This window comes from Mustela erminea, chromosome 21 (assembly GCF_009829155.1).
Source record: "Mustela erminea isolate mMusErm1 chromosome 21, mMusErm1.Pri, whole genome shotgun sequence".
Lineage (NCBI taxonomy): Eukaryota > Metazoa > Chordata > Mammalia > Carnivora > Mustelidae > Mustela > Mustela erminea.
Window position 1 is genome coordinate 31,823,314 of NC_045634.1, and position 144,179 is coordinate 31,967,492.

At 43.1% G+C, this 144,179-nt stretch overlaps 1 protein-coding gene and 1 long non-coding RNA gene across 4 annotated transcripts; one reads left to right on the top strand and one right to left on the bottom strand.

Annotated features, from left to right (window-relative positions):
* Positions 1-4,425: 4,425 nt before the first annotated feature.
* LOC116581695 lies at positions 4,426-96,266 on the bottom strand. 3 transcript variants are annotated; one of them, XR_004282179.1, is made up of 5 exons: positions 95,447-96,266; positions 94,873-95,006; positions 92,101-92,179; positions 4,985-5,098; positions 4,426-4,480 (listed from the first exon to the last, which is right to left on the bottom strand). It is a non-coding gene; the product is annotated as an uncharacterized LOC116581695 (long non-coding RNA). The 3 variants fall into 3 exon arrangements; XR_004282178.1 differs by lacking the exon at positions 4,426-4,480 and having other exon boundaries at positions 4,669-5,098; XR_004282180.1 differs by lacking the exons at positions 4,426-4,480; positions 4,985-5,098 and adding an exon at positions 39,049-39,123.
* An 858-nt stretch (positions 96,267-97,124) lies between these two features.
* AGA (aspartylglucosaminidase) lies at positions 97,125-107,544 on the top strand. The gene is made up of 9 exons (XM_032328903.1): positions 97,125-97,302; positions 99,194-99,347; positions 99,994-100,106; positions 101,402-101,514; positions 102,966-103,080; positions 103,852-103,927; positions 104,871-104,978; positions 105,687-105,820; positions 107,285-107,544. Exons 1-9 carry the CDS (start codon positions 97,176-97,178, stop codon positions 107,383-107,385), a joined length of 1,041 nt encoding a protein of 346 aa, XP_032184794.1. The 5' UTR covers positions 97,125-97,175; the 3' UTR covers positions 107,386-107,544.
* The last annotated feature ends 36,635 nt before the right edge of the window (positions 107,545-144,179 follow it).

Here is a 144,179-nt window from a genome sequence, read left to right on the forward strand (position 1 = left end):
CGAATGTTCATTATAAATCTGTAAGTCTCTGAGGTTTGGGGAGATTTCCAGGACAGGAATGATAATCAAACAGATGCACTGATTGAGTGAATTTTAAGGGACAGAAAAGGCATTACCCTTATAAGAGAAGGTTTTTTTTTTCTCTATCTTAATCAAATTTGTCTATTTTATTAAATTAGCAATTTGCACAAATCAACCAACCAAACAGGGCTTTCCCTAGTATGAAAGAAATACAAAAACCCACTAAATGTTCATTCAATTAGGGAACTGCTGATTCATGGACTTTTCTAATGCAAATACCTCTTCCTAGAGACAAAGTTCCTAAACTTCTGAGTTATAAGTCCAATTTGCAATCCAGAAGGAACCTATAGGACTCTGCCCCAAACACAAATTATATTATACAATATTGTAAATATATTGTACAATAGTGTAACTATAATAAATATATATTATACAATATTGTAAATAAACATATATATTACATGTATATGTAATGCACTCCTACACAAAACTATACCAACAACTTCAAGAGGTTTCTGAAAAACTCTAAAGCCATTATCACAGGTTTTTAGCCAAGAATATTTAAATTGGAGCAGGGGCAGCTCTTTGTTCACCCCTAACAGTCTTTGTTGATAGTAAACAACCGAAATGGCTATTTAATGAAGAAATACTTCGCCTCACCCCACGGCTGTTTCTATTTTATTCTATCCTAACCTGTTCCTCTACACTGCGCTGCTCCTGCTAAAAAATAATAATGCTGGTTTAACCAACTCTTACTGATTTCAGATTTCATGCTCAAGACTGAAAACGCTGCAGAGTGGGACAGCGGCAGTGGGTCACGGGAGGCAGGATAAGGCCAACTGTCTTGGTTACTAACCCACAGGAGAGAGTCTCTGAGGGACCGAAGTGTCCGGTAGGACCACTGGCACAAAGGAACTGGAGAAACCCCAGGCCTACTTCCCGCTTTCATGGAGAGCTCTGGCGAACTCTGGGGAAGCAGCCCCCTCTGCTGCTATCTGAAGGAGACTTTTTCATGTACATTGGCTTGAAAATGACTGGGGGATGGGGAACCCATGAGACCAGGACAGTGCCACAGTCCCTTGAACACTGCTTTTAGGAAGAAAGGTTTTCTTAGCAAACATCCCAAATGAAATAAGTGGGAAGTGAAAATAAGTTCACTAGTACATTTACGCATTTATTTATACTGACCTCGTTTGCAAACAGATTTGAGAGGACTTCAGAAGGAATTAAGGACATTTTTTTTTTCAAATTAATTTGGAATTAGGTGCCTTGGCAATGAAATACTTAGAATCGTCTAACAGTGGGTTCAGTGATAATACTTGGGAAGGCACAGGAATAATGGATTGCTGAGTCCACGGTATTTAGACTCAGACAGGCAGGCTGTGACTGGGATGAGAGCAAGGGAGCCCTGAGAGCTCTTAACCATCTGCATAAAGCCACAGTTGGGGAGGTCTCTGCTGTCCTTCTTTTGAGTCAAGAGAAGACTAATCCACGGAAGGGCTACACAAGGTATACTTAGAGTCATCTTTCAATTTGGAAACAGAGGCTGGGAAGCATTGATTCTAGAGTGGGCAGGTGGGAAGGGGGAGCTGCCCAGAAGGCACATGACAAATAAGCAAAGTGTACCATCGATTAAAAGGTGATCGACCCACGCTGCAAGGGGGAAAAAAAAAAAAAAAGACCAAGGAAGGGAAGAGCAGGAAAGGAGGGTTGGGGAGAGCCCACGTGGCAGCAGGGCAATGGTGCGGGAACAGAAAAAAATGGTATGATCTAAAACAGATGCGGAGAAAAATACGCTTTTCAGAAGTGTCGCCACTTAGACGATTCCGATCTTTTAGAGCGTTAATGTCATCAGCCCAGCTGCCCAGGGTTCATAGCAAATTACAGCTTGCGGTGAGTTTGAAGTAAACAAGCTTATTTACTTTGTTTAAAAAACAACTCTGAAGGTCTCAACGTTGTCAAAAGAAAACTCCAATAAGCGTTATCTTAATGTATCAGATAAAAGGCTCAGTTAAAAGGCAACTTGCAAGAGTTTTAAGAATGTTGTTTGGGGGAGGAACATTAATGCCGTTTTCTGATAGCCTACGCTATCCAAACTTGACCGACGGAACCGTTTTCTGATAGCCTACGCTATCCAAACTTGACCGACGGAACCGTTTTCTGATAGCCTACGCTATCCAAACTTGACCGACGGAACCGTTTTCTGATAGCCTACGCTATCCGAACTTGACCGACGGAGTTACACGTCATTAAAAGCTATGTGAGTGCTCATTATTGTTCAATCCTGCGTATCTTGGGGACAGTAGATAGTCACTCAGAAATGGTTTAAATACACGTCTGTAGCTAAAATATCTAACTCTGTATCCTGTGCTTTGGGTTGGAAAATTTAACAAGCTTTGACTGTCAGCAGTACTACAGACAGAAAGAAAACACTTCCGAGGAAACGGGAGGTCCTTCTTCGGACATCAAATAATTTGAATTAATAACCTATGTCATTTGGTTGTGCAGATTTGGTACTAATCTTTCCATTTGTTTTACACAAGCAAACATGACCATTTAAAGCAGCTCTGGAATTGTAACCTTACAAACACGGAGGGCATTCTTTTTCACTGCTAACACCCGTAATCCTCAAAAATGTTCCGGATGGATGTCTTCTGTACTAAGAGGCGCTAGTATATATCATACATACTACAGTCTAGTGGAAGACACATAAAGAATTTTTCATGTAAGAGGCAAGTGTGGACCTAGAACATGGACCTAGTGATCCAACACATACCAATTAATTATTATGCTCATTGTTAAACCATTTTCATTTGACCTGTTAGAGCAGATTAGTTTTCTTACACTTCAAGCTCCAGCAACCAACGTGAATATATGTCTACAAGACCAAATATGATTTTACTTGCAATATAGCCTTGACTTGGTTGTTGCTGTTGAGAGTTCCTGCTGTATACAAGCTCGCGGTTGTAGTCTTGAAACCTAAGCTCTGCCCTATTTCCTCCGTTCATGTCTCAGCCATCTCCCCAAGTTTTAGAATTATAGCTTCTACCATTTTATTCTAAGGTTTATTCTTATGCTGCTCCCTGAGCATGAGAAAGTGATCTCACACACCATGCACACCGTGGAAAAACTGCGACCCTTGCACGGTACTGTGAATGCAAAATGGCAGAGATGTCACAGAAAACAGCATGGAGTTTCCAGGAGGAATTAAAAGTACAACTACCACATGATCCGGCAATCCCACTTCTTTGTATTTATCCAAAAGAACTGAAATCAGGATCTCAACGAGATATCGGCAGTCCCGTATTTACTGCAGCACTATTTGTAACAGCCAAGATTTGGAAAGATCCTAAATGTCCATTGACAAATGACTGGATAAAGAAAATACGGTATATGCTAAATGTAGAACATCCAGCCTTTTAAAAAGAAGGAAATCCTGCAGCTTGCGACAACATGGGTGAACCCTACGGACGTCATGCTCGGTGAAACCAGTTAGTCATGGGAACAAAGGTACTGATGATTCCACGTCCACGACGTTTCTAAAACAGCCAAATTCATAGACTCAAAGGGCAAAATGCCGGTTTCCAGGGGTAAAGGGAAGTTTACCAGTTACTAATCAATAGCCATAGTTTCAATTTAGCAAGTTCTAGAGATCTGCCATAAAACACTGCCCTTATGGTCAACAATCATGTACTTGGCAAGTAAAAATTTAAGAGTGTAGATCTCACGTTAACTGGCGTTTTAGCATAATAAAATACAATTTAAAATAATTAGACCGCTTAACACATTCTACTCTTCTTTAAAAGAAATCTAAATTTTAAAAAAGAAAACAAAACTCCTACAAGGTAGCATAGTGGACAGATTTGGATGAGTAAGGTAGACTTTTCTCTTTTTCCATAGAGTCAAAATACTTGGTAAGACAGCACTGAGCTATAATCAGTGGTTAGTTTCAGAATTCCTTTAGAAAAAGTCTTAAGGTTATGGTCTATTTTATCTAGGCTTTACGTTTTGTGTGGGTATATGCTAAATATTATGATTCTATCATGTTATGGAGCATAGGAGCAAGGAGGACACATCCTGTCAGTCACCCCGGGGACGAATCCTATGGATCCTGTTTTCTCAACTGAAAAAGAACACATGTGTTTTAACATAAACAAATGGGCAAGAAACAATTTTTTTTAAGTATGTCTTGTACTAGAGTTCAGATACTGAGAAACTAATTTTGCAGAATTTTCAGTGACTGATGAATGTATCAAGTTCTATTTTACTGAGATAAACTTCCCGTCCCCGAGGAGCAGAATCACTTTCTTCATCTCTCTCTCTCTCCCTTCTCTCCCATCTCTCAAAAGAAATTCCATCGGTCAAGACCAAAGGGAACCACTTTCTGTTTTGTGGATGCCTTACCTAGATGATCAGAGTCACGTTCTTAATTGTGATGTTTGATGAATTTGTTTCTTTCCTGCAGGAGTCAATAATATAATGAAAAAAAGTCTGTACAGCATTGAAACACATATCAAAAATTGCTTAAGGACAACTGAAACATAGATTCCCTAAATACATATTATAAAGATGCTGATGCAATCAAATTGGAACCTAATTGAATTGAGTTATTGATCGGAAAAGCAATTTTCTATCAGGAACTGCCATTACTCAAAAACTAATTTTACGCCTTTAAGGAACTTCTACAGCTTTCCTTCGCGGGATGTTGATGGCAAGGAAGAGCAGAAATGAACTGTCACTACTACTGAGAGCATATTTGTTCAAACAATGTTTTGTTACATCTGATAAAAGGCTGTAGCCGAAGAGATTTTTATTAACTTCAAAAAGTGTCACTTTTTCCTAACAAAGACACCAGAACCACCAATTAGTTCTCCCAAATATAGTCAGTGTGCTACCAGGGAGTTCTCGAAGTCTGTAAGCGGCGATGATGGTAGCCAGGGGGGGAGGTAGTTAAGAAGCCTACCTGGGAACGCTCCTCGGGCAGGTTTCCGACGCTGGGGGCTCGAGTCTGGCTAACAAGCCTGACAGGACAGCAGATCATGGTCTATGGATTATTTACTCAGCGTGTGATCCCTCGCTGCAGCAAAAGAGGGGAAAAAAGTGAAAGTCTGAAGTTGAGCTAAAGTTGAGAAGAGAAAGTGGGCCACAGAGCTATTCCTGCTGTCAAAAAAGCAGAGCTTGCTGCTGCCGCTGCCGCAAAGGCTTAGCACCTGGGGGGCTGGGGGGAAGATCTGAAGGCTTTTGAACGCTAAATGGCCCTGAGCATCCTCCCCATACTGGCCTCCCTGATTGCACGATCGCACGTTGGAGAACGATGAATATTGGGCATTTCTCTAATGATGTGACGTGCGTGCGAAGTCAAAGCGATGTGGCAGGCAGAACTGTTCTATTCGGGAAGGACCGGGGAGCGAGCTACGAGTGCTGCTACCGACCGCTGAGGCGAGGGAGCTGAGAAATGGTCATTTTCCTGATCCCAGGCTTCAAAAGCAAAGGGGGCCGGGGCGGGGGTTGCAGGGGAGCTCATTCTTCCAGAGGCCTTCGTCAGAGAAGCAAAGAGAAAACGCCGTTGAAACACATCTAGTACAAAAGAACTGGTTCGGGTCACTTCAGAAACACAGATCTGGGTTTGCAACAGCGTCTAGTAGGATTGTTGAACACGTTATTATGCTAGTCATTGAGCCTGAGACTTTAGAAGGCATTGAACATGATATGGCCGTCCCAAATAGTAAATAATCATGGTTAAGTCTGTCCTGATTACAAAGCAAGGCAGCAAGACTTAAATAACCCGAAACTCCAACAAAGCAGAACCAAACATCGCACAGAACGGTTAGGCAAGTATCTGAAATGCCTCCTACTCGACAACTTTAGTGTTTTTGAACTTTTCAACCATGGTCCCAGTGCTATATTTTTGTAGTACAAAAGTATGGAAATACTAAGTCACGGTACAGGTATTATTAAATGTTCACAGCATATATGTCCCTAGATCCCTCTGATGCCGCCATTCTAAAGGTCACGGCAGTCCCCCAGATGTATAATGCTAAATAAAATTTTTGGCATTCACTTTGTGTGCTACAAGAATGAAAGAACAAAAGGATGAACTGTAACAATAAATAAATAAAGCCTAACTTTCGGACTGTCAAGGTGTGTACTAACTATTACCCTCAAAACAACACAGAAACAAACAAACAAACAACCAAAAAAAACTAAACAGAAAATGGCTGCTTTGTATTTACCTTCCAGAACTGCAAGACCATTCTCAAACACAATGTAAAATGTACCATTTATAGCCAACTGGTGACTTACACACACACACACACACACACACACACACACACACACACTTTTAAAGTATGTCTGAAGATTCTCCAGAAATATTGGGATTTGCCCTAAGTAATAGTTGTAACAGATGGAGACTAGGGGTCGAAGTGTAGGTAACACAGGTATGTTCCGTATCCAGTGTGTACGCATGTGAAAATGCTGGTTAAGGGAAATGCTGTAACTGAAACTGTCAGCATTAAATTCCCATTACACTCTAATGCATTACCATTCTTTTTAAACCAGCACTTGCATAGATAGACACACAGATACATGACAGATAATAGACAGAGAGACAGGCAGGCAGACCTATTAGAAGGTATATTCACATCCACCGTCCTAAGTTAAAGTGTTGGTTCTGCTATAATTAATTGAAAGTCATCAGACTCACGTAGCTCTGATAACATGACGGCCACGGCAAGCAAACCAAAATCTAAGCCTGTAAATGCTTCAAGGTCACAAAATCCAAACACTGAGGACAACCGATCACAAATAGCCATGTAGGTTTTAAGCTAGAGACGATCATTTTCTTACTTAGCTTCTGCCTCCTCTCTAGGTCAGTCTCTCAAGCTCCAGCTGGAAGCGCATTCCCAACCACTTCCGGTTTGGCACTGCCCAATCTGAAGAGATTTTTTTTGCTCAGATAAACTCCTAAGATTTTTAATCTCCCTCAGTTTACCTCTTGACAGTTCTGGCATCAAACAAGGAAACCAAAGGAGACAGCCCTACTTAGCCCCCAGCAGCAAAGGCAAACAGAAGCAAGTTGTGTAGAGCTGGCTGCTTCCCTGCAGTCTCCAGGTGTCATAGGCAAGTCCCTCTCACATCCCAGTTCTGCAGATTTGATAGAACGAGCTTCTAATGTGTAATCACTTAGAACAAAGACTGCCCTTGAACCTCCTTGGAAGGGACCACCAGGTTCTTCTCACTCCCTGCCTGGCAGCCAAACTGCAGAAACTTGAACTTTAGGTCCTCATCGCCCAGACTCTTAGAACTGCACACCAGCTGGAGATCTGTAATTAAAATGGACTAGGGAGGGTCTTCCCCACAAGCAGACGGCATCTTGAAGTGGACAGCCCTCCCAAGATGGTGGAACATGGCCAGTATGAAACCTGTATTCCTTTTGCCCTTTTTTACTACTTGCCTTTTTCTTTTTCCTCCCGTGAACGCACAGGCAGACAATGTTCCTTAACTCGGGTAACTTACCACTGAATCTCCTGCTAAGGCCACAGCTACACAACCCAAGTCCCTAGACTTTCTTGCAAAGATAGTATTAGATAACAGAATTACTTTAGATCACTTACCGGCTAAACAAGGAAGAGTCGGTGCCATTGCGAATACCCCCAGCAGTACCCTGGTCACAAACAAGTTACTTGGCTAAAACAGGCTGATGCCCTTTCAGGTCCCACCATCAGGGGCACCTCTTATGATCTCAGCGTGCTTGGAGAAAGAGAGATGAGAGGAACCGCGAAACGGTCCTTCCCGGACCTGACATCAGACTCTGAGCCTCACAATGAGACAAGAGCATCTTAATGCTCACGGTGACTGCGCGTGGCGCCAGTATCAGCACGTGGTCAATCTCTCGTGTGGGACAGGATGATCAAAAGGGGGAAACTTAGGTAAGTTCAACAAGGAGCCAATGAGACCAAAATGGTGGTCTACATGAGCAAACCAACGTGAAAGCCTGCAGATGTCTCGGTGTTGTGAGATCAAAATGCTAAGAATGACCGATCATGAACACCCAAGTAGGCCCTGAGTTGCAGCCCATCGGTAGTTTCCTTACTTTGTCTCCACATTTTCTCTGTATAATTCTCTCCCCGTGCTGCCCTTGGTATCCTAATCACTTCCAGCTTGGCACTGCCCAATTTGAGTCGATTTTTGCTCAAACATCTTCTTGAAAATTTTTAATATGTCTCGGTTTATCTTTTAACAGTACACAGTACATCTTTTCATTCTCAGCTTTACAGAGCAAATAATGCAGATTTCAGCTTAACTTTTCCTCTCTTGTCTGATTTGCAAGTCCATTAATTTGTTCAGAAAATATTTGAACAGCTAAGCATACGCCGGGAATCTCAGAGATCCCTTTTAAGCCGTTTGATTAGACTACCAGAGGAAATGAATGACTTAAATAAAAATGAAGGATCACAGAACTGAAAGAAATCTGGGGCCGTTTTTAGTTCACTTAATATCCTGAGATGCATCACACTTTAACAGAAAAAAATAAGTGTTCTTAAACACTTTGAGAAACTGGTTTGTAGCTCTTACCTTCAAAAATGAAAAGTCATTTCCATCCTCAAACTGTCTCTCTCCTCTGCTCAAAGTCTGTTGGGACTTTATTGCATCTGCAGCACAATGGACCATCTTTTCTGGATTTCTTTCACCTGTTTCTGCCTTTCATCTGTTTTTTTTTTTAAGATTTTTATCTATTTATTTGAGAGAGAGAGAGAGTGAGAGAGAGCATGAGAGGGGAGAAGGTCAGAGGGAGAAGCAGACTCCCCATGGAGCTGGGAGCCTGATGCGGAGCTCGATCCCAGGACTCTGGGACCATGACCTGGGCCAAAGGCAGTTGCTTAACCAACTGAGCCACCCAGGCACCCCTCATCTGGGTTTTTAATCAACTTATATTCCTCATTCCCCAGCCCACAAAGAAATCTGCCCCAAGACCTGTTACTGTGTTTTTATTCTGGAGTCTTTCTCCATTTCTTCCACAGTAATAAACAACTTAGCCGGACGCAAAGACACAAAGAATAAAAACTATATTCACCACACTCCCTCATACTTACATGTAGTTATAGGACCCTGTTTTGGTCAATGGAATGTAAATAAAGTTGTTGTTTAGCAATTTTCTAGATACTTCTGGAAAAAAAAGAAAAAACATATGCCGTTGTTCATTTCTTTCTCCATACTACTACCTGGCACCATCTTAAACCATGATCACACAAAGCTGAGAGACAAGGCAGAAAGAACTTTGGTCCCTGACCATGTGGAGTGTTACAGTGACCATGGACCAGTCCCTTGGACTTTATTGTGTCAGGGAGAAACGAATTTCTGTCTTGGTTTTGAGCTACTATTTTCTTTTTCTTTTCATGTTGTTTTCACACTTACCTCTCAGGGTAACCCTAACATAAAAGTATTTAGTCGGGGCTTAAGAGGTTGGGCTGTTTTTTCCAACTCCTCACTCCCTCCCTGTCATCTGCGGCTAGACCTCTGCGCATTTGCACATGACATGCTCTGTGCCTCCTGTCGGAGCATATGGCCCTGGCTCGGGACTGCTGACTTCGGGCTCTGACGACACACGTGACACTTTGCACATCTGAGCAGAAGCTTTCATTGTGGTGCAGTGGGCACAGCACGTCACTGTGCTTACTATCCACCACGAGGCCAGAATCAGCCACCTGGAGGCTACTCCAAGACCACAGGTCTCAGAATGAGAAGACACAAAGAACCAAGCTTGGCAGAAATAAGTGTTTATTTTGAAGCAAGCCACTGAGATTTCTACTTTCTTGTTGTTGTTGTAGTTACCTCAGTAAAAACTAACACTGTATCAAGTCACACAATCATGAAGAGTCACATGGGAAACAGAGCTCCGCGGACCCCCTTAACTATGGTTTTGAGACCGAGGCACAACGGTTTAACTCTGGGACAGTAACACCATCCAATCAGCACAACCACATGTGGTGCAACTTTAAGTGGATGAACCCTGTGTGTGTGTGTGTGTGTGTGTGTGTGTGAACTGAAAGAAATCATAGGGCCCAAACTACAGACTTCATGATTTGTTTATTATTTGAAACATCTGATTCATCCTTGAACTTGACTTCAAAGGTTAAGCTAATTTCCCTTCTTTTGTGCTTCTGTAAAAATCAGTACAAACCTCTATCATTACCCTTTGTATTTTGAATGACCATTATCTCTAATAGGTCTATCTGGTTAAAAAAGTGAAAAGCCACCATTTAAAACAAAAATAGGCAAATAGTGACTTCATCCATTAAACAAGGGTGCTGCCTAGAAGGGATTACAAGTAGCATGATTATTATCGTCATCCTATTAAAGGATGCAGCCCATGAATATAACATAGCAATCAGATGGCCTCTCTGTGACTAATATTTAAGACCAAAATCACTGGAAAACGGGGATCAAAAAGGATATGATCTATATTCTAATCAACCGAGAGCCCTAGAAGCAGTGGTTTTACACCACCGCAACAGTTTCAGATCACGGCTTCTAATACCATTCTGAAATAAAGGGAATGCAGCAACAGTAGCAAAATGGCTGATTCTAGGTCTGGGCCCTGGGCAGTAAGAGAGGCCCATAGGATCCTGTAGTGCCTGAGAGTAAAGAGAAGCTTCAAAAAATGTGGTAGGTACATGCCGTCATGACACATGTCAAAGAGACAGAAGAGGCGACTGGACAACCTCCCAACAGCAGAAGTTGGAACAATCTGATCAACAAGATAAAGTAGTACTGGATGACCTCTCGTCTACATCCCTATCCATGAGTCTACATCTCGTCTACATCCCTATCCATGAGTCTGCCTCTCGTCTACATCCCTATCCATGAGTCTACATCTCGTCTACATCCCTATCCATGAGTCTGCCTCTCGTCTACATCCCTATCCATGAGTCTACATCTCGTCTACATCCCTATCCATGAGTCTGCATCTCGTCTACATCCCTATCCATGAGTCTACATCTCGTCTACATCCCTATCCATGAGTCTACATCTCGTCTACATCCCTATCCATGAGTCTACATCTCGTCTACATCCATATCCATGAGTCTACCTCTCGTCTACATCCTTATCCATGAGTCTGCATCTCGTCTACATCCCTATCCATGAGTCTGCATCTCGTCTACATCCCTATCCATGAGTCTACATCTCGTCTACATCCTTATCCATGAGTCTGCATCTCGTCTACATCCCTATCCATGAGTCTGCCTCTCGTCTACATCCCTATCCATGAGTCTGCATCTCGTCTACATCCCTATCCATGAGTCTACATCTCGTCTACATCCCTATCCATGAGTCTACATCTCGTCTACATCCATATCCATGAGTCTACATCTCGTCTACATCCCTATCCATGAGTCTGCATCTCGTCTACATCCATATCCATGAATCTATCCAGTTATGAATGATTAAACAAATATAAAGGAAGGGACAAATCTCCTATGCAGAAAAATTCTAAACAATTTATGTAGATAGAACATCTTCAGGGAGATGGGACATAACCCCTCATTCCTTAAGTGTGGGCTTCACAGAGTGACTTATTTCTAAAGGTAACCGGATAAAAAGGGGGGGATATTAACTTCATCATGGAGAAAACTGTCACATCACACACAGTTCTCAGGGAATTCTACGTCAGCCTCAACAATGGTTAGTCCTGTTGCCAGTATGCACCCTCCATGTCATAAAAATGGCAACACTACTCTGTAGGTTTCCTCCCCAAACACATAATCCCATTCTAAAGACAAGAAGACATTAGACAGCCCCAAATGTGGTACAGTCCACAAAATATCTAACCAGTAATTTTCCAAACTATCATCAAAAATAAGGAAATTCTGAGAAACTCTCTCAGCCAAGAGACATGAAGGCTAATATATTTTGGTATCTGGATGAAATCCTGGGTCAGAAAAAGGGTGTTATGTGAAAACCAAGAAAATGCAAATAGAATATCAACTTTTAAAATAATAATGTAATAATATTGGTTCATTACTTGCCACAAATCTACCAAATTGACTAAGATGTAAAATATCAAGAAAACTAGGGATAGGGTACATGGAAACTCTGTACTATCTTCACAGTTTTACTATAAATATATAACTATTCTAAAATGAAAAGTTTATGTTAACAAGCAAATGCAGCTTTAAAATTTATTTTAATAGCTATTCAATCCTCTTCTTATTATCTTACATATTCTTGATTAAAATTTTTAGAAATCCTTTCAGGATACACTTATTTTATTGCCCATTCAACAGTATCAAAGTAACTAAAATATTATCTATATTAAACTTAGAACTCAATTTCGCAATTCTGAGGTTTTTCACCATTTTTAAATATCTAGAGGTGACTTAGAAGTCATTATAAATTATATAGATTAAAAGCTATTTCAAATGAATAACCATATTCATATGTGAAGTCTTATTCTATAACTATATGAAGTCTTCCAGGGAAGCTAACAGTATGTGTTTTAAATATGTGGATGAAACAGTGATAAGATTTACACTATAACTAAAGAAAGAAGGAAAATCCAAATGCTATGTTTGGTCTGAGTGTTCTGAATGCCAGAAAGATGGATGAGAACCAGCATCTTAGAACCCGTTTTGCATCAAAAGTTAATTCAAGTCATATAGATGAGTACAAACAGCATAACCTAAATTACAATGAAATATATAATAACTAAGGGTGATGGGCTCATGTTGAGTCTAGCTCTTCTTTGCTTCAAAAGCCAGCCAAGGAAAACATCAGAGCACGGACTCTCTGAGAAACGAGTATCTCTAAGATAGTTTGCATTAAGGGATTCTGTCCATTTTGCATACACCATGTCCACTTTCTTCCTTAACATATATTCATTTTCTTTACAAACATTACCATAGAACTGACTTTGCTGGATCTTCATTGATTTTCTATTTCCCCTTTGAAGCACCTGGCTTACTTGACTTGTTGATGTTTTCATTGATTTTCTATTTCCTTTTGGAAATGAGATGAGAGCTTTTAAAGAAGTCCTGCTACTTGGCAGGAAAAAGATGTTAAGTTGCGTTGTGTTCCTAGGAAATTTCACCATTAAATTTACCACTTTTTTTCCCACGGAAAGTAGTGGGGTTTTTGTTTGTTTGCTTGTTTGTTTCCGTTTTTTTTTTTTTTTTTTTTTTTTATTCTGCATTGTACACCACTGTGTTTTCTCTTTATTTTACATTTAATGTATCATTCTCTGGATTAAGTTGGCAAGAAAATTTGATCCTTGACCGATATAAATGTGTCACCATGTCATTTTCTATTACAGTGAATTCGCAAAGAGAATCTCTAAATTTTAGGTTATTTCAAGTCTCCAAAGATAGATACACAGTTGTGACACCGTAAACACCAGAGGTTTTAAGTGTCCAGCTGCCGCCTCTCAGAGTAAACAATTATTGGGATAAATCAAGTAACTATCAATCTCATCACCCCCTCGAAGGGAAAATTGCATAATTTAGTAGAACATGGATTTCTACCTGAGTGGAATAACTATCTATCTGGATAAGAAGACACACTGGGTTTCTAGGTCTTCTGAGAGAACACAGTTTTGTTACCTACACAGAATCAATCATCCAACTCCCATCTAGAACAAAACACCGGATTTGTTTTACAATAGCTGTGTAACAGACATAATAGTCAATTAATCCCCTAGAACCGCCCTGTTCAGTTCAGGAGCCACTAGACACACGTAGCTGTTGAACACTTAAAATGTCACAAGCATTCATGGAGGCCTTCTCTAAGTCATAAAATGCACGCCAGACGTCAAAGAAATGAGTATAATATATCACATTAATAGTTGTATATTTACTATATGTTGACATAATGTCTGGGGTATACCTGGTTAAAGAAAATGTATTATTAAAATTAATTTTACCTGTTTCTTTCTGCCTTCTGTTTCTTACTACGACCACTATTATATTTCTATCGGACAGTGTTGTTCTCCAGTCTTAAGCTCTATTCCTATGATAGATTTTTGGAATGTAACGTGTCTAGACCTTCTTATCTTAGGTCCCTATAGGAAAGATCTTATCAAAATAAAATTTAGTGCCATGTCCTTGATTTTTATGAGATACAATATGAGAAAATGTTAAATCTTAAAACGGAAAATGAGGGGCCTCTGCCATCAGACATCATTAGCAGAAGATTGTTACTTTATAAAAGAACTCTGTGTGTTGGGTGCGTGTCTTAAAAACAAGAGATTTATGTGCCTTAAAAGAAGATTCAAAACCCAAGATTCCAAATAGAGACAGACCTGTTTTGTCAGCTTTTCAGCAGGTGGTAGAAGCAACAGAGAGCCGTAGCTAGTCATTTAGAAATGGGACAGAAGATGACGAGCAACATTTTGAAGAGGCATCTGTGACCCAGCAACAGATGGTCAACCTCCCCATGGTGGTCTGCTTAGGGAGAGAACAGCAGGAATCAATCCACAGGAAGCAGCAGAGGGACGACCCAGCAGGGGGCCACGTGGGCATACTGTGGGGTTTTCTTTCTTTTTTCTTTAAAGATTTTATTTATTTATTTGACAAAGAGAGATCACAAGTAGGCAGAGAGGCAGGCAGAGAGAGGAGGAAACAGGCGCCCTGCTGAGCAGAGAGCCCGATGCGAGGCTCGATCCCAGAACCTGGGATCATGACCTGAGCTGAAGGCAGAGGCTTAACCCACTGAGCCACCCAGGCGCCCCTACTGTGGGGTTTTCTTTTTAGTTAGTTTTTGTTTTGCAGGGGGAGAGAGATGTATTTATTTGTTTTCTTAATTACAGTGGAGCATTTCAAGCTGGTCCTCACACACCGGTCTCTGAGACAGTGGAAGGAACTTTGCAAGCAGAAAATGAAGGAAAACACGCAGGATCATACCCATAACAGAACACGGGTTTACCTCCCAGGGCTAGAGACCTGTTACCAGTCTTACGTTCTGGAATCTACATTCAATCTTGAAATTCTTGCCACCGAAAGAAAACAATGGAATTCAGATACACTCTGAATTCTGCATGGGAGTACCTACGTCGGCTCTGGAGCTTGGGATTCCCCACAAAGACACGGTCTTCCACGGGTTGTGTTCCGAGGTAAACGCGATGTGCTCTGCTACCTCAGTTCCTAGAACAGATTCTGCAGGACAGCTGTTAGGGAAGGATGCCTCTAAGAGGAAAATCACTGGGCTGAGGCACTGAACAATTTTAAAAGGGCTAAACATAGTAAATTTGTGAAATCTCCTATCAATGGAGACACAAAAGAAACCTTTCCTCATTCTTTCTGATCCTCTCTCAATTACAAAGCCAGCGGAGCTGTAACATTAATCTAATGCCTTTTGTACTCTGGTTGCTGATTACTTTGGGCTCTCTTTCCCTCAGTGGTCTTTTTTTTCTCACAACCACTCGTTAATTCGCCACAAAGAGCTGCGTGCACCTGCCTTAATCTTCTCTGTTGGCAGTGACCTGATGGGCTGATCAACTGGGAAGACATGGTTTGCCGAGATTGACCGGGACGCCAAAGCCAATGGATCCAAGGGGGTTCCAGCCGGAAGAGTGTTTCACAATCTTCATAATCATGAAGTGAAAGAAGATTTCACTATCTAATGACCTCCATTTTTGCACATGGAGGAACCGATGTGAAAAGGTTACATTTCTATTTCTGCAACTATTACAGGCTTCCAAGAAGGTCAGGCCAAAAAAAGAAAAGAAAGAATGTTGTGCGTTTGGACTATTGGTTGAATATACTGCCTTGCGTCTACAGAAAGTGCCTCACCTTAATGGAAGCCGAGCATTCCCTAATAGGAAGAGAAAGAAGGGTTTGCTCTTTCGGTCCTCCAACCTTTTCTTTATTCTTGACCTTGAAAATAAGCCTGTGAAATATCCAAAAATGTGAAGTACGCCGGAAAGGTAGGACGTACACTCAGATAAGGTCGGTAAAGAGCCCGTCTCACGTCTTCACGTTCTTGTCCTAAAATGTGCTTCAGATGCTTCAACCTCAGATTTCTTGACTGAAAATAACAATAATAATGACTAATGCTCTATGCAAATAAATCATAAACAGGGGATTCGTTTGAAGCACATCATAGAACGTTATTTCGTGTGAGCTCTATTAACAAAGAAACCAGCTGCTGACTTGAATAATTCAGTCTTAAAACACTGACAATCAAGGAAAAATGCTGTAGCAGTTTGCTTACCCGGAAAACTGGCACACATTCCATTTAAAAGGCCTCGACTTCCCAAGTCTCTTTTTTAATATAAAAAAGAAAACTTCTCTTAGACTATTATAAATGATATTTAGTCCATTTGCTTTACAAATGATGCCTTCAAGATCTTTAGAGATCATGCAAGTAGAAAAGTCCCTACTTGCCTTTCATTCGTCAGCACTCAGCAATGCGTTCTGATACATCCTCACCCCTAACCAAAGCCAGGAAGACACGTCTCTGAAACCAGCTGTCAATCACAGCGGCTACACATCTCCGGGGGCGGCCTGCCAGTTTTCTAAATATCAGAAATCATCCTCCATCAAAGTGCCTCAAAGTCTACAGAGAGGAAGTACATTCTAGGGATCTTAAATCCTACTGTGAGGTGCAAAGCCCAAGTCTGTATTCTGACTGGATCATTCCCGGTTTAAGAAATTCTGTGTCAGACGTATGAACTGATGTGTTTTGACTCAGCTATTTCTCCTCTTCTGCTCCTGGGGTTACACCACACAAACATGGAGACGTCCTGCCAGTCTTGGTGATGTGGGGAATTTCATATTTTTTACTGCCCATTCCCTCTAAGAAACATAGGATATTACACCTCGGTAAAGACACCCTAGGGAGAAAGTCCATTTTGACACGTCTCCTCATTTTACGTAGTAGAAAACTAAGACCAGGAGTCTTAGATTGAGGCCGAGAGGCTATGACCTCACAGTTCATGGAAAAGCAAGCACTTCTCATGCCTAATTCATAGTTCCTCTAAAACAATGCTACCTAAAAAGGGATTTATTCCAGGAATTAGCTACATGACCTAGTTGAAATTGGAGATACCTAGAAAAAGAGCACATGCTTCTCTACACTGAACTTCATGAGTAAGGTCACAAAGTCTGGATTCCTGGATGGGTTACCTGAAGCTGGAGTCCTACGCCAAGTCATTGCACTTTATTTTTTTTTAGGATTTTATTTATTCATTTGAAAGAGAGAGAGAGACGGGGCAGGGGGGGCGAGGAGAAGCAGAATGCCCGCTGAGCTGAGCTGGGAACCCGATGCGGGACTCCATTCCAAGACCTGGGGATCACGACCTGAACCAAATGCAGATGCTTAATCATCGGAGCCACCCAGGTGCCCCAAGTCATCTCACTTTAAACCCATATCGTAGAACCCATCTGGGGATGGAAGCCAGCAGGGTGGTGTGATTTGGGGTTATAGACGTCCACTCAATACCACTCAATATTATACTCCACCGTTTGTCACATTGATTAAAAATCAAAGGACAAAGAAAGAAAACTGATTGGACTGCTTGGTTGTGCTGCCCCCTGGTGGCAGTATAAAATACAGACATGTCGAGTTCTGTCCCCTCTCCAGGGTATCAACTGAAGGACACTTGGTTTTAAGCTCCGTCTGGATTGGGGCAAGTAATTCACTATCTCGTGGAAGTCGATTCCTAAAGATGCAGGAAAAGAAGGGGCAGAGGCTTGCCTGAGTGAAGGTAAACAAAACAAACCAACAAGAAAAGCACCAGCTATTCTCTAAGACATTTCCTTGGATAGGTACCAAAAATAACACTATTTTTTATCGTCTGTGTTTTTCTCAAAAAGTGCTTTTAGTAAAATGTGATGAAGTCTAACAATTGGAGTCCTGTACTCAAATAACTATTGTTCATAGGTGGGATAATTAAAAACCAAAATTAAAGATTGGACTTGGAGACAAATGAATTGGGTTCTAGATCTGATTCACTCCTGGTCCAAAGTCATTCAACCTCTCTGGCCTTGGTTAATCTGCAAAGCGATGGTGCAAGAACAGATGAGCTCAAAGATCACTTCTGCTACTATCATATATAACTGCGACACAATGATGGAAATAATTCATTTACTCATTTACTTGACAATTATGAGTAGAAAAAAAAATCCATCACGTCCTTGGCACTGTCGTGGTAGATTAATAAATGAGGCTTTTCAAGGGAAATTCCCCCATGCTGTGGGGAGAGCAACCATCACATTCTGAAATTAAAATGCTGGCTATTTATTGTCTCTCTGGGTTTTGATCTCCAAATCCAATAGCGAAAAGATCCTTGTCCATTAAGAAATAACTACCTACAGTATTTGCTCCTATGGCCCTTATTAATGGATCACTACAGGGGATATATTAAGATCTGAATTATTTTGACATTTACAATAAGGTTTGTGCTTATAAACACAAGCCCATACCATATTAAAACCTATTAGCATATTATAACAGATTAGATGCACACAATGTGCAAAGGCAGTTGATTCTGTAACCCCCTTGGGGGGGAAAAAAGCTAAGGGCAGTAACAGCAATAATCTCAAATCACAGAAACGCCTTTGAAAGTGTGTCCTTGGTTTTATAGCACTAATTTAGGAGGAAAACATAATAAAAAGAAAAACATTCCATTGAAGTCATGTTTTAGGACATTCATCAGCCCCGGACTACAGAGCCAGTACGCCTTACTAATTCAACAGGATAGTTCAAGACCCACTGACTGGGGTATCCAAACAAAAGGGACAGAGGAGCCCCAGGAGACTTGACAGCACGTATGAACGTGTGTTTGCCGTCAAACAAGGGGAAGTGCTGACAGGTTACTTCATCTCTGGTTAATAAAGATGTGTCTTAGGTATATGTATGCGTGTCTGTGTATATGTGTACAGAAACACAACAAGGAGATGAAAAATTTAGCCTTTCAGTATCTTCAGAATGTGTTTTAAAAACCACGAGACCCTAAATTCCAGTGCTAAAATTTGTTTAGCCAGATAGCTAGAACTCTATTTATTAAAGGTAAGTAATATCTAGAATAATATCCAGAATCAAATAATATCTAGAATTTCCTCATTACTAGACTAGACTGTTACTAGCCAAGGACTGTTCTAAGCACTAACAGGTTTAAAGTCATTTCACTGATACAGAGCTTACTACCTCCATTTCTCAGGTGAAGACATCGAGACAGAAAGACAGATTAACTTGCCCTAAACGATACACAAACTGAGGTGTTTGGACCAAAAATCTGGCCCCCGAGGGACGAATGAAAGAACACGCGCAGACTGCTTCTGCTCTCTCTCTCTCAAGCAGACCACTAAGCCAATCAACTCAACTGGCTCCTCTCAGAGATTAAATGACAGGGTGAGATCCAAAAGGGAGCCGGCGTGGGACAGAAGGTTACAGTGAAACTCGCTCTTCTATCTGAGACGGCCCTTGGCGTGCCAGGGCGGCCATCAGAGAACCACGGGTTGGTGGCTTACACAACAAAATTGATCTCTGCTCAGTTCTGGAGGCTCTGAGATCAAGGTGTTGGCAGATTTGGTTTCTTTGAGACCTCCCTCCTTGGCCTGCAGATGGCTACCTTCTCACTGTGTCCTCACATGGTCTTTTCTTCTGTGCGTCTGTCTTCTTACAAGAACAGTAGTCATATTGGACTGGGGCCCACCCTCATGACCTCCCTTGATTACCTTGATTACCTCTTTAAAGACCCTGTCTCCAAATACAGTCACATTCTGAGGCATCAGGAATTAGAGCTTCAACATATATATTTTGGAAGAATACAATTTAGCCCATAAGGACTGTTTTTGTTAAGTTTCATGAGAATTCATGCAGGTCAAGAAACTGAGCAAAGCAGCTACAAAGGTTGGATTCTTTGAACGTACTGCAATTAGATAGAAATAATGTAGGTAATTACCGAACACTTATTAACATTCACACCGTGCACAGTTCTATTCAAAACACCCAGAAAAGGATTTTGAATTTCTGTATACGTGAATTTCCGTATACATGAATATGGCTGTTCTCTGAGTGTCCAGGTGCGTAACACTCTGCCTGATGCCATGAGAAATACTAAGAAATAAAACAGCCCCAACTTCTATGTACTTAAAACCCTGTCGGAAAGAAAAAAGAAAAACACACATAAAACATTAAGACAAAAGTACAAAGCAGCATCACCATAGATGTCAAACTACAAACAGGTGAGGCAGAGGAAAATGAAGTGTGAATTCAGAAGAGAAATCTGAGTTCTACGAAAGATGTCATGGAAGAGGAAGGCTTTGGGAGGGAATCAATCTTGATGTAAGGTTTCGCACTGACAAAGACTGAAGGGACAAAGAGCAAAGAGGCATTCCAGGGTAGCAAAGCGTAGAGGAATGACCAGAGAAGAGTGAGATGAAAAATTTTACTAAAATTAAGGGTTCCAGAGGAAAATGACCAAAGTTGGTTAGAAAGGTAGACTGGAGGGGCACCTGGGTGGCTCAGTGGGTTAAGCTGCTGCCTTCGGCTCAGGTCATGATCTCAGGGTCCTGGGATCGAGTCCTGCATCGGGCTCTCTGCTCAGTGGGGAGCCTGCTTCCCTCTCTCTCTCTCTGCCTGCCTCTCCATCTACTTGTGATTTCTCTCTGCCAAATAAATAAATAAAATCTTTAAAAAAAAAAAAAAAAAAAGAAAAAAAAGAAAGGTAGACTGGAAAATTTACCTACAATGTGTTTCGTCACTCTGCGTTGTAAGGTATTATTCTAATCATTAAGTTAGAGAAGAGAAAAATAGGGCCAAATACTTTAATAATTATCAACAGTTACAGTGTAATAAATAGGTAATAAACAACAGAGGTGGTTTTTTGGAGACGTGCACTTTCAAGTTCAAGTTCCAACAAATCTACAACAAAATTTGAGTATTAGGATGAATATACCTTTGACACATCATGTTTATTTCTACCTGTCAATGATAAAATTTAATAATCATCTTTTAAACAGATATCCTTTTATATTTTTTTTTCCTCTAGTCTACAAACACTCCATTATCAAGTTCCTGAATCACAGGGTCTGGAAGGTGTCTCTAAGAGCAGGTACTAAGCTGGCTTTCAGGCTCAGCTTCAACTGTATAAAGAATGTGGTCGGATTTCTGGGGTGGCAAGAAGCTTACATCCACCTCCCACCAAGAAAACTTCTTTCAAACGCTTCTGAATCGGAAGCAATGCGTCCCACATACTGCTCTTCCTGTCGGAGCATCTGTCTCTTTCATTCTATCTCAAGGCATTAACGGAGCCTCTCGTTGCCAGGCTGAGCCCCTGGTACTTCTGAGTACTTAGGGAATCAGTCAGTGAACAAAGCAAGCTCTGTTAATCACTTACTAAAGCATCTCTAAACGGACTGAGGAGGGTGACTTACTGACTTCCAAACAGCCAGAGTCAGTGGGATCCAACGGGGGGATTACGACCTCCGAAATCATGTACAACATGTTGTAGAGACTTCAACTCCAATTCTTCTCATCTGTTTGACATTGGGAAAGTAACTTTTCTGATCCACAGGTTTCTAGTCTGAAAATGGGAGGGATACTTAAGTCACTGAGTTGCCATAAATATCAAATGAATATGTAGAACAAGTATAGCATTTGGTAGACAGCAATTGCTCAAGAGATATTGATCCCCGTCCCCCTTCTCGTGAGCGCTCTCGGATGAGAAAAGGGACACAAACAGCAGGTGCTCTGGGCACCGGAAAGGGAGCCTTGGAACTTAAAAGAACCCATAAAGGAAAAGTAGGGCAGTGGTGTGCTGGTAAAACGGCTTTGTTTTAGAAAACTCCTAATCTGTAGCATTCGCCCATTTCTGTGGTGTAGATACACCTCCCCATGGCTCATTTCAAGCTACCAAGAGTGTAACTAGCAGCTCTCAGACTTCCTGAATATTTAAATATTCCTGAATATTTATTCTCACAAGCCCCACGAGCTGGCTCCATGCAAGAGGGAATTTGATCATTGTTATTTTCCTCATGTGGGACTGCGAGGCTCTTTCGTCTCTGTTTCCTGTCTTGTCTTCACAGGTTGGGTGTAGGGAGTGGTTTGGCTGAATTGGGACTAAGCCAAAGCAAAGAAACCCTAGCCGCTGAGCGTCTCCACGATACACCCAGGTAAATGGAGAGCTACGTCCTAAAACCACCGGTGAAACGAAGTCCCCGGGTCAGACCTTCAGCACCTCTGACTGCGCTTGCGCAAAGGACTGCTCTATGGTTACTGGTTGAACGTACTGATCAGATGTATGTTTATTGCAGTTAAAGTCAGAGTCATGTTGTGTTGGGTTTTCTGGCAAGAAGAAGTTTGAAGGAAAACTGACAGAGTGGTGGCTTGTGGACACTCAACCGGTCAATCTGAAAATTGGGATCATGACACATATTTTACAGGGCTGTGTACATTTTTAGGCATAGAGCTTCCTTGTGATATCAGATGGCAAAGTATTTAAGTATATGGACTTGGAAGCCAAATGGCCTGGGTTTAAATCTTGGTTCTTCTGCATACCACCTGTGTAGTCTAGTGACTCATTCTCTGTGTGTCTCAGCTTATCTATCTTTAAAATAAAGAAAAATCATAATGATAAATACTCTGGTGCTCTGAGGGTTATATAAAATACAGGATATGTTGGGGCACCTGGGTAGCTCAGTAGATTAAACCTCTGCCTTGAGCTCAGATCATGATCTCAGGGCCCTGGGATCGAGCCCTGCAGCGGGCTCTCTGCTCAGCAGGGAGCCTGCCTCCCCAGCTCTCTCTCTGCCTGCCTCTGCCTACTTGTGATCTCTGTCTGTCAAATAAATAAATAAAAATCTTTAAAAATACATATGTAGGCATTGCAAACTCCTTAAAACAGTGTCAGCACAGGATAAGCTAATAATAAATGTTGCCTATTGTTATTTGTAATACATGACCAGACAATGTTCTGCTCCTGTCCATCTGTTCCTTCTTACTGATGTTAGTCTTCATGGCCTTCAAAGTTCTTTATAATTTGGTCCAAGTTGCCAATTTAACCTCCCCTCCTGCTGAACTTCCACACATACCCACTGTTGTACTCACAGTCTCCTCAAGGACTCACATTCAACATCAAGTTTTTAGGCCTGCCAAAAATATCTTTCCTACTTTCTCCCACTCATCTAAGTCTGACCTAGCCCTGCGGGATCAAGTCTCCCCTCCAGCTCCAATGGCGTCTCCTTTCTTAAATCCTCTAGCAAGTATACTTAATAATCATTAAGTATACATAAGAATCATTAGCAAGTATACATAATTAACCATTTAATCATATATTCCCTTGTATTTTTCTTCCTGCTTGAGAAAGGGAATTATGTTAGGATATTTATCCTACCTCTAGAACACATACCGGAAACACACTATTTCCCCCAATGTTTATGCATTAACTGACTTATTATATAGAATTAACTTTATTATTATAGTATCAACAGAGCCCTTATCAAAAGAACTAATGTTGGCAACTGATACTATCTTCATTAAAGCACCAGCTATGTAAGAGAGTACATACAGGTAGGAGATAATATTTGATTGCTTAAAATCATTAAATCATTCCCTGTAACAGCTTGTCTTTGAATGCTAGGTATTTCTACAGTTTTATTTTTTAAGAATCAACCTCCTTATATTTTTATATTCTAGGAGAGGCAGAAATTTTACACACCAAAATGCAGAGAAAATATACCACGTTAGTTTTGATTTAAGTTGCAACATGAAAAGAAAGAAACACCCTTCACTGGTGTAATGTGTAGACTTCTTTTCACTCTGATGATGATGAATGGAGTGTGACTGTCCAGGTCTCTAAAGAAGTCAGAATCTCACCTGGGACAGCCTCAGATAGCAGAAAAAAACAATTAAGAAGAAGTAATGTGCTCCCGAAGAGCTCAACTCGGCTTACAGGAAGCAAGTGCGGAGGTCGGGGTATCAGGGGACCCCAGGGCTGCGCTGTGGGTGCATGAGCAGCTGCGGCGTGAGACACAGTCGTGTTTGTCCTAGTACTTGCTCTACGTTATTTGTGAGTATTTTTAACTCTACTGAATCCCTGGAGACTAGTCTGCTGTCTGCATCTACCATACCAAAGAAATTCCGAGACTACAAAATTAAGGCGATCTAGACCCACAGACGTCACACAAAATGTAAGGAAAGTCCATCATTTCCACAGTTTAAAAGTTCAACCAAGACCCCCCAGGGCTCCTCGACCAGGGACTTCCTGAGTTAGTTATCTGGGATATAGGATTCCGTGTTTCCTTTTTCTTTTAATTCCGCTCTAGGACGTATCGCGTGTCTTGTTTATACGATCCTACTCTTCCAGGAAAGCACTGACATAAAGCAGGCACTTAAGAAATGTTTGTTTCTCAGTATCCTGACCTTTAAAACACAGAACAACAGAGACCCAAAACGATCACAAACCCTAAGCCAAAGACAACGTTATTTACCGGTGTATGTGCAGACCAAACTCAAAAGAGACACATTTATAAAACAAAGCCTCCAAACACACAAGGAATTTTAGAAGACTGGGTTTGAGCTGTGAATTTTAATTGGTAATACCAGTCCAGATGGACTTTCCTGGGAGGACTGCATCAAAGAACAGGATCCTGGTTGCCACATCTTGGGTAGGGCATCATAGCCTTGGTTGACCTAGTGTGTGCGCACGTACCCAGGGGCAGAATTTCCCAGATATCCCCAGAGCCAAGCAGAGTACCTGGCTCTCAGTCACTCTTTATTAAGAGAATTAATGCAGTTTAGAAAAAAAGGAAGATTTCCTGGGTGACAGAAGGTAGAAAGTTGTCTAGTAGAACCGCGCCAAGTCTCAGGCTAAGAGACCGGAGAGGCTCAGGAAAGGGGGCTGGCGGAGGCGAAGGGAGACCGCTTGAACACTGGTCTCTCTCTGCGTCCCTTTGTCTGATGTCGTCCTTTCTCCTTTTCCCCCTCAGTTCTTTTGCTTTTCTACTTTCCTCTTTATTCTGAAGCCCTGTGCCTACATCTATTGTGTCTCATTACTTCTCTTTATGGATTTTTTTTTTCCTACCTCTACCCTCCAGTACCACTGACTCCGTTCTCTTTTAACTTACTATTAATTATGGTTTGGTCCAAAGTCCTGAAGCAAGGGTGGCAATAAATCGTTTTTAATGGGCACATTCTGTCACTTTCAACAGATTTCAACAGAGAGCTATGAACGTATGAGACAAGGCTTGGAGCCAATCTAATGAAGTGATACAATAGTCCTTAGCCGGCTGCCTAAAGGAGAGCTCCTCTTCCTGCATGAGCGTAGCGGGAAGGGGATAAAGAGATCTTCCGACCAATCATCCCCAGTTAGCAAACGACCCTGCTTCCGCTGGGAGCCGTCACACCTGAATGTCCCTGTGCAAGTGGCCTTTGTTACAGATGCATTTGTTCAGTGGGGGGCAAACCGGCAATAATTCCACAGTGCTCCTCTCAAATGAAACCAAGATAAGGACAGCTCTAGAGACAAAACAACACTTCTCCCAGGTGAAACTCTGAAAAGAGGTGCTCCCTTTCAGACAGTTGGAGGATGGATTTAATAGTTTAGAGAAGTATGAGTATAATTTCAAGTGAGGAAGCATTCACTTTGTCTCATATAAACTTCCTACCGAAGTGCGAAAGACACAAAGAAAGAACGCGTGCAGATGGAGGGTTTTCACCAACCGCGCGTCTAGTTCCTAAATCAAGAGACAAAGCATTCTCAGCATTTGGCCCCCATCTGGTACCATCTCATCCTAAGCGGAACCACTAGCCTCATATCAAACCTAACAGTTTCCTCTTGCCTGGTTTTGTACTTCACACAGTATTGAACGCCTTTCATTGATTACTCATTTACTATCAGAAATTTAATATGTTTAAATAACTTTCATTTGAGCAGGCTACTTTTCGTGGAAGCAACACAAATGAAAAACCGCTATGAATTAATAATTTGCATAAAAATGTACCCACGCTGTGGTTAACTCTGATACATTTAAAACAAGTATGTCAGCAACGATGCCGCATAACTAGAAAGTTACAGCAACATGTGATCCCCAGGAACCTAATATACTGAGGGAAAAGGGAAACACTTCATTTACAACAGTATTAATTTACAAACACACACACAGAGTTAATGTTTAGGTTGTCATGCTATGGAATTAGCTTAAGCAATGTTTACTTTAAAATAGCAGTTTGGAGGGGCGCCTGGGTGGTTCAGTGGGTTAAAGCCTCTGCCTTCGGTTCAGGTCATGATCCCAGGGTCCTGGGATCGAGCCCCGCATTGGGCTCTCTCCTCCACGGGGAGCCTGCTTCCTCCTCTGTCTCTTTCTGCCTGACTCTCTGCCTACTTGTGATCTCTGTCTGTCAAATAAATAAAATCTTTAAAAAAAAATAGCAGTTTGGAAATTATTACCAGCAGATATAAAGTTCTATATTGTTTTCCAAAATCCTATTAGACAAGAAAAGAACAGATAAAACCCTCAGTTGGATAACAGATGATGAAAAAATTCCTGGGACATTTTGATGATCCAACCACTGGAGTCCACTTCTAAAGAAGAAAATGCAATCCCAGGCTGTAGAGACAGAAGGAAAATACCTAGAAGGAGTCTCCTCATAGACTCTGAAACTGGCATACCCTTTTTGGCATCTCTCACATGATCTCGTCGTGCCTTAAAACAGACTTTGCAAACTAGGTTGTATGGAGGACAGCAATCCGCGTGCTGAAAAGGTGTGGTAAGGGTGCCCCGTAATGAACGGTTGAAAGTACGGGGCACTTCAGGCTGGACAACAGAGTTCGGGGGACATGACAGCTGTCTCCAGATATTTTAAGACTTGTCATGTGAATAGTGAAATGGATTCAATCTAAACTTTTCTTGAGGACAGAACTTGCCAAAATGAAGCAACAAGGAAAAGATTTTGCTAAATATGCATTAAAAAAAAAATCTTACCTAATAATTACAGCCATCCAGCAGTAGGACTGACTGACTCAGAAGACAATTTCCTATTATAGTAGGAAGTAACCTTCAGGAGAATAGCTTTCAACAAATTTAAGAAAGTTCGGCCTCACGGTGGTAATTGGCAATAACAGAACGTGCTGACTCAAACAGGCCGTGAGTTACGCCGCTCTCCAGCCTCCGCAGAGGGCAGAGCCCGGTTTGGCGTGTTTCTGCCTACGCAGGGTGGGAACACAGAGGGCAGAGCTACGGGGTCTCTCAATGGTGAGCTGCGATCGTTTTCATATTCTGTAGCCACTGGAAAAGGTTCTGTATTACCTATTTTTCTTTAAAGAGGCTGACATTATGCGGTTAAATTTTGCCATCTGTTTGAACCCTTGGGCCAATGTATTTTGTTAAAAAACTAAACCTACTGAAACATTCTGCACTAACAGCTAGAGGATCTGCAGGACTGTTATCTACCCCTGCTCTCAATAAGGTGATGGAAGTAATGACGCAGGCACCAAAACCCCACCATCTCAGTGGCTTTATTAAAAAAAAAAAAAAAAAAAAAAGTTTTTTTTTGAGAGAGCGAGCATGAGCGCGCAGCAGTGAGGGGCGGGGAGGCAGAGGGAGAGAAGCCGGCTCCCCGCTGATCAGGGGCCGACGCGGGGGCTGGACTCCAGGACCCTGAGGTCATGCCCGGAGCAGAGGCAAGAGGCTCAGCCGCCTGGGCCCCCCAGGCGCCCTCCAAGGTTTAAAGAACAAAGTGTACTACTTGCCCACAGTACATGGGGGCCGCAAGATGCTGAGATCCGAGCTCCCATCTTGCCCACTCCTGACCCCGGGGTGCAGAGCAGCTCCTGGGAGAATGGGCGAGAAAGAACGAGTGGCCAAGGGCCTGGCTCCTGGTGGCCACAAGGCGGCCGCACACCCGCGCACTCACCCGGCACTGGCTGCGGGAAGCCAGGAAGCGCCGCAGAACCTGGGACCTTCTCATCACACCTCCTGCTTCGCGCTTTTGCTAACCCACAGGCCTACTTGAGATCTTTCTCTCTGTGTCAAATAAATAAAATCTAAAAAAAAAAAAAAAACAACAACAACCAAAAAACTATTATTTTAAAAAAATCATCCCCAAGGATATGTCTTTATGTCACCAAAATCCATCTTTTTTTTTTTAGATTTTTTATTTATTTGACACACAGATCACAAGCAGGCAGAGAGGCAGGCAGAGAGGAGGAAGCAGGATCCCCGCTGAGCAGAGAGCCCGATGCGGGGCTCAATCCCAGGACCCTGAGATCATGACCTGAGCCGAAGGCAGAGGCTTTAACCCACTGAGCCACCCATGCACCCCACCAAAATCCATCTTTGAGGGCAGCAGACAAGGCGATGTAGCTGTGAGGAGTGTTGTCCTGTGACACCCATGAAACACCCCACACACTCAGATACCATCCCTAAGCGACCTGAAATGGCAGTGGCTATTGTAGGTTGAATTTTAATTCCTTCAATATCATTCCCTGTACACCGTCAAGAGCTACCTATCTCCCTCCCCAATTCTACTCTCATGGGTTCCTTCCATGCACCCCTCTTTGCCCAGCAAGTTATGTCTCTCTTCAGTCTTAATAATCCATCATTTTCAATGAAACAGTCCTGGTGGATTCTCACAAAGCCATGCCTATTGATAAGCAGCTCAGATGGTTTCTGTATTTAACAAACATGTGTGGAATGTCCTCCCGTGTCAAGAAGGAGACAGAGTATAAGGATTTAGTGATGGACAAGCCATAGCTCCTGACCGCAGAGAAGTAACAGTGTACAGGGGCATCTGAAAACTAAATATGTGATCAGACGGAGAACCTCATAAATGTGAGCCTGTTTCCCATGTTCGTTGTTTTATTTCCCTCAAGTATTTAAACACGCTTAGTCCCAAATGGAAAACCACCTAGCATGGATTCCTGAAGGCTTGTCCTCACCTAAGGTTCGCAGTGGGGCTTGCTAGAAATAGAGCTTCCTGGGATCTCAACCAGAAAGTTCAGATCGTAAGTTTAGAATGAGTCCCGAGAATCTGCAATTTTCCGGAGCTTCCAAGGTGACTCTTCTACACAGTCCTGCTATAGAACCTCTGCGTTACAGCAAATAGTGAGATGGCCTTTCCTCATAAAGAAACCGATATAGACAAAGAAAGAAATGGGCAATGGAGGCAGTTGTTTTAATAAAACTTGTAAGGGCACATAGTGTATTGCCACAAACCAAAATACCAGAGGTAATGCAGGTCTAATTTTAAAATAAAAGTTTTACGAGTAACTTGTAGGTATGGGGAAAAGAATCTTTCTTGACGTAAGATGGTAAAAATGGAACAACCCCTAACATGACTTGTTAACATGAATGGTGGGAACAGACCACAGAAAAGCTAAACTACGGACTGTATCAATTTTTATCAAAGTCACATTAAGTGGGTAAACTGCTCACATTAAAAAAATTGGGAAATTACTCAAATTGGGTGGAATTAAAAATACATGATCAAGAATCTGTACAAACCTAAGGAAACAGGAATTGTTCAAGGACAATTTATCTTGCCTCAGAGGCAGGAGGCTCATCTAGTAAAGAAAAGATCTTGAATAAAATGGACCAAAATGGCCAAATAAGAAAAACAAGAAGTAATCAAGGCTGAGAAAGAGGCATTTGGGAGAGCTAAAAAGATTATAAAATGAAGTTAAGGAAGTGATAAATAAATCAATATACATCAGCGATGGGTCAGGAAAGGGAGACTGTGTAGGAGCTTAAAGTATATGCGAAGGCATTTTTCAAATACCAGAGGAACTGATATGAAAATTTATTGAGCAAAAAGACAGAATGTATATCTCATACATAACCACATAGCTAAGTGCCCTGGCTTATTCCCAGAGCTGAATATGGGAATTCAACTAGCAAAATGGGGTTTGGGAGAGGATCATTTAAATTCTATTGTATGGCCAGACCCCAAGCCCTGGGAATAGAGCATCCATCCACAAAGAAAGGAACTGCAAATATTAGCTACAAACCAGCTGATGGTGCAGAACTAGAAGGCATCAGACGAAGAAGATGCCTATAAAATCCAGCAACTCATAAATAAACTAGTAAGCTAGGAGAGTCTATACAATTCCAATAAATCTGAATAGCCACGCAGTTGACGTCTGGGTTGTAATCAGCGTAGCTATCTGATACCTCATGAGGCTATTACATGTGGGGGCAAGGGAAGTGAATACTAATTCATCAGAAATCAGAAACATAGCGTAAGAAGAAAAAACAGAGTGCACAACTGATGAAGTTCAAAGCAGCCAAGTAATTTAGGATTCAGTGAGAAATGGAGCTGCAATTCGGGGCACAGTTTTTGGAGTAGAACATCAGATCCCAGAACATATCAAAGGCTCTCCAAGTATAAGAACACAGATTAACACTGTAAGCAAGTTTGAGAATTAAAGCCAGCTTTGGAAAATTATGGACAGTTTGGGTCACCTCATTAGGGGATTGGTCACAGTCCATTGCATGACATCTGACACTCACTGTTTTTAAGCACGGACCTGCTTCTTCTATTATTAATTTCTACCTAAGGGCAAATGCCAAGAGAACTTACTTGAGTGTCTGCCTCCTGCTGCCATTTCAACTGTCAGGAACAGCAGGAGTCAGAAATGAAAGGTACCATCTTAAAGGAAACCTGTGCCGCAGTGTCATTTTAAAAACTGACAGCTTTGTGCAGTCCCAAATCGTAAGGGAAGGCGATTGTCACTTGTGCCTCCCATTGCCATTTTGACAAAGGAAGACATTCTCCCACATCCAAAGGCAACGGTAATTTGAAAATGGCAAGTAGAAACATATTTGCAAGTGGCAAGTGGGAACGGTCTTGACCTCAGTGACCGCAAACTGTTGAGAGATGGGGAAGAGCTCAGAGTCGGTTCCCAAGCAAAACAAGACAAAAGAACGACCACAAAACCACACACACAAAACTAAGAAAACGGAGGTTTCTGTCTGACCTTTCATATGATAAAGATAGTCTAATTTACAACGTGAGAGACCTCCCGATCAGAAGATAAAGCCAAGCCAGGAATGGAGTTAATCTGACTAAAAAAAACACAAAGAAACGATATGATTTTGTATTCTGTAGAAAAGGTAGTCGAGAAAAGATAGCTCTGAAGGCGTCAAGGCACTGAAATGAAAGAATGGACAGCTGTTGAAGACTGGTAAGATCCGGGATATTAAAAAAAAATTATTTCCAAACAGCAAAACTCAACGATAAGAAAGGGCCCACAGATCCTTGGAAACATTGTGTTTTTCCTCAGAACGCAGTTGATATCAAATAGGAAGACAAGGAGAATGGTTTACGATAATGAGGCAAGTTTTTGGAGGCACCAAGTGTGGGGAAAGTCCATTAATGGAAAGGAAAAATGAGATAGATACACATTCTTTTTTCCCTTCAGATAACTGTCACAAAATATAAGCATTTTAAAGAATACAAATGGCCATTCTCACGGCCCTTACTTTGTAAGAAGACATACGCTGAATTCAGTTCTGTTCTCCTAATGTGAGTCTGCGACACAGAAGAACAGGGCAGCAGGAGAGATGTGAGTTTGCTGGAACATCTGCCTCCACGGGTTACATTCCACTGGAAGGGGTACACTCAAGCTCATTTCCAAACTGCAAGACTGGAGTGCAGACATGGACCAAAAAGATGATATTCTCTAGGGAAATTCAAGGCAAGCCCAGTTTGATGAGTGCATTTGGAGAGACGGTCAAGGAAGCCTCATCAACCCTCCCAAACGTAGCAGGAACGATTCAGACTCTCAGAGCACAATCACAAATGGCAACATTATAGCAAATCGGGATACCGTAATGTCCCCTTTCACGGCAAGTGTGCTCTGTGGCCAGTCTGAGCTACAGACGCGACAGTATCCCGCAGCTCTCACAATTCACACTGGGGAAGCAGATGAATGGTTCCTTCTACTGAGTCGGTGTTAGGATCTGTTTTGAAAGGATGGGTTGGGCACTGCTCCATCATTTGAACAGTGGTCTGTAACGATCCACGCGGTCTATGGGATTACCTGGGACAATATTCTGGGGGCTCTTCTACCACCATTTTCTTCTTCAACCTGAGGAACTTCTAACTACCTTCATTCAGAGCGACCAAGTCAGTCAGGGTTTAAGTGTGATTTTCCATCACCGCCATTAGGATGCAGGTTATGTTCTGCTTCTTTCAGTTTTTCACATCTACAGGAAGCCTAATTTCTGACTATTTAACACCCGAAATAGTGGCCACTCTTCTGACAGCAGGTGCTGTTGATCTGACCTTGAGTGCTGAATTAACTCTCCTTTGCCAAGACGCTTTAAGGCAGACCAGTAAGTCGGAAATTATTTATGGCCTTTTCAGTGAAAAATATCTAAAACGGGTCTTTCGAAAATCTACCATTTACTAGTAGAAAAACTTTGGAGAGATCAGTTACCATATTTCATCCTAACCTGAGGATAGAGCAAACCTTAAAGAATGGGAAAAGTAAGCCATGTGAAATACTTGTCGCCTACGCCCACGTGGGACGGTTCGTTTCACTAAGATGCTTTTACTTAAAAGAGCTGATAGAAATAAACATAATAAATGAGCCCCAAGGAGAATGGATTCCTTGATATAAGCAATTGCTACAGAAGTGCACTAGAAGTAGAGGTTGACTCATGTTTACGTGTGAATTCATCTGCGCATCCAGCATCGGGTGAATGGGCCAGCCGGTACGTCCCCGTGGCTATCCTTCCCCTAAGATTGAAGGAAATTCAGCTCATGAAGTTCTGACCCCTCATGCCTGACCCAAGCCCCATGTTGGGGGCTGCCCTCCACCCAGACATAAAGTTTTATTCTTGCAAGAATAAGGAGCGAATGAGGTCTCCTGTGTCTAGCACGTCGACCTGTTTCCCTGCCCCCCCCCCTTTGACTTGCCTGCTTTGTGGACTGCCCTCCCCTGACCTACAAACTGCATGCGGTCTTGGGCTTTTGAGCTATTATAGAGCTATGACCTTCCGCGGCTCTGGACCTCTGACTTCCTGGTCCACCCTCTCTCCAGCCCTGGCCCACGTTTAATTCTCCATTTCCCACTTGCTCTACGAGTCTGGGTTCTGAGGTCAGCCACTGCCCATGGATCAGCCTGATGGCTCCGGCAAGGCTCAGTGGAAGTGGACAATGTAACACCTGGGATGGGCGTATTCGAGCCCTGATTCCTGAAAGAATGAAATATACATCACACAGGGCTCGTGATCAGGTGTTACAACAAGGGGAATGTGTTCAGTGGCTACTACATCATGCGCTACCTGCCGCCTATCTGGCATCCCAATCAATTCTGTGTTTCCTGCTTAGTTAGAAGCTTCGGGGGTGGGGGGGAGTGTTCCTGGCACACTGTTTTACTTCAGAATCACCCCTTTACTTCCTGTTCTCCTTCTGTAAAGAAAACTGCAATATCCCTTTGTTTTCCTAACCTTTCCGTTTAGACGATCCAGAATGTGATACAAATCAAACGTTTCTGGGGGGACCTGGGGGCCTCAGTCAGTGAAGGATCTGACTTCGGCTCAGGTCATGGTCTCATCAGGGTCCTGGGATTGAGCCCCGAGTCGGGGCCTCTGCTTGTCTCTCTCCCTCTCTTTCTGCCCCTCTTTCTGCTTGTGCTCTCTGTCTCAAAATAAACAAATAGTCTTTTTTTTTTTTTAAATCAAATGTTTTTCAGTGTAGCTAATCCTTTCTCTCTTGACATTGCATTATTATTGGTCACCAGTGACATTTTAATTGTCTTCTTTATTCCTCATACTTAGAAATTCTACATCAAACCATGAGCGCTGAATGAACACAAAGGATTAAGAAACCCAACGGCAAGGAGGACTAAAGCATAAAGAGTAAAATTTTAAGGAACCCAGAGACTGGATGATGTCAGTCTCAAAGACAACCCATCCTGAATATCAGACAAACCAGTCCAATCAAAAGATGTTAGGCAAGTAGCGTATTCAAGTTGTCAGGTAGGCACCAAAGCCAAACGCCACACTTAATTCAGGAAACAAGGGCGGCCAGTGCAAAACCTGGGAGACGGTCCGGTGCATACCCAGGGAAACACACTGTTCCAGCATCTAAAGATCAGCTACCAGCGAAACTCGGCGATCTACAGCCTGGACCAAGAGTGCGTCCCAGGACCTTTTGCCAAGACTACAACCATCTCTGAGCCCACTGGGAGAGGCAAGAATGAAGATCTGGAGAAAAGAATTAGAAGGAGGAAAATAATGGCAGATTCTGACCCCACCACAGAAGACGCTAGAGAATTTTGACCATCAACTGTTTCTTAAAATCTTTCTTTCCTTTTTTCTAAGACTTGCTAATTTTCCAACAACTTCTTTTATTCTTCAATCTCTATTTTCTTTGAAAAAATTCTTTCTTGTCTGAACAGAAAATTTAGATCAGAGCTTGGTTCTCTTTCTTTCCACGGAGAGATCGAGACAGAGACAGAGAGACAGCAATTGAATGGACAGGTCCAATTTGGACTCCCTACATTACTTCAAATTTAACATATCAGATAAAAAACCCATCCTCTCTGAAATCAACTTAATTAGATCTTTCAAAACCAGAAGGGAGAGGGACAGTCGCAGGACATGAATCCTATCACTGAAAACCTCACTGGGCACCATTGCACACAGATGCCCAGATGATGTCATTGGAATATCCCTCTTTTCTTCACTAGGCTCCTTTCTCAAATAGCCTCTCCCGTCTCTGTGGTCCTTGGATGCTGCACAGGTACATCCTTCCAGCTTCCCCCCAAAGGACAAGAAATGTTCTTCCTCAACAGATCCAATTGGAGGCCAAGCATTCGACTTCATTTTCCTATTTTGGATTAAATGTCCATCTTCAAAGTAATTACTGTGGCCAGAGGTGTGGAATCTACCGGCCTGGGCCACAAGAGCCAGAAAGATGGACACAGACAAGGCGTGGGTGGGGACTGTTTCTCCAAAGCAAGTAAAATGCTCTTCCCACAAGTGGGAAAGGAACATTGGACAAAGAGATGTCTAAAACGGTTCCTCCTTCCCCTATCTAAAATAGCCCCTCATTTAACTGCTCATTTTTACACATCTCCTTCATAGAAGCTATAATATTTGTAATTGTTTTAATTCTCTTTCACTTGTCCATCATCTAACACACTAAAAAAAAGTTCCATTAAGGGCAGGAATCTTTTTTTTTTTTAATCCTGAATGAGTAGCACAATTCCTGGTACATTTTTTCAACTCAATATCTATCTTCAAAAAATGGAAGAACTGTACATCACGCACGTGAAAAAAATACACGGAAAGACTTTTTTTAAACATTAGCAGCTGTCCGTGTGATGAAGCATGATATCATTGTTTTTCTTTATTTTTTTTTTCCTAAATGTCTATGCATAACATAGTTTGCTTTTTATTTGTTGTTGTATACAAACTATCACTTTCTAATGTTTGTTTAAAACTGTGAAACGCTCTGAAGTTTCCCTGAATTGCCTGGAGGGGGTGCACTCAGGAGCATGTGCGGAAATTGTCGGGGACAAAGATAAGAGGCGTTTAACGGGGGAGGACCAGCCGGACTGGAGCCTGAAGAAGAGATTCCATCAACAGCCTCCCTCCCATTTTATCAAATGCCTTTGTTATTCTCCAAAAATTCAAAGTATCTGCCAAAAACCATATCTCACACAAATTGGTTTATTTTTTTATGCCAACCCTGCCTTGACGTTATATCCATGTATCATTTTTCTAAACACAGGTGCAGCCAGTCTGCAAAGCATACGAAATAGGTGCTGTGGCAAGGAAGAAGCAAGAGAACTTTACCAAGCCAAGAGCAGAGATGGGCCTAGGCTTGGGGCATCAGGGAAACGTGACTGAGCAAGTCATGAACTTCACACTTCCCAAGCAGTGAGCGCGTGGGGCGCCTGCGGGAGTAGTTGGTCAACTTGGTTTTGGCTTAGGTCGTGATCTCAGGATCCTGAAATCCAGCCTTTCCCGCCCTTTCCCCTTGCTCTCTAAAATAAATAAATCATCAAAAAAATAAATAAATACTACTACTGAGCATGAATTTTTGTGACATGCAGAGAGCTTTTGCTACCTGTGGTCATCAGAGACACTTGAAATATCCTCCTAACCTTTTCATGTTTACCAGTTGCAAAGGTCTAAAGGCGTCCTTCCTCACGCGTCCGTCTGTATGTGACTTTCCTTTCACAGTAGATGAGATTTTCACCTCACCCTCTCCTGCCGGTCTCAATAATGCCTTCATCCCACCACCAGACTTGCCCACACATGAGGGGCCCATCTTAGAAGGAAGTCCTCCCCAAAGCCTTCATACTGTGAAATGGCTCTCAGTTACTTAATTGTGGAACACTGAACTGTCTGGGAAGGACCCCACAGCCTGAGATGACCTCCATCAATGCTAATGTCAGCGGTTTACAGAAACCACCAATGGGAGTCTTTTTTTCTTTTTTTTTTTAAAGTAAGTTTAACACAAATGTCATCATTCTTCTGGTGCTTTGATCTCACAATGACAAGTGCTAGATGTTAAAGAAAAGATTCTTAAAATCACTTTCAGATGCATACAGGAAGCAGCTACATTGTAGAGATCGCAAAAATACCATCACAGAACAAACGAGGAGAAAAAAAGGAAAAGGGTACTTTTGTGGAGGGAAAAATCTTCCAGCGACAGCTTCATACGCACATTTTTAAGAAGTGCTTTATTTCAGCCAACTTTGATGGAATTAAAGGCAATCAGCTCTAAAAACCAAGCATCTATCTGATAATGATAAGGAAACTTGTGGTGAAAAATACATGAAAAGAGTTTGAAAAAACGGTTTTGTGGAAATTGAGGAAAATTTTTAAAAAGCAATGCTTCTCAATGAAAGTACCATTTTATCTATGTGTCTGTAGTAACTTGTGTTGTGACAAACTTCAGTGAGGGAGACCTTTTAAGTTGACTCTTCTCCATCCCAGCTAGATCTCCCGGGCAGACTTCCCGTCTCCGCAACCACAGTCCATCCCTTAAGAGCACTGTGACCCCGGCAGGTGGCTTAACATTTCTGTGCCTTAATGTCCTTGGTAAAGCAGGGATATGGTACTTCCCTCGCAATTAAATGAACTAAGTTCTCTACGTGGTAGCGATCATCACTTGGTATAGACTCCGCAGAGCATTTCGTGTCTACTTCTACTCTTCTGTCACCTGTATAAAACCTTATATTTAGTGGCCTCTTCATTTCCTGGCCGTTGTCCAACTGGACTAGAAACATAAAAGAGAACAGAAGTCATGCCATAGAGGTTCAGATCGCCATTAGACTGCCGAAGTCCCAAGCAGAGTGAGGGTGCTCAGTGTCGATTAAAGAAGTGTCGTTCCTCACTACGCACGAGGCATTTTAGGAGTCATGTGTACTGAAGAGCTTTATAAATGCATCTGATCAATTATTTTACTAAACAGGTAAAACAACATGTTGCTAAAAAATCGCAGATTACTCAGTGAGACTCTCAGACGCTGTCATTTTTCCCACAGATGTGTTTATCTGATTTACATCGAATTGTCTCTTTCCAGTGGAATCAAAGTGTTGGTGCATTTAATGTGTGACTATGCCTGGTCGAGCTCTTTTGATAATATCTGCTTCTTCCCAGAGAGGCCACAGAAGGGGAAGGGGAAGGGAGTGGACTTTGGTCCTTCCTAGGTATTATCTCTAATCAGAAACCACCTCATCTGATGTCCAGTCCACGAGCAGGTCACAGGGCAAACGAACTCGCGACAGCGTGAAGGGTAAGCGTTTCATGATCTGTGTTCTGTGGGTTTGGTCACTGCGCATTGCCAATGCCCCACCTTCCTCATGCTCTCTTGCTTGGTTTCACTGCTTGAAAGTACAGCTAACAGAAATGTATATGTGTTAACAATCACCCGGAGATCCAAACGGCCTGTTATAGTCAAACACCCTAGAGAGATATGCTGATAGAAGAGAGGGGGAAATTAGCCGTAAGGAAATAATTCGAACTAAAAACCTTTCTTCCCCTCCAACCTCCAGAGGCAACAACTCCCTCCCAAAAGGAGGAAGAGATCCTGAGTTGCTGGAAAGGAGGTGAACTAGCAAGGACAAAACATCTGTTTCAGGGACATCCCTGAGAACTGGGCAAGGGAGAACAGCAGACTTCACTAGAGAACTACACGAGACGAATGTTTAGTAAAAAAGACATTGGTGAGCGCATTAAAGAATGCTGCTCAACTTTACTTGATCTGCGTCTTACAAAATTTACTAGATACACAAACAACGATAAACTCCTCTGAGCCTCCATCTTCTCAACAAACGACTCTCATAAGGATGATAGGATGAGGTCATGCGTAGAAAACGAGATTGCCGATCTTAAGATGTTAGCATTGTGCCCAGGGAGAGCTAAATAGAAGTTAATTCCTCTTCCTGTTTCTTAGACGGGATATCAGAACTCTTTGGCCAAAGGGGCTATTGGGATGATCAAATGAGCTAAGTTGCATAGAAAGAGCTTTGGAAAACGTAAAGCATCCTCCTGCTAATCATCACGATTAACTACTACAACTAGCAGGAAAATTATGTCTGGTCAGCTGACATGGATCTGAGCGTCCAGGCTGACACTGAAGGCGCTCTTGAGTCAGTGTCAGGTTCTTGTTGACTGCTTCAGTGTGGTGCAAAGTTCTCTGTCTTGGGCATCGAGAACCCTGGGTTTGACTTCAGTCTGACGAGTAATACTTCTGTGCATAGGTCACATCCTTACCAAAATTTGCTTTGACCTTTTAAACAATGCAAATGGTTATAATACCTATAATACCTACTCAACGGTAGTCACAGCCTTTAAGCGAAGTCATGGAGGTAAAAGTCCTTGGACATAAAAGTCCTTGTGAAATCCTAGGGAGGCAGCAGCAGATCCAAGAAGGAGCTTTGGCTGAGTTGGATTCTCAGCTCTGAAGGCCAACAAATTGCTTATGTTCTCGGAGTCTGTTTTTCAACCCTGCTTTCCAAGGTCATCGTGAAGATCAAGTCAGGAAGCATGTCAGCCACACCCCCTCTAAGAGCACAGGAGCCATCTGCACGCCCACTGGAATCCAGTGGAAAAGTGAAAAGGACCACCAGAAGCTTGAAATTTCCCTGAGGTTTTTCAGCTGAAAATTTGTTGTATTTTATGAAAACAATGCACGTCCCTGCAAAATATGGGTGTTTATTTTAATTTTAAAAATCTTCCCCGGCCCCACATCTTGCAATAATATTAATTTTCCCGGAAGAAACACCATGCTTACCCACTGATTTAGGGTAACTCAGCACAACACGGCCTGGCATATGTATCCAGTTGGAGAACAGACTATTGCAAATTACATCACAGCAATTACATCATCATATTCCTCCCCTCCAAACGGCTGCTGGCGAGTTGCCATCCGAGATTTCCTAGCTCTTTTACCAAGGACACTTCTTCCTCCTCTGCGTTCTCTGGAAGGATGCAGCCCACAGATCTCTGTAACACAGATAAGCCATCCCAACCCACTGACAGCAGGTTCTTCCGTAACCTAATCTCTTTCCAAAAAAGTTTGTTCGCCTCTCGTTCTGAACATTTTAAGATTATTTAGAATGCATCCAAATTGTCTCAGACTGAAACTAGGTTGTGGTTAACCTGCAGACCATTTTTCAATAGGACTGGAAAATTCAATCTTGCACGGCCGGATCCCAAGTTATATAATCTAAGAATATAAAAACCGATTTGCTGTTTTAAGTAACTGTAAAAATTGCTATCATCCTGTATGTTTAAAAATGTGTCTGTCTGGATTTAGGCTCCAGATGTAGTGGATAAGTTTAGGCTATTTTCGTCTTTCAAACTAAATATATAAAAACACTTGGTTAAAATTGTAATTCTGCATTTTGGTGATTCAATCTTCTGTCCTAGCTGTAGCATTAAAACTGTATATTCCTTGAATGCAGCCTCCATGTCTCATTCAACTTTGCATCCTGCCTATCACTTGGAAAGCAGCCCTGCCTATAACAGGAGCTTGCAAAAGTTTTGTTCAATGTGTGAATTACGGATCTTTCGATAAATTCCCCTTGAGCCTTAATGGCTAACTTTCTCTCACAAGTCACTTCATGGGTCCTGTAATTCAACCTGTGTTTATTCATTACAAAAAGTCTGGAGTCAAATAAATTTGTTTCTCTAAAATTGTATGATTTATTGGAACTCCTTATGTCTGGGTCATTCAAGTAAAAAGCCTATATACTACAATTAGGAGAATCTTGTCTAATGAAAAGAAATGCTCAGAGGCACTACAAGAATTTTCTGATTTTCTATTTAAAAAATCAGTAATGGTTTCAGCTAAACACATTTGAAAAATCAATTATCTTACATAACCAAATCTAACATGCTCCCACAGGCTTCACGTCAATTCAGTGTTCTGCTGTGTGGCTTTTCATTATTCTGTTGTTTTATATGGTAACAGTGTGACTTCTTAGTAGGAACCTATAATAATTCCTGGATCTTTGTTCGTATTAGCCTTGGCTGATGAAATCGGAGTTCATTACTTATAAGAACCATATATCAGGGCACCTGACTGGCTCAGTCGGTAGAACATGTGACTCTTAATGGCAGGGTTCAAGCCCCACACTGGGCACAGAGCTTATGTAAAACTTAAAAATAATAATAATAATAATAATCAAAATAATCAGGTATCTATATTATGATGTCTTTATGATACAACTGTCTCTCTTCTATTGATTCTTTAAGACTCAAGTAATCTCTTCCTCTCTGTTCCCCTCTTGGCTGACTGATACTAATTTGCTGGTTATTTTGATAGAAATAAGTTTGACTTAAATTGTGTAAAATACCTCTAGGAAGGATGCCACCTAACTGAATAAGAAATGACATCTTGTATCTATCTCTCCAGAATTTTATATCTTCTAAACAGAAAATGTCTTTTATTTTAGAAAAAAATATCCTATTAAAATATTTCATGACATTAAATAACTCCTGTTTTTAAAAAAAGAAAGATGCTAATTATTAGGGACCCTAAATTATATATACCATATTTCAAGTTGATAGTTTCTTCTACTTTCCAAAGACCAAAAATCAATCTTTTAGATATGCTAAAAGCAAAATGACTAAAAAAGTACTAGCTGACAATTTGTTAGAGCTGCCCACCAAAAACAACACAAACAAAAAAGTCTGAAGTGTCGACCCCCTTTTGGACACAAAGCTGCTACCACGACTGTTTTCCTTCCTACTAATACTAAAATGCAATTATCACTTTGTCAACTTAGATTTTTATTTATTTATTTGAGAGAGAAGGAGAAAGAGTGTGAGCGGGGGTGGGGGGGCAGAGGGAGAGGGACAGACAGTCTCCACGCTGAGCTCAGAGTCGGAGGCCATTCTCATGACCCTGACTGAGACCATGACCCCAGCCAAAATCAAGACTCAGGACACTTACCACCTGAGCTGCCCAGTACCTCTCACTTTATCAACTTATCAAAGAGTACTATCCCATTCTTTTTATCGACATGACCAGTAGGTTTACAAATTATTAGTACTATAGCTACTATATCCAAAGTTATAAATACTATATGGTTATTATCACAAGGTATCTTTCCAAATCTTATACAAAAGGAGATTATGCAACCACTGACCTCAGTGAAACAGAGTCTGATTCTCTGCATACTAATTCTATGAATGTGAGCTTGGATCAGAAATGCATTCAAAGCATGCAACATACCATCCTTTAAAAGGCGCAAAGATCGGAGAAGAAAACGTAAGAATCTGAGGGTAATCCAATTAGGCGTGGTGTAAGGTTGTAGGAACATCACACGCTCCGTGCTTGCTCCATTGTGTGTTTTCCTACAGAATTAGCTATCTTACGAATTATGCAAAAATGCAACTTGAGGATGTTTATTTTATTCTGGATGGAAAAACAGTAAGTGAATTTGGGGCTCTTGGATTTGAGCTACTATTCAGCTGACAGTAGATGAATGAATAATATACAGAAGGAGGAGACTCTCCGGGACAGGAGGATCATAAGCCCAGGTCTGCGGAAGGACTCTGGTTATCATGCGGCTGACTGAACAGGAAGGACAAGAAGGAGCAAAATGCATGCTCGACACCTGCCTCCAGTGTGTCTGTGTCTCAAGTGTAGTCACAGGAATGTTTCAAGTAAATAAAAGCATTGGGGCGGGGGGGGGGGGGGGGGGTTGGTAGAGAAAGGAAAAGGGTAAAGGAGCCCAGATGCCTGGAGGGCAAAGAAAAAAGGTCTGAACATGGTCTACGATTTAAAAAAAGGAGCCCAGAAGAGCATGCAGAGCCTGGAAGAACAGGAAAGTTTCAGAACTTTCAGGTCTCTCTGAGAAGGGAGTGGGAAATTGGGAATTTAGGGGGCAGTGTGGCAGGTTTGGTAGATGCGGAACTGAGAGTCTGAAAACGACAGAGCTTAGCTGGAGATCTCAAAGCCTGAGCAATGTTTTTGAAGACTGAAATCCAAAGGGTAGTCCTTCTGTTCTGGCAATATGAAATAAAGACAGAAGTCCGCAGGATCTGGGAAGCAGAGCAAGCGGGAGGAGCCTGAAAAGTTATCAAATTGATGCTGAAATAACTAAAGACACAAAGGAAACACAGATTATGACCCAGTGCTGCTATCATGGTGGAAGGTGCAAACTGATAAGTTAATTCTATCGAAGACTCACTCTGGGGCTTGTTGAAAATCAGCATCCTCATACACAAATTTTATGGAAATTCCATCTCAAAGCATTTGGCTCGAAGGATAGAGATTTTGGCAAAGACAAGCCAGTGACATCAGGCCAGGGACATGCAGTAAGCGTGTCACCCCTTCTTGTGGGGATGCTCTCAGGTTACACGGATCGTTTCCAGTCCATCCAAGAGGGGAGGCATGCAGGAACCTGGAAAGCCGTGAATGAGAATCTCAGCCCTCCCGGAGCATCTCCGCCTCCAGCCAACCTTGCCATATTTACCTGTTAGCACTGGAAACTACTTTGACAAGCCAAATTACCCAAATCTAACTTCCATTTTACAGATACAGTCTCTTAATACTCCTAATTGCTGCATTTCTGTGTTATCCAAAGATTATAAAGCAATGAGTAGCCAACTTGCACAGACAGTCACATTGTAACTGCACTTTAATGACCACCATGTGGAAACAGACCATCATTTATCTTCTGCACCACATGGCCTGGGGGGCCGAGTGCGGCAAGCCTGGCTGAGATCTATCACCATGGGTTTAAAGGAAACAGGAAGGCCTAGGGGGAGGGACTGGGGTCACAGGAAGCTCTGATGGAATTTGATCCTAGCAATAAAGAATTACTGTTGAGCTTCTGGTCAGGGAATTGAAGGGAGCCATCAGACCTTGACCTCTGCAAGATTACAAAATATTTCTATACTACGGTACCTAAGTAGACAGCCATCTTCAAGGGAAAACAGGTTTTGTAAAATTAAAAAAAATATATATATATATTTTTTTAATTATATATATTATATATGTTATATATATATATATATATATATATATATATATATATATATATGAACTCCATCCATATCCAGTCTGTTATCCCCAATTCCATCCTGACCATCATTTTTATCAGCATCTTTCAATGGAGGCAGAAAACATACAGGAAGAATTTTTTTTTAATTGATTCATTTATTTTAGAGAGAGAGAACAAGTGGGAAAGGCAAAGGGAGAGGGAAAACGAATCCCAAGCACTCCCCACTGAGTATGAAGCCCGACTCAGGGCTCGATCTCAGGACTCTAAGATCATGACCTGAGCCGAAACCAGGAGCCAACCACTCAACCGCTCAGCCCTGACCCCCACCACACACACAGTAAATTCTACCATATGAAATAGAACAAGTTAGAAAAAAATGTACTGCCCAAGAGTCCAAGTGCTAAACAAGAATCTATAGGCTCAACACTGAGCTTAATAAAACAGAATATTTAATGGAGACAGAAATAACATACTGGTCCAGGGAAATGCACCAGTTGGGATGCAGAAGGTGCAAAGGTGGCACCTGATGCGCGGACCCTACCCACCGGTTATACCATGAGTCGGGGGTAACAGTATCAGATTACAGTTCTTTCTGGAATCTACCACAATCACATGATAATTTGCAAGCAGACCTAAAACTGAAGTAAAGTTAGAGGAACCATGCAAAAGAAGAAATCCTAGTATAAACAAGAAGGAGCTGTCCAGTAGGACAAGATGAAGAGAGAGACAGAAAAGCAGATGGGAGACACAGGCAGCCGAGTGCTGGGACCAGGTTAACAGGCAGGGCAGGGCAGGGATCTCTGACGCACTGGACAATGGGTCAGTATCTGTGCTGTAAACGCTCCAGGCCTGGACAAAGGAAGGCTACCAACACGAAGCCGCTCAATGAGTGGTTGGGAAGAAACACCGCGGCAGCGCCCAGCACACCAGTGAAAAGGGGAGTCCAGGAGTCCCTGCTGCTGAGCCCCTCGGACTGGCTTGAACCTGTTTCCAGTCTGTGTGCGGGTTTGTTCTGAAGTCCTTGTTGTTTGGGGGTTGCCATTAAATAACTGTCTCCCTATGAACTCACGTGAGTCCACACTCAATGCAATAAAGAGAGTCCCAGGGCACCTGGGTGGCTCAGTGGGTTAAGCCTCTGCCTACGGCGCACATCATGGTCCCATGGTCCTGGGATTGAGCCCCACGTTGGGCTCTCTGCTCAGTGCAGAGCCTGCTTCCCCTCTCTCTCTGCCTGCCTCTCTGCCTGCTTGTGATCTGTCAAATAAATAAATAAAATATTTTAAAAAATAGAGTCCCATGAAAGATTTTTTTTTAAACCCACTACAAAAAAAAGCTGGGGGGGGGAGCCCCCAGGGTGTGGAAGATTTCAGTAGCGCAAACTAAAAATATTTAGGTGCTTTATTATTTTTTTAAGATTTTATTTATTCATTTGACACACAAAGAGAGAGAGAGAGATCACAAGCAGAGGGAGCAGCAGAGGGAGAGGGAGAAGCAGGTTCCCCACTGAGCCAGGAGCTGGATTAGGGGCTCGAACCCAGGACCCTGGGATCATGACCTGAGCCCAAGGAAGCCCTACTTAGGTGCTTTAGACTAGAGTAAATGTGTTCATGAGCTCTCCATCTCTGTTTAACCCGTAAAAGCAGAATTTCCAACTTCCCTAATTCATTGACCTTCTCAGTATTAATGAAAAAGACAGCAGTGACAAAAGCCTCCTGGGCTCTGCTCCTGCAGCAGAAGAATCACAGGAACCCAGTCCTCCCCGCGGGCCTTCCTGCCGGCCTTCTTGCTGGCCCCCTCCACAAAGAATGGGACGGGCTGGGTGGGTGCATCCCAGGCCGGGGCCGCAGGTGCGCATCTCTGCTGTAAGTGCAGTGGTTTGCAGAACACCCAGACCAGCAGCAGCCTCACCAGGAATTTTGGGGAATACAAACTCCCTTCTGTACACCTACAAACTCAGAAACCCTGGGGGTGGAGCCCGTTGCTTTTAACAAGCCCTCCAGGAAATTCTGAAGCACACGAAAGCTTGAGAACCTTGGCTCGAACAGCCCCTGGCCTTAAATAGGCGACCTCAGAATCGCTCTCCCCTGGGGTGGTGCGCAGTGACGGAGAGACGCTTCCTCTCCATTCAGGCGCCCTGACAGCTCACTAAGAATGTCAGCAGGAGGGACAGCTTACATTTTCTACGCAGTACTCACTCTTATTAACAGTAATAATTCCAAGCCCTCTGGCTTCTGTTTGCTCACCTCTGCCTAATATACAACCCTACCTTCCCTCAAAGCCTCTCCCCACTTCTGAAGTCGCAGAGGATCTCAAATTTGTTCCTGAGAAGCACCCTAACACCTTCGGCCTCTGTCTGCCCTTGGTTCCATCCATGGCCCGAGGCCACTGAGAGCTATGGGCCGTCCAGATCACAGTGCCCAAGGCAGCAGACTACTTAGGAAAGAGCTTAGAATATTTCTTCTGAAGTTACATTTTAGAAGCAGGTGCACTGTCTTTGTGTCGTTTATGTTACAGATCAAAAGAAATGTCAGTGTGCAAAGATGCCTCCATGCACATTGTACATCAGACTCAAAACGCTGATTTTTGGGGCGCCAGGGTGGCTCAGTGGGTTAAAGCCTCTGCCTTCGACTCGGATCGTGATCCCAGGGTTCTGGGATTGAGCCCCACATCAGGCTCTTTGCTCAGTGGGGAGCCTGCTTCCCCCCTCTCTCTTTCTGCCTGCCTCTCCGCCTACTTGTGATCTCTGTCTGTCAAATAAATAAATAAAATCTTTTTTTTTAAAATGCTGATGCCCCCCCCATCATTCTATAGTGGCTGGAGAGCTGAGACATCGGAGAGAGGGCACAAGAGCTCCCTCCCAAGGTTCCCCCATCAACTCTTAATGGACAGGAAATCTAAGAGATTATCCAGAAGCCACGCGCATTTGAATCCGTGTTGTAAGGAGGGCTTCTAAAACCTTATCGGTGAAGGAATCCCAACAGCAATCACGGTAGTTGACAAATCTAGTGGCATTGCGGAGGGAAGAATCTGGCACGGGGTAAACATCTACTGGGAGATGAACAAGAAAGGTAAGCTAACTTCCTACAGCACCAGAGCAACTGTAAAACTCCACGCAACGTATTAATTTCTGACAGAAGACAATGAAAAGAATGCAGGGACCCATCCAGCCCCTTGCTGATTCTTTTGTCTTTTAGTATATCTCTGTCCTGTGGATGGACTGCTCATTCTTTATAAATTTTTTAACTGGCAGCTTCAGTATGAACTCAGCCATAGTAGAATATACTCATCTTGGAGGTATTTATCCATGTTCTAGGGACTATAATGGCATGATAATTTATTTTCAATTTAATTCTAATCAAAACTACACAGAAACTGACACAGTGACGGTGCCTAAAATTCAGAAACTTTAAAGAAATGAAATGTAACATGAGTGCCTGGCCAGCTCAGTCGGTTAGACATCCGCCTCTTGATTTTGGCTCAGGTCATGATCTCAGGGTCATGGGATCGAGTCCTGCATCGGGCTCCGTGCTCAGCTGAGATCTTGGGATCTTGGGATCTCTTGGGATCTCTCTCTCTGCCCCTCCTCTTGCTCCCATGCACACTGTCTCTAAAATAAGTAAATCTTTAAAAATGAAATGAAACGTACCAGATGTTGAGTATCATTCAGCAGAATAAGGCATTCATATATATAAAGAGAAATATCATATCCAGAAAAATTTAATTAGGCAAAATATAACTGACCCAGTTGAAATTTAGCCAGATTTGTGTAGTTTATCTTAGTGAATGTTATAACAGTGTCTTTTCGGTGCCAGCATCAAGGAATTTTTAAAATTAAATCTCAAAAAGGCAATTTAACAGCACTATTTACTATTCAGTGACTAGCTAAAAGAAGTTCAGCCTTATTAGCTTATAACACAATATAAAGCAATGCTTGTACAGCATTCTTTATCTTTTTGGTGGGGTAGCTGCAAACTATACTTTGCTTTTGAAGGATACCTCATACCTGCTGCCTTCATATCCTTACTCCCTAGACGCAATGAACGGAAGCCGTCTTTCACCTATGGCAGTCTTGGAGCAGATATCAGCACGTGGTCATAAATGGCGACGTCCCAGAAATTCTAGAAAACACAGCCTCCTTGATTTTTTTTTTAAGATTTTATTCCTTTTTTAATAATCTCTACACCCAATATGGGGCTGGAACCAAAGACCTCGAGATCAAGAGTCACATGCTCTATCAACTGAGCCAGTCAAGTGCCCCAGCTCCCTTAATTTTTGCTTATGTTAAGATACACTATTGCCATGGCCATAATACATATACATTTTAAAAAATCGAATTCTAGGCATCTGATGAGAGGTATCAGTAAGAAATCCTTTTCAGTCACAAGTTAATATTTATTTTTAAAATTGCAATGAACTCCTTTTTTGTGTTTTGAAAGATTTTGTCCTTGAGTAAATACATGTCATCTTCATAACAGAATCCTTGAAATACAAAAACTCTTAGAATAAAGTTGCATGTTTCTAGTTGGGAACAAAAACTAAGTACTTTTTGCTTAAACTGTACCTCAGGGTAAGAAGAGACTTTTTTTTTTTTCGCCAACACCAAAAGGGGAAGAAAGAAGTTGATACACATTTTGGTCACTGGCTTTCCTGTCTGAAAGCTCAGAGAAATAAAGGTAACATTGTCATTGTTTTATGATTTTAACTCTGCTGGAAAGCTTCTCTAGTAAGTTTCAACTGCAGGGGACGCATTTGATGAAAATCTTAAAAGCGACTGAGTGGTATAAACTGTTGATTTTTATCCTTCCCTATCACGAGTCGCTTATTCTTTGAAGGATCTTTACCTGGGAAGCTTTCAACTGCTATTGTCATGTGAAGCCTCTTGGATCCAGAGATAAAACAAAATTAACTTTTCAAGGACATGGTGGTCTGGAAAGAGGAAAGTTATTTAGGAACTAAACATATATTTAAAAATCTAAAGCAGTCCTGTATTGAATTTAAGTTTTGTGAACAGCTTGTTTTCCTCCCATACATCTCTAGGGATTGTATGTGAAACTACAAAACAAACAAACAGAACAAAACAAAAACTCACAAAGCCTCACAAAACAAATCATCTGCATCATTTCTTCCTTGGATTAGCCCTCTGTCCATTTTCACATCAGTTAATGTGCAATTGAATGGGTTCTGAAAACCAGTTATAGGCACCACACACTTTTCTAAAAATTTCTTAAGTGTGTTTTATGCCGTGCAAGTCATGGTATAACTACTGTTTTCATATCAGAGAATATAAATTTCCCCTAGAAAGAAGGGATTTCTTCTTTTCAAAAGCTCATTTTAAAGCTAGCATTATTCAACATTCACTTGTAATATAAATATCCACTGGAGATTATTATCTTCAATCAACAGTCTGAGTTCACCAGGAACAGGTAACCAACAGGAAGCAACACTGGCCTCTTCACACACCCGTGATCACACACACACGTGTGTGATCACACACACACGTGTCATTCTCCCCATGTTAATGACTGATGAGATTTGGAGGAGATGCAGGCTGACCTTCTGCGAAGGGCAGATACAACTACCATCAGCTGAAGAAGAGCATTAATAACAATAAAAAAATTAATATGAATATAGAGTAAAAAGTAAGGCAAGACATTAGGCTCTCTCATACATTTATTCCACCTGTATTTATAAAACGCCTACTCTGTAAAATGCTTTCTAATTACATCTACCTCGTAACCCATTTTCATTTCATTTCATTCTGTCCCTGCAAGTTGACTAGTCCATTATTTTTTAATCAAGTCTTAACCCTTTAACTTTCTAATGAGATGCTTTAATGGACTGTTAATGGAGTCTTAGCCATTTTTTATCCTTATAATTCCCTCAATATTCGCAGAGACGGAATTAAAACTATTCAGTTCAGAGACATAATTTACACTATTATATCATTTTATATAATTGACTGGTTTGAGTACTTCGTGGGCAACCATGTCTGAGCTCAGCTCCTAGGTGCTGCTTCTCTTTCCATAGCATTTTCTAACAAGAAGGCAAATATGTCTGAGCCACAGTGAATCAGTCAGATTATATGTCAGAAGTTTGCAACAAGAGCAAAAAAGAAGCTGAAAAAGAAGAAAAAAAAATCAAGGAGGGGCGCCTGGGTGGCTCAGTGGGTTAAAGCCTCTGCCTTCGGCTCAGGTCATGATCCCAGGGTCCTGGGATCGAGCCCCGCATCGGGCTCTCTGCTCCGCGGAGGGCCTGCTTCTTCCTCTCTCTCTGCCTGCCTGCCTGCCTATGTGTGATCTCTCTCTCTATCAAATGAATAAATAAAATCTTAAAAAAAAAAAAATCAAGGAAAGTCTAGGCCTCACTAGAGAACCAAAGCATTGAACAGATACAGATTATAGAGAACATAAATAATACGCCGAGTTTTTTTTTTTAATATTTTATTTATTTATTTGACAGACAGAGATGACAAGTAGGCAGAGAGCCAGGCAGAGAGAGGAGTAAGCAGGCCCCCTACTGAGCAGAGCCCAACGTGGGGCTTGATCCCAGAACCCTGGGATCATGACCTAAGCCGAAGGCAGAGGCTTTAACCCACTGAGCCACCCAGGCACCCCTAATACAATGAGTTTTAGGAAGAGATTAAAGAGCTAGTTTCTTGTGCAGCCAAGTTCATGACAGAGTGGAAGTTTCTGGATTCTCAGTCCAACAGATCTTCCATTACTGCATTCTGCCATTAATGTCAACATAGAGAAAAATAGATCTACAGTATGGAATAACTACATAAATTTTTTAAAAAAAAGCATGAGGGGGCGCCTGGGTGGCTCAGTAGGTTAAAGCCTCTGCCTTCGGCTCAGGTCATGATCTCAGGGTCCTGGGATCGAGCCCCGCATCGGGCTCTCTGCTCAGCAGGGAGCCTGCTTCCTCCTCTCTCTCTCTGCCTGCCTCTCTGCCTACTTGTCATCTCTGTCAAATAAAAAATTAAAAAACTTAAAAAAAGAATGAGGGTAGATAGTTGATTCTCCATAAAAAAGCAACTTTTCATTATCTAATTAGATACCTGCTCTTCATGTTATTATACTTGCCAATTCCAATTTTTTAGCAAATTTTATATTGAAGTAATATCAACGTCCACATGGATTTTTTTTCTTTTCTTCCTTCCTTCCTTCTTTCCTCTCCTTCCTTTCTCTTTTTTAAATATTATGTATTTATTTGAGACAGAGAAAGAATGCAAGAGAGAGAGCACAGCCGTGGGGAGGGGCAGAGGGAGAGGGAGAGAAATCCCCAAGGAGACTCCCCGCGGACTACTCAGCCAGACACAGGACTCGATCCCAGGACCCCGGATCACGACCTGAGCCAAAGCAGACACGTAACCGACTAAGCCACCCAGGCACCACCCCCCACCTTTATTTTTGAGGTTATGGATGTTTTCCACCTTAGCAGTTTCCTCTATCAACAGGAAATAAGATGGTATGAACAACTGGTCGGTATATAGATACAGACTTTGTGGGAGAAGACTCCATAAATACATGTTCTTCTTTGTCTTTTGTATTCAAGTTTTTAACCTCAAATGGTAATATCTCTGTGCATCCGTGGAAGGGAAAAGGCCAGAGGTATGATCAGCAGCAAGTACACAGTGACTACACAGAGCCTGCTCTTGCCCCGGGTACTGTGTCAGTTTCAGATTTCAGTGAGCATCTCCAGCATCGCCGACCTCCCTGCTATCCCGGGAAGACCTAACGGATGTATTTTTGACTTCTTCCTCTTCTTCATCTCTCAGAACTAGTTGATCATGACGTCTTGCTCATTTTCTCATGAATAATTTTCAAATTTTTCCTTCTTTTCCCTCACTCTTACTATTCCTACCCTTTCCTACTAACTATTACCTGGATGATGACAATATACTTTTTTTTTCGGTGTTCCTAGATTCACTATTTATGCACCACACCAGGGCTCCACGCAATACGTGCCCTGCCCTCCTTAACACCCACCACCAGGCTCACACAACCCCTCAGCCCCTCCCCTCCAGAACCCTCAGTTTGTTTCTCTCATGGTTCGTCTCCACTCTGATTTCCCCCAGTCTCCTCTCCATCTCACAATGTCCTCTGTGTTACTCCTTATGCTCCACAAGTAAGTGAACCATATAATTGACTCTCTCTGCTTGACTTCCGCCACTCAGCACAATTCCCTCCAGTCCCGCCCCTGTTGATACAGAGGTTGGGTATTCATCCTTTCTGATGGAGGCATCATACTCCATTGTATATATGGACCATATCTTCTTTATCCATTCTTCTGTTGAAGGGCATCTTGGCTCTTTCCACAGTTTGGCAATTGTGGCCATTGCTTCTATGAACAGTGCTATAAGGTGCTTCTGTTCACTACATCTTTATCTTTGGGGTAAATACCCAATAGTGCAATTGCAGGGTCATAGGGAAGCTCTATTTTTAATTTCTTAAGGAATCTCCACACTGTTCTCCAAAGTGCCTGCACCAACTTGCATTCCCACCAGCAGTGTAAGAGGGTTCCCCTTTCTCCACATCCTCTCCAACACATGTTGTTTCCTGTCCTGTCAACTTTTGCCATTCTAACTGGTGTAAGGTGGTATCTCAATGTGGTTTTGATTTGAATCTCCCTGATGGCTAATAATTACAAACAAGCATTCCTAAAATTTGTCTGGCAGAAAAGACCTCAAATGGCTAAGGAAATGTTGAAAAAGAAAAACAAAGCTGGAGGCATCACGTTGCCTGATTTCAAGCTTTACAACAAAGCTGAGATCACCAAGACAGCAAGGTACTGGCACACAAACAGACACATAGACCAGTGGAACAGAGTAGAGAGCCCAGATATGGACCCTCAACTCTACGGTCAAATAATCTTTGACAAAACAGGAAAAAGAATCCAGTGGAAAAAAGACATTCTCTTCAATAAATGGTGCTGGGAAAATTGGACAGCTATGGATAGAAGAATGAAACTCGACCATTCTCTTACAGCATATACAAAGATAAACTCAAAATGGATGAAAGATCTCAATGTGAGGCAGGAATCTATCAAAATCCTAGAGGAGAACATAAGCAGTAACTTCTGTAACACTGGCCATAGCAACTCCTTTCAAGACATATCCCCTCAGGGCACCTGGGTGACTCAGTGGGTTAAGCCTCTGCCTTCAGCTCAAGTCATGATCTCAGGGTCCTGGGATCGAGCCCCACATCAGACTCTCTGCTCAGCAGGGAGCCTTCTTTCCCCTTTCTCTCTCTGTCTGCCTCTCTGCCTACTTGTGTCTGTGTCAAATAAATAAAATAAAATCTTTAAAAAAAAAGACACGTCCCCAAAGGCAAAGGAAACAAAAGTGAAAATGAACTTTGGGACTTCATCAGGATAAAAAGTTTCTGCACAGCAAAGGAAACAGTCAACAAAACAAAGAGGCAACCCACAGAATATATTCTCAAATGACACTACAGACAAAGGGCCGATATCCAACATCTATAAAGAACTCCTCAAACTCAACACCCAAAAAACAGATAATCATGTCAAAAAATGAGCAGAAGACATGAACAGACACTTCTCCAAAGAAGACATACAAATATATGTCTATAAATATGCAATATATTTTTAATTGGTCTTTTTGGCCCTAAAGCCCCTAAAGCATGGAGATGCTACAACTGAGAAGAATTACTTTGATGGTATTTAAGAGTATGTCCAAGCTCCTTACTCTCTCATACACAGTCCTCTGGGATGGTACTTTTCCAGTGTCTGCCTTTCCATTATACTCCTCACCCCATTCCCATGAGAACCAAGCTCACCTCTGACTTGTACCAACCTTCACTCAATTGACCTTCCACTGACTGTCATTTGGTTAACTTCATAATGTCTTAACCAACTTCCTTCTGGCATCACTTATTCCAAGAAGCCCTTGTTGGCTTCCCAATTTGGAGTTAAATAAGCTATCTTCTGAACTCTTAGATAATGTTAATCATTACTCTAATGACACAGAGCCACTGTATTCAAATTATCTATTTATCTGTCTGCTTCTTTTCCAAATTTGCTAGTCTGCTTTCTTAGAGGGGGAAAAAGTCTTCTTAAACACTTAAGAAGTATCTAATTCTTTACTCAGTTAAGTAATTAATGAGATGTCCTTAAAAAAAAAAAATGACCTGCAATGAAGATTTTTTTGAGAGAAAAGATTCCATGCAGACAGGGAAATAGCAAGAAAGATTTCACAATGGCAGCGGGACTTGAAATGAACATCATAAAATGTGTGAAATCCAATAAGCAGTGTTCCATGAAAGGACATGTCAGAAAAAGATGTCAAACACAAAGCTGAGAAACTCGTCAGGAAACATGATGTAATCCAGCTTAGCAAAAAGGAAGCGCGTGGTTGGTGTAACGCAACAGTGGAAGTTAAGGCTAGAACAAAAGGAAGAAGGATTTTTACTGGCAAACAAGAGATACTGACTTATATTCAATAAAAAGAGTAAGAGCGATCATTTATTCAACTTGTACTGTGTGCTACACACTATCCTCACCTCTTTAAACGTGCTCATAAGTAATCCAGGGGTAGGTTTGTATCTATTTTATAGACAAGGAACCTGAGCTTATAGAAGTCAAGTGATTTATCCAAATCACACCACTAGTTAGTATAAAACCAGGATTTAAGACTAGGCAGGTCTGGACGGGATGCTCACACTCTTCAAAATTCTAAGAATTTTAAGTCAAGGAAAGAGAAACACAATCCTGAGACTGGTTTATTTGGGGCCAACTCAAGCCCCTGTGCAAGTTCTCACTGTCTTGGACTGGCTGGTTGAAACTGAGATTCAGTCATGGCCCAGGATGAATGACCCCAGGAAAGACGTTGGTGAAGTCAAGTATCAGCATTCTTGAGAAGTGCTATTACCTGCATAGAAGAGAAGGCTGCGTGAACAAACAACTCAAATTCTTACCACCTCTACTCTTACTATAGTGCCTTGTCTCCCTCTCAGAGTCTTCTGAGATGTTCTCTACCAGTTGGTTGAGGAAGGAAACATTTGACCTTGGCAGGCAAACACTTGATATGTTGGAACCATGCCCACGTGGACGGATAGGGCATCCTGGCACCCTCCGGTAAGCCCGGAGGCACAGACCATAGGGAAGGTTTGTCTTGAGCTATCCTTCAGGATGTGAGCTCTGTTTCCAACCATGTCCAGCAGGAGAAGTTCCATCTCCCAAAGCCACACTACCCGGGCGTGGGAGCCAAGGACTGTCAATGGCATCCCTCCTCATCTACCTACTGCGTCTCTCATAATGTTGCTTCCTATCCCTGAAACTTGATTTTTTTAGAGATTTTAGCTCTATACGGTAGACTGATCATTTCACCAAGACCAATGACCCCCCTTGTGCAGGGGAATAATAGAACACCTTGCTTATTTGTTCAGCACATGGCTGCCCAATCAGAAACAAGTTCTAGTTTTCCATATGTATGTATCTGATGAAATATCTACACGTATCGTTCTGCTCACGCTCCATTCGCTAGAACTTAATCATGTGGCTATATAGAGAGTATTTCTAGTCTCACAAATGGAGTGTGAGCAGAATGATGTGTGCAACTTCCAGATCAAAACCTTTAAAAAGGAAAATTCTCAACTTTGATTCCTTTTTCCCCATGTTTGCATGGGCTCGAATTCATGGCAGTAGTGCAGGTGAGTCAGTTGTGACTGTGCAAACAAGACCCTAAGATATCACAAAACCACCAGACAGAAGCAGATTGATGGGACCCCTGGATAACCTTATTAAACAGAGATACTACTACGTTCTAAATTCCCTGCCAGCTCTGGACTCATGAGAGAGAGGAGTACTATCTTGTCTGAGCCGCTCTGGACTGGGGTGTCTCCTGTACAGCAGGGTAACCTGCGCCAGAAGCTAAAACAGTAACCAAAGCAGAAGACTTTCAGCCAAGAAAATGAAGAGGGTCACATTGCAGTAGCAGACAAGATCTGGTCATTCCAGGGTCTGCATGTCACTGAACCAGTAGAGGGGAAGCGGAGTGATTGTGGTGACTCGGCTGACTTGGGTGATTAACACAACTTATGGAGAAGTAGAGGCACTGTTCTACTGTAAAGACAGGAAAGAGCATGTTTGGAAAACCACAATCCTCGGGCTTGCCTCCCAACCCTGACCACGAAGAGGTGAGCTGCCCACGGAATACAACCCCTGGTTTGCTTACGGGCCATCTGAGGGGAAAGAAGTACAGAGAGAGCGGCGTGATGGTTAATTTTACGTGTCAACCTGGTTGGGTCACGGGGTGCCCAGAGATTGGGTGACCCATTACTCCGGGTGTGGCTGGGAAGGCTCTCGCACGAGGCTATCACCTGACCTGCGAGATGAGTAAAGCACGCTGCACTCTGCCCTGCAGGTGGTTCTCTTCCAACCAGGCGAGTCTGAATGGAACAGAGTAGCTGCCTCTTGTATTAGAAGGAGGATCTCCTCCTGCCTGACTGTTGAGCGGAGACGCATATTTTCCAGACGTCCGACTCGGACTGAAGTATGCGGTCTTCTGGGGTCTTGCGGCCGTAGGCTTCAGGGCCAGAATTTACATCCTTGGCGCTCTTGGTTCACAGGCCTTCAGACTCAGACTAGAACCACGAACCTTCCCTCCCGGGTTTCCAGCCTCGGGGCTGTAGATCTTGGGGCTTCTCAGTCTCCCTCAGCATGTGAGCAAACTCCCTGGGACAAGCTCTCCGCAGGGAGAGGGACAGAGAGAGAAGCGGGAGGATGACAGACCCTGATCCTGTCAGTCGGTTCCACCAGGGAACGTGGCTAATACAGGTGGTGAGGACAGGAAGTTAGGAAGACTCCCTGTGCCCTCTTGAAACTTGAGAAAAATAGGGCTGAAGAAGCTACCAACATTTTCTTAATTGTTGTTAAGTATATTGGAGAATATCCTTAAGAAGCGGAGGTGGTACATTCTGGATTCAGCAGACAGATGTCGGACTCAGGCAGCTTCTTGGTGGTGACGGAAACGGCCACTTGCTCAGACGGCCGCTTCGACGGGGTGTCCTTCACGGCCGCTCGCCCCTAAACTTCAGTTTTCAGGCTGCCGTGAAAGCTCTGCGTCTCTTAGATTTATTTCTGCTTTTCAATGACCCAATTGGTTCGGCACTCAGAGGTACGTAACAAGCAAATTTCTTTATAATAGTACTATAATTTTTTTTCTTACCATCACTCCATTTTTATAATTTACTTGACTACATACCCGATATAACTAAAAAAAGCTTTAATGTCAAAATTTCTGTAAATCAAAAGTGTGGGGGTAGAGAATTCAGGAGAGAGATCAGGACTAGTGATTTAAAAAAAAACAAAAAGAGAGAAGAAGAAATGATTATAGTTAGGAGAGTGTCTGCAAACATCCAAGAAGTCTACAGAAATAGGAGAGAAAGCCCCAGAGTAGAATTTTTGGAGTAACAGAAGGGAAAAATTAATAGTAACAAACAGTGGGACGCCTGGGTGGCTCAGGGGATTAACCTGTTGCCTTTGGCTCAGGTCATGATCCCAGCGTCCTGGGATCAAGTCCCGCATCGGGCTCCTTGCTCAGCGGGGAGCCTGCTTCCCTCTCTGCCTCTGCCTGCTTGTGCGCTCTCTCTCTCTCTCTCTCTGACAAATAAATAAATAGATAATTTAAAGAAATAGTAACAAACAGTGAGAAACAGAGGACTATCAGAGTTGGGTCTAAAAAACAAAAGAAACAGGGTGACTGATTTCTGCAAAAAGGATGAAGGGCACAAGTGTTAAATATTGCCAGCTTACCAAGGAGGATGAAAAGGGACTAAAAAGGGACTCTCCTTTGTGTCACTGTGTCACAAGTGACCTGGAAGAATGAGGGTCAGTTCTTACGGAGGTAAAAGGCAGAAGATGATTATTGAGGGCTAAAGAAGCGAGGGTAGGGCACCTGGGTTGTTCGGTCACTTAAACATCTGCCTTTCGCTCAGGTCGTGATCCCAGGGTCCTGGGTTCGAGCCCCGCCATCGGGCTCCCTGCTCTGTGAGGAGCCTGCTTCCTCCTCCCCACTCGTGCTCTCTCTTGCTATCTCTCACTCTCTCTCAAATGAATAAATAAGAATGTTAAAAAAAAAAAGGGGAGGGGGTTCAGAATAAGAGGGAAGAATCATGATGAGGAGCTCAGAGGTTGCAGACAGCGCAGTCACAGCACAGTCAGAGATGAGAAACAATGTTTCCTTCCAATAAAGCTTCACTTACCATATAGGTCAAAAAAACCAAGTCAGGGGTTGAAAAGCACAGCACTGAGAACACAGTCAATAAATTGTTACAAGTTTAGGTGGTGATGGGTAACGACACTCCTCATGGTGAGCATTTCCTAATGTATATTACTGCTGAATCACAACGCTGTACACTCGAAACTGATATTCTATGTCAGGGATGCTTTAATTAAAAACAAAAATTTTAAAAGTAAAAACAAAATAATCATTAAAAAATAATTTAACCAGTAAATCTCTTAGGATTAAATATCTCTACCTTCTCTGATCATCAAAAGGAGTACAGAACCATAATCTTGCTGTTGTTGTAGCTGTTGTCCCAACGATGCTGGGAAACTGTGCCACAGCACTGACATTCCCGGAGAACAAGAGTTCATTGCCGCTCTAATTACAATTCAGAACCGCCGTGTACCTTCCCAGAACACAGAATTGAAGGACATTGCAGTCAGAATGGACCCCGCAAGAGAATGTGGAGTTCTTTGCTCCTCATTTAAATTAAGGTTTTAAGAGAGGTCAGCCACAATCGAAGCACAGCAATTCTAACTGAAAAACAACCATAAAGAAAAAAAAATGTTCTCTCTTCCAAATACACTTCAAAACTAGTTCACATAAAGCATGGGGTTCAGAGAGAATTTTCTAAATCCATACACCTTCAGTTAATTGGCAACAAAATCTCAATTATGTGTGTTTGACAGAACAGCTCGGGGCAAAAAAGAATATATCTGCTACTTCAAGGTCAAGTACGATCATAGCACCCTTGTCGTAGGACATTATTTCTTTCTTTCCAGCTTAAATGACACAGCTTGAAGACCCACACTGAATTCAGCTGCATTCTCCTTCATATCCTCTTGTGATCCATCCCCAGAGTTTAGCTTTAAATGAGTGACTTAAAACATAACACGGTTTATCAAAAGGGTAAAGGTACTCTCAATCCTACTTTGGGGGCCTTGAGGACGGAGAAGCTATTACGTTTGAGTTTCTCTGAGAACTCTTCCAAAAGCTAGAGTCTTCACCAAACTCCATTTGGCAGACCCACAAATCAGAGTGCGGACGACCACACATCACACACAAACAAGAATCCGGGGAAAGGCAGTCTCCTGCAGGTAGTGTTTTGACCACCACTGAGTCTCTCAAGAATGGGCCTGCATCCGGAACACTTCCTACCGAGAGGTAAGGAGCCCACACCGCCTGTACCAGCCTTAGCACTTCCTATGGCAAGAGTGTCCATCCCTTGTTTCAAGCTGAGCAAATAAATGCTCTTTTGTCCTGCTCAAGAGTGTGTGTCATACGGCACCTGACCAACCGCACTGCTGCTGCATCCTCTGTGAGGAGGACATGAGGTCCTCTCACTGGGGCATGAGGCGAGGGGGTGCGCCTAGGTGAACTGCCCTATGCTGGCTGTGGAGAGACCCTCCTGGCCATGGGAGACCGAGAGCCACTATTCAAGCTAATTTGTTGCTATCTCTTCCCTAAGAAAGTGAAGTCTTATTCTAGATCAGTGCCTTACTGCCTTGTGTTTTCCTTGGTGACCTCAATACCAAGATACAAGGATCAGCAGTGTTTGGACTTCCGTTCCTGGTGGTTGGCATGACGGTCTCTGTCCTCCACGGAACTGAAGCCAGCCTCCGGCGCTGCTGCCATCCCTGGGATTGATAATCAGTGTCCAGTACTCAGCTTGATAAGAAAGAGACTTAGAGAAAAGCATTGGTCTCCAGTGCTAGAAGACATCTATGGGGCAGCCTTTAATGAATCAAAAACCTTTATATCTTTCAAAGGCAGACCATGCAACCAGTACAAAACTGAATGACCAGTTTGGAATAGGAGACAACATATTAGTCGGCCAAAGGAAGTACACTCAAAGTACACTCAAAGATTGCCAAGTCCTTCAAGATTTTAAGCTGCAGGTTCTCTATTAATGGAAGTGTATTTAGCATTCATAGAGTTAAAAAAAAAAATGTGAATCATCTCAGTGATTGGCAGTCTCTGAGGTGGTGTCCATCTCCTGGAACTCATAATCTTGTGTAAATTCTCCACACACACACCCTAGCCCCAAGTATGGTCTCGACTTAGTAGTGACTTGCTTTTAACTAACAGAAATACAGTAAAAGCAGGGGAATGTCATTTCCTCGAAAGAAGTGGTGGCTTCCATTTTGGTGCCTTTTCTCACTCATTCCCTCCTTCACTCTGCGGGAAGACCTGACATGAACAACAGTCTGTGAGAAGCCTTGCTCAGGGACACACGGCCAAGCCACGTCCAGATGCCCAACCCACCAGCATCTGTGCAAAAATAAATGTTTGTTTCAAGCTTCTAGGTTTGAGGATAGTTCGGTACACAACCACAGATGACTAACACAATCTCTAAATTCCTAATGTTAGATTTGCCCTTAGGATAAGCAAGACATCTTATTTATTTCTAAATAATTATTTGAATCCAGGCACTCCTCCCAGTACTTTACAAATACTAACTCATTGAAGCTTTACCACAGCCCTACAAGGTACAGTCTGTTGTTACTCACTTTTTATAGAGGAAGAAACAGACGTCAGAAAGACTAAACCACTTTTCCAACGTTCAGCACTTCTAGGGATAAAATTTAGAGGCAAGCTTTTGACTAAAATGCTGTGCTGCCTCTACAAGTCAATACAGGTTGGTCATTTTCATTGTTATTTAGACAGAAACTTCCCGCATAATAAGCTGCCTGCAACTGAAATGTTCTAGTCAAATAAATAGGCCATGAACTCCTCCAGACAAGGACCTTCTCTGCCCCAGCACCTAACACAGAGTGTATGTTCAGTACACGTTTGTTGAGAAACATTGACTTAGGGGATGGATCTGCAGTGGGATCATGTAGAGAGGAGGTCACTGTATGGGAAGTGAAATACCCGGCAGCGAACTTTACTGCCGGGCATCCCGGTGATTATTTCAACCTAGTCTATGAAAGGAAGTCCAACCATGCATGTATAGATACGGCTTTTCTAGCTGCTTCTCTTTACTGCCATTTTGCACCAGTTGGAACAGAAAGTTATTAGCTGGTCAATGACAAAATAATTTATGATCAATGGAAGTAATCTGGAAATAATGGAAGCTCACTGGGGTACTATGGGACATTATTACGCTGTTAACATTCACGCTGTATTATATCTCCTACATTCTTTTTTAAAGCAAAATCAATTGGTTCTGGATGACACCTCATGAGATTGTTTTGAAGAAGGGGTTCTTAAAACCTCCCAACTTATATGTTCAGTTTTTTAGATATAGTAATTTTTTTTTAAAAAGTATATGACAAGAAAAAAAAAAAGTTCACATTTAAAATTTTTAATTAGGGACGCCTGGGTGGCTCAGTTGGTTGGGCAGCTGCCTTCGGCTCAGGTCATGATCCCAGCATCCTGGGATCGAGTCCCACATCGGGCTCCTTGCTCCGCAGGGAGCCTGCCTCTCCCTCTGACTCTACCTGCCACTCTGTCTGCCTGTGCTCGCTCTCTCTCTCTCTCTCTCTCTCTGACAAATAAAAAAAAAAATTAATTAAATTCAAGCTAATAAAAATTAAGATGAATAAAAATAGAAAATTTTAAATTGATAAAAGTTACTCACTAAATGGCAACTGTCTTTACTTTCATGTATTTGTTGCAGTACAATTAACACTTCTCTCCCCAGATCACCCGGAACACAAAAGAAAGTCAGGCAACCTAGGCTGAACTCAGACTCACACTCAGAAGGCTGAAGACCAGGAGAAGGGGGTGGAAGGGAGAAGGAAGGGGGCAGGGACGGAAGGAAGAGAAGGAAGAAAGGAAAGGGGTATGGACTTTCTGGGGCTTTCACTGTCCCCCACTCTTTCAGTCTCCATTGGCCCAAGGCAGTGAGAGTCAGCAGGCGGGATGGACGTGGAGAGTTAACTGTTGCACACTTAACACAAAGAACCACTGTTGAGTGGAGCGAGCATTGTATAGAGACACACAAACCAGTGGTTCATCTCTAAGACAAGAGTCTGCATTTATGAATGTTCCTTTCTAAAAAATTACTACCTCTAAGTTCAGCTATGATCTAATACAAAAGAAAGAAGGAAAAAATTCAATGGTGTCAAGTTCAGGGAGAAAACACAAGAAGCAAGAAACCGAGGAGCCTGTGAGCCTTAAATGGTCCGTGGGAGAAGATGTCCTATTGTTTGCATCTGGATCGCTAGGTTAACTGTTTTATTTGGACCGCAAAAGGATTTGGTCCACAGAAATAAAGGAGCTCCTTTGTGGTTCCCTAAGAAAAGCTGAAGATACGCTTTCTTTCTGTCTCAGAAAAAGAAGATATTTCACAAGACAGAGGAGGGACTGGAGGAAGCAGGCTGGGGACGAGACTGCCTCTCACCCCTACATACACATACCCTCTGGACGCGCTGGCAGTTGAACGTCCAGCTCGTCCTAAAGAGAGGCTTGAAGATAAATCCCCAAATGCCTCTCAAGTCATCGGAAAAAGAAAAATCTCTTGCTTAATTCTCCAGTACTGTAGAAGAAAATATAGAAATGGGTTGTATATTAATCCCAACATGATTATCGGTATATTATGTAGCTGTTTAGAAACATGGTGACTGTGTTTATTATCATGAATTCACAGAGTAGGTATTTCAAAAGGATTTAATAAAGCATGTATTCACTTTCCACATTTACTGCCATATTTTTGCACCTATTCAAGGACTTCTTTTATTATCTGATTTTTACTAAGATACAATGCAGAGGTCATATATATGCGTTGTTTTATACTAGTAATAAGCCCATCAAGTGAGAGACAATATATAGGAAACAAAACAAAACAAAAATGAATAGGTTGGGGGAGAGGAGTCAGCTGTCCGCACAAGAAATTTCATGCTTCAAAATTAAATACTGAAGTTAGTTGCTAAACACTTCGCTTCTTGGCAATAAAAGCTTTCCTCCACTAGGGCACTACTATAAATAATATTTGCAAACAGTCTTATAATTTCCAAAGTGCTTTCAGATTTCTTTTAATCCTCACAAAAGTCATGTACGGGGGGCGCTACAGCAGCCTACTTGACAGATGAGAAAAACAGCTTGAAGAGCAAAGCGACCTGTCTGTGACTACTGCCTTTTTTCCTTTCAAATCTCATTTTTACTTCTCACTCCGTGCTGCCTATAATTAAGGACTATCCCATGCTCGGGAGGAAAAAAAAAAAATTGAGGTGGTTAGTCACTAGAATATCCTTTCCTTAAAACAGATATTCCCCAAACTTACTTTGCATAAAAATGCTATCCCGTGCCAAATATAACCACTAGATACAAAGGGAGAATACAGATACGAATGACAAATGTGTGTATAGACAGCAGAAGAAACACGTTTAAAAGAAGTAAGAAAACGGTGGTAGATAGGGGAACCAAATGATTCCGCTATATTCAAAAATACCCTTTGGTGCCATTTCAATTTCCAGACACTGGAAAAAAAAAAAAAAGCAGAAATGCATTTTAATGATTTATTTTCTCACATGAGACTGACCACAAGTGTGAAGATTTGGGAATTTTTGGTAAAAATAATAACTGCAAAAATTTGTATTTTTGTAAAATATTCCATACAATAGAACTAACAGTATAAGGAAATACAGAGTGTCTGTTTTTCTCTTTCGCCAACAAGGAACTGGTGGGAGTTCTGGCTGTGAAGTTACCACGCACAGCAGAGCATGGGTATAAATTACGAGGCCCTTAAACAAGATTGTATCAACTATGTCTCCTTTAAACAGGAGTCCTAACTATTAGGATACTAAGATCTTAAAGTTAAAAAAAAAAAAAAAAAAAGCTGCATAGAACACACAGAAAACTACAGAACTGTTGAAAGAAAGCAAATTAAGCCAGGCATGTGGGTCTGGATCTGAATTCAATGACAGGCCTGATATTCTGAATGTGTCCCCAGAAAAACGCCTCCCACAACCGGGGGAGAAACCTGTGGGGCATCGTGGTTTCTAAGAGCAGTTGTGAAAATATGAAAACCCCACATTTTTTTACAGCTCAACAAAACTGGGCTTGGACAAGAGGGAACCTGAAACCCATTTGGATTCACACGGTATTTCAAAAACTCATCCCTGGGACCCCTGATCATTCATCCCGCACCTAACTGGCAGCTAGAACCAGAAACCCCATGCGGAGGGATACGCTGACCACATGCTGAAAACCTCAGGGGCTGCAGACTCTTAGAGGGCCTTTCCCTTTTCCAGTGGGACACCTGGAGGGAAGCCGGAAGCCGGAGAATTACTGTTATCCATGTCAGCATCCTAAAAGCAGAAGTCAAGGGTCACTGCCCACGGTCTGTCTCTATAGTACATTCTAAGTCACTGTATTTTTTTAAAAGAATTTATTCATATATTTGTGAGAGAGAGAGCATAAAGGGGGGGGGAGGGTGTCAGGAGAGGAAGAAGCAGACTCCCCGCTGAGCAGGGAGCCCAACATGGGGCTCCGTCCCAGGACCCTGAGATCATGACTGAAATGAAGGCAGACGCTTAACCCACTGAGCCACTCAAGAGCCCCTTGTAAGTCACTGTTTCTAAACTGTTTATATGCAGGTCTTCCCGGACAGACTGAATGTTAATTCAGGAAGAACAGCCATCAGTTGACGCTTACACCTTGTGCGCAGTTAAGAGAGTGGAGGTCATTTTAGCTTTGTAACACAAGACACGAAAATGTGCCAGTGTGGGGCTTTAAGAGTTTTTGCACGCATCTTTTTTGTATTATCTGAATTATATTTTAGGATGTCTGATGCCTCCAAAGCTCGGCCTTCAATACCGTAGGATACTGAAAAGGGTATTCTTCCAAGCTAATAGTGGAAAATACTCTCAGATAGCTAGGTCAACCTCACAACTCTGTTCTTCTTCTTTTCTTGGCCCATAATATCTATTTATTCTTGAAATACTCAGGGACAGATTGAGCCACTGTAAAAATGATAGAAAGAAAAGAATATCTAACTTTGGTCCCTTTGCCAGAAGAGATTGCAGCAGAACTTAACAGGAACAAAACTGGATAAGGGGCAGCCCAGACTGATAAAAGACAGTCTGATCCCCCGTAGGCAGAGGCTTCTAAGTCTCCCCACGGCCCGGGAGGGTATCAAAGTTTCTAGGCTGGATTCAGGAAATCCAGTTAACATTACCTTTTAGCCTGAACACATGGTTTGAATATAATAGGTGGTTTTCGTTTTTGTATTATAAAGTCAGATGGTATTTTGAGATTTGACCCAACTCAACTACTCAGGAAAATACTTTCCCCATGAACGTAAATGGACAGGCATTTTTCCCTTCCCAATCCATTTACTTTTCTAAGACGGATTCAACATTTCATTCCCTAGATCATGTTGCATAATGTTTTCTGGTGTCTTTCTTCTTCATTATCAAAAGCCTTATAATTGTATCATCATAGCATAGCAGAAGAAGTTACAATTTCAGGAGGTTACAGGCTATGGTGGTGATCAGTCTCTGCCTTGGAGAGCTCCAAGTGCAAAAAAGATTACTGTATCATCAAGAGGGACTTGACCATAAGGATAATGAGTACAGTGTAATACTGAAATCCAGAAGCCTCTGCCCCAAAGTTTTTGCTCTTCTGGGCAGCTTTTCAGAAGTCTTCAAATTAAAGTTGTCTAAATGCATTGTTTTTACGTTTCTGCAGCCAAATATCTATGACTTTACCTGTATGGTCAGAGCAAACACAAGTTGGAAGCAATTACCAAAATTGGGAAAGTGACAACAAATCATACAGACCCATCAGAAATGCTCTGCTTCTTTCTAGAAAGGAATTTTTCCTTCTAAGTCAAACAGATGAAGGCCCAAATTCCTCATTTTCCCTTGCTTTGGCCGAGAGAACCTGACAGCGAGGAGGTAAGATGGCGCACTCCGGCTAACCCAACTATTCCCCGCCCAGGAAGCGTTACCAGCAGGTCTTAAGAAAGCATGCAGATTGCCACTTTCTCAAGTACTAAAGCTCCAGTAGTGTGGATGTTTTTACATATCAGAACTATTATGAAATGTCATTTCCATGTTTTTACATTCATACCAAGTTTGAATCTGCAGAGACCATAAACAAGAACATGTGCCATGTGAACTCTGTTTCATGCTACCTGCTATAACAGTTTTCTTTTTAAAAATATTTCTATTCAGATAGTTTTATTATTATTTAATATTTTATTGATCTTTTAAGTAATCCCTATACCCAGTGGGGAGGCTGATACTCACGACCCCGAGACTAAGAGTCACACGGTCCACTGGCCCAGCCTCCCAGGCATGTCTATAACGGTTCTAACTTGGAAACTTAGTCCCCGATTCTCCTTTATACCCAAAATAATATAAAATATTATAAAATATTATAAAATATTATATTATACCCCAAATAATATAAAATTTATTAAATATAAAATATTATAATATAAAATAATATATAATATTATATTATATGCTACTGTCATGGATTTGGTCTGTCATTCCTTCCGCTCTGACCACTCATCCCTGATTTCTACCCATTATAAAAGTCTTTCAAGAATTGGTTCATCTGGATCCTTAGACTTCAGAGAACTCTGTTCCAACACGGCCCAAGAGACTTATCCAAACAAGACCATAGCAAGGAATCAGAGACACAGCCGCACCAAATTCACAGAAGATCAACTCAAAATCCAGGCATTTGACCAAAATCCTTACCAGGTTATGCTACCAAACAAAGACTCGCTTTAGAAGCCGATGCTGATGAGTCTAGAACCCAGATTTGGTTTCAGAATTGAAGAGTTAGGCACCAGTGCCAGAAAAAAATCAGAACCCAACGAGGAATTAGAATCAAGCCAAGACGGAGACCACTCTGAAAAGGAGATTCAAAGCAGAGAACGACAGATGGTGTCAACCCAGCTACACTGCCTCACAATTACATACCCTCACCACGGCATTTATGAACAACCCTTATCCTGGCATCGATAGCAGAGAGCAACTTGCTAGAGAAATTGGCATTCCAGAGACAAGAGTCCAAATTTGGTTTAAAAATCAGAGATCCAGATTCCATGTCCAGAGAAAAAGAGAACCTGATGATCAGGACCCAGAACGGAGACGAGACCAGGAACAGGATCTCTGGAATGAGAGATTTCAAGGTTCCACACCCAATGTGACCTTGAATTCGTGACCCCAAGATCAAGAGTCACATCTCTACTGACTGAGCTAACCCGGTGCCCCTGAAGCAGGTATTTTAAAAAGTAAAATATCTGGTCAAATAGGAATTTCTACAAGGAGTGGGGTAATTTTATTTTATTTTTTTAAGATTTTATTTATTTGACACAGAGAGATCACAAGTAGGCAGAGAGGCAGGCAGAGAGGCAGGCAGAGAGAGAAGAGGAAGCAGGCTCCCTGCTGAGCAGAGAGCCAGATGCAGGGCTCGATCCCAGATCTCCGGGATCATGACCTGAGCTGAAGGCAGACGCTTTAACCCACTGAGCCACCAAGGCACCCCCATGGTAATTTTAAACATTCTAAAATTTCATGCCTAGTCAATAAAGTTTCAGTCTGTAAAAATTTAAAAAAGAAAAAAAAAAGAATCTGTTCATCTGTTAACTCATCAGTGATTACCCGCAGGCAGATGGAACTTCCCCTACTCTGGGCTTGTACAGAAACTTGGTCCACATTTGTAGTATATGTTACTTATTATATTTATTTAGTAATTTTTAAGCTAATTAGAGGCAAGGGGAAGAGAAAGAAGAGGGACACATACTCTTATCACCAAGAAATCATAATGAAGTGTGGGCAAGGCAGAAGCCTAAGAAATGTCCTGTATTTCTCTTTCAGTTTTTGTCATCTCTGCTTGGGAGTCAAAACTGCCAGAGGAAGAGAGAAAATTCATCCCATGTGCCTCTTATTTTGGGTGGTTTTGAAGTTTTCTTCTCCTGTTCATATTTTTCACATCTATTACGTTTTCATTCTATGCACACTCTTTTTCTAATCCATAGTAAGGAAGTGAGTGTTACATTACGATGCCTGCTTTCTTTGAAATGAGAACTGTTTACTTTTCAACTCCTCAAGGGTTCACCTTATCTACATGAAGGCCCTGATTCTGTTCATGAGTTTATTCTTGGAATTGGTGTTTGAAGTTTCTCAATTAATTTTAAAAGTTTTAAGTTCATTTCCAAGCAAGGCACTTTCAGTGTTTTTCAACTCTATCTGCTTTCTCGATCTCTTCCAGCATCTCAGAGGCTGGAACCATAGACCGGCCTGTGCACTCTGCCTCTGGGTACCACCTGGATCCAGGAGCAGCGAAGCAGCAGCGTATCTAATTTCAGCACTTATTTTGAATCGACATGAAAATGTCTCCTTGTAGGGGTGTCTGGGTGGCTCAGACAAATCTGCCTTTGTCTCGGGTCCTGGGATCGACCCCGGCATCGGGCTGCCTGCTCAGCAGAGAGCCTGCTTCTCCCTCTCTCTGTGCCTCTCCCCCCAACTCCTATTCTCGCTCACTCTGTCCTCTCTCTCAAATAAGTAAACAAATAATCTTTAAAAAAGAAAACTTCTCCTTTTATAATATATATATGTTGCTTACGTTTATCTAAACTACTTAAATTTATTAATAATGACTCCCAACTCAATATACACTTATTATTCTAGAGGTGTTTATGGACTTCGTTTTAAAAAAACAAAAACAAAACAAAAAACAGTACTCTAAAACCTCAATTAGGACTCCGCAAACTTTCTCTGTAAAGGGCTGGATAGTAAATATTTTACACTTTGTGGTGCGTACGGTCTGGGTCCCAACTGTCCATCCACTGTATCAGGACAGTAGCATAGCCAATACATGAACAAAGGAGTAGGGCTGTTTTCCAATAAAGCTTAGTTAACAGAAACTGCAGTTTTAATTTCACGTAATTTTCCCATGTTTTAAAATATCTCTTTCTCCTGATTTTTTTTTTCCAACTCTTTAGATATGCAAAAAACCACTCTTCCCTCAAGGACTATGGTAAAGCCTGGGGTTGACCTGATTTGGCCCATGCGGCAGACTTTGTCAACCCTGCAGTAAGGACGGAAGGAAATTCAGGTGTGGTGTTTGTTTTAAAGATTTTATCTATTTATTTGACAGACAGAGATCACAAGTAGGCAGAGAGGCAGGCAGAGAGAGAGGAGGAAACAGGCTCCCTGTGGAACAGAGAGCCCGATGCGGGACTCGATCCCAGGACCCTGAGATCATGACCTGAGCCGAAGGCAGAGGCTTTAACCCACTGAGCCACCGAGGCGCCCCTAGGTGTGGTGTTTGTAACCAGGAGGGGAGAAAGGATATGTAGACAAAATAGTAGACAACAAGATGCTGTAAGAAATGCATACGTTTTCAGGAGACCTCTGAGACAGCGGGAATAAAACTGCATAAAGTATCATGTTATGCATAATCCTAATGGTTAATGTTAAGGGAATATTTCCAGGAAAGTAAGAATGTGTATGTAACAGTAACAATGTCGTGTCACAACTCAGAACCACCAAAGGATTCCCAACGGGATCGGTTAAAACGCAAGAAGGACAGAATCCGAAGGAGTTATAGTAAGGACAGAAATCACACGCGAGTACCTTGTCTGCAAAGAGGAAGAGGACAGAGTGAGACACCAGAGTAAATACACAACATACTGCAAAATGACCCCGTAAGCCTAGTGCTCTCAAGCAAGGGACGAGGACCAGGACAGGATCGAAGTAACTAGCACAGGCAAAATGAATGCAAACCAGCGGACTAGCGTTCACCCAGCAGCGAACGGACCCTCAACAGCGTTCCCAGACGCCGTAACTTAAAAACAAGAGCAGTGCACTCCGACCCCACTCCAAACACACACGGGACTTAAATAAAAAGGATAGTTCAGTTACAGGAAAATGCACAATAGAGCAGCCAGTTCAAACAGCTCGGAGTGAGTGAATGCCCAACACTGTTGAAAGAAATCATGCTGAGGACAAATGGATTTGAAATCTTTATGTTAACAACCAAGTCAAAAGTCAGTCTAACCACAATTTTCTTTTTTTTTTTTTTTTCTGAGAAGTACTTATTACTGCTGACACTCAGTTGTGCTGTGCAGACATTATGAATGAGCAGTTTATTCGGATACAAGTATTTGCTCTGTTAGGACATCCTTATTTAGGGCTAATCCATGATGATTTTCCTTTATTATAAATTTTGCCATTTTGAGATTTCAAACTTATTTTGGGCCTGTGGCTAGACAGACGAATTATAAAGGGCTTTAACTTACTCAAAGTCAAAAACAGACTTTTTTATAGACCAGTGTTTTGATTTTCCCTCCATTTATAGGACTTACTTTCTTTTGGTTTTCCTCTCTCTCAACCCCTACCTAACAGTACCAAGGCTGGAAATTGTCTTCCATGCTGATGTAAAACTTTTGTTCAGACACTCAGAAATTCTACACCTGCAAGCTTCACCTCCTTGGCTGAAACTAGCCTGTGCTCAGCTTCCTTCCCCACTCTACACTGGTAACGCCTGCCAGTAGATCTCCAGGCTAGGGGGCTCATTCTTCTTGCCTTGGGGCAAGCTTTCACATAACAAGAGCAAAAAGACCTTACAAAGGAACTTAACTGTCCAATTATTAGATGTTATCAAAGCCTAATTAGGGGGAACAGAGTATACCCAGTGACCTCCTTCTTCAGAGGTCTATGGGGAGAAAAACATCATGTTTTCAGCTAAATGCAACCACTCGCAAATTCTTGTTAGCTTTCCCAACTTACTTCCATTTAGCTCTCTACAGAATTTAGTGGTTAAAAAAAACAAGAAAAAAAAACTTTAATCAGATAGGTTTCTCTTTTTAGGCTCTGAATATCACCAGCTATTATGCTCTTTTTATGATTATACAAATTTGGGTTAGGTATCATTGCCAATAAAATTCTTGCATCTTATAGATCCCTAAGGAGAGAGTGGACTACTGTTACAAAGTACTTACTTGCAGAATCTAGCTCCTAAGAGAAATTTTGTTCAGGTCCCCAGTACCTGCCAAATAAACTTTACGTTAAAGCCCCAGGGGTTGAAAGGGGAAGAGGAAAGAAAATAGCATTTGTTGAGTTGTTTCACAGTGCAAGGCCTCAGCCCTTGGGTGCTTTATGTACTTCAGCGTTTGGGCCTCTGACCCTGGTTAGACAGATATCAAGATCGTTTTATAGAAAGCCAGAGACTTTCCGAGCTTACCCAGCTACTCAGGGACAGTGCTGCGTCTCACAGGTCCGAAGTCTGCATGCTTCCCACCAGAAAATTAGGTCCTACCAAACTGGAGGGTGGAAAAAAAATATATCAGCTTTGGTTAAAAAAAAAAAAAAAAGGCAAGAATAGTTTTTTGAGGTGTTTTTGGTTTGGTTTAGTCTGGTTTTAGTTTTGTTTTTTGTTTTCTGCAAAATTTATCTTTGCTGGGCGCCTGGGTGGCTCAGTGGGTTAAGCCGCTGCCTTCAGCTCAGGTCATGATCTCAGGGTCCTGGGATCGAGTCCCACATCGGGCTCTCTGCTCAGCAGGGAGCCTGCTTCCTTCTCTCTCTCTCTGCCTGCCTCTCAGTGTACTTGTAATTTCTCTCTGTCAAATAAATAAATAAAATCTTTAAAAAAAAAAAAATTTATCTTTGCTGAAAATCTCACCCATTTTTCCAGGACCGAGTCACTAACCAGAAGGGATCTCTCCCTTCTAATACTTTCCATATACTTTTTTCAATCTGACCAGACCCTTAATGTGCCATACTCACAATATGAGCTAAATACCATGGGATCCCTACTTAGAGCTGGGAGTCTCCTGGCCAGATCTCAGACTGAGTTACAGCCCTGGGTTATTGGTATATCCTCCATATCCTTTTTTCTTTTTTTTTTCTTGTATATTTTATTTTTTTTATTTTTATTTAAATTCTAGTTAGTTAACACACAGTGTCTCCATATCCTAATTCCTGTCTTTGCCAGCAATCCTTCTTGCTCACCTACAGATCCCAACAGTTAAAACCAGAAACAGACCAGACTGCGTTACTCACGCTGTGACTACAACCTATTACTCTTATTTCCTATCACACTTTTTGGAGGCACTGACCAAGATGTTTTGCGATTACCAGACCACTCCAATCACAGGGCTAGAAAAGCCCTGATAGCAAGAAAACGCCTAGAAGAGCACATACTCTATATGTTCCTTTTCCTGCCCGGATGGCGCCCTAAACACATTTCAACCCCCACCTATGGTCACGTGCTCTCTGCCTGCTCCCTTGAAGGTATCCCCCAAGTGAACCCCCCTTGAACCTCTCCCTATAAAACGCCAGGCACCCACCTTGCTGGTGGAGAGTTTAACTGTTAAGGCTCGAGCTTGCCATCTCCACCAGCTGCCAATCCCTGAAATAAATTTCTCCCTTTCTCTTTTCCGTTTTCATCTCTTGGATCATTGGCTTCTCTTGCAGTGGGTTTATCTGAGTTTGCCCAGCAATAGTGTTGGCAAGCCCAGCCAGGAGCTATGCTTTGAACTTGTCCAACCCTCTTGGGATCCAGATGGAGCAATGTCCATGGCAGTGTGCCAGGCCTTACCCCATTCATTTCTTGAGTTAGCGGCTATGATACATCATAACATCTTTAATCCTTTCTCCCTACCAAAAAGTGGAATTTGGAGAAGTTTGCTCAAAATAGTAATAATCATAATTTGATAAATCGCATACACAGCTGTGCTTCTAAACTTGTTTCACTGTCCACCATATCTACACATGCACACCGCCAGGTAGATGTGTGGGGCCAGAGAATGAGGGGAGCCTGGGTCCTGCTCTGTGGGGAGAGCTAGATCCAGCAGTGGGGTCAGAGCAGAAATGGGTAGACGCGGCCTCAAACAGCCTTGCGGTTTCTCTGTGTGAGCAGGGACAGGTGGGAAAAGGACGCATCAGACATGTATCAGCAACAACCTGGATGGTGGATACCATTCTGCATGATGGGCAGTGCACCTCAGCACACAACTGTACACGCAAAGACATTAGGGTCAGATCCGCTCTCCCCAGCACCCCTACCAAAGCTCTGTCACTAAGTTCCCAGAACATACACTCAGTCCTTGAATTAAAAGAAAGGGGGAACCCAAAGTAGACGGGGACATGTCTTCTGGGGGAAACGACTGGCTCCAAGCATAACTTTTGTTGAACAGAAAATCAAAACACACATTGCGTGTATGAGCTGTAAGTACTTTATAGGCTTTAACTCAATTCTCAGAAAAAGCTATATTTTTATTAGCAATTTACAAAGTGTAAACAGAGACATTTTGTAGAAAAGGAAACAAAGTCAAATAACTTATCCCAAGTCATACAGCAAGTAAGTGGCAAAGTTAGAATCTGACTCAGGTCATTGTCACTATGTACTATTAGCCACCACTAATAACATCAACTGCTCAGCAGCCTGCCACCTTTCGCAAGTATTAATTCATAGTTCTGCTTCCCAAACACTGATAATAAAGTCCGAGTTCAGAAAACTAAAACAACAACAACAAAACTAACAACAAACCTATAATAAAAAAGGTCATTAAAACACTAAATTAATTAATTAAATCAGAAGTATATTCATGGGTCACATAGCATTCCCTAGGAAATTCAGAAGCCAAGATATACATTATCAATATATTCAGTAGTTTTTTTTTTTTAAGATTTTATTTATTTGACAGACAGAGATCACAAGTAGGCAGAGAGGCAGGCAGAGAGAGAGGAGGAAGCAGGCTCCCTGCTGAGCAGAGAGCCCAATGCAGGGCTTGATCCTGGGACCCTGGGATCACCACCTGAGTCAAAGGCAGAGGCCTAAACCACTGAGCCACTGAGCCACAGAGGTGTCAGTCAGTAGTGTTTTATAACTATAATCCAACCATTCACTTTGTAATGCATATAAAAAGAAAGTATTAGTAAGCAACCCATCTTTATAATAACCTCTCAAGCATCCACAAAAGATTGTGTTTAAAGATATGATTTTATTTTCTTGCAGGACAAGAAAGAGATTGTTCTTTAATTAAAGCTCTATTTTTCAGATCAAGACGTTTTAGCTCTTGTCACTGGTCATCTCTCTTTTAGAAAGGACAAGAAGAAAGATCCAGCTTTAGAGTCCTGCATTTTCTTTCAAATTTAACTATTTCCAAATGGAAATTTTTTTTCCCCATTGGTATCATTAGCAAAATTAGAACTAACCAGAATTAAAAACCTGCTCTTCCAAATCATAACTAATGCAAATCTAAAGCATGTGGTTGTCACCAAACTGAATTAGAATCATCTTTGCTGCAGAAGAATCTGAAACCTCCAGTAACCTTATATATTTTTAAACTCTCACTTTCAATGTTTTCTCCCTTAACCTTCCCATAGTTAATGATGGACAAGGATCACATTCCCTATACAAACTACAATATAAATATGCAAGACACTCATTAAAAACCAATTGGATGAGCTGTGGATTTGGTTATTAAGTTAAATCTTAAGCCTCAGATTGAGAAGGAAGAATGGATACCCCGTCTTCATAACTCTTCCCTACCCCTTAACTGCATGGTCTGATTCATTGAGGGTAAGAAGGAGTAAAGAAGGAAAAGGAAGAGATGCCCACCCATGTTGCAAATTCGCTACATCCAGCTTGGGCTACTTGGACAAGTCTAGAACAAAGCCAGATATGAGAACCACCGGTGGCAAAACTCTCCCTTGGGATGATCCAGAGGAAACCAGAGCCCTCTAGACAGGATTGTTTAGATATTTTTCTGAGGTCCCTGAAAGCAGATGTCTCCTTCCCTGTCTTTTTTTATTTATTTTTTTCTGTTTATTTATTTGACAGAGAGACACAGCGAGAGAGGGAACACAAGCAGGGGGAGTGGGAGAGGGAGTAGCAGGCTTCCTGCCGAGCAGGGAGCCTGATGCGGGGCTGGATCCCAGGACCCAGGATCACAGCCTGGGCTGAAAGCAGGCACTTAACGGACTGAGCCAGCCAGGCGCCCCATGAACGTACGTTTCATGCATGTCCAGTGCTATGAATGAAAACCCTACCTTGAAACACTAGAGGCAGTCCCTAAGTTATAAACAGGGTTAGCATTCCAAACATTGCCTTATTTGGAATTTGGAATCTGTTTTCTCTCTCTTTTTTAAGACTTTATTTTTATTTATTTATTCAAGAGAGAGAAAGGATGTGCCCATATGCTCAGTGTGAGGAGAGGCGGGGGGAGAGGGAAAACATGAAGCTGGCTCCACACGGAATGTGGACCCTGACGCAGGGCTCCATCCCAGGACAGCAGATCAAGTCTCCAGCAGAAACCAAGAGTTGGAGGCTCAACTGCCTGAGCCAGTCAGGCGGCCTTGGAATGCTTTCTTTTTTTTCTTTTTCCTGGAATGTTTTCTTATAGGAACACTGATATAAGGGGTGCTGAGGATCTATAAGCTAACAGAAAATTATTAAAACTTATGCAAATGGCATACTGAAGATTTGCAACATAGTTTCTTTTGGAGTGACATAAATTTTTTAAAAATATTTAAGCATCATAAGGCAAATAAAGAATACAGTAGTAAACGCTTAATATACACAGGTCTTTCCAAAATGGTGCAACAGCTGCATATAAATAAAAAAAAAAAAACATGAAACAAACTAAACAATTGAATAAATGCATTTTATAGGTTATCTTAATGATAGAGTGGAGAAAACTAGTATTTATAATAGGTAAAATGAGAAGTCTGTTGACCTCATGAAAAAAACTGTTATATTAAAAGGGCTGAGACAGTCTTTTTTTCTGCTTTAATGTAATACTTACAAAATTCTCACCACATGTGAGGTTCTTTGCCAGGTTCTGTGATAATACTAATCCTTAAAGAACTCACAGTCTTACCTAGAAGCATCCTTTTTCCCCCCCAGAATAATACCTGTAAGAATATGTTTTTAGAATTAACAAAATAGGAAAATGGTAACTTGGTTTTTCCAAGTCCTTTTGTTTTTAAATCCATGAAGGATTTAAGCTGCCCGTCTTTGTACTTCAACCAATAATCCCCTAAAATGACCTTCTTTAGAAGGCAGGCTATTCTACTCCTCATTTCTGTTTTTTTTTTTTAACTTTTTTCCCAAAAGAAACAAATATTATTTGAATTAAAAATGTGTTGGTTGATATAAAACCATTAACACTTGTCAACAGAATTACAGAAATGAGTTAGGTGCATTTCTCAACTTTCTGTGTACACATTTCTTTTGTTTGATATGATATAATGTATATATTGCTTTTGTAATTTTAAAAGAACCTAATGGAGGAAAAACAGGAGGAGAATCTGCTGACGCAGGTACCACCAACCTTAACCCTTTCAAATGTGCTCCCATAATACTGGATCTCGGAGCTGCCTGCCTTGCCCTTCGCTTTGACAATGGATGAAGAGAACAGGTAAGAAAGCAGTGAGCTACCGAATGGCTTGAAACGACTGTTGCTGGTTGGCATTTCTTCATAATGTCCTAATCTCTGGTTTCTCCTAGCTCGCGCTTATTCACATGCAGAAACCATCTTAAGAACTCTGTATTAATGAACTCATGTAATATTGCATTGCTCTGTATGGTATACAGCCAAAGGCTTTTTGGTTTTGTTTTTTTCTATTTTCCTCCCGTCTCAATCATTTTTTTCTGACTTGCTCATATGCAGCAGAATTCACATTTTGTGGCTCAGAATCATTTTCATCAAAAAAGGATGTTGCCCATGTACACTTAGAATATCTTCGATTTATCTTACTACTTTCAACTGTTTTCATTATTATTCCCATTTTTGTATTATCATAATTAAACCTACATTCCCAGTAGCACTTCATTCACTCTAGTAAATATCATTGTACTTAAAACAGTACATTGAGTGCATTGGTTTCTGGTCACCAACTCAATGCAGGATAGCTCTTACTCGACCTTTTATTTTTTCCTCATCTTAGTTGTAGGACTTCTCCAAGCTCCTCTCAGCTTTCTACTCTCTCAGTATAATTTCTCTTAGCCTTAGAAAAGTAGCGCACAATGTAGAGTGTGGCCAAATAACAAGCTCAAACTCCAGCTCTCCTCCCGATGAGCTACATGACCCCTGAGTGCTCTCCTTTAAGTTCTAACTCAGGAGAAAGATTTGCAGCATCTGCCTCAGAGGTGGAATGTAGTCATCTTGGACCTGTGTGTGAGTAACCGGGACCCACACCTAAGACAGACGAAAGTGAAAGACTATGTCTGTTGACGTCCTCTATATGCAGATGCATCACTGGATCTGGAAAGAAGAAGTTGGAAAAGGGACACACAAATTGGGGGGCAAGGGGGATGGCCTTCAGCATACAAGGTAGCGAGCGATTACCACTGATGCTCTTCCTCCTAAGAGAATGGTGGCTACAGTTTTCCCAGGAGACAGAAATAAAGAAAAGAATTCTAGCCCTGGAGCCAGTCAACTCACTTGGAAATCCATCCAGATGGTCTGCGCCTCATGAAGGAAGTGGAACAAAACATTGCAACATAGTTAAGCAAATAAAAGCAAAAATCTCTATTTCCAGAAGGAAAGTTTAAGGATGTATATAGAACAACAAAAGCCTTTCAAACAAAGAGTTCTATAAGTTACAATTCCCTAGCCTTAAGAATTTTTGATGCCTAAGTCTTGATTAGTCCTTTCATTCACTCAAAAATATAAAACAAAACAAAAAACAACTAACTGGAGAAGTAGTGTCAGTCATACTAGAACTAGAAAAGTGAAAGACATTTTAGCGAGTCAGACAAAGTGTCCGTCTTCATGAAGCTCACATTCTTGCTAGGAAGAGCAATACAAAAAGAGGTAAAGAAAGTAACATAATCTCACATAAATGCTAAAAACATAGATGCTAAAGAAACAAAGTGGCTAAGTAGGTTGGTCAAGGAAAATGTCTCTATACAGTTAACACATTGAGCAGAGATCTCAATGTGTTTAAGAACAGATTATCCAAAAAACGTGGGAAAGAATGATCCACATCTGGGAGCAGCAACGAGCTTAGTATGTTCAAAAGTCAGCAAGAACTCAACTGCGATTGAAGTGGGGAGAGAGAGGGAAGAAAGAGTCGTAGGAGAAGGGATCTGAGAGTAGTGTTTGATCTCAGGTGAACATTAGCACCTCCTTGGGAAGCTGTAAAATGCCATTTGCCCAGATGAATTAATATTCTTAAAATTTCCAAGTGATTCTTGGTGTGCAGTCAAGATGGAGATTCTAGACGTTTCTTTGCCAAAAAGGAATTGGGTCTAGATTTCATGAGAAGCCCCAGGTAGCTTTTTTGTTTGTATTCTTTAATAGCAGAATGTCATTATCTAATTTAAAATTACGAACGATAAATCCATCTTCAGCATGAGAGTAAACTGCAGAAGGAAGCAGAAATGCCACCAATGAGCTGCTATGGCCAAGGAGTGGGGGTGGGGGGACGGTATGAAAGCGAAGGGAACGGAGAAATGGGGGAAGTGGTTCCACTTGGAATGTTCCATTAAGAGGCATTAGGACATGCTGCTGGGCTGGACATCTGTGGGAGGACAAAGAATCAAGGCCGAATCCCAGGTTTCAGTCTGAGTAACCAGGGGAAGGTGATGCCACTTAGTGAACTGGGCTTTAAGGTTTTTCCAAACTTTGAGCTAGATTAATTTTGAGCCCAAGACCAAACAAACAAACAAACACGTTTCCAACTCATTACGCTTCACCAAACGCAATTCCTAGGCATATGTAGACATAATTCATACTGCCTTTCTTTCCTCCACCTGAGGGCAAGCCCCAGAACAGAGCCAGTACTGCGCTCTTAGAGACCAGGGGATAATCTGTTAGAAAGCTAAATGACAAAGAAGTTCTGCATGCTTGTTGGGTTTTGTTTGCATTTTGGTTTGGGGGTATTTTGTTTGTTTCTTTGTAGGGGAAGGGTTGAAATTGCTACAGGTCATGACGGAAGTATTCTGAACTGTTTGTATGACATTTTCTGCAGCAGAGAATTAGAGCTGACTGAGTGGGCTTATGGTAAAATAATTTCTTTACACCTCTGCCTCTGGCATAATCCTGTTACACCCTTAAACTTAAATCTTACTGGAGTCCAACTCATGGGGTATCTCTACAACTTTCTTGGCAAGGCACAGGTTTTACTGGAAAGACAGAGTAACCCATCAAACGAGCAAAGAAACACTTTATAAACAAAAGGCTTTAAGCAGATGTTTTTCAATTGGTAGTTAACCTCCCTTTGGAGAAATGTACTGAGATCTGCAAAATGGACAGGTCCCTTATTTGGCACATCTTGCCTAAGAGCACTGAGTCATGCACATACACACTACAGAAATGAGTGCTAAAGTCAACCAGGGAACCATGTTATTAGTAGCAACGAGCCCCAAACTGGAAACAATGCAACTGACACTACAGTGGATAAACTGTACAACAGTATGCTTCATGCCATGAGAAAGAAGGAACTATGGCTCCTTGCAATGATACAGATGAATCTCCCAGGCATGCGACTGAAAAAAAGAAGCCAGGCACAACAGCATACAAACTGCATAAGCTCCTTTGTATGAAGTTCAAAGACAGGCAAACTATTCCTTTTATTTATTTATTTATTTATTTATTTTTAAGATTTTGTTTGGTTATTTGAGAGCAAGAGCGAGATAGCAAGAGACAGAGGGAGAGTAGGGGAGCATGGGTGGGGTGGGGCGGGGTGGGGTAGGGTGGGGGGCGAGGGAGAAGCAGGCTCCCGCTGAGCACGTAGCCCATGTGGAGCTCAGTCCCAGGACCCTGGGATCTTGACCTGGGCCAAAGGCAGAAGATCAACCAACTGAGCCACCTGGGTGGTCCCAGGCAAACTATTCTACATCGACAGAGGTCACAATAAGGCTTCTTTTGGGAAGGAGGTAGAAATTGAGTAAGCTCAGGTATCAGAAATGCTCTATACCTTGATCTGGGTGATGATGATATACACACATTTTTATATGTAAAAATTTACCAAGTTATATACCGTGTGTGTGTGTGTGTCTGTGTGTCTGTGTGTCTGTGTGTGATATACTTGAAAATATTCTATAGAGGGCACCTGGGTGGCTCAGTTGCTTAAGCCTCTGCCTTTGGCTCAGGTCATGATCTCAGGGTCTTGGGATGGAGCCCCGCATTGGAATCTCTGCTCAGCAGGGAGCCTGCTTCTCCCTCTGCCCACTCCCCCCACTCGCTCTCTCTTTCTCTCTCTCTCAGTCTCTCTCAAATAAATAAACAAAATCTTTAAAAAAAAATTATCTATAGAAGTATATAACTATAGATACAGACATAATTTATATATTTCAATTAAAAAAACTGAAAATAATACTGGTCATGATGCAGAATTAGCCAAATTCTCATTAGAAGAAAATATAAGGCAAGTGCCAGGACGTTGGCCTTCCTGTACAGATTTTTCTGACGCTATCTCATCATAGGTGTATCTCAGCAACCCAATCCAGTATCTACACAATCATACTTAGGCCCAGGAGTGACACTCCAATTCCCTAGTTTGTGTTCACCAGCATTACTTCATTAGAATGGAAACCTGGACTACTCGGAAGACATACTTTGACGGAACGGGGCGCCCTGTCCCAACAGCCCCTCTGATGAGATGATGATGACGAACAAATGCACCAAAGAAGGTGGAGTTCACACCCCGAAATGAAAACTTTCTCCAGTCAGCAATGCATAGTGCGACATGACGCACTGGGAACTTTCTGCAGTGGGTACAGGCACTGGACTGAGTCCGGGATGTAAAGTCTTAACCCCTCTTCTCGCTTCTGGTGCACCGAGACGTCAAGAATAAGTCTTTAACTTTTGACTCCTCTTACTAATAAACGGTAATCTTTGCTTGCACTTGCTTGGGGGTATTTTCAAAGCATGAGTCTACATCAACTAATGCATAGGAAGGTTTTCGCTCTTCCCACTAGGCTCTGGGCACGACTGGAGGGTACGTCAGCTCTGTTTCCAACCAGACTCCTGGATGTCTGTAGCTCCTCAAAGGACCTGCCTGGGGAGTATGGTGGGAGGCTTGGGCTTTCAAAATCATTCTGATGCGAAGAGTCACCTGTAAGTCTTCCACTAGACACCCTTAAATGTGTCACGACACTTCCTATTTGTCACTATTAAATAATCTCTTCTACTCTGGGAACAGTGGCTCCAGAAAGGTCCTACTTAATCACTTCATGCCCAATAACATATACGTCATACCTAAGTTCATGGAAGGAATTTTTAAGGTCATCATTCCATTCCCAAGCCTTAAAATTATTCCATTTACTTCATGTCAGATAAATGAGAATGTTTATAACCAAAAAACCAAAGAGGGTAACTTATATTCTAATATCTTTGGTTTTCTGGCTATAAATAAACAAATAATAAATAATTTTAACCAAATAATAACCAAATAATTTTTTGGTTATTAAATAACATCATTGTCAAGAAATGTTTCCTGTTTAAATAACCTAACCCTCTAGACTTCATCATGACCAGATTTTTTCTTTTTTCTTTTTTTTTTTCCAACTGATCCTTAAAAAATAACTGGCCTTGAAATTTCATCAAACCTATTAAAAGCGATGAAGAACTATGGAAGATGGGATGAAATTTTATTGACCTAGAATGAATTACTGAAGTAATGATAACTTTTAAAAGAAGTTTAATATATGAGATCAAGCAAAGTATATATATGAGAGATTATGACCTTATAGAGCATGTATTCTAACAAGTTGGACACAGTGTTGCAAAGTCATATCTTTGTATTTTCAAAAAATAAGAAAAAATGAAGTGATCCTTTCTGCTCCTCAGAGTCCTATTTTACCAAAAGGGTAACTTTCCTAACTAAGAGGGGCCTAGAAAATGTGGAAAGTTCAGGTAATAGCAATATGATGATTATGGGTTTTGAAAGACGGACATCAGCACTTCCAAGATGGAGGAGGACTTCATAAAATGCATCACTTGTATAAATGTCAAGTAACTGTTTCAGATAATTAAGTTTTGGCCCCAAAGAAAGTTTTCTCTCATTCTTCTTTCCAAACAACTAGTAATAAAGTGATTGTATACATTTCACATTAAAATTTTAGCTTAAAATATTTTCTTCAGAGAGGATTATGTCTTTTACTACATTGTAATCTTGGTGATTACAATTTTTCCTAGGAAAAAATATGTGGGTTTTTTTCCTTAACCTAAACTAGTACTTGGCTAGAGTCTTCTAATCCATGAATAGGTTAACCCATGAGTAACGAACTCATGTTTGGTAAGATTTAAGGGAGCTTGAGGCTGCCTTGGCCCCTCCAGCCAATCCAACAGTCTTTAGACTTTAGCAAGCAGCTTTAGCCCATGTGACTGATTAACTACCTTTGTTTTGTGTATGCATAGATCATGCCTTCTCTCCTAGAGAGGAAAGAGCACTTCTGCATGTCACGAAACAGAAACAGACCTTGTTGTACAACTCTCACTCAGGCACTAAGGACCAGACCCCCGTGCACAACCTCTGAGCCCTGGGATGACATCCGTCCCTGGCACCATGGAGTCTGCACGTAATCAAGGAAAGTTACAGACCACTGTACTCCCTTTACTAGTTAACTTCCCTACATCCCTTTAAAAATCCTTGGGCCAGGCAGAAACCTTTAGGTTGACCTCTAGACAAGAATCCACCATCGCCCTGGGAGAATAAAGTTCATACTGTTTTCCAATGAAAACTGGTCTCTTGGGGCACATGGGTGGCTCAGTGGGTTGAGCCTCTGCCTTCTGCTCAGGTCATGATCTCAGGGTCCTGGGATCGAGCCCCTAGTCAGGATCTCCTCTCAGTGGGGAGTCCGCTTTTCTCTCTCACTCCTCCTGCTCAGCGGGGAGCCTGCTTCCCTCTCTCTCTCTCCCTGCGTCTCTGCCTACTTGTGATCTCTCTCTCTGTCAAATAAATAAATAAAATCTTAAAACAAACAAACAAAAAACCTGGTCTCTGGAGCAACAGAGCAGCTGAACTTGGGTTTGGGGAATAAGTTCACCTGCAATACTGCAAACAGAACTGAAAATCCATCGTAAAACACCACCATTCATCACTTAAAGGATGCTAATGATACTGTTATTGCATTTTCCCAATGATTATGTAGTTCTCTTTACTATATATGTTTATAGTATGTTGCAGCCCTTATAAACAAGTTGCATCAATTTAAAGGGTAGGGGGACATGGCCTGGAGTGTTGGTCAAGTTCAAAAGAACCACAGAGGCAAAAGGCACTTTAGTGATCCAGGTGACACTGAATAGGTGCCTGAGCTGTGATAAGCAGTACCAAGTGAGTTTCTATGGCTCTGATCTATTTCACACAATCCTGGAAAGATTTATGTGTCAACCCAAAGTGCCCCTTCTGTGAGCAAAATCCATTTTGCCCCTGTGCAATCTTCAGAGTACGTAAGTTTGCGGGAGCTTTTGTCCTTCATTTTTCAGAACTTTTTAAAATGTGTTGGCGTATAATTTAGGTAACCTTCCTAATCAAGCCCACTCTGTTGTCTCTACTCCAGTACCCATTTTAGTAATTCGTGATTTAGTAGCTAAATGATTCTGTTGTCTTTTACTTAATGATCTTCCAAATCACTCTCCTCAAGTTCTTTGCAAAATATGAGAAGTTTTGACTGAGAGAAAAATAACTTCACTTCTCTGGTTGCTTATTTAAGAAGAAGAGGGGCCCCACAAGTGCGTTACGTTCATTTTGAGTCCCGGTGTTTCATGGGACCCCAATTAAAACATATTCTATAGTATGTTATAGAATCACATCCAATAATAGTTTGGAGGCAATATAATTTAGGACAGAAGGATGTTGTTTCCAGGATCAGACATTATGGATTTGATTTCTGACTGTACCGTTTATTACTGATGAGAATTTGGGCAAGCCCCCTCACCTCTCTGGGTCGCACTGCCTCATCTGTACTGTGTGGGCAATCCCAGTGGGGACAGGATTCGTAAATTAACACATGAAATACTTAGAACAGTGCTGGGCTGCAGTGAGTGCACAGTAAGTGGTAGCTACTCACCCTCACGGTCATTGTCGTGCACATAACACAAGACACTGACACGCTTAGGACCCCCAATGCCACAGCTGCTCCTACATCCCCTAATTGGAAACAAAGCTTGTGCCCAAGTCAGGACAAATGAAACAACAGCCACATGTTCCTTCTGTTGGCGAAGGTCCGACCCCACAAGTTCCTTCCCACCAAACATCAAGTCTCCTTGGATAATTCCCACCATTGCTCATTTTCTCCCAGATCGTTTCGTAACATAACACAGGGATTATATAAACATGTACATTCAAGTACTTTTAAAATTCACTCACTCAAGAAACTCCCCCCTCTTTCCCGTTTTCCAAAGAAATAATCACACAAAGTGAATGGTCAAAGTCACTAAATATTCATTTTCCTTCTACTTTTCTCACTCTCTCTGTCACCCTTGCGTTGTAAAGAAGAAGAGCTATTTACCGTCACCAAACAGCCTGCAGGCAGCGGGGTGAGTCTGGTGAAACTAAGTCACATCATGAAACCTCTGACACCAAGTAGCAGTAATTTTCAATTTTTTGTCTACACCATGAGGTACCAAAGCATGTAATTATTTTTAAAGTATTCAAAATGAAAAGAAGAGAAAGAGCTAGTCTAAAATGTAACAGCTGTCTGCAGTTTAAATTTGAAAATAAAATAAGAGGTGTAATATGTGTTTCAAATCTTTGTCAACTTGGGATATTTGGAAACTTCCTTGGTTCCTTGATGCTACTCATATTGTCTCGCGGTTTCTAAGCGTTCGAGGCCAGCCCTTCCATGCCTCACAGAGTTGTGAAAGCTCCAGCAGCCCCACCAAGTCCAGGGTATGGAGTAGGGTACCTGTAGAATTGATGGGACAGAGCTCTGGGTTTTATATTCAAAGTATTTAGGAGGGTTTTAAAATCCATATTTTGAAAAATTACTAATGAATACAAAATCCAGACAGCAAGTCTAAAATGCATTTCTGTTTAAATTCTTTCCCCAACACACACACACACAAAAGGGGATTATAAGTGAATAAAAACAATATATTTTCACTGGTTTATCTGAGACCCCGTAGATACTTAGAAACAAGTCTTGAACCCAAATCCGTATCATTAAAATCTGTATTGAGAATCAAAAAGGGGGGTGGGTGCCTGGGTGCCTCAGTCGGTTAAATGTCAGACTCTTGATTTGGGCTCAGGTCCTGATCTCCAAGGAGCCCATAGGCCTTGGGCTCCGCCCGCAGTGGGAAGTCTGCTGGGGATTCTTTCTCCCTCCCCCTCTGCCCCTCCTCCACACATCACCCCCTCCCCCAAATAAGTAAATAAATAAATACCTTAAGGAAAAAAGAATCAAATGAAAATACACCAGCAGACCTGCGTACTCTGTGCTGGTGGAATTATCTGTCAACTTGAGGAGCCTAAAGGATGCCCGGTTCTGGTAAAACACTGCTTCCGGGGGTGTGCCTGAGTTTGCTTCTGGAAGAAATGAGCACTGGATTCGGTAGACTAAGAGATCCACACAGGCAGGATCATCAAATCCACGGAGGGCAAAAAAGAGCAACGAGGAGGAGGAAGGGCCATGCCCACTCTCTTCCTGAGCTGGGGAGTCTGTCCCCTCTTGGTCTTCTACTTGGGAGCTCCTGGTTCTCAGGCCTTTGAGCTCAGATGGGAATCCGCAGACTGGCTCCCCGGGTTCTCTGGCCTTGTGCTGAATTACACCACTGGCTTTCCTGGTTTCCAGTCTGCAGATGGCATACTGTGGGATTTCCAGCCTCCATAACCAGGTGAACCAGTTCCTATAATAAATCTCCATTTATCTCTATTTCTCTGTATCCTTACGGTTCTGTTTGCCTGGAGAACCCTGACCAGTGTGTACGCATCTGACTCTTGCATTACTGCGCTTCTCGACGTGTTCCGGTTACTCACATGATCCCACACAAGATTTTCTCCAAACACATTTTGAGAAGAAAATAAAGCGAAAGGTCTTTACTGAATGATTGCTCTATACACACCCACATTCACTTTTTTCCATATTTAAATTAGCAACTGTGGCTTCCAGAATAAAGTTCCATCTAGAGAGGAAAGGTTAGTTTTCCCAATTAGAAGCCACAAGATAGAACTGAGAAAATTAGCTGGAAAGCGAGAGGAAGCCATTTTATCTTGGTGCCAGCTAAATTAGTTAATAGCTAACATACATGAATATACACCCTCCCTCGATCCTGCCCGGTAATTAATGTATACTAGGGTTACCTGCTTTCGATAAAATTATCTATAGGGCTTTGACTAAGTAAAATATTCCAATAGTCACAGGAAAAGTCTGTTCCTTTGAGGATGTTAAAAAGGGATAGAAATTAATTCCATGCTAAATGTAGTTACACACAGAAATGCGTGGAGTCCTGGGGCAGTCTAATTTTCCCAGGGTCCTTTGCTTTCTCAGGACTCAATAATAAACCAGAGGAGCAAAAGGTCAAGGCAGCATTTGAAAATCTTCCCCTTGCAAACAGTTGGGGCTGAGAACGGGGTGTGTCTGCGGCCAGCAATGCCTGCGGTGAAAAACCGCATCATTTTCTCCTATCTCACGTGGCTCCGGACAGAAGGATGCTGGCAATGAGGCCAATCACCAGCTCTGCTGTCTAACTCAGCCTTTCCAGATCACGTGGCTTTTCCTCTCACCGTTCAGAGATGAAGAAAGTCAGGCCGTTGTCCTGCAGATTTGTCCCTTTACGCAAATCATTTGAGGAAGACGCAAAAGCTTCATTCTCTTTAACTATTTTGTTTTATTTCACACAAAGAAAACTAAATGACTGAACAATTTTTTTTTTCTTTATTTTGGCCACTGCGATAATTGAAAGTGTAGAACCAATCAATGACACCTCTGGCTAAAATTTATTTCTGCGGAATATCCCAAAGGAGTGATTTCTGAAGAATAATATGCAGCCTTCAATTTACTTTATCACAGCTGGATATGAAGTTAAATCCCCGGCTGGAATTTAACCACCCAGAGCCAAGCGCCAGATGGCTTATCTGCACCTCAACCCGACAGCTGTGCCCTGAAATGCACAGCTGGTCTTCACATTTGAATGACAATATTTAAATGATAACATTATGTAATGCAGAAAAATGTGTTTGGGTAGCATGGGTCTTGAAAACTAGATTGCACAGTTGCTCTGAATAGTAAATGCCCAGGCTCCACCGCGAACTCACATTCCTTCTATTTGTGTTGATGGGTCTTGGCTGGAGATAAGAGTTTACTGCCACATGGAGCCGTTCCAGCGCCGTCCATATCTGCCCATAATGACTCTCCTGGGTACTCCCCGTGTTAGATTTCCCTTCACATAAAAATAAGCATGACATAGTTTTCATTGTGAAGCCGGAGACTTTTAAAATTTAGCGATAATTGATAGATAGCGAGTCCCGCCAAGACGGAAGAATTAAAAGGTACTTGGTCGAAAGCAGCTGCTGTAGAAATTCTTCAACAGTTTGGGGATTTTATTATTCATTCCCTAGTTGAGTCACAAATATCACCCGATGACGAACATAACAAAATTAACAGCAAAATTCAGCCCCTGAAAACAAAGAAACAAAAACCTGCAGAAAGGGCAAGTCTCAAAGAAAATGTGTTTCTGAGTGCATTTCAGACAGGAATGAGAAATCTGACCTACTTCAAGTGAGGGCAAGGGAATGATGTGCGAGGCTTGAACCCATAAAAACACGGAGAGGCAAGTTTTCTATTTTCACAGTTTGACCGGGGTTCCCTGTGCTGCTGCCCAAACTCTGATGAATGTATGCGCCAGCCCAGCGACACGAAGAAAACGTCTCCTGAATATCGATCCTAAGTCATCGTGGACACGAGAAAGTCAAACACTTGTGTAGTAGAGAGGTGACCTGGAGAGATTCGCTCGCAGCCGCTTTCGCTTATTTAACTTCTGTAAAGTTCCGTTCCTTCCCCGGCAGCACGGGGCCCCCCTGGGAGGACAAGGACCTGTGTGTGACCTGTGGGACTCAGGACGGGGGTGTGTCCCCGCCGTTTGGTTCCCTGGGGACCCCCTCCGCAGCACTCCTGTCCCTCAGCCGACTCGTGAGGCAACTGACTGGAGAACCCAGGAGGGGCAGAGGCCTGCGGATTCGATCAGAACTAAGAAAGGCTTTATTTTGAGAGTCCCGTGGGCTTCCCAGAAGGAAACCTAGAACTGGCCAACTTAGCCAGCCCGGCAGGAACACGCAGGAGCAGAGAACGGAGCCCCTGCGTGCCTTTCCGGCCCCGCGGGGTAAAGGGCGCCGGGTGAGCCACCCTCCCCACCCCGCCGTTTAGTCTCCCCAAACGGATCAGCGACAAAGAAGGCTTCTACGTGCAGGAAGCAGCCCCCTCCGGCCCCCAACGGGAGGAATCCTCAGCGTGGGGAGTGTCCTCCTGAGACCCAGAGCAAGACAGATGCCGCCCTCCTAAGAATCAGAAAGTGTCCGAGCGTCCAGGCATGAACTCAAGGCCAAGGTCACTCAGTATCCAAAGTCAAAAACCTACTCCTTATCCCATTTCTCATCCTGAGTTACGTCTGGCCACATTGCCCAAAACAGCGTGGTTAGGAACCAAGTCCTTTGCTTCCTTTACAGCGCACAGGAAAGCCTCCGCCAGTCCGCACGCTTCTTCCTTCAAAACCTACAATCTCACCAGTCACCTTGACCATCGGCATCCCATTAGGGCAGACCCAAGCTGCTGCCTGTTTTCCTCTGGGGGCTTCCGCCGCCCTTCGGCATCCCGTCTATGGGGTCCGGACTTTGGGGACGTCCCACCAGAAGAGGGATGTGTTTGTGGGGATCAATCCAGGATCCAAAACACATAAAAGCATTCCTGACACATAAAAAGCAACCAATAAATACTATTGAAAAGAAGAAAGGGAGGAAGGAGAGGAGGCAGAAGGCGGGGTAGGGAGCAGAGGGCGGGGAAGGAAGAAGGGAGGGAGACACAGACCCCGGGACGGAGAGAAGGAGGGAGCCGGGGACGGAGGAGTAAGGAAGACCCCAGAGAGAAAGGAAGGCCAGGCCTGCTGGGGATGCTCAGGCTCAAGATGCCCCAGGCTGTAAGCTTCCCCTCGCCAGGCTGAGGAGCGAATCTGCCTTTAAAGCCCGGAATGCTGTAGTCAGCAGTCTGTGAAAAGCGCTGCTGTAATTTATTACAACCTCCTTCTTTTCCAACTCTCTAGTCCTTGACTTCCACTAAAAGGGGCACTCTGCCCATCACTAGCATTTCCAGTCTTTCAAACCCTTCCACTTACCAACTGTGAACTCTCCATCACACACACACACACACACACACACACACACACACACACACAATATCTCTCTCTCTCTCTCTCTCTGTTTCTCCCCCAGAGCTCAGGGCTCAGTCTGGACTTTGTCATTATCAGCAAGGCCAGTAAATTCCCTATCCAACCAAGTAGACTCCCTCTCTAAAGAGGGATAATACTTTCCGCCTCATAATTTAGCTGCCTTAAAATGATACGGCAGGAAGGCAAGATTGCAATAATTAGGAATCACCAATACCAGGCTCTCTGATTTAAAACAGGTCCCCATCCATGCCCCCCAATCCTGGTTGTTCAATTACTGCCGTCTCTAGGAGACTTCCCATAATGACTCCTCTAAAATCCCTGACCAATTTCTCATCACCAATTCCATTTCAAACCTGCTAGAATCTTGGCAGGTGATTTCTACAACTCCTAGAAAAGATCAAGATTATCAGGCCGGTAAGCCCCCCATTTTCCTTTAATCTCTTATTCTCAAAAATAACCATCTTTTTATCCCAGAGGGAGAACTGCCCTTTTCCTCTCAATCTCCCACTGAGCACCATAGTCGTAATTCTGAGGTTGAATGAGGTGCTTTGATCCTTGAGATCTAAATAAGATTGGCTCAAACTCCATATTTACACTCGGCTGAAGTCCAAAGTCCTTCAAAAAGTTTCTAGAAATTTACAAAGGTCCTGAATTCTCCAGGCTGCCTCAGTAGCAGACCCCCCCCCCCACCTCTGTTTTACTCCTATTATGCTGACCCAGAAGTGACATCTGGACTTCAAAACAAAAAAGGAAAGGAAAGGAAAGAGGGGGAAAAAAGAGAAAGTGTTGTTGAGTCTCACTGAAAAGGCCAAGTGACATCATTCTGGCCAACGAGAAGGAAGCAGCCTTCTGGGGACAGGATCTGGGAATGCTTCCTCCTCCTGTTGAAAAGGGTGGGCTGGGGAGGGCAGCAGCCCTTCCTCACCCCCCCCAACCCCCGCCCCGGGTTGAAGGTGGATGTGTCTGGAGCCACAGTAGCTGTCTTGGGACCACAAGGCAACCAAAAAGTTATGACATTTTGGAGCTACTGAACCAAGGCCTGCAGTTTTTACACTTACTATTTGGCGCAAAGGAGAAGAAAAGGAAGGAAATCTCTCTTTTTTCCTAAAACTACCAAGTTTTCTCTTCTTTGCTACTGCAAGCACTTACAGCTGCAATGAAGTTTTAGAATCACAGTGATCATAACCCTCAACCTATGAACTGCAGACTTCAAAGATGTCTGATCCAAGTATTGGCTTTACTTTCCCTCCGGGAAATGGGGCACCTACACCAGCAAGTGCCATCAGGGCTAGAGACGCAGGGGTGGGCAAGTCAGTTCACAGTTACTTTACCTGTGCCCAGGAGAAAATGGTGAAGATGGTGGGAGGGCCTGAAGCCCCTTCCTCGGAGTGAGGCCTCCTGTGACAGCATGCCCTCAAACCACCTGACTCCTTGAAATTTGCCCTGAATACAGAGACGGGCCAGATCTCTCAATCTGTCCTGATTCTAGGAAACCCGACTATTTGTAACAGACGGACGGAACGGCTCGCCCACCTGAGCCATGCAGGACTCCCAGACTCCCACTCCTCACCCTCACCTATGATCCAACGTGACGATATTTTAATTGCTACAGTCTATCATATAAACTCAGTGTAAGGCTGGCCAGATTGATTCTGAAAAAAAATTTTATATATAAAGACCTACTATTTAAAAAGCAGCAGAAAACAATAAATTTTGGTTCGGTCATAAATGAATTTTATACCTCCATTAAAAGTGATGCTGTACAAGCAGTTAGGGGTTTCCTGGGATGCTCAAAGTAGTATATTTGTTGACATGACTGGTGATTACATGGCTGTTCATTTTAGGCAAAATTCTTTGAGCTGTATATTTATGTTTTATGTGCTGTTCTAGATTTATAATATATTTCACAATATAAAGGTTTAAAATGTTATAAAGAATATTAGTGACATGTGAAAAGGCTAAAGATATCTTAAATAAAAAAGCAGGTTACAGGGCGCCTGGGTGGCTCAGTGGGTTAAGCCATTGCCTTCGGCTCAGGTCATGATCTCAGGGTCCTGGGATCGAGTCCCGCATCGGGCTCTCTGCTCAGCAGGGAGCCTGCTTCCCTCTCTCTCTCTGCCTGCCTCTCTGCCTACTTGTGATCTCTCTCTGTCAAATAAATAAATAAAATCTTTAAAAAAAAAAAAAAAAAAAGCAGGTTACACAACAATGTATACAATGTCCAGATTTTTTACCAAACGGATATATCCTACCTGTTAAAAGGCAAGTCATCTGTAAAGACTGTGGAAAATACATACTTCCAAAACATTTAAAAATAAATACGAGGTCACACATAAGATCATCTTTTTTTTACAACTCTTTATATGAACCACTGGGAAGTAACAGACTAGTTGGACGAGTATACACAAGGTACATCTGTGCACCAGAGTTTTCTTCCATTTAAGTTATGATCAGCATAAGACTTATTTTAAACAGCGAGGGCTCTCTGCAAGTCATTGTTGTTTTAGAATTTTGCTTTTTTTGTTAAATTTCTTCATTAAAATAATCTGTGACACTAGTTAACAATGTCAAAGCAATGTTTAAAGTGGTCGGAAGACACCAATGATTTTTTTCTGTTGCTCTGGGCCTTTATTATTATAATGGATCATGTTCGTGAAGACATCACAACATTATAAACAATTGCCATAAAAAAGCAGATTATACCATGTAAAATGATCTACTATATCCTTGTTACGGTGACTTTACTGTAGCACTGGCCCAGGATTAGTATTACAAATTGAAAATACATTGTATATAAATTATTTTGAGACAAGGTCCCTGAACAGGCCAATATCCCATCATACAGTCTTAGTCCTGTAAGTCACTAAGATGACTTTTAAAGGTTAAAAAGTCAAAAACAAGTTTGGGACTTGAATCTGCCATGGATTTGACAAACGGTTTCAGGGGGCATAAACCGGAAAAAAAAATATTTCAGGAAGGAAGAATACTTTCTTTCCTCATTTATAGAATAACAACACTTTAATCTGTACAATGAAAGATACTCTAATTTCATCCAGAACATACAATCAGGGAGGAATGCTCAAGTGTTCCCAGATTAATGCGAAAATGGGTTCAACTTAGAAACACAGTACCGCGAAGGCTCTAACATCAGCCGCCCTCATTACTTACAGTTTGCGAAACTGACGAGAGCAAATGCCAATCAAATAAGTAACTTGTATTTAGATAACCCGGGTCCAGTGGGGAGTTTCTGAAAAAGAAATTATTATTTCAATGCCAAGTCACGCTTGCAGCTTTGAACAAGTAGCAAAACACGGGCATGTTTCTCAAATGGATTTCACAGCATCAGTGCAAAAGCCGGAGGGGATGGCTTAGTTTTTTAAGCCTCAGATTTGAAATACCTAGACTCCCCGCAACTACGGCGTTAAATCCTCTGTGGAACCACAGCTTCAAATGCTATCAGGAGAGACTCAACTCTTCATCCCTCTGAGGCTGATAAATTGAAAGCCATGAAGTTGAGAGGAAATGGAGGGGTGCCTGCAGCCTCTCGTACCCCCCTGCACACCCCACACAGGAAGACTCCATTTGTAACATCGCTTAATGTTCCGTTTGAGGCTGTCTCCTTGATAAGACTGGATGATGATGTTTTTAAGACATTCGGAAATCTCACAACCCAGCGATGGACCATTTTTATAAACACTTAAACCAAATTTTAGACAGCTCCCAGTGGAAGGAAAACCTGACTTTTAATTCCCATTTAAGACAGTCAAGGAAATGCTAAGTACTTCCTTTAAAATGCATTATAGGTATCTGGCCAACTTTTTATAATTCCTGTAGAAATTTCCGAATCGCAGATTGCCTTCTTTTTGCTGCTTTGTACATTTCTGGACCGCCTTCTCCCTGACATCACTGAATGGATGCTGGGTAAGTGCCAACTAAAGACAAGAATTTTATTCAATCTGCAAAGTACTCTGCCTTTCTCTCACATCCCCTCCCTCATTTGCAAACCTTTATAAGACAAAGTAGAACGCTCTAATTTTCTCGGGGTTTCAGATAAAGGGAGCCTCAGGAAGATTAAATGAGTCCACCAAGGCTGATGGGTTGTTGGCCTACGTTTTAAAAATCTATGTCTTTAGAATCTCCCTAGAGTCTATTCTATCCTACTGACAGTTTAAAGTTCTACTTAGCAACATAAACATCTTACCAAAGAAAATTATGTAACGGGGTCTAAACTTAAAAAAAAAAAATAACAAATAACTAATTCTTCTATCAGTAAAGCTACGTATTTCTGCTGGTATGTATAATAAATAATTTAAAAGAATGAAAAACTGGAGAGGACGCTAGGAAAACCCTGGACTGTTATTTTTTAAAGGTCTGTTACCTAATTAATCCGTTGATCTCTCTTTTCATTTAGATTTACCTCAAAATAAAGCATAAGGATCAAGTTATATGAAAACTTAAGAATAACATGAGGGTACTTCCGAGACTAAATTCAAAACTATTCTCCAAATGTTGGTCAACAAAAAATCAATCCGTGAGGAATCCGAATATCCTGAGTATGTCAACATCTTTAAGACAAAGCTCCAGACATGACTCTAAGTTTAGGTTAACTGGATAGCAGACCCACTGGGTATTTTAACAGATGCTAAAAAGCCCCCCACTAAGTCAGATTCGTTGGTGGTGGCATATTAATTATCCTAATTATAAATACCCTTGGGGAAGCAGACCTATTGAGACTCTTTCCCAGACATTCCCATTTCAGTATAATTTAGCTGTTTGCCTTGAACCAACAGATGAGTTGCATTTCTCTATTAGGAATTTTGAGTTCAAATGGGGAAACAGTATTATTAGAAAAAAAATAGGCTTAGTGGAGGTAACAAAGTTCAGGCTCTTTTGGCCAGAAGAAACACAAATGACTTCATTACAAGGTAGGACCTACAGGAAGCAGTGGGCACTGAGACCAAACCTTCATGCATTGTATTACACAATTTTTCGCTGAAGCCACGTCCTGGCTCCTCATACAGCAAAAATGATAAGGCTCAGTTCAGGTGCTAATGAAAATTAATTTAAAGCACAATGTATGTTTCCCTTGCTTTCTTATCCTATTTCACCCCCTCCTTTAAATTTCCCATGGCATTAGCTTATCCTGATTATACCAGCAGAGATGACTTGTTCCTCCTCCAAAATCCCATAGTGGGAATTTATAACACTTCTCTTCAATTGCACTTTTCCTGCCTTGGGATACTTCTTCCAGACCATCTTAAGCTGTTTAAGTTGTGTATTTGATTTCATAGCAATGAACCCTTGAAGATTTTGAAAAACCTCGCAACTCCCACCAAGTTAATGCTTTAAAAGTCCAGGTAAATCTGTAAATGCTTGTCAGAATTACTTGATGATGTGGCTTCCTTTGGCAAAAGTCAGGTATTCCAGAGCCCCAAAGGGATTCCTGGTTCACGCTGGCCTGTGTGCTTAGACAACCACAGTCAAAATGAGCGATCTCTACCATGCGTGTTGTTAAAAACAAGATACCAGGTCAAAAAATAAAGTTGCTTATGCTACAGCTTCTATCACCAAACCAAGAGTTGATTATAGTCTTGGCTCTTCCCAGAAACAGAACCTTAACCCACTCAACCAGGAATCTCCAGTCAGGTAATCCACCTGGTGGTCCCCCAATGTCCCCAGAAAGGAAAATAACCTTGGAGTAATTAACCCACTTTTTTGCCTGCTCTAACTTTCCTTGTCCCCACCCCATTCTTCCTATAGAAGTCTGAATCTGTGCAGCTCGTCCGAGCTCCCTTCCATCGGCTAGATTGGATGCTGCCCAATTTGAATCAATTTTTGTCAAACAAACTCAAACTTTTCAATACGCCTCACTTTATCTTGTAACAGTTCTGGGGTCAGAAGAGAGAATGGAAGGAGGAACAAGCAACCACGTGAAGGTACCTGTGAGTCCCAAGAGCTCCGCCGTTTTCCTGCTGCCTCTGGACACGCTGGGAGGATCCTCATGGATCCGCAACTTTTACATTAGGAGCTTTCAGACTTCATCTGAGAGTTCCTTCTTCCGGACCAGGTCCGACCTAGAAACCGGACCGGGTCTGACTTTGAAACCAAGTTAGGTGCCCCTTGGAAACTGGACCGGTCTGACTTGGAAACTGGGCTAGGTCCTAAACTGGCCGTAGAGGGACTGGATCTGGCTGAATTGGGTCCAGTGTGAGGCTTTGGGTGAACAGAGTTTTGTTTTATAGCTGAATAAGCCGGGTGAGCTTACCAAAAATAATCTTGAATTGGGGCAGCTACAATGGAGAACTTTAAACTACTTTACACAACCTTATCTATTAAGGAGCTGCCCTAGAATAAAAGGGGTCTCAGTGAAGCACTATCATAAAGGGGAGAAGGAAGATAATTTTTCCTCCTCCATAGTTTCTGGGGACCAGCTGGGACACTCCACTCCCTCTGTAACCTACACACAGAATCATAGGGGAACTGGCAGAAGCTGGCAAATGGCAAGAATTCTTACCAAAATCAGCTTTCCCAGATCTCCATCTGCGGTGTCTGGTGAGAGAGGGAGATGAAATTCTACTTTGTCCCTTCCTTTCCAAGTTCAGATTGGCAGGCAAAAAAGAATCGAAGAATTAGACCTTTGAATCTTTGCCGCAAGGATTTGCTTTTAGGTACCCACTGGCTGTGAATCCTTTCTCTCCTGGGTACAGCTGCTGCCTTCCTGTTTGTCTCATTTTGTGTCTTAAGAACTTGGCTTGGCACCTGTCAGGCTTGGGCCCAAAACATGGCCATGCAGAAGAGCAGGTTGCTCTCAGTGTGCCCTACTGGCGGTTGCCAGCTCTCAGGAAAATTCGTCTTTCTCTCTTTTGGTTATCTTTGAGAGTGGCTCTGGATCTTGGGAGGGCCATATTTGTTGCACATTTTTTGAGGGTGCCCCTTATATGGAAGGGTTGTTCAATATGGTCAGCAGCATTTACTGTTTGTCTCAGCTGAGGACCATTGAGATATTCAAAAGGATTGTTTTTAGTGTAGCTCTATGGTCGGAAGGAGGCCGCACTGAAAACTGATCATCAGAACTTGACGGGAAGTTTTTCGGCCTTCTCCCCTGGGCTTAAATGAAGCTCTGTACCCAGAGGAAAAGGAAAGCCTGCTGAAGCCTTTGTAAAAAGATTTCTTAAAACTTTGCAAAGATACACACAGCCCTAAAGCTAGAACACAGGAAAATTCTGATTTCCATCTCAGTCAAAAATAGTCTCCCTGATATAGAGATGCAAATTGAGGCTCTCGGAGCTGAAAGGGCGGGTCAGCCAAGGACCACCACCAGGATGGAACCCAATTCTTTGAGGAATTAAAATACAGCTGTAGGCGCTACCCACATCAAGTCTTTACTCGAAAGCGGCTCTGGCAACAATTCACAGGTCACCTGTTCTTTTTATCACCCCCCAAGTTCCCCATTAGTTACAAAGATGTAAGGAACCGTTTACAAAGGACGTTTTCCACAATATATTGCTCAGTGTATTTACTTAAAAACCGTTTTCGAAATCTTTAATATTTGTCAGCGTGTCCTTTCCTAACGCGACGTCTCCATCCCACCTGGATTCAGACATGTATTTAGCCCTGAAGGATGTCGGGGACCAGGTGGAGGATGTTCCAGAAGGACCCGACCCCGCCCTGGGGACCCCGCCCTGGGGACCCCGCCCTGGGGACCCCGCCCTGGGGACCCCGCGGAGCCCGCGTCTCCGCCGTCTCCCCTCCGGGATTTGCAGGCAGAGCGCGGCCTGCGAGCGCCGCGGCGGGGGGCAGGCGAGCCGCCCGCGCTCCGGAACTGCCCCGATCCCAGGCAGGGATCCCGGCCGCGTCTCGAACTCGGAACTTCTACTTCAACTCTTCCCTTAAAGGGCAGTGAGCGGAAACCGAACGAAAATACTGCTAAGTACTCCTGTGCAGCCGGGGCTGCATAAATTCATTCCAGGCTCCGTCTGCCTTTCACAACGGGGGAAAGCAGTAAGTCGGCTATTTAAAAAAAAAAAAAAAAAAAAAAAAGAGGAAGAAGAAGAAGAAGAAAAAATCCGCGAAGGACCTCAAGAGCCCCGGGACCCTGGGCCAAAGCGCCCGCAGCTCCCGCGGCCCCGGCGGCCGGGTCTCGCGAGAGTCGAGGGAGCCGGGCCGCTCCCCGGGGAGTCGCCGGGGCCGCGGGCTGGGCGGGGCGCCGGATCGCGAGCGCCTTCTCCGGCGGGCGCGCGGCCATGGCGCGGCCGGGGAGCCCTGCCCCGCTGCTGCTGCTGCTCCTGCTCGGCGCGGGGCTCGCGCACAGCTCCGGCCCTCTGCCCCTGGTCCTCAACACTTGGCCTTTTAAGAATGCAACCGAAGCAGGTGCGGGGCGGCGCCCGGGGGCGGGGACTGCGCTGCGCGGGCTGGCTGGGGGGCGACCGCCGGCTGACCCCCTCCCCCCGACGGCGAGCACGCGCGCGGGCCTGGGCCAGCGCCCCCGCAGCCTCCGCTCCCGGGCCCTCCCGCGCCTCCGGCACCGGGCGGCTCTCGCAGCGGACCCGAGCCCTGCCTGCCGCTGCTGCTTTCCAGCTCCTCGTCGCGGCTCGACCCGCCCTCCGTTCGGCCCCGCGCCTGCTCGCGTTCCACCCTGTCGCTGGCCTGCAGCTGCTGGGGCCTCCTCCGGGGCGCCTCCGCTGTGTACCTGACATCCATTCTCTCCGGGGCCTGTCTCTTGTCACCTTTCCGCCTGTCAGACCCTTCAGCTCTCCCCAGTACCCTAACTTAGCTGCAGCTTTGCAAACGGCTGTTAGTTTTCCAAAGCGCACATACTCTTTCTGCATTCACTTTTTGTTGTTGGTACATGCCGGCATGATGTAGTTGCCACCGGGAAGTAACAGTGTTTCAGTCTTGGTTGGCCGTTAAAATCATCTGTGAAGCTAGTTTAAATACCCGTGCCTGAGCCCTACCTCCTGAGATTTTCATTTAACTGCTGGAAACAGGACCTCTGTGTTGTTTGGGTTTGTTAAGGCTTCCTGAGTGCACTTAGCTATCACCTCTTTCAGGAAGCCTTCCTTGATTTACTGCCCTTATGCCCAGTCGGAGTTAGGTGCCTATCTTCTATACTTGGATTCAATCCCGTACACACCATGATCTTGTCATTTATTCATGTATTGAGGCTTTGTCTCATTCCAAGACCTACTACCCCCAGGGTAATTTCAGACTCCTCCCCCGTTGCTAATATAACTTATTGGGGCAGAATTGACTCGGGAATTTGGTGGAGCTAAGTGTCCGTTCTAGGCGGCACATAGGATTCAGATGAAGTGAAAAAACAAGGCAAACTGCTGCCGTGAGGAGACGGAACAGGAAGTCCAGCAGCCACGGCAGGGGACATATAAAGGTCGCCTGCCGTGAAACGGGAACTTCTTGAAATACAGTTTAAAGCCTGTAGGCCCAGTAGTAAAACTTAAAATGACCAGTAATATCTCCTTCCCTTCAAAGAATTCTATTTTTATTAATGAAGACCTTGACCATCAAAGATCTTTTTTTTTTTTTTTCTTCTCATGTATGTACATTGTCTTCTCAATGTATGGGACTTGATAGAAAAAAATACTGCTAAAATCATGGCCACTGGAGCCAAAATGGCTTTTGAATCCCGGTTCTGCTACCTACCAGTCGTGTGACCTTGAACCTGTTACTTAACCTCTCAGGTCTGCTTCCTCCTATTTAAAATGGGGATAGTAATTGTACAGTACTTACCTGAAAAGCTGTTGTGCACATCAGTGGACCAAGAAGCCATGTGAAGCCCACGTTGTCATTATCTGCTGTTAGAGTATGGTTACTGAGACTTGCTGTGACTGATGTTACCTCAATAAAAGTACTAGCTGTATATATTTTTAATAACCTAATGATGCATAAGAAATTTATAAGACTATGATCTAATGAATTTTCTATTTAGCTGCCTCTTAGTGGCTTCACTTATAAAACTGAAGGAGAGAAGACATTCCTTACACAGCATAGAAATATTACCAAGTAAAAAACATCACCACTCACTGTCTATCAGTAACCAGGCTTTAAATTCTTCACTGTAAATAGCTGCATTATATAATTTTGTCTACATCCTTCCTTTGTAGCGTTTCCTAAACTAGAATTCTGTTTAACTTAGTGTAAATGTGATTTTTTTTATATGAGTTCTCAAAACGTTTCTGGTTTGTTGCATTTGGCCCCGAGAAGAAAAATCCGTATGTAAGCCAGCACTGCTGGGATTTGATTACAGCATGGAGGGCGTTAGCCTCTGGAGGCTCTGCCCTGGATGCGGTTGAGCAGGGCTGTGCCGTGTGTGAGCGGGAGCAGTGTGACGGCACCGTGGGCTTTGGAGGGAGTCCCGATGAGCTCGGAGAAACCACACTGGACGCCATGATCATGGACGGGTAAGAACATCGATGACCTACTGAGAGCAAGAAAGAGGCCTGCGTAAGCTTTGTCAAGTCAAAACCGCTAGCTTATTGTACCTGGCCGGTCCAGACACAAGGAGTTTCCCCCTCATCATCGTAATAGAAATATCCCATGGAAGTAGATAGTCTTAGAACATGCAGAATCCCAAGCTACGAATGACCCAAAGCCTTAAAACCCTTTCGGAAGCTGCATTTAAATTGAGTCAGGAGCAGGCCGCCTGGGTGGCTCAGTGGGTTAAAGCCTCTGCCTTCCGCTCAGGTCATGATCTCAGGGTCCTGGGATGGAGCCCTGCACTGGGCTCTCGGCTCAGCGGGGAGCCTGCTTCCCCCTCCCTCTCTGCCTGCCTCTATCTCTGCAAATAAATAAAATCTTAAAAAAAAAAAATGAATCAGGAGAAACAATGGCAGTGCTGTTGTGGTACATGGTAGTTGGACTTTTGGTCTGTTCCTTAATCTGTCGGCTTTTGGGAATCTGTATGAACTTCATGCATGTGCTAGCCTGTGTAAAGTTAAGATGGTTGCATTTATCCTACAAAACTGTTGCTCCCAGCAAACTAGTATTGTTTCATCTTTGAACCTGTGACAGTGCCTTAATCAGTAGCACACACTTTTTTTCTTGCAGCACGACTATGAACGTAGGAGCGGTAGGAGATCTCAGGAGAATTAAAAACGCAATTGGTGTGGCTCGGAAAGTGCTGGAACATACAGCACACACGCTGTTGGTGGGAGAGTCAGGTATACGTTTATGACACTGAAGCTTTATCTACTCTGTCTCTTCTGTTCCTCACTGTGAACAAATAAAATCGATCAAAGCCGACCCAAGTTCAAATTCCAGCTGTTTTATGTAGTGTCTGTTTACCCTCAGGTAAGTTACTTCTAAATTCACACTTCCTTGATCTTTAAAATGGAATTTGAGGGGCGCCTGGGTGGCTCAGTGGGTTAAAGCCTCTCCCTTCAGCTTGGGTCATGATCCCAGGGTTCTGGGATCAAGCCCCGCATCAGGATCTCTGCTCAGCGGGGAGCCTACTTCCTCCTCTCTCTCTGCCTGCCTCTCTGCCTACTTGTGATCTCTCTCTGTGTCAAATAAATAAATAAAATCTTTTTAAAAAATGGGAATTGAAAAACCTAGTTCATTATCTGTAGGTAGGTAATGGCTGGGCGGAAGTGTGAGCTGCAACACTTCCCTCCCTGAAGTCACTGTATCCGTGTGAGACCATGGAGCATTCGTCCCAGCCAAGGACGGGCACCAGAGCCGTTCTGCTATGGCAGCGTCTCTTGCTTGGATGTCTCCCAAGTTGTACACCAAAGATCGTGCAGTGATCTATAAACAAAACTACTTTTAGGGACGCCTGGGTGGTTCAGTGGGTTAAAGTTTCTGCCTTCGGCTCAGGTCATGATCTCAGGGACCTGGGATCGAGCCCCACATCGGGCTCTCTGCTCAGTGGGGAGCCTGCTTCCTCCTCTCTCTCTGCCTGCCTCTCTGCCTACTTGTGATCTCTCTCTCTGTCAAATAAACAAATAAATAAATAATAAGATTTAAATTTAAAAAAAAACCCTACTTTTAAAGGATGAGTTAGCTAACTCCACAGTTAGGCATCCTTCACTTTTCCCAAAAAACGGAATTAAAAACTACCTCACCAGCTAGAGGATCTGTCACCTACGCATGGAGTCCAGCTGGCCCTTTGGTTGGTGTCTCAAGGCCAGGCACTGCGCCCTAGTTAGAACAGTAAGATTCTTGCTTGGTGAGACGGGTGTGCGAAAAAGGAGATTGTGAAGTGGGGGTGGAAAAGAGAACCAGGAACTGTCATAATATACACCCCAGGGGTCTCCAGGAGATCAGATGGGACATGTGGCATGTTGAGATCTAGAAACTGATGTCCTTAAAACTGCTTGTGTCCGAATATTCTTCTCAAAGTCGTTGTGTGCACCCACTTGAGAGACCGCTAACCAAGAACGCTTCCTGGACACGTATTTTATTTAGAAGGCAGTGCTTAACTAATTTACCACCTTCTTTTCTTCCTAATCTCTAGCCACCAAGTTTGCTGAAAGTATGGGGTTTATCAATGAGGACTTATCTACCACTGCTTCTCGAGCCCTTCACTCAGACTGGCTTGCTCGAAATTGCCAGCCAAACCACTGGAGGGTATGTAGACCCAATTTATTAAAAGTAAATTGCCAGGGCGCCTGGGTGGCTCAGTGGGTTAAGCCGCTGCCTTCGGCTCAGGTCATGATCTCAGGGTCCTGGGATCGAGTCCCACATCGGGCTCTCAGCTCAGCAGGGGGCCTGCTTCCCTTCCTCTCTCTCTGCCTGCTTCTCTGCCTACTTGTAATCTCTGTCTGTCAAATAAATAAATAAAATCTTTAAAAAAAAAAAAAAAAGTAAATTGCCAGACAGTATGACCGACATCCTGTCTGCTCTCTGTTAGCTGCCTGTTTCATAAAGTACTGGTTATTACCCTGGTTGCACTTGAGAACCAATGATTTAAGTCGACTCCCTGGGCATGGATGTTCCAGAACCTTCCTTAGCTTGTGCTAAATACGTCTGTGGAGGAACTCCTGGATCCTGGCAACAGTTCTCAAACTGGGACCACTCTGCTGTGGGAAAGAGGGGGTGGCCTCAGTCAGAAAGGCTCTGCTTGTATTTCCTTGCTACAAAAGGTTCCAAGTCTAAAAAAAAGAAAAAAAAATCAGAGTTTAGAAACCATTTGTCTAAAATATTTCTTAAATTTTATGTGTATGAAGTATGCCCAGTATCTTGCCCTTATTGCCTGGATCTATACTATTAGGTGACTAGTGTGTTAGTGGTGGGATCATTTATCTTTAAATCAGTGGGACTTTTAGCATGAATCTGTTTGTCTTTGCCGTCCAGAACCCTTCTGTGGACTACCTTAGTCTCTCATCTGTGTCTTCTCCCAAATCCTTATTACCTTTGAGTAACCAGCGAGTCTCTGGGGTTAGCATTTGAAGGAGGCTGGTGTATAAAACTGGGTCACAGGAGGCAGCAAGTGCACTGATGAGTAAGACCTGAGTAGCAGGTTCCTGATGAAATACTAATCCATATGCACAACCTAAATTTATGAATTTGAATCATTTTCTTGTATCTTTAACTCCATGGAGAAATCTGAGTACAACTTAGAATATATTCACATGAACCTAGCTTTGAAATAAAGAGGGTTTTAAAATAGATTTTGCTTTAAATCTCAGAATTCTTCTTTGGCCAGAGAACAAATCCTGAAATTTAAAGGTCAGGCTGTGTACCTAATTCCTTTGAGGATTAAGATCTAATACAAAAATCTTCATTTATATCTGCCATCATGTGGAGAACTTTAGCCATATAAAGAGAAAAATCGGGGATCTTTTCCAAGTAATATAGATGTCTATTCTATCATATAAATCTGAGACTAGACTTGGTATTAAATAAAATTATATCCATCTGTTCTCAGAAGACTGAGCTGATCTTTTGTTTTTAATTCATACCTTTCAGTTACCAGACATCATTTGGATTTCTTACTAATGTTTCATCATTGTATGTGGTTACTTGCCCGTTGCTAAAATGAACCTTTCTACAAACTAAAACTTCAATCTTGTTCGCAGAATGTTGTACCGGATCCTTCAAAATACTGTGGGCCTTACAAGCCACCTAGTATCTTAAAGCAAGAAGGTCCTACCCATAAAGAAACAGGAGATAATTACGGTCATGATACAATTGGTAATTGGTCTTTTATATAATTTTTATGGTTAAAGTTCAGCCATTTTTAATTGTCTGTCTGTAGTTCTTAAGTTCTTCATCCGTATTTATGTGCCAGAAGGTGATTTTAACTGTTTTGGCTGCCAAGTAAGGCCATATATGGCTATACATATGTGCTTATGTGTACACACACACACACACGCACAATTTTCTTTCCATTGCATCTATATACATTTAGGTAAATTACACAAGGCCCCTAAAATCTAGTGTTTAACCACTCATAGATTTTTAAATCTTTATTTGATATGTAGGGTTTTTTTTAAAGTTTTTATTATTCATTTATTTAAGTAATCTCTACACCAGCCGAGGGCTCAGACTCATGACGTTCGGATCAAGAGTCACACGCTCTTACGACTGGGCAAGCCAGGCACCCCTGTTAGAGATGTAGTTCTTTACTAATTTTATGTTTGCCACATTCAAGCTGTCATGTTGAAAATTTCCATTATTCTGTGTCAAAAACTTGCTCTGGAATTACCTTGGAAAGGTAACTGAGCAGTTTGAAGAGTAAGGATCTGGAAAGTCTGCCAGATGATGCTATGACAGTGGGTTCTGAAACAGTACAAATTAGGTAAGGGGTATAATAATATTCCTGAGCGTCTGATTTTCTTCTACCCAAAATTATTGAATGAGGATATTTATATTACCAGCTGCTCAAGTATTTGTTTAGATTTGAGGTAAACCTCAGAGCGGACAGCTACAGTAATTTTTTTTTTCTTTTCTTTTACCTTCTAGGCATGGTCGTAGTCCATAAGATGGGACGTACTGCTGCTGGTACATCTACAAACGGTATAAAATTCAAAATACCTGGGTTAGTGTTTCCAAAAGAAGAGGTCTCACAAATACACATGAGTATAAAGCGGCACGTGCAGGGTGCTCAGGAGAGATGCACAACGTAGAGCTCAACCCCCCCCCCCCCCCCCCCCCCCGTACCGCCGGGACCAAGAAATGTGGAGTCAAGCAAAGGAGTAGCTGCTAAGTGCCAAAGGCCTGGGGGTTGTAGTCCCTGCCCTGGAGCTCAGGGATGGCGCGGGGAGGGGGGGGGGGGGTCTGAGTCAGCTGGCAGTCAGCTGGGGAGAGGCCAGCAGAGAGAGGCTGGGGGCCGAGCCTGAGCGTGGGGAAGGGAAGAGAGCACCCGGGCTCAGGCACGCACAGACCTGGGGTAGCACCTACTCGGTGCAGGGCTCCCACCAGAAGAAGAGGAATTGCGTGGATGTCAGGTGCTTGGGGGGGCGGGGGGCAGAGGCAGCTTTGGCACCTTGCAGGAGGTCCTGAGTCAGTTTAAGGATTTCTGGATTTTATTTGGAAGTAGTAGGAAAACATCCAAGGTTTATTCCAAGGAAGAACCTTGGTAAAATACTGGCACATGAGAGAGAAAGCAGGAGTAGATTGTAGCTGAGGGAAACCAATCGGAACCTATTGAGATGGTCCAGAAACTCGATGGTAAAGATGGTAATAACTGAATAAGAATTTTTCAGTAATTGTAAGATTATTAAGATAATAATTGTAAGAATCCGTGCCATCTTGATATCTGATGAGCTGGCATCTGATTCTTACATCATTAACTGAGGTTTGTGGCAACCTTCATTGAAAAACTGATGAGAATCTTTGCTCCCTGTGTTCTGATGAAGGATTAACTTAGAACAATCATCGGGAAAGTAGAAACACCCCTATTGTTGAAACTTCTCGTAAAATATGATGGCACTGACCCTTGCTTTTCCTGTCCTAAATTTTTGTGCTGTGCCCTCACAAAGTCGAGTAGGAGATTCGCCAGTCCCCGGAGCGGGCGCCTACGCGGAGGACAGCGTGGGAGCGGCTGCAGCCACCGGCGACGGCGACATTCTGATGCGCTTTCTTCCCAGGTGTGACTTCTCCCTTTTCGGACCTTCCAGATCGTGGACCGGAGATGGTGTCTGTCAAGACAGAAGATAACTGTTTGTGCCAGGCTGTCTGAGTTTGTGCGCACAGGAGCTTTCTAGAAAGTCTGCTTCCATACCCCTCACCTCTTGTTTTCGATGGCGATAATTTAAGTCAGCATCGTCCTCTGAAAGAGAGAATTTCTTGCTTTACTTCACAGATGAAAATACTTATGATGCATTTAAATCATTTATGTAAGGCCACCGAGTAACAGAACTGTGGTAATTGATGCTAAAAGTACGAAAGGCAGTCGCTGTGTACAGTTAATCACTGAAAGACGATCATTACAGCTGGATGTTGTGCACATGCACACCATTTCCCTCCATTAATTGTAGCCCCATTTCTTATTTAAACGTAATCTCTGTTCTTTAGGACTTCTGGCTGCTATGACTAAGTGCCAGTTACCAGCCAGAGCCAGAAAGAACAGGCGTTTAAAATGAAGGGAGTTGAAAAAATAGACATTGTATCCAGGTTTACTCGCCTTCGTGATGACGCTTTCCCAGGAATTGCTGCTCCTTATGTGAATTACTGACTTCTCCTTTTGTATTTTATCAAATGTGACCGTTCCGATGGTTTTAGGTTTCTAACTTCAGGTCACAAGTTTGGACTCTGTTGCCTCTGTGATACTAAAGTTATGCCTCTGTTTAAATCAGCTACCAAGCTGTAGACTGTATGCGAAGAGGGGAAGACCCAGCCGTGGCCTGCCAGAAAGTCATTTCCAGAATTCAGAAGTATTTTCCAAACTTCTTTGGGGCCGTGATATGTGCCAATGTCACTGGAAGTTATGGTGAGTTTTATTGGGAATTCTTATTTGCGTGAACTTGGAAATGTTGTTGAAAACATACACTGTAAAATACGGTGGTGTAACTTGCTCCTGTCCAGTGAAAAACAGAGACTCTGTAGGGTAGGCACTGGGTCAGGGTTAACTCTTGATCTGTCAGGACCCCCAGAGTGCTTAAATACACCTAATCCCGCCCCCCACTTTGGCCCCGTCTGGCCGACTCTCCATGCTTATGACCCGCGTTGGGTTCATCGTTTTTATCTCTGACATGGGTCCGCCAGGAAGTTCAGCTTCAGCTCCGGGGCCTGCTGACATGGGCTACTCTAGTCAAATGCTTTTATTTATTGGAGGTCGATAGGGGTGAATGGTCTTCCCTGCTTCTTTTCCATTCATTATATTAATGTCTCAGTCATTTAGATCTTGGGGCTCCAAGATATCAACTGTATTACTAATTAGTAAACCCAAGAAGTCAGCAGAATTATTTTTGCACCACATTTGAGGCATGTCTTCTGCTTCATTTACTTTCCATACGAGCCTATCACAGTTTCAAAGTGTTTCAAGACCAACCACTGCCGCTTCTCATTAGTGAATTTTCAGATGTGGAAGATACACGGCTTACTGATCAATATAACTTATTAGGTTAGACTGCTTATTATTGTCCTTTGATCTTTTACTTCCCACAGTTCTGTATTTGAAAAACTTGTTTGAGGAATTCCTTATTCTTTTTTAAGTATTGAGATACCAAACTCAATAAAAGTGATGGCCGGGCTGGGGGGTGGGGAGGCTTTATGTTTAAAGTAAGTCAGTTTGATTGATTCCATCTTAAGAAATAAACCTCAGAAGGCTCAAAGTTAGACTTAACAAGATGTAAAAATGACAATTATGTAATTGCAGATGGACTTAAAATTGACTGGTTCTCTAAAGCGGTGGCATTAGAAGGGGGCCGTGCAGGTGTTTGGACCGGGGAAGAGACCCGCATTGCCGTAGATGGGGAGGCAGTAAGGTGCGCTGCGGTAGACTCAGATATCCTGAGAAACGGCTGTTCCTGTGGGAGAAGAATGGAGAAGAACAGGGAGCAGGAGGGGAAGATGAGGGCTGAATGAGGGGCATCTCTCAGTGGCTAGGGAACTAAAGTTTTTAGCACTTGCGTAAATTATTTTTACTAAGAAAAGGATATGAAGCCAGAGTAAAGCAATAGTAGCCAAGACAGCATGCGTGTGTACCAGCAGCCACCTGGCCTGTACTCTGAGGTTGGAAGAGACGGCTCCCCCCATCACTCCCCCCCACCCCCCGACGCCCGCCACCCCCGGCCATTCTCTCCTTTCCTGGCCTTGTGCGCTCCCCTGGGGCTCCGCTGACGACTTTGGGACCGTGACAGCCGGTGGCCAGGCAAAGGAGCCATGTCTGTATTGGTTGTAAAGATGTGTGTCTTCTGTTTACCCAGACGACTTTCTCTTCTCTTGGCCCCAGGTGCTGCTTGCAGTAAACTTCCCACATTTACTCAGTTCAGTTTCATGGTTTATAATTCTCTGAAAAACCAGCCAACTGAAGAAAAAGTGGACTGCATCTAATCCATCTTTTCCGTCGGCATCTCTAGAATAAAGAGGAAAGAAACAGAGGCGGAAAAGGTGACTCACTGTCCTCGGGTTCTACGCCTCACGCATCCGACCTTCCTTGTGTAGAACAGGCACAAAAATAAATGTGTGCTGAAGCAGCACTTTCCCTTTCTGTATCCGAAGTGGTTCTTGGGATCCTTTTTATTTAAGCTTTGAACGTGAATATGTATGCGTGTGTTTTGTATACGTTTACATTTTAAGTGCTATTTGGATTTCTGCTCAACGTTTCAAGACATTGCTACCTTGGGGATTGATTTCCACATTGACATATTAAGGACAAAGGAAATAATGTGTATTTGGATACTTAAAATAATGAGAGTGTCCAAGGCGCTTAGACCCAAAAAACAAAATAATGGTGGGTCATCGTGATTAGTCCTGATTCAGTTTCATTGCCTTACAATGATGGGTCTCTTATCACTGATGATTCGTTTTGCGTATGGCTCCCTACCAGTTTGAAGGGGAAAGAATGCCCTTAATAATAAAGGTGGGTTTGTTTTGCGTGTATTAGAAGGTATGGGCAAATCTTCTGATGAGCAATTGTGTTGAGTTTCTTTGTTTTGTTTTGTTTTGTTTTCCCTGTGATGGAGTTCTCAGTGTGTGAAGCTTCTTTAGTCACAAAAATCCCTGATCTTTTAGCTACTAATACTTAGTATTGAGAATTTGTTGTGAAAATGTATTAGAGAGTGGGGTCGATACGACAGTGTTACTGGGCGTAGTTTGGTGACTGCAGTTGGAATCAGGGCATAGTTTTGGTGACTGCAGTTGGAATCAGGGCCGTAAAAGGGTGTCTAGCTGGGCCTGTGTTCCTCGGCACACCATCAGCTGTCCGACAGACAGCCAGAGAGTTGTCTGTGTGCCTTCTCAGCTCATCTTTTCCTTCAAAATCGTTATCTTTTACATAAACCTGTGTGTAGAATATTGTCCTCAAACTCTAGTAGATCTGCTCTGATTTTTTCCAACTCATCTTAATATTTACTGTTCTTTATAATTTAGGGCCAGAGAGCTATAGTTTTAAGGATGCTTTTAGTTCCCTTGTTCTCAGACCTTGCTCTGTGTAAGAGGTTCAGAGACCCTCTTCATAAACACCCTCTGCTCCAGCTGTGAGAACCCGACCAACGCCATCTTGAAAGTGTCCCCCCAGGACGGCTGTGTGACCCGGGGAGTTCTGCCAAACACACACACACACACACACACACACACACACACACTCTCTCTCTCTCTCTCTCTCTCTCTCTCTTTCTTTCTTTAAACTATACTCTTAAGTACATCCTTGGGTCAAAACATCCTTGATCAGTCTGGAGATCAGACTATGATTCTCTAACGTTTCCTCTCAGGTAGTGGCCCAGCCTCCAGGGCTATAAAAAGTGGATTTTATAGGAGGTGGGCTTGTGGACCTCTGCTCATCTTGTAGCTGACCAAGATACACTTCTGTTCCTGAGTCCCCTTAATAAACCATTTCTTGTCAAGCTGAACTTGTTGGCCTTTTTCTATGCTCTTATGGCTGCCTTGGCCTTTGGAGGTCGTATTGCAAATCCCTCCATTTCTCAGAACACTAGTGCACCAAATCAGATTCTTCCCGAATTAGAATCTGAAGTCTGGAATTAGCAGCTACTGAGGGCAGCCTGTAAACGACTAGGAAAATAATCCTATAGAGTCACTCACATTCACAGAGCAGAAGAGAAACTCTTTTGAGGATTCTCATGCGGTGTATTGATTTGTTTAAATCTGATACTGGGCCTTGGAGCAAAGGAAACGAAGCGGATTTAAGCTTGCAGTATGACGGAATCCCAGTGTTGTACGTTGGTTATCTGCTAATACTTTCTGCAGCCACGTACCAGCAGAAAAACTAAATTGAAAGTCTTCATGGCCTGTCATTCCCCAGCAAATTAGGAGTTTAGCTGATAACGACTGATGTGGGAAACAAAGGCAGAAGGAAAATTATGAAATTTTCTCACTACTTACAGCCCACCGACAAGTCCTTGAGACATACAGAGTGGCCTTCCTCTAGGAAATGAGCTGCCTCAATGTTGACACTTTGCTAAGGGCAAATGGCAACCCTAGCCCAACCCCCAGGATCCTGTAAGTCTGCTTTAACAGATAAAAATTCCTTTGGAAACTTCCTTTATCTCTACTCCCTTGGATGTGTGCTGGCAATCATCCCCCAAGCATATGACTCACCACACATCTGAAGGGTCTCACGGTAATAAATGACCTTTCCCTAACAACAGCTAGATCCCTCAAGGTCCTGGAAAACTTGCTTCCAAATTCCTTAGAGACTTACACGCTCCCTAACCCCCTCCCAACTTGAAAGTATACAGTGGGCCCCAGTCTAGCTTTTTCTGCCCATGGGACCTGTACCTGTGCTTTAATAAAACCACTTTTTATACTAAAGATGTCTCAAGAATTCTTTCTTGGCCCTTGGCTCCACACCGTTATAACATCTTTCCTACACCAAAAGCAAGGGACTTGTGTTTTTAAAATGTATTTTCTCTCCCACTCACATTCTTCCTGATGGAAAAAATTTTCCCCATATATCTAATGTAGAAAGACAGAAATGGAATTAGCTTTGGAAATAATATTTAAGTTCTCGATTCGAATATCATACTATCTAAATGCTGCAAGCATGCTGTCTTTTCTTTTGAAAAGCTAGAAATACCCTTTTTTTTTTTTTTGTCCCTGGTGACAGTGGGCAGAGAGGAAGCTTACCTCTTTAATGATGATATTTTGATTATCAGTGTTTAAGAGGTTGGTAGGGGAGACACTTAAGTAACTAGTGAAATTAGGTCAAACAGAAAACTGAGCCAATCATAAATGGAACTTAGAACTGGTTCCCTAAAACTTGGCAAAATCAGAAAGTTCTTGGGGAAGGGAACCTTGGAAAAACGGATCATGCTCTAACTTTTTATGCAAACAGTAGCTGGTGGTTTCTTTCACATCTGTCCGAGCTGTGCCACTGTGGAAATGCAGGGCTGGGAGGTAGCTTCGGGTAAAGGTAAGAGCTAGGATTACAACACCTTCCCCATCCTGCCAGATTTTTTTCCTTTGACCCTACAGAAAATGTTCTATTACTTGCCTGCTACTTAGGTGACATTAAATGGTCCTAGCAAGCATACCAATTAATCAACTGTAAGTGATTCTGAGAGCATGAATGTTGTCACTCGGATTTGCTAGTCAAGTTTTCTACACTGTGCAGATACACAGAGTTACCCACACCTCTCTCCCACCTAAATCTGTTCCTGCTTCTTCAGCTCACAGACTTTCAACTCTGCTCTCCTGTAAGGTTTCTAACAGAGCAAAGGAGGAGTCTAGTGGGCTTTAATCTGGACATTATCTTAGCTTAGTTTAAACAACATTAGAAAAAGGAAGGGTTTTGGGTATCAACAGTATCAAAATTTTTTCATTATTACTGTAGGTGAACTTCACTCCAGTCTTTGGTACTTTTTAGTGCAATAGGCAAAACAGAAAACCTTAACCACAAATACAGAGATGGTGTTAATTTCATGCTCTTCATTGATATGCTTTGATTAAACCCAGCAATATTTTTAAAAATTATTTAACATTTATTAATTTATTTTAGTGTTTTGGGTTTTTTTGGAAGATTTTATTTATTTGTCATAAAGAGAGCACGCGCGCATGCACAAGTAGGGGGAGTGGCAGGCAGAGGGAGAAGCAGGCTCACTGCCGAGCAAGGAGCCCTATGTGGGACTGCTCGATCATGACCTGAACCAAAGGCAGACATTCAACCAACTGAGCCACCCAGGCATCCTCTAACTTTTCTTTTTAATTTAAATAGAAAACAGTGACTCATCCCCAGCTCTGCATGTGGCCGGATTGCTGTTCCTGGACCCTGGTGATTTGGTATAGGCATGTGACAGGTTCTGAAGGTTTTTTTTTTTGGTTTTTTTTTTTTAAGATTTTATTTATTTATTTGACAGGCAGAGATTACAAGTAGGCAGAGAGGCAGGCAGAGAGAGAGAGAGGAGGAAGCAGGCTCCCTGCCGAGCAGAGAGCCCAATGCGGGGCTTGATCCCAGGACCCTGGGATCATGACCTGAGCCAAAGGCAGAGGCTTTAACCCACTGAGCCACCTAGGCTCCCCTGAAGTTTTAATCCCAAGTGCAGAGTGTGAGCCCTTCCTAGCTTTCTTTTCTTCAAGTAAGACAACGCGACGTGCTGTGGCTGTCCCCATCAACCGGAGCCACTGAGTGACCCTATCTAGCAACCCCCGGGATAGCACACAGCGACACACAGTGTGAACAAGAAATAAGCCTTTGTGCAGGGCTGATTAGTAATCAGAGAGTTGCTAAAACTAGGACTCCCACAGTTTTGCATTGGGATCAGTTTTACTGGAAAGAAATCACAGCACAATCAAAGCTGTATTCTCACTCTGCTTATCCTGGTTCCGTCCTTGTAACTGCAGCCTGATCATACGGAGCAAGCGAACAGCGGCCCATGATGACAGCCATGTCTCTCTGAAATCACTCACAAATAAATGTGTTCTTGCCATGGACAGTTAGAAAGTAAATAAATAAAAAGAAATAAGCCTTTGTTACTGTAATCCAGCACAAATTACCCTCTCCTGACTGATATATAAAATATGCCTAAGTAGCGGAGAAGTTTTATGGAGGTTGTTAAACTTATGAAAAATGAACTCTCTAAAGGACAAAACGAATTAAAAAAGCAGACCGAAAGATATGTAGAATGATACTGGTTAGAAATTAATGAAAAAGTTAAAGTTATTACTGGGTAGGAATGTTATGGATGGCTTTCTTAAGAATTCTCTTATCATTCTCTTTTAATAAGCACATATATATGTAGTTTGATTCCGACTCTGCCATTCTGGAAAAGGCGATACTACGGGGACAGAAAAAGATCAGTGGTTGCCAGGGATTAGCACCGAGTGTGGGACGAATGGGCTGACCCTGAGGACTTTTAGGGCCGTGAAACTCCTCTGCATGATTCTGTAGTGCTGGATACATGTCAGTATATGTTGTCCAAACCTACGGAACGCGTCATACCACAAATACCCTCACGCAAACTACCGGACTTCGGGCGACAAACGTGCATCATTTTAGGTTCCTGGGGTGTAACCATCAATGGGTCCCGATGCAGGTGGTGAGATTAGGGGAAGAAGTGTGTGTGTGGGACTGGAGTATTAAGAGAACTTTATGAACTTGCAGCTCGATTTTGCTATGAACCTGAAACCATTCTAAAAAATGGAAGCTAAAAAGAAAAAAAAATGCATATATTGCTCTTAATAGTGGGGAGGAAATTCAAGTATGCAAGGTCTTATATCTGAGTGTGTGCGGAGTATTAGACAGTAACAGCCTGCACTGATTCAGCATTTAACAGTTCTAAGCACTTTCCTGTGTTCTATCTCATTTTTTTCTACCAAAAACCAATAAGGAAGAGAATACCAGTATTCTGAGTTGAGATATTTCACACGTAGGAGCTGCAACCCTCCCCAGCAGTCATGGTGCTGGCTTCTGTTCTGGTCGAGAATATTTCTCCGGCAAGAACCTTGTCTGAGATAGTGTCCCCTTTGGGGACAAGGGGCAGTTTGTTTGCTGTGCGGTATAATAAAGGTAATCTCTTCTTTTGAGGCAAATGTGAGGCAGATTTGCTTGCAACATCCTTATAAAAATTTGGGTTTCCTGAGTTGAGTCTCCTCAGCTATGCTACAAGCTCGCTGCTGCCGTACCCACTAGAGCCCACCTCCCTGTACCCCCACGGGTCCTAGCGGGGACCTGAATATGAAGATCACACCACTTGCTATGCTGTAAACAAGGAGGTCCTTTGTCTCTGACCCAGTATCCTTGTCTTTTGCCAACTTCCATGAAACTGGCAGGCTAACTTATTAGCTAGCAAGTCGGGTAAAATCTCCGACTTTTCACAGTTCTTAGCTGTGTCACTGTCAACAATAAACAGTGAGAAATCCCTGATGATGTTGTTTTTCAGTATCTGTTGTATATTTTGGGTAAAGCATTGTAGACCTGCAGGTAAGTTGAAGACAAGAACAGGTGCACCTGGGTGGCTCAGTTGGTTAAGTGACTGCCTTTGGCTCAGGTCATGATCCTGGAATCCTAGGATTCAGTCTTGCATCAGGCTCCCTGCTCAGCACGGAGTCTGCTTCTCCCTCTGGCCCTCCCCTCTCTCAGACTCTCTCTCTCACACAAATAAATAAAATCTTTAAATAAAGAAGATAAGAACAAGGACTGCATACCAGCACAAACCCTAAAGAATGGTTTAGCAAAGGCCAAGGACAGCCCTCTGAAATTGTTCATACAATAAATGTTGAATTAACTGTAATAAAATTTCAAAAAGATTTCTTATTCTATTCAGGAATCCCACCTGAAACACTAAATACTAACCTCATTTCTTTAAATAAAATGATCAAAGAGACAGTAACGAATATAATGGAAATTAAAACAAGTTGTACTAAAAATAATACATACCAAATAATGGAGGTAACTCCAATGACACGTAGAGTTTCTGTTCCTGTTCCAATTGTTATAGATTTTGAATTACTCTCATAGGACACTGACCTGAAGTTGCTAGAAATATTCACATGTGCTATATACACATTAACAATAAAACATGTCTGTTTCCAACACCAGCACTGGCTTAAGTGATTCTTTCTGGTTCCAGGAGGCAAATCATAGGCATAATGTATTTTTAATTGAGATATTATAAAGACTATAATAAACTTTTAAAGCCCATAAATTTTCATTGTTGAACTTCTTTTTAAAGTGTCATTACGTCTGATGCTGGATGATTGAATCTGGGGCTAAGGCCATAACTAAAGTCATTTAGTTTATCTTAATAGTTTAATTAAATTCATTTGAATAAAAACTGGTGACATATAAATATATATCTTAATTGGATGCTAATTACGAAGATAAATTCATATCTGTGTATGTCACTTTACTGGTTATTTTTTTAAGAGTCTTAGACCTTTACAAAAGCCTCTAAAAAGTCATATGTGAAATTTTTGCTTGCTTTCTTGAATATTTTGATGGTTAGTATAATTTCAACCCCTGTCTTAGGAAGTTAATATGAGATAATGAGGTCTACAAAAAATAGGAATTGTCTGTGGTTTATATGTGCTATATGCTGTTTTCTTACACAGCCCAGGTCAGCCAGCAATGAAGTACCACGGTTTAATATTTGGAGAGGGCAGCGCCACTTGAAGGATAAAATAATTACCGCATTCATAAATGCATATAGTGGAAGTTAGAGCTGCCGTGATCAACTCCATTGCTTCTGAGTTAAAGGGACAGGAAGTCATTTATAGTTCTAATGCATGGACCATGCACCAAAGAACTGATCAGCTGATTTAAACTTGTGACCTTTCTATGCTGTGCATTAGATGTGGCTGCTCATTTATTTTCTTTAATTAAAATGTTGTTCCTGTAACGTGCGGTGGTGACATGTAATATTTATGAGAAAATCAGGTATTACAGTGGATGTAGAAAAACAAAGTCCATTCCAATTGCTAGCAATCTATATTTCTTTCTAACTTGTGCAAAATCCTTAACCACCATAAATGTCAAATACTTCTTTCCACTCCTAACTAAAACTAATATCATTTGTCTTCCTTTCTTGTTCTTATTGTTAAGACCCAATGAAAATGAAACCAAAGAGGAGTCCAGAATAGAAGCAGTATCGGACGATCTAAGCTCACTCAACTTAGTTCTCATGAGGCTACAGCAGTGTTGTATTTGGAGCCCACTTTTACCAGTGGAGCCAACCGCTTAATTGTTAATATCCTTGAAATCAGCCATGGTGGGAGTTTCTATACCAACATGTCGGCAAACATGACCACTTAGGGCTGGATTTTCGCTCTGGAGAAACAGTTTACTAGTATACCATTGGCTAAAAGTGTTTTGAGATATTGTAACATACATGTTACTATGTTACATACACACACAGAGAAACCTGCACAGAGTCTTCGAGGAATCCTGGAACTTAATCATTTGGGTTCATACACTGCCTCTGTCACTAATTACCTACGTGCCATTGAGCAAGTAACTTAGTTTCGTGTGTCTAAAATGGGAATGGTGACAATCATACTAACTACTTTGTAGGACTGTCTGGGGGACTGGTCTAAAGTACTTAGTGCCACACAGAAGGTGCTCAATAAGTGTTGGCTGATACTATTGTTATTATCTAGACTGAAGCAAGAAATTAGACTTTAAATAACACCTTTGAGCAACCGTGTCTGATACCTCATGTATTCTTACTGGCCTCCATTTCTAGCACACCAGGCTCCTTGGCCCCTGACTCCCTATTTTTCCCTCCGCATAGCTGCTCTGCCAAAGGTGCCTTCATTCACACCTACAAAATCTCCTACCTCTCCCCTGATGCATCTCCCCCCCAAGAAAAGAAACCCAGGGTAGGAAGAACATCACCCAAACTGTTCCTGAGCCCACTTACTTATGGTGTAAAATTTTACTTACAGGTGATGGATTTATTTCCCAATCGCTGTTTGTTATTCAAAGACTGGCTTCTCACACCCTCTTAACGTTTGAGACCTTTTCAGGGCTTACAAGTCACGATGATCAACTAAACACGGGCTTATTTCCTCTCCCGCTACTACTTTCAAATGACTTAAAAATGAAGAAAAATCAAAATAAGACCCACAATCTGAAAGAAAGAAAATGCAAGGGGACAAGCGGAAGACTTTCAAAAAATTTGGAAGACAGAAAAGAGATGTCAAAAATGGAGAGCAAAGGAGGTTCTACCCAGATCTGGTGAAGGAGTGACGTGCTCATAAAAGTCTAGAGAGAGGCAGAAATCAGAAATGTCATGAACAATACAGGAAATCTGTGAAATGTAGAGTTAAAAACAAAGAAACATACCCCCCCCCCACACACACACACGCTCCCTGCCATACAGACACACACCCTATGCCCACATGAACAATTCCTGCCAACCAGGGGTTTAACCTGTGAAGATTATTAAAAGGAAACCTCATTTAAGATGCAGCCACAAGGGGGTGCTCTCCTGCTCTACCTCTCCTTATCCATCGCAGACTCAACAGAGATGACCTTGAGAGTGATGCTACTTTACAACCCCAGCCAAAAGCCCAGCCAATGAGAAGGGGCTACACTTCCAACTTTTAGATTATTCCGATGGACTTTTTATCCTCAAAAGCCCCTCCCAACTCTCTAACTTCCTTCCTCGGGAAGAGTGTTTCTCTCCCATGTTTTCTGGACTTGTCTGTAGTTTTGCCATAGCTTGTATGTTCCAAATCGTCATTCTCTGCTATTCCCGAATAAACCCATTTTGTTGGTAAAATAACTGACAGCTTTACTTTTAAGGTTTACAAACACTGAGTTCTCCCCCCTCCCGCCCATACACACACACATGCATGTGTTCACATGTGCTGCACACTTTGAATAAACTTGGGGAAGGAGCTAGGGAAGTTAGCTCGGTTTTGTTTCCCAAACAAGGTACTCTGCAGTACAGCTAAGGCCACTGGGCTCCTTCCCCACGCGCCCTACAGGAAAGACCGTCAGTTACCAAGCCCATGTTCACAGAGCTCCGAATGAACTTTCTGACAGTTGCCACAGTCTTAAATATTAAAAGTCAATCAAGGATTCCTAGATATTTGAGAAAAAGCTACAAAATGGAAGCCATTTTTACAATGTCGAAGAATCCTACATTCCAGCAGGAAGTAGGAGGAAATAAAACAACTTGGGGCAGAAGACAACAGTTAAAGTATAAGAAGTATTTTCAGTGAGATTTTAAAAATACAGTGTCCATTAAGCAAGAGCCAGATAATATGAAAAGGGAAAAAGATGGAGGAAATAAAACGTTCAAGAAAAAGTAAAGAGAAAAAATAGAGGGGCGCCTGGGTGGCTCAGTGAGTTAAGCCTCTGCCTTCGGCTCAGGTCATGATCTCAGGGTCCTGGGATCGAGCCCCACATTGGGCTCTCTGCTCAGCAGGGAGCCTGCTTCCTCCTCTCTCTCTGCCTGCCTCTCTGCCTACTTGTGATCTCTCTCTCTGTCAAATAAATAAATAAATTCTTAAAAAAAAAAGAAAATATAGAAAAATTGGGCAAAGGAATTTCTCAATATAAATAAATTTCCCATAGTTTAAAGTATTCACTGAGTTTGTTTCAGAGGACACAAATAAAGCACATGTTCAGACATTGTGAAATTTCAGAACTTTTGGAAAAGCTTCCAAATAGAAAGACCCTGTCTCTAGACAGGGAATGAGTGGCGGACCTTCCATCTGCAAAACACAGGGTGCTGGGAAACAAGGAAGCAACCAAGACCTTCAATTTATCAGGAAATGCTTAAAAGATCAAAACAAGAAATTATCAAGGAAGAGCAAAGGTTCAAATAATGATCTGTCCAGCGGCACCTGGGTGGCTCAGTTGGTTGGGCGTCCGACTCTTGATTTCCTGTTCACTGAGTTTGTTTCAGAGGACATGATCGGGTCATGATCTCAGGCTCCTGGCTCAGCTCCTCCCTTTCCCTTTGCCCCTCACCTCACTTGTGCTTACTCACTCTCTCCCTTTCTCTGAAATAAATAAATCTTAAAATAGTAATAACAATAATAAAGACCTGTCTGAGCATGTTAGTTTCAGAGATCGTATTTTGCACGCATCCTGTCTTTCGAGGTTGCTTTAGGATCAAGCCCAGCAAAGCGAGCATGAAGCTTGGAAGGGAAGACATGTGAGTTCACGGAGACAACAGTTTCCAACGTAAGAGATCAGAGATATCAGCTATCAAACAGGCCAGGCCTGGCGTGATGACTGCATCTGAAGCTAGAATAAACAGACTTTATTGGAAAAAGCAAGAGAGGAGGGAGGGAGGGAAGGAAGAAGTGGTCAGGGAGAGAAGCTGGGACAGAGGGAAGAGGGAGAGAGGAGGTTAAGAGAGAGAAAAACTTTAGGAGGAAAAGCCCAGAGGATATCCTGGTACACAGACAACGTCTCTGCACCCTGCAGGTTCAGATAACTGGAGCCCTAAGATGAGGGATGAATACGCGATCAAAGAACCCAGACACTTCCTTGCACTCTGAGATCTTGACGGAGTTTGCCAGGGCTGTGGCCGTGTAGCCTAAGAGGCTTGGCCCACAGAGTGAGAAGCTGCAGTGACACCCTCCATGCAAAGGAACATCGCGTCCGACGTGAGAAGCTCACTTTTGTTCTCTGTTGAAGCCTTGGTATAGTCAGGAGGTACGTTACCGTTTGGTAAGAAATGCCACATCTTGGAAGGTGCTCAAAAGCAGCCCGTGCCCAGACGTGTTGGGCACGTCTCTGCTGCCCGCTGAGCTGCAACCCCACATAGGGATGCACAGAACAAGGCGAGAATTGTGGCTGATTTGCAACTATTAGAATCATCATTTAAAGTTTGACTCTTCAGGGCACCTGGGTGGCTCAGTTGGTTGAGGCCTCTGCCTTCGGCTCAGGTCATGATCCCAGGACCATGGGATCGAGCCCCGCATTGGGCTCTCTGCTCAGCAGGGAGCCTGTTTCCTCCTCTCTCTCGGCCTGCCTACTTGTCATCTCTGTCTGTCAAATAAATAAGAATCTTAAAAAAAATAAAGTTTGACTCTTCAACTACACAACACAATACATGTGCGTGCAATGTGTGCATAGGCACACACACACACACACACACACATACACACCCACCTTGAGCTAGAGAAGAGCGTTAGGGTTGGAATCACCATGTCGGCTACTCACCACACACAGATTTCATAGGTAACTGTACACTTGTTTGCATGTATAACAGTGCAATTAAATAGAAATAAGATGGAAGACGGAAAGGGGAAGAAAGATCAAATAACGGATAGGGAGATGAATGTTCTCATCTTGCATAGGGGAAAATCAGATGGCTGGCGGTGGGAAATTAAAGGAAACAAAGACACACACGTCTTCAAGTAACCAAGAAAGAAACTGTATCACGGCAGTGATTTAACTACAGTGAGAGAGAGAAAATCTGCATCACGCACACCTGATTGATCGGAGAAGAGACATAAAATCCGTCCCTCCTGTCGTGGAGGCAGCCGGCGCCGGGAGTGGGATGGGGGCTCAGGAGATCACTGATGCCTCCCTGATACGCCTTCCCCTACGAGAATGTGTAAAAGTCATTTATACACAGATCAAGGTCTCTCTTTTTTGATAATCTGGCAAAGCTCATTAAGGCTCACTTTATAAATAAAACGTGGTTTGTAGGATACTAGTTTCAAAAGTAAAATACAAAAAAATAATAATAAAGAAAGGAATGGGAGGAAGGGAGGAAGGAAGAAGGAGAGAGGGAGACGGAGAAGGAAACACCCGTGTGAGATCCCCAAGTTGATCTCCCGTATTTTGGAGACGAGTAAGCTGAGTCCGAGAAACAAGTGACGCATAATTCAGAGAGAAGGTCGTGTAACTAGTTTATGTCGTGAACATGTCACTTGTCTCTGCCTCTGACATCCAGGCGCATCCTGCCAGGGGACCAACCTCAACCGTTAATTCTGGCTTCAAGAATCAGGTATTTGATGTTTCTCTCTTCTTCAGCAACAGCTGTAAATTACAAGCTTCTCAAATTCTACATCAGATAGGACACCCAGATACACTCCAATATATTCATGAAATTCTGAAGAAATTAGATCATAGGTAAATGATAACTCCAAGTGTCTACATTTTCTAACACAATATGTTGTGTTCAGTACTCCAGGCTTTTTTTTTTTTTTTTAAGATTTTATTTGTTGGACAGAGAGAGAGCGCACAAGCAGGGGGAGCAACAGGCAGAGGGGGAGGAAGACGTAGGCTCTCCGCAAAGCAGGGAGCCTAATACGGGGCTCAAAATCCAGGACCCTGAAATCATGACCTGAGCCGAAGGCAGAGGCTTAACCGTCTGAGGCACCCACGCACCCAATACTCCATGTTCTTGGCAAGTTACTAGGTGATACGGTTCAGATCACTCTAACAAATAACCCTAGACCCGGTGACTCAACCACAAACATTTGTTTTTCACAATTCCGGAGGGTGGCAAGTTCAAGGTTATGGAACCTGCAGACCGGCACCTGGTGAGGACCTGCTCCCAGGTTTCGGGATGGCTTGCTTCGTGCCGTACCCTCACGCGGAAGACTGCACAGTGGAAGCAAGCTCTCTTGTGAGTCTTTTAAGGGCATGAGTACCTTAATTAATGAAATGGAACCCTCATGACCTCATCGAATCCTGGTCACTTCCCAAAGATCCAGCCTCCCAATACTGTTAAAGTACCTCCTTGCCCATCAAGCCTTGAGAAGCCATACTTGAGTTACACTAAAAGAGCATCAACTGAAAGTCAGAGGCAAAGGTTCAAATCCAGACTCCCGTACGGAAGGGAAGGACAGTGAGCGAAGTGGGAAAGAGGGGCTCCGGCAGGACTTCTGAGTTCAACAGCAAGTACACGCTTGTTTCTGGGTCTCCTTTGGGGCTGACGGACAATCGGAAGGGGGTGTCCCTCCAACCACCCTTTGGCACTGCCACCTGCTCCAAGTTCCTGGGCTTTTAATGTCGGAGCCTTAGGTTTCCACCAAAGAACCCACGAGGGTAAACTAGGGGCTGGCTACTCTGGGCGCAGCCCCTAAGCAACCACCATCTGCAGAATCTGCATCTTCACAAGACCAGCCTCTGAGTCACGTGTGCATTCCAACTTGAGCAACAGTGCGCGAGATGCGCCAAGTTTCCTCCCCAGTGAGTCAGCCTTGGGAATTACAGAGAACCCAACCCCGGGATCTCAGAGCCCTACACTGGAACTCTTACCCACTACTGTGTTATCTGCGTGCCATGGGAGAAATGCCTTGACTTCTTCACATCTGTCAAATCAGGGATATTAATACCTGCTTTATGAGGCTGATGGGGTGATTACCAATTATAAAGCACCTACCACAATGCCTGGCCTATAACAGGAACTCAGGACATGTTAATTCTCCTCCTCTGCAGGATCTCTGCTGCACAACCAATATTTCACAAGTCTGCAGATCTGACTTCCTGCCACACGCTCATGTCCGACGGCTGTTGCCCCCAACTAATGAAGATCATAAAGTATCCCATCTTGCAAAAGTCACATAACATTCTAAAAGCTAATAGTTATCAGGGGGCAGCAAGAGGGTATTGATCCAGACGTCGATATGCAATAGCTCTCAGATATAAACCGGCTTCTCTCTCCACTACTGTCAGTCCAGCCGAGAGACAACGGAGCTCGCATTTTTGTTTTTCTGAATTATCAAATTGATGCTCTTGCTTGGGGCCGAGATGTGTGTCTCCCTGGAGTGGTGTCTCAAAACAGGGCAATTGTCAACCCAATTACCTAGCACGTGTTTTTAGTCTTTCAAAGTAACCCTGAAGAGATCTGTTTATTCTTAAAGAGTTGTTAGGGGAGAGAAATGTCTCCCAAGATATCTTTTTTAATGCCGTTCCATTGTATTTTGAGGTGATGTGTTTTGTCTTTTACTGAGTATGTTATTATTCAAAAATGCTCACTTATCTTTACACTCTTCATTTGGAATTCAACTACATTGTGACTTTTCTGTAAATCTTTTATGAACAAGGTCTCTGGTGGGTCCTCCTTAATTGGTTAAGGATGATCAGCAGGGAGCACTGTCAAAGCTCCAGACGGTATTTCTTTCAAAAAATCATGGCACAAAACTTTTCCTGGGATAAGATGCCTGGATGCAGATAAAAACCAACCACGCTCTCCTGCCCACAACTACCACCTACGCCTGGCTTGTCAAAACAACAAGGACTTTCAAGTCCTCTTATTAGCAGTCACATTCTAGAGCGGCTTTGTTTTTTCAAAACTGAATTATTTGTGTTATGCCTCTGACAGAAGTGGTTGAAAGAAGGAAGGGGCTTGGAGATCATTGCTAATAAAATATTCTTGTAGTGATTCTTCCATGAAAGACTCACAGGCGGTATCAAACACAAAAGTCTCTGAAGGGTTTCCTTCTGTCATCTTGCAAATCTAGACACAACTTCATTGCCCAGGGTGCAGGAGGAACCGTAACCACCCGCAGGCACCCAGCGGTGCTCGGACGCCAGTCCCTGCCCGCACCTCCCCCCCCTCCACCCCCTACCCCCGCTGGGTTATCTTCTATCACAGAGAGATGGTACTTGACCGTGTACTGACCTTCATTCAAAACCTTCCCTGTTCTCTTCCTTCTATTCCTTCCCTAGATCTGTGGAAGCATTTTCAATCCTTTCTAGTCATAGCACAGCACGCACAGATGTTTCCCAGGTTTGGCTGTGTACATCTTCGGAAGGCCCCAATGACTAGCAGGACTGTTACTCTGTTTATAATTAGAGGCATTTCTCAACACCGTATGACACTTAGAAGTGGCATCACAGTCAATGGTAGCATGTATATTTTAATTGTAAAAGTTCTATGCTACCATACTTCTGCATTAACAGAGCTATCTTACATTGCTCTTAAAATCATTTTTCAGGGCTGCCTGGGTGGCTCAGTCAGTGAAGCGTCTGCCTTCGGCTCAGGTCATGATCTCAGGGTCCTGGGATCGAGTCGCTAGTCAGGATCTCCTCTCAGCGGGGAGTCCGCTTTCCTCTCTCACTCTCCCTCTGTGCTCGCTCGCTCTCTCTCTTTCGCTCAAATAAATAAAATCTTTTAAAAACTAAAATCGCCTTTCAGAAAAACTAGTATCCAGAATCAAGATCAAATTAAAAATTAAAACCTGGGCAATGTTCTGCATGATTTCCCAAGGTAAATTCTGGGAAAGTAAGTGGATCCTACTATTGTTCTAAGTTAGACGCGATCCAGAAGATACACTTCCTGCCGCGGTGTTCATAGCAGGCATTCCAAACCTATTACAGCATCAGCAATTTCTTGATTCCCTATTACATTGGGTTTACCATGGTATTTCCCATCACGATTCTATTGGATATAACATCCCTCCTTTCTTTAAGGTATTTTTTTAAATTTTTTTCCAGCTTTGAGAAGTTTTTCTGCATTGGCATAGCTGATCATCAGAATTACACTTAATCATGTTACTTCTAACGATGCCTGAATGTTATTCTGGAAGTTACAAGACACTTACAGATGTTGTTACATGTATTATTCTTAAACTTTCGAAAAACAGTTCACGCCGTTCGTATGTTCAGGAAATATAATAACCCCAGCACATCTAGACGTGTGTTTTCCCCAAACCTGCTTTCATTCGGGCCACTCCAAGTCAGTGGTTAATAAGGAGGGCTTTCCCACCACTCTGCCACATCAGAGAGAAATTTTCTGCAGGGAATGGGGCCAGTGCTGTCCACTCGAAACGCAGAGGCCTTCCTGGGAGTCCCTTTTCCTTCTCTTTGAGATTCTGATCCGCTCCGGGAGAAGGGCTCACGGGGTCAGGGATAGTTGAAAGGATGTGCACAGGGGACAATTTTTCTATGTCTCTTTCACCTAGGAGATTTTTCATAAGCCTGCTCAGAACCTCTCTGCTTGGTATGCAATACAGAAATAACGGGGTAAGTCTCTCATAAATTGAATTGATCTGACCACGGATTTGAAGTTACTGCCTTTCCCACTGAGTTAAAGCCAAATAGAGTTGCCTGCCCGGCCGGGCTTTGATCAGTAGCACGGTACTTTCCTCTCCCTGACTTAAATGCATCCGGTCCCTAGCACTGGTTTTATTTAATGTTCTTGTTCACTTCACTGGAAATGCTTTAACTCTGGCACCTGCTGGCTGTGAAAGTGATTAGGATTTCATGGGACCAGAGCGTTTCATTTCTAGTAAGACATACCACGGCCCATAAATTAATACAGGATTATGCTTCAGCATTTACTCCGCAGGCTTGTTTTGAACTGAAAAGGAAAGGCAATTGAAGGATGAAGAAGAAAGGAGATGATCAGATGAAAAGCGAACCGTAGTACAAAACCTGACAGTGTGCATTAGCATAAGCACTTTCTTAGGAGGATGCCCAGAAACTTGGCCATTGTGCTCTGTTACCGCTGATAAGCATCATTCCTTCCTCTCAAAACCTGGCTCCGCTACATAGGGCGACTACGTTGCCCCCCGTCAGCCTGTATCTGGGGAATCCGGGATCCCTCCGTCAGCTGGCTGGGCGGGTATGGCCACAAGCCGGTGGAGCCCAGCCTTCCAGGCATTCCCACCAAGGTACCAGATGTCCCGGACCCTCCAGGCCAGCACATCCCAAACGGAGGAAACTCTTTCTTCTCCTTCTGCCCCTCTCTCTCTCAAAAGAAATAAATAAATCTTGGGGGGAAAAAACAACACACCAAGTTTTGCATTACTTTGCTACACAGCAATAGACAAGGCAAAAGTCAATACAGATTTTGCAAAGGGAATACCTAAGAAACATATTGTAATGTAAGAGTTGGTCTCTCAGCCACATACCTACGTAGTGAAAACTCAAGAGAAAGGGCACTGAACTTCCTGGATATTTTTCCCATTTGTTGCACACAAATGGAAACGTTTATTCCAGTGGGAAACACGGTGAATGTAACGTTTCTCGAACTCCTACCATATGCCAGGCACTCTCTTAGGTCATACGGATGCGATGGAAAGTAAAAACCCAGAACGATTTTGCCTTCTTGGACCTTACAGTCAGATGGGGAAGCAAGACAGCAAATCATTCCACAACACAATCTGCTAGGTTGATCAAAATAACTGCAAAATAGCACTCTGATAACTATACCAGGCAAACCTGACCTCGCCTGAACGGCAGCTAAGTTTCCCCAAAGACATGATACTTAGGTCAATATCATAATCCTAAATCGTGTTAACTACACAAAATGGAGTAGAGGTGCTGAGGAAAGAAGAATGTCCCAGGCTTTGGGAGATGGAACATCTGAGAAGCCGGGAGATGGGCTAGTGAGAGCAGGATGTGAGAGGAAGCTTGAGACTGTGCACCTTTGCCAACCGCCCTACTAGCTTTCATTTTCATCTGAAGAGTCACTGAAGTGTTTGAAGCCAGAGACATGGGGAAAGAGAAGGACCTTGGCCTTAAGGTTGTGAGATTCCGCTCTGAAAAAGTCATTTTGCATTTGTGGAACAAACAGTTGCTGGGAAGCGGGATGGCGTGACACAGAGTGGAGGAGGAGGGCTGGTGGTCACCACCGGTGAGGCAACAAAACGAAACACTCTCCCAATGCAGAAATCCTCTCCGTAAAGGAAGCAGAGAAACATAACCCTTTCATGACTGAGTAAGCATTAAACCAGGACGGGATGCACGTCACAGGCAATCCGCTACGTGGTGGCAGAGGCGGGAAGGATCTCACTCACTCTTGTATACAGCCACTGAGCAGGTTCCCAGCCCCCAGCCATCAGTCCTCAGAGAACAAGACCTCCTGCATGGTTCCCCCACCTCACGAGAAGATTCCAGTTGCGTGGAGCATAGCAAAAATCCTCGTAATTTAACCAGGAGGCATGAGAGCCCAAACCATTCTGCCCACTGCATCTTGGTGGGATGCACCCCTCTTTTCTTGAAGATTTACCTATTTATTTGAGAGAGAGTGCACATGCAAGAGTGAGCTCAGAGGTGGGGAGCGGGCAGAGGGAGAGAATCTCAAGCAAACTCCCCCCGCCCCGAGCACGGGGCCAGAAGTGTGGGGCTCAGTCCCCTGACCCTGAGATCATGACCTGAGCTGGAATCAAGAATCAGATGCGTAACTGAGCCACCGCAGTGTGCCGTGCACCCCTCTTCTGCAGTGGAAGGACCCCATCGCCTTCTTACAGACGACAAATAAAGCAGTGGGGGTGGCCAGCTGCCAAACGATGCATAGACTTTAAGACAAAAGAACAGTCATTGAGCCTCAAACAAAGGTATATAACATATATTATATATCATATAGTAATATATGATAAGTGGGCTACTTACCTCTCCCTAGGAAGTGTTCTAGCCCCAGACGCTTTCTCGTGCTGCATGAAGACTGTGCAGAGCCTGTGTCCGCCACAGCCCAGCAGATACACCCCACGACGTGCGTGTTCTCGGGATAACCAACTAGTCCTCCAGTGAGAGGACTTGACAGCACCGTTGGTTACACACAGTTCCTCCCAACTTTACCAGGGAATTGGGGTGACCGGCCATGCTTGCAAATTGGCTTTATGCAAAGAAAACACAAGCTTCTCGTGTCTTTTTGACAAGAAGTCGTTTTGCAGTTTGGGCCAAGTCACCCCCGGAAGTTCTGGTTCTCCTTCCCACAGAAGGCTGGGGACAAGGCGCTGTCTCTGTCGTTTCAAAGACAGGGTGCCCGGGGTCTTCAGGAAGACAGTCCCCCAGCACGCAACTCACAAAAGGCCCATCAAGTTTTCAAAAGCCTTATACGCACCACAGAGAGAAGAGAAGGTACTTACACGTTTCCCAAGGTGAATGCTCTGAGGAAAAGCGTGAGGAGTCTCCTCAAGGGGAGAATCAGGCCTCTTGTTTTCACTTGTTCTCCTCACACCTGTTGGAAGGAAAAGAGAACACAATTCTGAAAGGCTGGAGTGCTGAGGAAGAATAATATCCCTTGGCTTCAGGGTCACAGAAATCACTGAGGACTTTAGTGAAGATGGGACGAGGATGTTCGCCAGATGTTAGCGGGAGTGACGGCCGCTCGGGAAGGGAAGCAGGAAGGACGCATCACCTCAGTCCCTAGTGAAGCTGCCTGTGGAGAGGAGAGGGGTCCCGGGAGAGGTGGGCCTGCGCCGAGCCTGGCTGCTCTTCCTGAAGAGGGGAGGTCGGTGAGGCTGGAGAAAGCCAGTGGGGAGGGCCCAGCAGTCAGGGAAGAGTGGAAGAGGCCGGGCAGAGAGGCAGTAATTGATGGTGGGAGCCATGGGCGGAAGTAAGGCAGGAGGGAATTCAAATCTCAGGGAGAAGGATTAGACCTTGCAAATGAACTTGTGGGCTGCCCTGTATCTTAGAAAGCCTCAAGAACTCTGATGAACAACTCTTTAAAGAGATGTAAGTTTTGTTGTAATTTAATTTGGAGGCTTTATTAGTCCTGAACCCAGGAAGAAGGAACATACAGTTCCGTTCCTGGTAGATGAGACTGCATTGTGTGACTGGAGGTCTCGGTCTTGGCTTCCCCATGAGAAGACTTACCTGGAGATCCGAGTTTGAATAATGACAGACAGAAGGAAAGTACCAAGCACAAAGCAGCTTTTTAAAGCAAAAGCGCACCCTTAAGGTGGGAAAGCGGGCAGGCTCTGTAAGATGGATCCCACTCTAGGTGGTTTTGGGATTGCATATTATGGGGATTGGATATTATTGGGTCTCTCGGGGCTGGGAGGAGCTGAGAGGTACAGTGGGGTGGTCCCTACTGGAGGCTGCCTCCAGGCCACAGTGGGATACCTCCCACACATTGGAAGGGGGAGTTTGCACTGGAACCCAACATGGCCGCCTTTCTCCAAGGAGCTGGAGGTGGGTCTCTACTTATAATGCAAATGCATTACAATGAGTCTAGGGGTTTTCCTGGGGGTAGAGGTGGAAGAGGAGAAGTGCAGTGGTCTGTACCTGTGGCTCTCGATTTGTCAGGCCCAAGGTCTTGGAAGTCACAAGGTCAGGATGTTGGGTGCAACCCCTCGCCCCTGACTTTTTTTTTTTTAAGATTTTATTTATTTATGTGACAGACAGAGGTTACAAGTAGGCAGAGAGGCAGGCAGAGAGAGAGGAAGAAGCAGGCTCTCTGCCGAGCAGAGAGCCCGATGTGGGGCTCGATCCCAGGACCCTGGGATCATGACCTGAGCAGAAGGCAGAGGCTTTAACCTGCCCCTGACTTTTAATGGGTAGCTTATTCGTCGCCATCCTTGCCTGGAACTCACAGCTCTGTCATCCCCCCAAGGACGTGGGATCCTGCCTCGGACGTTCCTTCCACTGCTCATAACCTAGGCTCTACCTGACAATCCCATTAGTTGGACGGAGGGACTTTGATGAAGGAACTACTTACAGATGCCTGAGACAAGTGAAAACAAAGGAGTAGGGGATTGGCAACGGGTGATACAGCGGTGGGAGAAATGGTGCTTCCGGAGCCCAGGAACACGGGGCTCCCGATACCAGAGCACGGAGTCGGGGCCCTGGTGGGAGCTTTGAACTGGAGAAGCAGGAGCTGAAGCATGCGGGAAGCGTGAATTAACACCGAGTCTCTCCTCTTGCCCTCCAAGCTCTGCCGCTGTTTCCCATAGACAAGACACAGGGGGAGGAAAAGGAAAGTCTCAGTCTCCCCAAGGGGCGCGCAGCTGAGGAGAGAACTGAAGTGGGGCGGGAAATGAGCACAGGCTCTTATTACGTCTGCAATCTTCAATTCACTTGAGTTTTCTATGTGTCTCCCCTCTTTACACAGATAAGGGATCATTAAAACACAGCAGAAAGACTGCTGTGAAATAACCTTGCTAGGGCAAGTATAAACAGAATAGATCTACTCTTCTAAATCCAAGAGCTTCATCATTCGTGACTGATTTCTCTTGCTTAAGAGCTGATCTCATAACAAATTCGAGCATACAACACAGTATTACGAACTAGAGTCTCTGTGTTGCACATTAGATCCCCAGAACTTATTCCTCTAACAAAGTAAAGTTTGGGGGCTCTTTTTAGATTGGGGGATAGAGGGAGAGAGAGAATCTCAAGAAGGCTCCATCCCACAACCCTGAGATCATGACTTGAGCCAAAAGCAAGAGCCCTACACTCAGCTGACTGAGCCATCTAGGAGCCCCCAAAGGAAGGTTTTGAAAAATGGTAGTTCTGTGAGGTGATGGCTATGTTAAGTAACTTGATTGTGATAATCATTTCACGGTGTATATGTATGCCTATCACATCATATTATATGCCTTAAATATATGCAATTTTTATTTGTCAATTATATCTCAATAAAACTGGAAGAAAAAGTTGGAGGGAAAACAAACAAATAACTCACCCCGCAGGGCAAAGGGAGTGTGCCAAAGTCTCCGATGCTTCAGGGAGGTCACTGTTCTCGTCTTCCTCTTGCTCCTCTGATGCTTTTCCAATTTCTCCTCCTGTGCCTCTTCCTTGAAGGTCTGTCTTCTGCCAAGCTCTCTCCAGACCCTACTATCCTCTTCCACACTTGTCATCAGTTGTCTCATCCACTCATTTGGCTCCATGTTGAACTACAGACTGATGACTCTCGAGCTGTTTCTCCTGCCATCCATCTCTCTCTATCTCTGAAACTTGGACTCAGAGATCACAGTGCCGACTGGAAAACTCCACTGGGTTATTCAACAATCATCCCAAGCTCATCATATACAAATGGAACTCCTTGTTCTCATCAAATGTGTTCCTTCCTCTGTGTTTCCTGTCTCAGGAGATGGTGCCATCATTCACCCAGTTGTTCAAGACCTTGACATTCTCTTGTCCATTACCAGACATAAAATCAATCACAGAGTCCAATTTACCTCTGGAATAGGTCACATCCATCCATGTCTCTCCTGACCGACACCGACTGGCAATCCCTTAGACTAGCCAACATTTTTGCTCATGGAGATTATTCCAACAGATACCTACATCTTCTAACTTCTACTCATGGCCCTTTTAAGATCTATTCTCAAAAAATTCAGCCAGAGTGTCATGATATAGGGGCACAATTTCGCTGTTGACTAGTATCTTCCCAGTTCTGATGTAATGCTTCCAACTTAGGAGGAAATCAATAGATACTTTCATATAAAAGAGGAAGGAAGGAAGCCATAAAACTGATGTGGAACAGCCTCTGGTCATCAGGGAATTTTGCAAAAGTAGTAGATGCTGCCGTAATTGACACTTGATGAGGGTGGTTGAAATCTTGAAGCACAGCGGAGGGCGGGGCCAGGGGGCGGGAGGTGGGGGGGCGGGGCAAGCTTGCTAACTACTCTGGGTACTTGCAGGCCAATAGATCTTGCTTTCTCGAGCTTGAAGTTGGAGGTAGAATTAATTACATTAAAGCTTTAATAATAGAAATACATTTATTAGTGACAACAAATGGTCTCTTTACATCAGTACATGACAATTAAGGAGTAGGAGGTGACAGGCTGAGAACCAATCTGTGATAATTCACCGTTCAGGTGTTTGTGCAAGGGTGACAGGTAACACGGTGCTGTCTTGACAATAGGCAAGATTCTGCCCCCAGCCTTTAAAACTCTAAAATAGTAAATTTTATGTTTCCTTGTAAAACACACACACACACACACACATAAACAAAAAAAAAACCCAAGACTTTTCCTGGATTTTTTTTGCCCTGTAAGTACTTGAGTATCAAACTAGAAAATAAAGGAATCTGAAACTACTCTTTTACTCCTGGACTTTTATGAATCAACTTCAGAATCGAACTACATCTCCCCTTGCTCAGCTGGGTAGGAAACAGCCAAGGTGGGATGGGGTGAAGGTCAGGGTCATTCCCCTGCTGCCAGGTCTCACCACGCCTGCCGTGTTCTTCACCTTCCTACAAGGGAATTTCTTCACAAGGTGGCTGCTAGCTCAGGGGGTGTTGAGAAACTTTATCTCCAGTGAGAGGCTATCCTTCAACTTTGGAAAGGCATGTGCAACGTGTTGGTAAGGTAAGTAATGTTCCCAAGCCAGGGACTTCCTATCCAGAAAGAGAGAGAGAAAAGAAGAAAAAATATCTGGTGGAGATCGTCCTTTGCAAAATAATTATACCTTCAAAGATTCACTTCCTGACATGGCATAAACAGAAATACTATGTTAATTCAGATTTTTTTTTCCTTGTTTGCTCTTCTACCCAAGGAGATTTCTGTAATTGGTATGTTTGTTTCTGTCTAATGTCTAGGAATCTTTGCTTCAGAGCATAAGGAAGATGGTGGCGTGTGAATATTGCTGGGTTAAGATTTTCCCCGGGTCGGTTTTGCTCCCTGATGAACACTGTAGCCAAGGGACGTTGTCTTTTGGAGACCCATTTGAAAATCATTGTCCATTCTTGCCCTTGAAATCACTTTCCTCAAACTTTCCCTCTGCTAGACCGAAGTCCTGGCTTTTACACTTGCGCTTAGCTGAATTTATTGGATAGTCTCCTCTCCCGCGGTGTATCACATCCTTACTGCGAGGCTGGGGCAGGGAGTATGTCACATTTTTCTTTCCTACAACTTCCATTCAAGTTAGCTATGAAAGCACATTATGCCACCGAGTGCCAGATGTGGCGGGTTCTTAGGGCTTTGTGAATAGATTTGCCATTTTTTATTCGGGTTGCTGAGTCAGGAAATTGACATTCTACTGTTGTGCTTTTAAAAGTATTTGCTATAACTTCATTTTTTTCTTCCTCTGACAGTGGAAGCAGTTGAAGCAGAAAAAGGTGGATTAGCTTTCTTGATTCCAATTATCTTCCCTGTAGTATATTGCTGATACGCTGCCGTGTCAGGTAACTTATGCGAAGTAGAAGAAAATGTCACCTCGTAAACGTGACAGTGTTTGAGGGAAGGCTTGAAAGGTATTTCTTGTCATTGATGGGTCTCCAAGAACTTTTTTCAGACAGGTAGAATTGTTTTGAAATATTCGAATTTGTTTTTTTTTTTTCCCCTACTCAAATTTGCTGAGAGATTACCATGCAAATGTCAACTTTTGTTTTTAGAAAAGATATAAATTGAGATGGTTTGCGAAGTGCTCTACTTGACTTTATTCCACATTTGAGTGGGAGACTGAAGGGTGTTCTTCATGGTGGTGAAACTTCTTTCTCTGTTTTCTTTTTCTTTTCTTTTTTTTTTTTCCTCCCCATTGGTCAGAGACTAGGTCATATCTCACAAAGTCCAGCTTCTTCCTGCCCTACAGAGAGATCTGAGACAGCGGCTGGTTAATACCTGGTGACAGTGTGTGTCTCTGTGTTGACGTGGCTGTGTCTGGAGGTGAGGAGAGAAGGCTCCGTGCCCGTGTGTGCTCCTTCAAAGCCCTTTGATTAGAAGAACTGCCTGCAGTCTCTGACCATCTGGCGAGGTTGGGTTTAGTTTTATTGGTGTCGGAAGAGCTTATTATGACGTTTTACATGTACAACTTTTCTTTTTTTTTTTTAATCTTTTTTTAAAATTTAATTTATTTATTTGAGAGAGAATGAGTGAGAGAGAGCATGAGAGAGGAGAAGATCAGAGGGAGAAGCAGACTCCCCAAAGAGCTGGAAGCCCGATGCGGGACTCGATCCTGGAAGTCCGGGATCATGACCTGAGCTGAAGGCAGTCGCTCAACCAACTGAGCCACCCAGGCGCCCTCTTCCATTTTTTTTTAATGTTATTTACTTATTTGACAGAGAGAGATCACAAGTAGGCAGAGAGGCAGGCACGGGGTAGGGAGTAGGTTCCCTGCTGAGCAGAGAAACCGATGCGGGACTCGATCCCAGGACTCTGAGATCATGACCCGAGCCGAAGGCAGAGGCTTAACCCTCTGAGACACCCAGGTGCCCCCCTCTTTAAAAAAAAAATTATTTATTTATTTATTTTACAGAGAGAGAGAGAGAGAGAGATCGATCACAAGTAGGCAGAGAGGCAAGCATAGAGAGAGGGGGAAGCAGGCTCCTCACTAAGCAGAGAGCCCAATATGGGGCTCGATCTCAGGACGCTGAGATCATGACCTGAGCCGAAGGCAGAGGCTTAATCCACTGAGCCACCCAGCACCCTAAATGTACAACTTTTCTTATTTATCCTGATGAATCACGTTTATCCCCTTACCTCGCTGAGAGAGTTTGGATCACAGGTAAAAGAGAAAGGGCCGCCCGGGTTTCTGAGATGAAGACACAGCCCTGCAAGCTTTGTGCCAGGAAGAAAGTGCTTCCAGAAGTCTGAGCAGAGAGGATCCTGGCGATGACTTCGTGGACGTGGCAGAAGGACTCGGGGAGTTCACCATGAGTTCTCTGCCTCGCAGACTTTCTCCCCACGTCTTTGTGTGACGTCAGGACATCCGTGGGACAGAAAACCGTTAGACAAAGTGTGGTGGTTTAAGCTGGAGCTCTCTGCTGATTCCTCACAGAATGAAAAGTAAAGCCAACAAATGTTTCTGAACAGCCACAGCAGATCATGGCTTCCATGAGACAGCACTGCTTCCTCCTCTCTCTCTGCCTGCCTCTTTGCCTACTTGTGATCTGTCTGTCAAATAAATAAATAAAAATTTTTAAAAAACCCAAAAAACTTCTGAATCCTTTTCAGCACCATATTGAACTCTTTTTTTTCTTGACAGAAGTATTCCTGCAAACATAAATCATCTTGGGCCCTGATTCTCATTTAGTTGATCACTAGCATTTCAGTACAAGCACAACATTCACAAGTGAGGCTCCCGACTGTCCTTCCTTTTAGTATTTACTTGGTCTGGGACGATGACCTCCAGTCCCCAGTGTCGTTCAGCTCCGTCCTTAAGCATCGCCAGAAAAAGAAACCTCCCTTGATCATTCTCAAGCTGTCTCCCTATTTTCAGCCCGGCCTCCTCAATCGAGCGAGCAATCAGCGGGGCTTTCAGTGGAATCACAGGGAACATAGAGCAATTTCATCGCTCAGGTTAAGGGAACAGAAATGGGAGATGATGCCGGGTGAGTAGAAGAAAAGAGAACGGAAAGCCAATGGTACTTCTTCTAATATTTGAAACAGACCTGGGGGAAAAAGGAGATAAATAGGGAAAAGAAAGCAAGCTTGCAGAACACCGAGAAAATGTAACTTTTTCTATATATGTTCGGTGACATTTCCCCCTAAAAACACCCTTGTCTGTCCTTCACAACACACCTCAGGCTCCGAGTAACCAGGTTTGATCCGCAAGATGAATTAAGAAAACCCTAGGGACACAGAGAGAAACAGACGGTTGTCTGCGGAGAGATGGATTACAGCTCCGACTTGCAAATGTGCAGCTCCTTTCTAGGTCAGCTCCTGTGCAAGCAGGACTCACTGGCTCCCCAGTTCTCCCTTTAGGAAGTCTGTTTCTCTAGAAACTACGAAATGAGCAGGAATTGAGGAACAGTTGAGGGAGAGGAGTAAACGGGCGTATGTATTTATTAGAAATAATACTAGAAAAAAAAAAAGATGTGTTCTTTGGGAACTGATGGTAAGAGGGGTATGTGAACATTTTCCTGGGAACGTTTGCTAGAATTCTGCCCAGGTTCAGAGAGGTCGACTCATCCATCCTTGTGTAACTCCACAATTTCATGGGACTGAGCCCATGCACCGAACAGAAGAGGTTTGCTTTATTTTCCGAAATTGTCCTTATACAATGAAGGCTTCCTTTTAGAAAGGAGAGTCTGGAGGCCTGCATGTCCCTGGGCTCCTGCCATCATTCTCTGTGTATTTATCGGACCGGAATATGCATAGCCCGTCACACCTCCGTGCCACATGGCTGTGAGCAAACATGACACCCGTGATACAGGGGGAGGGGAGGCTGAAGGGGAAATGCTTTAGGAACCCAGTGCAGAGCTCAAGTATCCAAGCACGGCCAGAAATGACACTCCCTATGCTCAGGAACATTGACTTTGGTTTTTGCCTTCGTGCCTTAAGAGAGAGGAGGCGCATGTACAGGGACGAGAGACTCACTGCCCCAGTCACCACCTGCACGAATGTTAGACGGGCACTATCACCAGGATGACAGATAAGTCAGGGCATCTCTCCTTTGTCCTATGCAATGTTCGAGTCTAAACAATGGTGACTACCTGCTCGCGGGGCCAGAGAAACACACCCTCCTCCTCCAAGCAGCCTTTCAGGCCGGTGAGGTGTGTTCAAGGGGCCGCCCCGTTTCCCCGGACAGCAAGACTCCTCATTGCACAGAACAGGAAATTTCGCTAAATCTATTTATAATCCCCAGAAACACAGTCTGAAGAATGCGGCCTTCGTCTCTCGAAAGACCTTAGTAAATGTCAATGATTTAGAAAGTACACTCCAATGGCACATCAAGGACCGTGCTTGCAAGAAACAGCTCATTTGCAATCCGAGGAAGAGTCCGGAAGAAAATGTGGGATGGCAGCTTTAAAGACATCCTACAGTGGATTCTTGATAGGATTGATGTTAAAAAGTTCCAGCATTAATGATATTTATCACAATAGCACAATATGGAAGCATCAAGGTCACTTTCCAAATAGTATGTTGCTTTCCAGAAGTGTAAATATGACTGAGTGTCTAGAAACTGCCTAACAGTGGTGTTATCATAAATTCTGATGATAAATGACTTTCGGGCAGTCCTAAACATCCTACAATGGGCTCTAATAATACTGAGGGAACATTTTATGATGAATACAAATCACCCCTAAACCCCATCATACATCAAGCTGAGTAATATCACAATGAGAGGGGAAAGAAAATGAAACTTTAAATAGGCGTACGCTTTTACGGACTTTGATTGGATTTGCATTCGTTCTACCCACTCCCTCAATCCAACAATAAATACTATATGGAAAATAAGAAAATATCTTAAATAGAAGAAAAATCTTAAATCTCTCTTTGAAAATTTGATTTGGAAAAAATACCCAATATAACATCACTATTGTAAGATATTCGCATTTTAATTTTTACTTACTAAGTCTAATATAATGACACTGCTTTACAACATGCTCCCTTCTGAAAGGATTTTTACATATATGCTCACTTAAAACTTATAATAATCTTAATGAATAGATATTCTGATTTTATAGACAAAGGAACCATGCCACTAAAATGACATTTGGCTAGCTCACAAGGTTAAGGAATGAAAAAACCATGAGTAGGAACTTTGGTTCTGTGGAAACTGTGCATTAGCTTTATGGACTATCTGAGATGCACATGAATTAATGTGGGGGCTGCTGTCCTAGTTAACATTGCTGTGTAGGAAATGAACCCCAAGCTTTATTCTGCTCATGACTTTGTGCGTCAGGAACCTGGGAAGGGCTGGGAAGGGCTGGGCAGCTCTCATCGGAGATCTCGCGAGCACCATGGTCTGGACATCCACTGGGGCTAGTCATCTGGGGGCTCCCTGGGTGAGGTGTCCCAGAGGGTCCCTCTGGTGGCTGCACGGGGCACTGGCTGTTGCCTGGGAGTTCACCTGGGGTTCGCTCTCTGATCCCCCAAGAGGTGCCTCTCCCCCATGGTATTTCAGTGTAGCAGGACGGCTCCCAGGAAGTCCAACTTCCCTCAAAAAGAGCATCTGAAAGGGGCGGGGCAGGAGGCACAACCTTTTGTGATCTAATAGGGAAATAACATGGTGCGTCTTTCAGTACCTTCGTTAAAGGGGTCCCAGGCCCTTTACCATGTCAGGAGGGTGAAATACCTTGCAGCCTTTTATTTTAAACCAATGCAGTCTTCAAGGTCACTCTTTCCCTCTGATTTCATTTGAGCCAAATATATCTTACCTATGCTTATGATAAATTTTCTATTAAAACTAAAAAAAAGGAGCATCTGGGTGGCTCAGTGGGTTAAAGTCTCTGCTTTCAGTTCAGATCATGATCCCAGGATCCTGGGATGGAGTCCTGCATCAGGCTCTCTGCTCAGCGGGGAGCCTACTTCCCCCTCTCTGTCTACCGCCTCTCTGCCTGCTTGTGATCTCTCTCTCCCTCTGTCAAATCAATAAAACCTTTTAAAAATTAAAAAAGAAAACATAAAAAAATTGTTTTTTCAAAGCTACTAAACCAGTCTATCTCTTTACAGGTAAGCTAAGTTCTGGGTGATTCCATCCAGTAATTTTAAGATAAGAGACTTGCTTAATTTGCTTTTATGTTTCAAATAAAACAGATTTTGATTAAGAAAAGGCCACGCTAAAATCAGCCAAGTCCACACAGAGTAAGAAGAGAAGAAAATGCTAATTCCAAAAAGAAGAGAAAACAGGATCACAAAGCTGGCTCTCAGTAACTCTTGTCGCTCAGTAAGTCAACCTGCTGCTTTCCTGTGGTTTATAACATCATTAATTTCTAAACTAATAACAGTTCAGTACTTTCTTCTAAAACTGAATAGAAAGAGCGTAGCTCGCCTGGCTGTGTTTACAGCATTCCCTTTACCGATGGTCCTATGCGGGGGAATTAGCAGATTGCCTGTCTCTGTATGTTCTTGGAATGATTCACATCTTCCAGACAATGGTGTGCACCCACCACAGGCTGCACCGTGTGTCAGTCATTTCTTAATTTCAGCCAAGCTGCTGAGATATGATAGATGGGAAAAGACAGGGCAATCGAATTTAAGATCTATCCTTTGGTCCTGCATCACGTGTCATTTGTGGTTCTTGTCCGAGATTTGAAATGGTTTCCCAGATCTTAACACTTTTGATCCTCACAACACCCTTGGAAGATAGACAGGGTGAGTGTTTCTGTTCACATTTTCGTGACTTCCTAAAGGCAGGGGCAGGGAGCTCAAGACTGGAGCGTGATCTGTCCAGCACTCTGTCCATCAACGTACTCAGAGAAGGGGAGAAACCAGACAACGCAAAAGGGAGATTTTGCTGGTATAGTTATTTGTCTGAAGCCCAGTTTATTTGGAGAACGAAAGGTGTTTCAGGAGAGAAAGCATGCGGTGGTGTAAAGTAGGGAGAATGAAACAAAACCAGCATCAGTTCATGAACCGAAGAACATACGAGTCATTGGTGACAGACCTTTGTGTCTCCCATTGAGCCTTCTCTGTGTTGCATATGACGACCGGGTCACTCTTATTTTTCCATCTTTCCTCTAGAATTCTCTGCATCTTGTTAGTGACTTCTCTCATTTCTTCTTACGTCTAGAGGATTATCTTCTACATCGACACAGACTTTGAGGAAGAAATGGAACGGTCTACAAGATACGATTGCAAATATGTGAAAGTATGCAAGTGCAAGATAATATATGAAAATAGACACCGCCATGGGGATTAAGGGCCCTTGAGATATAGACTTATTTGAAATGTTGTTTAACGTACTGTATTTTCAAATTTAAAAATAAACCTGACTGGGGCGCCTGGGTGGCTCTGTCGGTTAAGCAACTGACTCTTGATCAGGACTCAGGTCTTGATCTCATGGTTGTGAGTTCAAGCCCTGCATCGGGCCCCCACGCTGGGCATGGAGAGCCTATTTAAACATAAATAAATAAATAAATAAATAAACAAACAAATAAATAAATAAATAACCTGATTGGTTCCTCCAAGTGAAACGTTGAGCAAAACGATGATTCAGAGAATCTGGAGAGCATGAAGAGCATGAAGGTTATTTATACGTGCTCTGTGTCCTAAGTACTCTGTGAGTTTTGCTCTCCTATATTTTTGGTGATCTCTTAAAAGCAGGTGGTGGAAAAATGGATTATATGCGACTCTAAAGTTGATTGTATTTGAGTGAGTGTTAAGTTTGAGTCCACAAACCCCTGTGTGCTGAGAAATGTTATTTGCTTGAAGACAAATTAAATGAGTCTGAGCCCCATTTTGACAGCCTGGAGCTGAATCCCATTTTAGTCTTGATTTGGGTCCTTCTGTTCCAAGGTCCTCAGGGCGTCTGGGGTGTATGCAGACTCACCCAGAGCTGAACAGATGGGAAGCCCTTTGTCACCCATCCGCCAGATGCCGCAAGTGTGCTCGTGTTCCAGAACCACATGATCCCCCAAGGGTCAGCTTTGTGGCTGCTGAGCCACCCACGGAGTCTGACAAACCCGAGTCCCCTGTGACTCGAGTCCAGTCTTTCCAGGCTCACCCTGTGGCTGTCCCCTTCCAGGACACAACGCTCAGCTCTGGTCTCCCTGCCCTGGCACGGATCCCTCGGGGGGCTCGGGGCTCCTGACGTCAAAGGCCAGGAGGGAAGATGGACGGCGGAGCAGGCCCACTCTGTCTCCTGCACACCTGTTCCCGGACACCAGGCACACAGAGGCCTGGCCACCTGCTTGGAAAAGCAGGTATGAGGCCTCCCAGAAAGCAAGATCTAACCAGTTCTTTCCCAATACCCATTTTGGAGTTTTTACAGCTTTAAGATGGAAATGATTTTTTTCCCTCCCCCAAGGATTGAGCCTCAGTCTACCTCCCAGTTGTGAATTACTCGAGGCAGATGAATATGCCCTGCCTAATTACTAGAGTTCAGATACTCGGTTCAGAGATTTTCTCTTAGTCCAGACTGTCCTGGCCCTATCTTTCCTATAGGAGCGAGTCCCACACAATTTCTGGCTTCCTCTGATCTGTACACTTGGGACTCTCATTAGTTTGTTGGCGTCCTGGCCTGCAGGGAGTAGAGCTAAACATCTTCTTGATTCAGCATTTTGGTCATAGTGGTAAAGATGTAATGTCTGAGCACATACTGCATGATTTCAATAGGAAGATGATAATGCCCTCGAAAATAATTTTGTGTTTGGTCCCTCAGCTTATTTTCTTTAGGAATCACTGCAGAAGTGTACTTCACGTTGCTCTACTCCCTTATCTGCCAGTTCTGTCCTTGTAAATGGCCCCTAACTCTGTAAACGACACAGCGCTCAGCCTTGGCGTGGAGTCTCTGCTTACTCCTTCCTCACTGACCACATTGAAACTCTACTTCTCGGGCACCTGGGTGGCTCTGCCAGTTAAACCTCTGCCTTTGGCTCGGGTCATGATCTCAGGGTCCTGGATGGAGTCCCTCATCCAGCTCTCTGCTCAGCAGGGAGCCTGCTTCTCCCTCTCCCCCTGCTTGTGCTCTCTGTCGAATAAATACATAAAATCTTCAAAAACAAAAAAGTAGATAAACTCTATTTTTCTACATTTTCCCCGTCTGCCCTCTCTTGAGGTCATCCCTCTGTGTCCGTCTTCCCTGCTGTGGGGTTAGTGGAGTCCACCGTCCCCCCGTGTCTGGGGCGGAGTCATGGCTTCTCTCCTCCCTCCAGATCTCGTTTCCTTCCAGCACATGGTCCTCAGAGCAGGCGGGTCTGGCTTACCAACACGCATATTCGATCGGGGCCTTTCCCTACCCAACACCCCGAGGCATCTCACTGCCCACCCAGGGAAAGTCTTCCCTGCCTTAAGTGACTTAGAAGGCGCACAGGATGCCCTGGTCACTCCCCTACCACTGATCACTCTCTCCTGCAAGTCCTTGTTCACCTGCTATTTCTTGCCCAGCTGGCTGTGGAGCCACGGCCTCATCACTGCCTCGTCACTGCCTGTCACTACCTCGTCACCGCCCATCACTGCCCGTCACCGCCCGTCACTGCCCGCAGCATCCTGAGCATGAAACATAGTGAACAGCTGATGCTTGGTATTTGTGGCAGAGAATGAAAGAAGGAATGAACTCTAAAGTCCATTCCTAAAAGTCATATTTTTAAGCCACTAAGGTGACATAAAATCAGTGCTGTAAAAGTAGAGTAGAGTAGTTGAAAAATTGAAACCGGAATTTTATTTTATTTATTTATTTACTTTTTTTTAAGATTTCATTTATTTGTAAGAGAGAGATCACAAGCAGGGGGAGCAGCAGAGGAGGGGGAAGCAGAACCCCCACTGAGCAGAGAGCCTGATGCGGGGCTCGACCCCAGGATCCCGGGATCATGACCTGAACTGAAGGCAGAGGCTTAGCCCCCTGAGCCACCCGGGTGCCCCAAAGCTGGAATTCTGACATGAGCTGTGACAGCAGCGTGGCCTGACTCCAGAGCCATTTGACATGAGTGTTGAGCGTGGAGCCTGGAACCAGATCAGCTGCTTTGAAGTCTTGCTTCTGCCTCTGAGCTTGGAAAAGTTATTTAACCTCTATAGGCTTCCTTTTTCTCCTCTGGAAAATGGGAATAATAAAACCTCTACTTCCTAGGGTTATGGGGATAATTAAAAGATTAACATCTTAAAAAATTGTAGGATAGCCCTACGTACGTAGTAAGTACTATGTGGGTGTGAACTATTATTTTTCAAGTAAGATAGCTTTCAATATCCGAAGGTAGGGAAGCAGACACTTAAGTTTCGAAATCCCTATATATAGCATGTGTTCACATGTAATAGTTTCAATATCTAAAAGTATACTTTGTCCCAGTAAGCTTGGAAGAACAAATGGAAAGAAGTAACGGTTTTAAAAGAAGCTCCATGGGGTGCCTGGGTTGCTCAGTGGGTTAAAGCCTCTGCCTTCGGCTCAGGGGATTGAGCCCCACATCCAGCTCTCTGCTCAGTGGGAAGCCTGCTTCCTCCTCTCTCTCTCTCTCTCTCTGTCTGCCTCTCCACCTACTTGAGATCTCTGTCTGTCAAATAAATTTAAAAAAATCTTAAAAAAAAAAAAAAAAAAAAAAGGCAGCTCCAGACTCATGCATGACTTTGGGTGAATCAAGAGCTCAGCGTTATTTGTAACGTCTTCATTGCCGTCATTCAAGAAGGTAGCCACAGATCTAGTGATAGAATTATGTCACCCGCTTATGTGTAAGTTGATGTGAAATAATGAGGCAGCAAGCAGGAAGCTATTAACCCTTCTTGCCAAATGAGGTGAGTATCCGATAATGAATGGCAGGAGAATATTTTAGAAAAAAAAAATTTTTTTTTTCCTAGGATATCCAGTCTCTCAGGCAACAAACTGCCTACAAGGTAAGCCCTCCTCAAACAAAACCGTATCTAAAACCCCTTCTCATCCCAGAAGCAAGAGAGTCCCAGAGTCCTTGTTAGAAAGGCAATCACAGAAAATGCTGTGAGAAAGGGAATATGATCATGTGTTTGAACATTAGAAGGAAAAACCTGGGAAAACAAGGACTTTCTTATATCTGTACAGTGAACGTGAAAAGGTGATTACTTCAAATATCCAGGGAATGTAAATATGTCTCCAGAGCCAATCCAGACCGGTCAGAACAGATCATCCAGATACCAGAGGACTGGCTCCAGCGTAATGGAGAAGCAAAAGGAAAGCAGGCCTTCCTGCCTACATGCGTGCACTTCACCACCTGCCTGCGGGGGAGCTCCTCGCGGTGTCTTTCTAGGACAGCTCCGTCTCTCAGGGATCTTCTACTGTCACTCCTTCCCTCCCTTTCTCAGTTTTCAACGGGAATTTTTCAGTGGAAATGCAGAACCTGTGGACGACAAATCTATTGGAAAGACCCCCCAAAAAATGGAAGGAGGAACAGCCTTGCCGAAGCCAACACGATCCCAAAACCTTACTGTGCCAAGTAGGTACTTTGTCTTGGTCCATCGAATTCTCATAAAAGTCAGCCGTGGGATGTATTACAGAAATCTGACAAGGGTAAGTCATTCTAAGCTAAAAGTCTGAGTAAGAAGAGGGAGCACTGCACACTCACCGTCATGACTTGTAATGAAAGACTTTATCCGCATCATACTGGCGAACTCTTTCCCTTAGGTAAGAATTATTGGGGCGGGATAAATGGCAGTGGGCTTGAATCCGGGCATTGAACAGAAATCCTGGCTGGAAGTCTCTGTGGGTGAAGCCACAGTGTAAACGGAATCAATGTCCTCTTGGAGAGTGAATACCTTTTAAAAAAATCTATCACTTGGTTACTCACGGTGAAGAAACAGACCATGATAAAATACAGGTATTGTAATGCAGCGTCAATAATCAGCAGGAAATCCATATGCTATTTGGAAACACCCTAAAGCAAACCTAGGAAAAGTGTGTGGGATGAAGCAGAAAGAAAGACCCGGCGCTCTCCGGCCTCGCCCACTTCCCACCCCCACCTTCCTCCCTCCTCCCGCCGCCTCCCTGTGTCTCGTGTCTCAACCACCCATCACCGGCACTTCTTCCCCAACCTTCTACATTCGGAAACTCACAGACAGCACAACATCTGGCAAGTAATAGGCTAGAATTGTCAAAATACATCTTTCCAGAGGTGGTCATTTTTTTTTTTTTCTTAAATGAGAACCCCAAGCCCATATACTGTGGAAGGTTAGGGATGAACTAGAAATCTCGAAGGCTAAACATAATTTGAGGCATATTAATATTATCCCAAGGTCTCTGGTGGAACATCTTGGAGTTCTTTTTAATTCTTTTATTCTCCAGTCCCTAGCTCTCCTTCTTCTATCTAATTGCCCCAAATGGAGACTGAGAACCACGACTTTGGAGCACTCCCTACAAACCCTGATGAGTATATTTTCTTGAATCCTGCAAACTTCCAGTAAGGTAGACAGCACAGCCCTCATTACTAAGGTTGAAAGACTGCCAGAGATCCACCTAAGGCCACAGAGCTAGCAAGTGCCAAGAATCATCTTAACCCATCTTCATTATAACCCATTTTCTCCCCCAGGATGGCCTCATCACCCTTGCCCTTCCAGAGCTCGAAGACTTTTAGACTCATCTCCCTTCAACCTGACATTCACAAGCGGCTCCAAGATAATTTTCCCAGACAACGCTTTTGGATCACAAATCTCTTGTGAGCTCTGTTTTATCTTATTTTCTGAACAATACTGTAGTGGATGGGAAGAGGGTCCAAAGGAAATTAACGAAATCAAGAGAAAGGAGGGGCAACAGTGTAATAACAACAGACTAAGTGAGTTAGGACTATGGGAAGTCGAGGCCAAGAAGAGAGATGCTGGCCACCAACGATGTCAGAGGCCAAGAGAGAAAACTCCGAAAAAGGCAGCAAGTTGGAAAAATTCACGAAGCTGAAAGAAGTGTTGTGTGGAGAACTCTGACAGGAAGAGCAGTTTAAGAGAATGAATAATAGACTTCTGGAAAATTCTGCTCTCTGAGATGCTAAGTATAAAACACATAAATGACTTTAAGATGGCTTTGGATAACTTACAGACAATAACCTGTGCATAAAGGAAACTTCTGCTCTTTGGATTACACTTTCTTTCTTTCGAGTCTAAGATCACCGATGACGTGACTCTCCTTTTTTCTTAGAGGATACTCTGCGGCGACGGTGAGAGACAGAATCACAGACGGAATGGTTAAGCATCTCACTCTGCAGGGAAAGGCCACGTAGCCCGGTTCCAGCTCTGACTCTGCTGCTCACTAATTCGGTCCATTGTTTTTCCTAAGCTTGAAGGTCGGTCTCTGGAAATTGAGGGAAAAGACA

Excerpts from the sequence above, each read along its gene's own strand:
- AGA (XM_032328903.1), top strand. The coding sequence starts at position 97,176 with ATGGCGCGGCCGGGGAGCCCTGCCCCGCTGCTGCTGCTGCTCCTGCTC. Across the intron at positions 103,928-104,870 it reads ATAAAATTCAAAATACCTGG|TCGAGTAGGAGATTCGCCAG; the intron begins GTTAGTGTTTCC and ends GCCCTCACAAAG. Across the intron at positions 104,979-105,686 it reads CTGATGCGCTTTCTTCCCAG|CTACCAAGCTGTAGACTGTA; the intron begins GTGTGACTTCTC and ends TGTTTAAATCAG.